At 49.8% G+C, this 101,921-nt stretch overlaps 2 protein-coding genes across 4 annotated transcripts; one reads left to right on the top strand and one right to left on the bottom strand.

Moving 5' to 3' along the window:
* The first annotated feature begins 1,024 nt into the window (after positions 1-1,024).
* On the top strand, positions 1,025-61,496 carry SPTAN1 (spectrin alpha, non-erythrocytic 1). 3 transcript variants are annotated; one of them, XM_082843583.1, is made up of 56 exons: positions 1,025-1,108; positions 11,702-11,941; positions 12,914-13,039; positions 17,057-17,197; positions 17,428-17,574; positions 18,927-19,060; positions 19,225-19,369; positions 19,447-19,601; positions 20,290-20,425; positions 22,637-22,738; positions 23,594-23,731; positions 24,238-24,348; positions 24,913-24,990; positions 25,101-25,256; positions 25,487-25,691; positions 26,454-26,635; positions 26,993-27,236; positions 27,437-27,559; positions 28,133-28,350; positions 29,119-29,211; positions 29,507-29,641; positions 30,710-30,858; positions 31,944-32,003; positions 33,122-33,320; positions 35,330-35,434; positions 35,869-35,892; positions 36,674-36,709; positions 38,852-38,899; positions 39,661-39,752; positions 40,028-40,172; positions 40,266-40,447; positions 40,998-41,097; positions 41,218-41,415; positions 41,517-41,663; positions 42,742-42,845; positions 42,951-43,113; positions 45,158-45,289; positions 45,561-45,698; positions 46,517-46,621; positions 48,499-48,707; positions 49,538-49,658; positions 49,843-49,964; positions 50,251-50,383; positions 52,102-52,200; positions 53,702-53,861; positions 54,524-54,600; positions 55,232-55,441; positions 55,811-56,107; positions 56,500-56,612; positions 56,980-56,997; positions 59,331-59,385; positions 59,847-60,043; positions 60,201-60,254; positions 60,342-60,488; positions 60,573-60,720; positions 61,032-61,496. In XM_082843583.1, exons 2-56 carry the CDS (start codon positions 11,705-11,707, stop codon positions 61,155-61,157), a joined length of 7,419 nt encoding a protein of 2,472 aa, XP_082699709.1. In that variant the 5' UTR covers positions 1,025-1,108; positions 11,702-11,704; the 3' UTR covers positions 61,158-61,496. The 3 variants fall into 3 exon arrangements, with proteins under 3 accessions (XP_082699709.1, XP_082699707.1, XP_082699708.1); XM_082843581.1 differs by lacking the exon at positions 31,944-32,003; XM_082843582.1 differs by lacking the exons at positions 31,944-32,003; positions 38,852-38,899.
* A 22-nt stretch (positions 61,497-61,518) lies between these two features.
* On the bottom strand, positions 61,519-81,371 carry DYNC2I2 (dynein 2 intermediate chain 2; the record flags this gene model as incomplete). Its single annotated transcript, XM_082843580.1, is given in 11 exon segments — positions 61,519-61,836; positions 62,052-62,209; positions 62,542-62,774; positions 62,971-63,138; positions 63,549-63,658; positions 64,237-64,394; positions 64,888-64,997; positions 70,176-70,424; positions 81,079-81,246; positions 81,250-81,293; positions 81,296-81,371. Coding segments are annotated over 11 exon segments (1,713 nt in total). The 3' UTR covers positions 61,519-61,597.
* Positions 81,372-101,921: the final 20,550 nt, after the last annotated feature.

The following is a 101,921-nucleotide window of genomic DNA, read 5'->3' as shown; positions in this document are numbered from 1 at the left end:
CAGGATAAGAGACCTAGCTTCCATGTCAGGGCTCCTTTGTAAAATGAGGAAATAATACCTAAATCATAAAATTATTGCAAAAAGATTTTTTAAAAAGGTAACACACATAGCATAGTGCTTGGTACATAAGGAAAGGTCAATTAATAATGGCGAGAAGAATCAATGTGTCATTTATAAAATACAATTAATGCATCCTATTCCACTGCTGAGCTGTCCGAAAGCTTTTGATGTAAGAATATAAGAAATTATTAACTCTTCAAATCTCGGAATGACAGACATAAACACCAAATTAGTCGGCTTTATTTTTTATGATCGGATTCGGCCTTTTCTTACCACCTTCTCAAACCCGGAGCCCCAAATCATCCTCGGTTTCTTGACCCCAACTCCCACCAGAGAAGGCTGACTTGGGGCCCCGGCACCAGCCTTCTCCTAGGGAAAGGGGGAAGGAGGAAGAGAAACACACGGGTGATCTCACCCTTTGGGGCTGGGCGTTTTTCCGGCTGGGACGCGCAGCATCCCCAGCCAGACTGCGGCAATGGCCCTGCCCCGCCCTTCGCTGCAGTCCTGGAAGGGCTCCCAGGGGCGGAGGGGTGGGCTGCCGAAGATTCTCTGCAGGGCGGGGAGGGGCAGGATTGGAGGATGCCAGCTGCGGGGAGGGCGGTGCGGCTGGAGCGTCTCTGCCCGCCTGGGCGGACGCAGCGACTCCACTGCACCATCAACCCCCACCCCTGGCGCGCACACTATTCCTTCCCCACCCTGCCGCGTCCCTCCCGGGGCTCGACTCTTCCGCCGCATCGCCGCTTCGGCTCCTTCCGGGAGTTCTCGGCCCTTTCCGCCGGGTGATCGGGCAGCGAGCAGGCGGGAGCTCCGCCCCCTTTGGTTGGCCGGCGCTCGCCCCCGCCCCTCGCGCCGCGCTGCGGCGCTTCCCCCGAGCTCGCGACCGCCCGCCGCCGGAACGCGCGTGGCCGCCTATAAAAGAGGCGGGGCGCGCGCGTCGCCGCCACTACCCGCTGCGGAGCGAACAGGGAGGAACGGAGGCCGCTGAGCCCCGTCGGTTCCTCCAGCACCCCCGGCCCGACGCACCCACTGCCCCCACCCCCAGGAGCCGGTGAGAGGGGGAGCGGGCGAACTCAGGGCGGGAGCGAGGCCCGAGGGCGGCCGACCCCTGGGCGGGGAGCCGGACGGCCCCTGGGGCAGGGCGGGGCCAGCGCGCGGACAGGTGAGCCCGGCCGGCCTCGCTGCTCCCTCCGTCGGGCGGGGAACCGGGCGAGCCGGCCGCGACCGGCTTGTGGTGCGTGGGCTGCTGAGGAGCCGCCGGGCCGAGCCTGGGCGCCGGCCGCTGGAATGTCATTGACTGGGCGGAGGGGGCGGCGAGGCCGCCGGGTCCTTCCCCGCAGCCCAGCCTGGCTGCGGCCCCGCCCTGCTCCATCCGGCTGCGGCAGGTGGGGCGGGGGCTTCCTGGTCCGGATCGTTTCTCCAACCCCCTCTCCGCAGAGCGCGCTCCCCCCACCGCCCCCAATCCCTTCCCTCAGTGGGGAGCGACTTGTGCAGCTCCTTTTCTCAAATCCCCACCAGCAATGCCGGCCCAGCCCTTGAAGGAGAAAAATCCGGGAGTAAAGGGCTCTTTGACCTTAATTTAATCCTGTGTGGCGGTTCTTGGCCTTCTCTGGACGGAGAGGTCCGAGACCGGCCATCTCCGTTTCTTATCTGTAATAAACATATTTTTCTTTCCCAACTGTGATTTGCTTGTAAATAGCAGGTAGGTGCGGCGCTTGCTTTGTATGAGACCCAAACTGAGTAACTTAATAGCTTAGAGTTCTTTTTTTTTTTTTCTTGCCCCGAGACCGGGTCTTTCGAGTCAAGGACATAATTATTATTTGTCAAAAATTTTACAGCCATGCCGGTGTTGAATGATAGAGCAGCCTTTTGTTTGAAAGCAGTCCCTGCGAATTTCATTAGATGCTTCCCAAAGAAAATTGCTTTTAAAAGTCTATGAGGGACTGGGTTAAAATGTATTTTAAACAAAGGGCTTGTCAAGGTTAAGGGTTGAATATGTTTTAAATTAAAAGCTTGAATAGCTCAGGAAGCTGGGTTGAGATGATGCTTGAACTGCCCAACACCTTGTCAAATCTCTTTTGTATAATAGATCCTAAACTATGTAGGCCCTTTGTTCTGTCTTCATCATGGCATATTAGAAAAACTTACCATGATGGCTGTTAGGGAAGAAGAGAAGAGAGACCATATGAAATATTTTCAGAATGTGTTGAGAAATTGCGTCGTCATAGCAATTGGACTTAACTAAAACAGAATGTGTCAAAGATGGAAGGGTGGGAGTGTCTGCAGCCAGGAAACAGAAAACCTGAAGAAAAGCGGTGGGAACACTCAGCTGTATGAAGCCATCGAGCCAAGGTTCCAACTCATCAGACTAGTCATGTATTTTCCCTTTTGTCTGCAGCTAATGTCAGCTTTTGAAAGGTCAAATTGAAGTCCGAGTTTCAAAAATGTGCTGCAGGAAAATAAAAACGTGCTGCAGTAAGGGCCTCTGTGCAGGAAATTAACAGTAACCCTTTTTTAGTAACTGGGCCAATATTACTCAAAGGGACCCTCAAAGTGTGTTAGCTGTTATCCAGGGACCTAGATGAAGAGCCGAGACTCAGAAGGTGGATTTGCTCTCTGCTGGACAGGTGTGAGGCAGACCTGCAGTAAACGGTCAGCTGGGGAACATTCTCCGATATGCTTTTGGTCTTTGGCAGGGCGTTTGTAGGAATTGAATAATTAGCAACCTGATACGTCACAGGCTCACAATATGAGCTTGTCAAGCAATCTCATGAACAGGTTTAGGTGCGGAGAGCTGTTTTTAAGTATATCTTTTGGTTCCCTGGGTGAGACTTTCCTCTGCTCTTCCTTTACCCGCCTTCTTCCCTTGGGCGCGGGGGCGGCGGTGGGGGGGCGGCTGCAGATGCTGAGAAGTGGGTGTCAGGAGTAGTCCACAGTCCTGTCATTGCTGAACCTGCACTAAGGACAGTGGGCATGAATCCGGCCTTGTAATCAATCCTCCGTGGGCTACGCGAGGACTCTGCTAGTCGTGCGGTGGGTCTGCTGCAGCCCATCAGCTGTGGTCGGAGTAGGTAGAAGAATGCAGCACCCTGAAATGCCGACCCCAGGAATGCAGAGGAGGCCCACAGAACTGATCGCTTGGGGCCAGTGGGTAGAAGCAGCTGCGCTTGTATTTCCCTTCCACCGCTTTTGCATACTCCTCTTGTATGGGTTTTGAACAGGAAATAGTATTTTGTGAAGGAAGTGTCCCAGTAAACTAGGCCCAAGGTTGATCTTTGTAGCTTGAGTTCGTTCTTGCTTCTGATGACTTCACGAAATTATGCTATTTTATTACTGAATGGAAGGGGGTACAGAAATCATCTAGTACTGGGAATCTCAGCTAATGTATCGGAACGTGGGTTGGGGGAGTGCACGTCTAGAAAAGGGATATTTAGTATTCAGGATTATTTGAAAATTGGGAAACTGAGACCCAGAAGAGGGTATGACATGGCCAAGGCAGCGCATCTGCTCAGACCAGAGAACCTTGGTTCTTTCTGCATTTTCAATTCCTGGTTTAGAAGCTCTGTAGAATGAGAAGGGCGCTGGGAAAATAGCTAAAATTTGATTTTTACCTGTATTCATATATTTTTAAAGACCTGTTGTCTTCATTGTGAAATTATCGTGTTCAGTTTGCCCTTAGAAGCTTGTTACCTTGCTCTTCGCCCTCCCTCTTCAGACGCCACATTCCTCCATCATGCTGTCATCATTTCGTAAACGCAGAGTCCAGGTATTTGACCAGCATGCGGGAAGTGTGTTACCTTTTCGGTTTTGCCTGGCTTGCAGTGAAGACACATGTGTCAAAGAGGTTGAATGATCCAAAGAGAGGGGGAAGAAACCCCTCCTGCATGACCTGTTAAGCAAATTGGTTAGGGTTTGGGCTTTTGTTTGTTTTCTTTGGTGTTACATGAACAAAAGTCTTAGTAGATTTATTCTAAAATTTCCAAAGCCTTTGTTTTTTTACCTTCCTCTCTTTAAGGCATGAATATATTAATTTCTTATCACCCTACTGGTGTCTGCATGTACTGTTTGCTAATTTTTTTGATTGATGGTTACTTGGTTCTTAAAAACCAAGGGACTAAACACATTATCTTAGATATTTAGAAAAAGTAATCTGAAAACATGTAAAAATAGTGTTTTTCAATTTGACAAATATCGTAAACTTGGGTTTGTTTCCTGTTTCCATTGATTTACGTTTTTTTGCCACAATCCTTATAATGAAATGGAACTTGGATTTTCTAGTTTATAAAAAAGCTCACTCCCCATGTTTTTATTTGTGTACAGTTTTTACGTGTTTGCTAAATTGGACCTTTTTCAGAAAGAAAAATGCTTAAAATTAATGTCTTGATATCCCATAAGCAGAAGTATAAGCTCTGCAAATTTCTAGTGATTATGGGTGATAAATCCGAGGCAAGCCCTTTTATAAATCAGACTGGTTAATTGTTTAAACAAGGTTTATAAAAATGGGCACGTTATACCTTTTTCCTGTTTTGAAGCTCAGTAACAATATTTTGCACTTAAACACCTCTCATCTGGATTTTACAGGTTATAAAAGGTAAGTAGCAGCAAGGTAGTGTTTGGGAGGCATTCAGGAGTAAGTTTTCTCAACCTTGCTTGGCGTTTCTGGATTTTGATGCAGTACAGTATGAACCTTTTGCTTCTTTAAGCTAAATCCCTGCTCACCTCCGCAGAATACTGCTAACAAGTTGAATTAATCAGTTTGAAGGCTGACGTGCATATCTACAATCCTGATTGGAATGCGGTTTAAGCAAAAATATTTCTGTTTTTTCCATGGTTAAAATTCTTAATTTATATATCATTTACCTCTTTGCTTACCCTCAGGTCTACCACTAAAATCTGCAGCCGAGCTGGTTTTGACTTAATTCACTTAATCTGAGAATCAGTTGGCATCGGATTTTATGGTGCTCACCAATTCTTTGGTGCTTTGTTCTCGGGGAGCCCTTCCGCATCCGTGGATGTAGTTCTCCTGCTTTGGAAATGTAAAATGTGCTGGCTTTCTAAGCCGGGGAAAAAGGGCATTGTTGGTTCCGCACCTTTGGGCTCTGACTAAGCAACAAAAACAGAACTGATGGATGGTTCCTCTGACATTTTGCTCTGGGTGATCTTTATGAATTTTTCCATAGAGCCAAATGCTCTCTTCATCCTGTTAGTCCTGAAAATCCCTTTCCCTGCAAAACAATATATCTGAGTCCTGCCTGAGGTCTGAATTCATCTTGCAGTGTTCCAAACTCCCCTGTCTGCCACATTCAGCTCGCTAAGATGTCGGCACTCCCAGACCTTTGTTTCCAAATAGGCACTCCTCTTGTCTTCATGACAGTTTTACTGTCTTCTGAGGTTCCAGAGGGAAACTCTTGACTAGTGAATTCTTCCACTCTCCAAGATCTGCGTGAGGGTGTCCTAAGCTACTCACTCACTGCAGGTGCCAAGTGAGCAGAGTTGGAAGCATTTGACCTTTGGTTTGAAAGTGTGTGTCTCCACAGTCTTTTCTGTTGCTTAACAGTGTTCTTCCCACCCACTGCCTCTCCCCGCCCTCCGCACACAGACACCTCCCCTTGCACAGTGGTCTTATAGCTTCTGTGGATGAGGGTAAGGCTTTAAAAACTTCCCTAAGTACATAGCAAGAACTGCCTCGGACAGCTGTCTGTTGGCAGTTGTCAAGAAGACAAAGATATTAATTAATGGCTGACTTCTTTTGTAGGAATCATTTTCCATTGATAATGTGTATAAGTTGGTGCTGGTTATGAGGAGTCATTCTCGTGCATGACTTTGGATTAAACCAGAACTTTCTAGCCAAGATTCATATCTTGGCTTTCTTCTCAGAGATCTAGCTGTATTGTAAGAATACGGACAGGTTCTTTTTATTTATTACAATAGAGGACATAGATGTAATTCCTGTTTTATCCTCTGTGCTCAGTTCACATTACTTGCGGAATGATGCAGCTCACATTTTGATTGCTGCATTGCAGCAGCATTTAAAAATAGCCAGTCTTCTCTAATAATTATTTGCCAAAATATGACCTTTTTTCTTCAGTTCCCTTAAATGGGAAGCTGTCCTTAAACAGAGAGTACATTTAGCCCTTCGTCTCTCCTCCTTCATTAGCCACAAACATAGACCTGATTGACAAAATCAGAGTTGAGATAAGCAGTCAGTTGATTGCTGTCCTGGAATGTGGCTCCTTTGCGGTTTTTAGGCAGTCAGTGGAATAGCTAGATAGGCTGGTATGGTTGGAGATTTTTTTTTTTTATGGCACATTTCCCAAAGTCTTCCTCTCTAGCTCTCAAAAGGTGTTAATCCCATTAAGGCTGGGAACAGCCCAGGGCATTCTTTGTGGAGTCCACCCTATCAGTCAGCTGCACATTTCTGGCCTGGGGTGGAGTTCTTGCAGTGTGCAGCAGCCTCAGGGAACACGGTGCACACAGGCAGAGTCCAGAAAATTCCACTAACTCTCACAGAGTTTTGGGTGAGAGGTCGTAGCACCTTTGGATGGCAGTAGTTCTTTGGAGATAGGAGATTTTTTCCTGTGTTTAATGTAGTCTGTGGAAATGAGCCATTTAGGAGCAAAGAGAAACTGGAACTTGTATAGAGACAGCTCCCTATCAGGAGAAGGGGTGGGGAGGAACTGCCGTTACCCTGTCATCCTTGGCTCCTGTAATCACGCAAATGAAAGCTCTGAGTGCCCACAGCAGTGGGAGAGCACTGCTGACTTTCAGATGCCCAGCTCCCCGGAGACAGCCAGTTGTGACTTGGCCAAGCTCCCACCTACTGGCGTCAGCTGATCTACTGCAGGAAAGAAAAGTCCATTATTGCCTGACCAAAGCACTTGGTATAGAATTGACTTGTTCTACTTCACTGGGGTGACAAAGAGGGCCTTTTAGGTTGGTTAATTTCAGCAGGGCCTCGCTGGACTGTCTCCCTGGATTGGTAGGGTCAGATCAGCAAGCGCAGCCCAGGCCGAGGGGCTCGCTCAGGGGGAACCTTTTCAGTATTATTATGTTGGGAATTCTTTTTTCATCGGAAAGGGCTGCTTCCGAATGTGATCGTTTAGAGATTTCCGTGGCAGCTAAAGGAAATGCAGTGAATCCTGTCATCTGGGGCGGCAGGACAAACGCCATAGACATTCTAAAGACTGAGACATCTTGTAGAAAGGCACATACAGTGGAGCTGTTGTTACATGCATAACTAGCTATACATTCCTTGGAAATTTTATAAGCAAGCGAATTAGACACACAGTTTCCTACTGTTTCTCCACCTAACTGTTTCTGGAGAGATGAGAACAAAGGAAGTATATAAATTATTCTTAACACCAATTGTTTACTAACTTTAAGAAGACTCAATCTTAAAAGAGTTAATTTTGATTTTTTTTAATGATTCATATATGCTCCTTCCCGCTTTTTTTCCCCCCTCACGTGGGGATGGAAAAGATAAGAGGTAGTAAAGGGAATTAATAAATAACTGAACAGCCTTTAATAGAGTGTGTCAGCTCCGATCATGTTAAGAATCACTGGTTCTAGCATGCTGGTCTGGGAACTGGAGCATCCTGGGTCACCCTAGCTCTACAACTTGCTTATTAGATGATCTTTTGTCTCCTGACCACTTAATAATGAAGTGACAGCAGTTTCTCTATTTCTAAGCTCAGAGTGTAATTGACTGTCTAAATGTGTGCTGAGTTCTGTGGTCAGAGAGTAAGATAAGGTCTCTTTTATAGTCCCTTAGGAACTCTAAATTCCCTAGAGAACTTACAAAAACGCAGGGAGAAGACAGTAATCACGTGGTAGAATGTGACGTGAAGTTGCTCTAAGGGGGCCAGAGAAGGAGTGAGGGCTTCTGATTCAGGGCTGCAGACAGGACAGCGTAGTTCCTTTAGACTTGGAGGGGTTTGAATGGTATTAATGGTCGAGTTGGGAGTGGGGGAGAAGAGAACATTTCGGCTAGAGGGAACTTCCTGGTTTGGGAAGTGGACCTGCCCCGGGCCTGTAACTTGGGCTTGATGAGGGAGTTTGATGTAAGGTATGCCTGGAGCAGGTCACGCAGGTGAACGAGTGAATCGTAAATGTGGCCGGACTGGTAGGGATTCTTGTCAAGATCCCAAAGAGGCTGATGTCCTAGGGCGGCAGTGTAAACCAGAACGGCCCTGTTCTTAACAGACGTTTCCTTTGTCAAGGTTACCCTCAGTTTTTGGGTTTAAGGCCTCTCTTGAAGCCCATTTTAAGAACAGAAACTATTTTTTTCAGACATAGCTATCTATGGATGATACAAAACTGTGCTTTCCTGAACTCGATTTCCCCAAGGTCCCACCCTGCCAGCGTGAAAAGAGCGGTTATCCGGGTGCGGACCACCCAAGCTCAGTAATTCAGGTCTGGTCATTAGGTTGACGCCCCGTGTTGTAGCTTCAGTCAGCACATTCCAGCTGTTCATTCAGCCACCAAATCTAGCTGTTACCTGGCCAGAATTCCAGTTTGACGATACAGAAATGAAACTGGGGTGGACTACGGAGCTCTCTCCACCCTTCACAGAGGAGCTCAGAGCTGCTTCTCCAGCACTCAAACAAACATTTGTTAATGACATCTGTCTGCTAGAAATCGGGATACAATTGGGACTTCCCTGGTGGTCCAGTGGTTAAGACTACGCCTTCCAATGCGGGGCATCAGGGAGCTAAGATCTTGTGGCCAAAAACCAAAATGGAGAACAGAAGCGACATTGTAACAAATTCTATAAAGACTTTAAAAATGGTCCACATTGGGCTTCCCTGGTGGCGCAGTGGTTGAGAGTACGCCTGCCGATGCAGGGGACACGGGTTCGTGCCCCCGTCCTGGAAGATCCCCCATGCCGCGGAGCGGCTGGGCCCGTGGGCCATGGCCGCTGAGCCTGTGCATCTGGAGCCTGGGCTCCGCAACGGGAGAGGCCACAACAGTGAGAGGCCCGCGTACCGCAAAAAAAAAAGGTCCACATCAAAAAAATCTTTAAAAAAAAAAAAGAAAGAAATCGGGACACAACAACAAAGATTACATTGCTCAGTCTCATTATACCGTGAGAAGTACGTGCAAGTGCTTTGTAAATCTGCAGAAAAATGTGATTAAATCAGAGAAGGAGGGAGGGAAGGAGCCTTGAGGACAGCTTGGTAAGGAGGCCAGATCCCTGCAGCTTCCTCATTTCAGCTCCTATTGAGACATGAATGGGAGTTATCTGGACAGAGGAGAGACAGGACATTCTGGGCAAAGGAAGCCTGAGCAACTGACTTGGAGTCTTTAGAGAGAATCATGTGTTTGGGAAGAGAGTATTTCTCTGGGCCAGGAAGGTACGGGGCATGGGTGAGACATATCAGTCAGGTGTGCTGGGCCAGATTGGAAGGTTCAGCTAAAGAGGTAGATTCTTTCCTCTCTCAGAAGGGAGTGATGAAAGGTTTTAAAGCATGGGAATGACGTGGCAAAGAATATGTTTCTTGTTATAGTCAAACAAATACATTGGACTTTGTGGGAGAAAACCAATAAAGATAAATGGTTAATATGTGGAGAGTAATTTGGAAGGAATGGTGATAGGGCTAAAATCCCCTCACGTTCTCTCCCTAGGAATCTAGGTCTCTTCATAGAAAAGATAGACCTCAGAGTTGGTTAGGTGCAGTCGGTAACTTTTCTTGACGCCTCTTAAAGCTGCTTTTCTCTCTGAAGAGCTGGAAACTTTGCCCCGAGCTTAGCAGTGTTGTTTATCTCACAGCTGGATGGGGGCAGGGAATGGGGGGCACACAGTGGCCTCCAGACCTAATCCTTAGCCAGCCTCTCCTTTCCCATCGGCTGGGCCAGGCGAACAGGGTAACGGGAAGAGCTGTCAAATATGTTTCCTGGGCAGCACAGTTTTTATATCTTGTATAAATTATGGAACAAGAGCTGGAGAGACCATAAGCTTATGTGGTCGGCTTTTTTACCGGGTCACAGACCCTTCTCTGTAGAACGTAATTTTAAAGTTAGAAGGGTCTTGGGACCATCTCATTTTCAACTGGTGTTTCCAGTCATTCTGGGAAATTGAGACACAGAGAGGGAAGGCAGCTCGTACAAGGTCACATGTTACTGACAAATTTACATGCTCTTTGTCATTAGTGTGTACCTATTTCCTTCTGTGCGTCCTTCCTTGGTTAGAGGATAAAATGGCTTATTCCTGAGAGAAGAGCAGGGAGCATATTCTGGGTTTGTCCCGTAAATAGGTCAGATTTTCTTTTGACATTAAAGGTTGGTGAAACTGTCCAGATCTGAGAGTTTAAAGTTGGGGTAGATTGAGTGCTATGGGGAAGTACCACCTACTCAATTAGCCTGTGTTTATTGTTAAATGGAGCAGGTAAGAGTCAGGTAGGATAAATCTTTCACCACACCTTTTTTTTTTTAAGATATGCTGTGATTTTCTTTTAATTCTGTGAATTCAGATGAAGCAAAGCCTGTTCATTGCCCAGCCTGAAGGAGATTGTAGGATTGACTTTTTGGGGTGACTGAGAAATCCACTACTTTAGGTAAATCCAATTGGATTTTGATGTTAAAGACTCAGTTACTGGGCTTCCCTGGTGGTGCAGTGGTTAGGAATCTGCCTGCCAATGCAGGGGACACAGGTTCGAGCCCTGGTCTGGGAAGATCCCACATGCCACGGAGCAACTAAGCCCGTGCGCCACAACTACTGAGCCTGCGCTCTAGAGCCTGCGAGCCACAACTACTGAAGCTCACGTGCCTCAACTACTGAAGCCTGCACACCTAGAGCCCGTGCTCCACGTCAAGAGAAGCTACAGCAATGAGAAACCCGCACGCCGCAACGAAGAGTAGCCCCCGCTCACCACAACTAGAGAAAGCCCACACGCAACAGTGAAAACCCAATGCAGCCCCCCAAAATAAATTAATTGAAACAAAAAGACTCAAGTTACTTGATAATCATTCCCTTTTCTTCAGTGAATAACAGGCTGAGATCTAGAAAGGTAGAAAAGCTGAATTAAGAATAAATGTTTTCGGGCTTCCCTGGTGACACAGTGGTTGAGAGTCCACCTGCCCATGCAGGGGATGCGGGTTCGTGCCCCAGTCCGGGAAGATCCCACATGCCGCGGAGCGGCTGGGCCCGTGAGCCACGGCCGCTGAGCCTGCGCGTCCGGAGCCTGTGCTCTGCAATGGGAGAGGCTGCAACGGGAGAGGCCCGTGTAGCGCAAAAAAAAAAAAAATAGAGTAAATGTTTTCTAATCTCCACACCATGAAATGCACAGACCAGATGAAAGGACTGTTGAATGGATTTCTCAGTAATTCTTTGAGCTCCAAAGTTGGTGTTTCCTTTGAATTCTCAAGGCTCTGTAGAATTGACAGTGTAAACCATAGTTCTCCCCTTCACATTTCTCGCCTGGTCTCATTGCAGTGTTGGCGAGGCATCCTCTGAGGGGCCCACTTGGGCAGCCATTTTTTATGAGGGAATGGGGCCTGGGCTTCACTCTTAGCTCCTTAGAAGGGACCACTTTCAATTCATTTGTCTGCTCAGGCTCTCATAATTCTTTATTTCCTTCCAAGAGGCTAATGCCATTAAGTCTATTTTGGTGTCATGTGCTTACTTCAGGACTTTCTGTCTTTTCAGAAAATGGACCCAAGCGGGGTCAAAGTGCTGGAGACAGCAGAGGACATCCAGGAGAGGAGGCAGCAGGTCCTGGACAGATACCACCGCTTCAAGGAGCTTTCGACGCTTAGGCGCCAGAAGCTTGAAGATTCGTACCGATTCCAGTTTTTCCAAAGAGATGCTGAGGAGCTGGAGAAATGGATTCAGGAGAAACTGCAGATTGCATCTGATGAGAACTATAAAGACCCAACCAACCTGCAGGTGTGTCTGAGGTGCCTCCCAAAACTCCAGAGCTCAATGTCTTTGCCCCGAATTTATACAGAGCTAATTATGACCTTGAGAGATTGAATGTAGATCAGACATAAGGAAGGACTAACTCACTATTCTGAAAAGCCCTTAGTGGTTGTATTAGTGAGCATGAATGTGGAATCCTGCAGGTTTTAATTTATCTTTTGCGGATGCTTTAAGCCGATGGTTCTCAACCCGCTGCCTTACAGCCATTGGTGATCCTTCATCATTTTTCAGGGAGGGTCTGGTTTGATCTCTTGGAATATGTGTTTTTGAGAAAGGTATGCTAACAGTGTTGTTGCTGGTGAAAATTTGTATAGCTGTTTAAAAAAAAAGCCTTTCTTCTTGTTGATTTTGGTGAAAGACTTTTTTTTTAGCAAGTGGAACAGTGGTTGTACCCATGGTTTTTTTACTATGCCAAAGTCGTCTGAGAAGAGAAAATGATGAACGCTGGTTTAGGTGCAGGCCCTGCCCAGCTCAGCATGTGAGTAAAGGGAGGTATTAAGAAATGGAATGTATCAAATCAGTCAAAGAGTATGGTTTCTAAAGCAAGCTAAAAAAAGTCATATCATGAATGAATGTGAATGGATTCGTCAAAGATAAACACTACATGCTAAGCAGGCTCTCAGTATGGTTCTGTATTTCTAAAAGGGATTGGATGTCCATAAAGGCTCATTTCCTGATACACAAGAAAATTACGATATTTTGTAGCATCTTTTGCTGTCTGCAAAGCTGTGGTCCTCAATGGCCAAGCTTTTAGAGGGCAAGTATGGATGCAGGCAGAGCATTTGAGTAATTGAACCGGTAGGGGGATGGTTGGGAGGCTGAGTGAGGCGTCCATAGAGAGAGGGAGTGGGATGCAGGAGGGGAGGAATAATAGGGAGCTGGGCGCAGAATGACGCGTGCCGAGGAGCACGTATGGCTCATTTCACGGTCCACCGACAGGGCAAGCTGCAGAAGCATCAAGCCTTTGAAGCTGAGGTGCAGGCCAACTCGGGAGCCATTGTGAAGCTGGATGAAACTGGCAACCTCATGATCTCAGAAGGGCACTTTGCATCTGAAACCATCAGGGTGAGTAAGAGCCGTGCCTGGTGTGGATGGCCTTCCTCTCTGGTAGAGGAATGTGGATTCATGCTTACATGTAAATTTGGGTTCCTAAAAAGATAGATTTTTCTAGCCTTTTAAAGGAATTTGTGAAGTATCCTGATGGAGTTACCAACTCCTGCTTTTGTAATATGATGATTCAGTAGGTCTATAAACAAGCGTTTGTGTACTCAGTGAGGAAATTAATGTTCTTTTTGTGGAACAAATTAGGATGCAATTAGACTTTAAAGAAGACTGCATATATTAAACTTCTAACATTTTCAGATGGTAATTGGATGGGAGAGCATATTAGTGAAATTGGTGAATTTAGGGATTAGGACACAAAGATAAATAGGATTAATCACAGACACTATAAAGTTCTCTGTCGGAAAGCTTGCTCTCTGGATCTTGGTACCTTGCCCCAGGAGGGATTTACTGAGGTCTGGTCAGCAAGCCTGTTAAAGGTCCAGCTGTGAGGAATGACGTGTGGAACCTGTTGGTCGGTGACCGTGGCGATGTAGCTTACTTTGAAGCAGGAGTCCTCAGACTTGGCCTGGCTTGTTTGGGCGCCATTTGTCGAGGCTGGGGCAGTAATTGGTCTTTCTCTGTTTTGTTTCACATTTCCAATACCAAGGTATTAAGGGCAAACAAGCCTCTTTAGGATGAAGTGCGCATGCTTAGTCTCTCATAGCTGGATGCTCTCATCTATCTTTGATTTCCTTCTTATCTGTCTTTGTTCTTTGTCATCCAAAGTCTCGTTCCATTGAGGGACCAACCTTTTCAGTCCTTGACCTGTCAAGGCAGTCCCAAAGACTAAGATGAAAGCCACAGCTAGAAATGTCTCATCCTCTGCTGTTCCCTGAGATGCACAGTGGAACACCCACAGGGATTTCATTCCCTTAGGTTCTGGTCTAGTAAATACTTACTGTGTCTCTTTTGCTCTAATATACTCTGCAGTCTTACACTGAAGACTCGCAATTAGCCTTAAGCTTATTATTAATAATAAACTATTACTAGTAATGATTGTAAACAGGCAGTAAAAGTAAATTCTAAATGCTATATGCCAACTATTTAATTACTACATTCAACCCATGCAGGCAATATGATGCGTGTCTCTGCAATTAAATACAAAGATGTGGGACTTCCCTGGCGGTCCGGTGGTTAAGACTTTGTGCTTCCACTGCAGGGGGCATGGGTTTGATCCCTGGTTGGGGAACTAAGATCCCGCCTGCTGCGTGGCGCGGCCAAGAGAGTACAAGGATGCATCTGCTCATTTCCCCACTCTTTTGTATATAGTCTTACTGTACATGAAATCAGCCCGAGTGCCGATTTGCTGATTCAGCTGCTCTGTATTAGTTTAACCAGGTTACAGATGGGGAAGTATGAGAAATAGATCAAGTGTTTGTCTTTAGTAATTAATGTGGGGGAGGGAGACCCAAAGCTCTCTTCATTCCCCTCTTCCCTGTTTAGAGATCTTATTAAAGCAGCATTTGAGGGACTTCCCTGGTGGCACAGTGGTTAAGAATCCACCTGCCAGTGCAGGGGACACGGGTTCAAGCCCTGGTCCAGGAAGACCCCACATGCCACAGAGCAACTAAGCCCGTGTGCCACAACTACTGAGCCTGCGCTCTACAGCCTGTGAGCCACAACTGCTGAGCCCATGTGCCACCACAACGAACAGTAGCCCCTGCTCGCCGCAACTAGAGAAAGCCTGCACGCAGCAACAAAGACCCAACGCAGCCAAAAATAAATAAATTTATCCAAAAAAAAATTTGAAACTACTGTTAGCTACTATTTGTTGAGACGCTGTTAATAGCCATTTATGTGCGAACACTTTGCTAGGACTTTTACATACGTTCTCTAATCTTCACAAGAAGCTTGCAAGGTCGCCGTAGGATGGAAGGGAAGAAGCTGAGGCTCGGAGAATTTTGAGCAGCTTGCTCAGGTTCCCACAGCTACTAGGTGACAGAACCAGCGTCTCAGTCTACTCCTTTCTTTAGTCACAGTTATCCACTTTGTTTTCCCAGCCCGAGTTTCATTCCTGTCAGCTTTCTTTCCCCCCAGCTGCTTCTCTGAAAGCTGCTGCTGCTTGCTCAGGCCCCTGCTGAGAACTTTGCCTGAGCCGGGATTCTCCTCCACCCTGCCCGCTGTCCACGCGCTCCCTAAGCGCACCTGCCTCCCTGCCCACTCACGCTCTCAGACACCAGCAAGCTTGTGAAACTGGCCTCTGTCAAAACTGCAGTATTGACAAGAGGAGACATACTGGGAGTGGGAAAGTTGTTCCAGTCCTGGAACAGGCCTGGCCCCGGCTCTTCCCTCGAGGGTATGGAAATGAGATTTGTGAGAGACTGACGGCTGACTTGTAGGTGAGGATTTTCTTGAGGCTTCTGTGGCCTCATTTTAATTTGAGCAAAGGGGGGACTTCCCTGGCAGTCCAGTGGTTAAGACCCCACACTTTCACTGCAGGGGGTGCAGGTTCGATCCCTGGTTGGGGAACCAAGATCCCGTATGCAGCGCAGTACGGCCAAAAAATTAAAAAAAAAAAAAGCAAAGCGTTCTCCTTTAATCCCTGCATCCGTGCCCCCAGGCCCCATGGCCGCCCTGTCTTGCTAACTGACCTGGCCCAGTAACGCAGTAGCTTAGTTAGGCAGGCAGCATTAACGTAGAGGAAGGTGGGTGGGCTGTGAAGACTGTTTGTGTCCTGGATAACCTGTCTGTCACCGGTTTAGACTTTCACACCGTACCGGACGGCGTGGCGCCCCATAGTGACCGCCACCCACATTGGCTCCCACATCCGAGTAGGTGGAGTATTGACTTGCTGTTGGTTGCCTTTTCCCCCTTGCCTGGGAATGCCTTTCACTTCCTTCTCAGTGGTGGACTCCGGTTTGAACCATCAGCGATGGAAGTGATTGTAGTGGTGGAAGTGAATTGTGTGAGCCTTTATCTTCCTCCCAGTGCTTTCTCCTTTCAAATGAACCACCAGTACTTGCTCCTAAGAGCATCCACCCATGTTGACTATCCCGTGGCTTTCAACTTCTCAGTTTGCGGGCAGTGGCATCTCAACGATGGGTGGATCCCAGGTTTCTCTCCTGGTAGTGTTCGTGTTTGTGTCACTTGTTTCTGTCTGTGTTATACAGAAACTCCCAGTATCTTGGGTAGGCATAATCAACACCTAGAGATTGGGTTAGAATGCCAGACTGCATCGCCTAAGCTTGAATTGATGATAATCCCTCTGGTTCCTGACGAGTCCTTACTAGGACTGTGCCGTGAGAACCCAAAATGCTGGGAAGTGACTGTTTGGGCCTGTGGCTGCCACCTGGGCGCAGCTTGATGTAAACCTCACTTGGGATGTACTGTGTGTACCACAAGCTGCATCTTTTCACGAAACACCAAAACAGCTTCTGCCAGGAGTCCTCTTTGACAGCTGATTGTGTTTCAGGACCCCATCTTTTTACCTTTATACTAAGGTTTTCCTCTTTACTTGTGCCTCATAGTTATTTCTTTACACGTATGATGCCTATGGGACATCTTGTTTTCTCCCCTTTACCTCCGTGAATTCAGAACACACACTTAAGTGATTCCTGCTGCGGTTGCATGATCACACCTCATCTTTCCTTCCCCAGTAGTCTTATGACCTAGAAATCCCACTGTAATAATTTAACAGTTAATATATCTAAAAACATTACCTAAATACTTACCAAATAATGTGATATCAATAATAACTGATAATTACAAAATAATAAATTCCTTGGCATAAACTAGAATACATCTACCTACGAAAGGTCAGTTATTTTGTACTTTAAGACCTACCAAACCACTGTGAAGTGTATGCATTTTCCTCTTCTCAGTTAACTTTACAATTTCCCCTCAGTGTAGGGATTATCTGTCTTCTTAAAAAGACTTGTTCAGAGCTCTGTGAGGTTTCTAACTTGTTGGAACTCTATGGAGGAGCCAGACCCCACAGAAAAGGTTGTAATCTGTGGGGTTGGGCTCTTTACCCTCCAGACTCGTTTGATGGAGCTGCACCGCCAATGGGAATTACTTCTGGAGAAGATGCGGGAGAAAGGAATCAAGCTACTGCAGGCCCAGAAGCTGGTGCAGTTCTTACGAGAATGTGAGGACGTGATGGACTGGATCAACGACAAGGTACGTTTGAGAAGGAAGGTGTGCTGGGGAGGCCTTGAGGAAAGAAGGGGACGAGACCCCTCCACGTCTGCAGCTGAGAGCCGGCAGAGCGGCAGTGCAGCACACAGAAAAAACTGCGTCTGCCGAAGCTGCCGCGGCCCCTACCGGAGCCCATTTCGTGATGGGGTTCTGGAAGCCGTTGTTCCCAAGTGTTCTTTGGTGACTCTGGCTCTGTTGTGGTCCCTGAATAGGAGGCAATTGTGACCTCTGAGGAGCTGGGCCAGGACCTGGAGCATGTGGAGGTTTTACAGAAGAAATTTGAAGAGTTTCAAACAGACATGGCTGCCCACGAAGAAAGAGTTAATGAAGTGAACCAGTTTGCCGCCAAGCTCATTCAGGTAAATAGGGAAGTGCTGTGCTTCTCACAGCATCGTCACATTAACTTCCTTTACTTGAACATCAATGTAATGTACCGTCATTACATTAACTTTTCCAGAAGAGAAGTTTTGATTGGGTCCCTGATTTCTGAGTGAGCAGGTTTTGGTAAACATGTCTAAGAGTTCTGTTTAGGTCTAAGTAAGGCGGCAATACTGATCACTCCTAAATTGGACAATGCTTTCTAACTTGTGGCCGTGGGCAGGAAGGGCAGAGTTCCTTTGATCTGTTTCCTTCACCCACTTTCAGGTAGGGCTGAAGCTTTTATTGGGCTGCTGAAGCTGGGTGTCGGGGTTTCTCAGACTAGGGTGTGGTGGTGAAAGCTTCGTAGGGTTGGCAGACGTCCACCACTGCCTGATTGCTCTTCCCTTCCTTTTTGAGTCGGAGCTTCCCTGGGCTCCCGGGAGCCTGGGGAGCCCTGTGATGAATGGCTCTCCACCGGGAGCTCAGGAGCCATTAAGAGGGGAGTGGGGCAGCCCCTCCCAGTTGCATGCATGTGCGGTCCTATCACTGCCGCTTTATTCTCACCTGCTACCACAGGGCTCCGGAGACATCGAGTAGGATGAACTCGGGAGTTTCTGCTTTAGGGAAAACTGGATATGGGGTCGGGGTACACATTTTATGTATGTAGATCCTTCGGCACCGGTACTTGTTCCCTTTTGGATCCAGAGCCAGCATTCCTCAGATGTAATCTCACCCTTCCAATGGCGAGTGAGCTGTCCCCGGAATCCTGGGCCGTCCCAGGGTTGTGCTGAGGAGAGCAGGCAGGCCAAGCCCGAGATCTCACAGGTGGATCCCGCAACCCGGAAGTGCTTCACCTTATTACTTTACATGTTATTTTTATTTAAACAAGACGGAATGTGGTTAGTGGGGAAGAATACTTTGAAAGGAATATCTCCAGTCTGAAGTCAGGAACAGACCTGGAAAACCATGTGTCTGGGCAGGAATGCTTATTAATAGCCTCGTGATGTTTGAAACAGTGAACTTTGGAGCGGCTCGGGCGAGCCGTGCGTTGACAAGGCCGCCACAGAGGTGCAGCTGAAGGGCCTTAACTAAGCAGGGGGTTTGGTGCTGATGCACAGAGAGAGACTTGCCCCACAGCTCCAGGGCGCGGAGAATGGCTCTCGCCTTTTTATAGAGCGAGCAATGGAAGCTCTTTTTGAATGAGCTTCCCTTCATTCCACACAGAAAGCCAGTGTTTCTTTAGAACAGTAAGGTTTGCTGAGGCGGCCGCGTCAGGGAGCCAAGGCCAGGCGCGCAGTTGGTGGGGCCAGAGGTGCTGGTCTGAGCGCAGTCTCTGCCCTTCCTGGCTCAGGAGCAGCACCCCGAGGAGGAGCTCATCAAGACGAAGCAGGATGAGGTGAACGCAGCCTGGCAGCGGCTGAAGGGACTGGCCCTCCAGAGGCAGGGGAAGCTGTTCGGGGCAGCCGAGGTTCAGCGCTTTAACAGGTACCGAGCTGAGGGGCTTGCGGGAAGGGGTCTCCCGGGGGGGCGTGGTGAGGCCCAGGGCGAGGCTAGGAAGATGTGGGGCTGACTGGGTCTTGGCCCCGCGTGGCGTCCCAGTCCCAGGTGGATGTCGTAACTGTGGATTAACAGGTGCCTCTGTGCTGTAGGGATGTGGACGAGACCATCAGCTGGATTAAGGAGAAGGAACAGTTAATGGCCTCTGATGATTTTGGCCGGGACCTGGCCAGTGTCCAGGCTCTGCTTCGGAAACACGAGGGTTTGGAGAGAGATCTCGCTGCGTTGGAGGACAAGGTGGGTTTTGAAGGCAGCTGACTCTATAAGTGAGTTAGCCCGGTCAGGAGAGCAGCCCTGACAGAGTGTGTCTGCAGGTCAAAGCCCTGTGCGCCGAGGCCGACCGCCTGCAGCAGTCCCACCCTCTGAGCGCCACCCAGATCCAAGTGAAGCGAGAGGAGCTGATCACCAACTGGGAGCAGATCCGCACCCTGGCCGCAGAGAGACACGCACGTCTCAACGATTCCTACAGGTAGAAATGCTCCTCCAGGGCCCCGCAGCCCATACCAGGGGGCGTTTTTTTTAGAGGCGATAGGAAGGCAGAGTTGACGGTCAGTTCTCTCTGCTGAGAAACCTTCTGTATCGCTTGACAGCTTTCCTCTAGTAAGAAAAGGCAGATGACTTTTTCTTACTGTATTTGTTATATATTTTTATATTGTATATTAATATATTTCTGTGTTATATTTGGAGACTGGAAACTTTGTAGTGTTTGCATATACACACATAATATTTATAACTATACACATCTTTTTTCCATCTCATATCACTGTGTTAGAACCAATAGAAATGGAAATAGTCTCTTTAGCAATGTGAGCATCATGTGAAATACTCTGTTAAAATTGAGTAAACCAAGGATTGAAAGGGAGAGAATGCTTCCTACTAATAACTAAGGGTTGAACTGGGGAGTGACAAGGAAGTTGAAAATAAGGGACAAGCTTGGGGAATTAGAGTGATAGACAGAACCTAAATTTTAAAGGCTTGATTTCAGCCTTCTTCTGCTTTCCTTTATAGTCTAGATTGAAAGAGTCCCATGTTTCCGAGGGCTAGAGTTTGTATGGTTCGTTAAGACATCCGAGGACATGAATTCAGAGCTCTAGGGCGGCATCTTCCATCTGGGGCCTTCCCTCGAGACCTCTCCTCACTGACCTTTGGTTTCCCAGGCTTCAGCGCTTCCTTGCCGACTTCAGAGACCTTACCAGCTGGGTCACTGAGATGAAAGCCCTCATCAATGCAGATGAACTTGCCAACGATGTGGCTGGGGCCGAAGCCCTGCTGGATAGGCATCAGGAGCACAAGGTAAGGTCTCCACGGTCTTCCAAAAGTAAGGCCATGAGCTTAACAGGGCATCACTGTAGCTCTGTCACTTATAGCCAGAAGTGGCTGAAACCTTGCTCACAGGTAGCTCTCGCCATAGGGATTGTGGCTGGTTCTGCCTTTGGAGACTTGCTTTACCTTCTTCTAATAGATGGTTAAGGGAGTTACATGTCAGGAGAATAACTACGGTTCGTAAAAGCAAAGGGCCAAGCTCTGGCAAGGTGGAGGTGCTACTGTTTTGCACGTGTGTCCTGTGCCACCTTAAACAATGTCTTTGTTTAAATGCTGAATTTCATAGTTGGTTTGAGTGAATTTAAGTTTCATGATTTGCTATTTCCCCAAAGAGCGTCCTTGGGAAACTAGTTTTATGAGATCTTAATAGGCTCTACCTTAAGAAGAAGGGGTTTCTATGGCTAAGAAATTCTGGAAAACACTGTTAAACAAGATTTTTAAAATTATTATTACTATAGGTCTTCTGAGAGGTGCTAGATATAAAAAATTAATATACAACAGTCAGATATGCACTAGCAGCAGTTAGAAGCGTAATTTTTAAAAATCCTACTTATAATTGCATCGGAAAATATAAGATACTTGGGAATAAATCTGACAAAAGTTGTGTAAGACATCCGTGGAGAAAGCTGTAAAGTTTTGATGGAAGAAAAGAAACACTGAATAAAGGGATGGGCAGGGATGGAATGATCTCTTATAAAGGTACAAATTCTCCCCAAGATTTATACATTCAGTGCAATTCCAGGCGAAGGCCTTTATTTCTGGAATGAGACAAGATGATTTTTTTTTTAATTTAATTAATTTATTTATTTTTGGCTGTGTTGGGTCTTCGTTGCTGCGCACAGGCTTTTCTCTAGTTGCGGGAAACGGGGGCTACTCTTTGTTGCGGTGCGCGGGCTTCTCATTGCCGTGGCTTCTCTCATTGTGGAGCACAGGCTCTAGGCGCACGGGCTTCAGTAGTTGCGGCACGCGGGCTCAGTAGTTGTGGCTCACGGGCCCTAGAGCACAGGCTCAGTAGTTGTGGCACACGAACTTAGTTGCTCCGCGGCATGTGGGATCTTCCCGGACCAGGGATCGAGCCCATGTCCCCTGCATTGGCAGGCGGATTCTCAACCACTGTGCCACCGGGGAAGCTCGACAAGATGATTTTAAAATTAATTTGGAAGAAAAAAAAATCAAAAACAGCTGAGATAATTGTGAAGGACAGGGGAGGGACTCACCCTACCAGGTATTATAAAATCATAAACAGATCCATCTGGCAGGACTTCCCTGGTGGCGTAGTGATTAAGAATCCGCCTGCCAATGCGGTGCACACTGGTTCGAGCCCTGATCCGGGAAGATCCCATATGCTGCACAGCAACTAAGCCCGTGCACCACAGCTACTGAGCCCGTGTGCCACAACTACTGAAGCCCACGCACCTAGAGCCCATGCTCCCAACAAGAGAAGTCACCACAATGAGAAGCCTGCACACCACAACGAAGAGTAGCCCCCGCTCGCCACAACCAGAGAAAAGCCCACGTGCAGCAACGAAGACCCAATGCAGCAAAAATAAAATAAATTAAGTTTATTTAAAATAAAAAGAATCCACCTGCCAATGCAGGGGACACGGGTTCGAGCTCTGGTCCGGGAAGATCCCACATGCTGTGGAGCTACTAAGCGCATGTGCCACAACTACTGAGCCTGCGCTCTAGAGCCCATGAGCCACGTGGTACGCTGAGCCTGCGTACCACAACTACTGAAGCCCGCGCGCCTAGAGCCCGTGCTCCGCAATAGGAAGAGCCACCATAATGAGAAGGCTGTGCGTAGCAACGAAGACCCAACGCAGCCAAAAATTAATTAATTAATTATTTTAAATGTTAAAAAAAGAAATCCATCTGGCACAAGAAAGACCCGAAATAGACCAATGGAACAGAAGACAGAGAGCTCAGACCCTATAGATGTGTGGAAACTTGACAGTTTGACAGGTGGCACAAAAAGCCAGTAGGAAACAGACTTCTTGATAAATGATGCTCTCCTGTTCGATGACCTAGGCTGTTATTCGGAAACCTGGCCTTATCTTTGATTTTTTTTCCTCATTCTAGATGTGATATTCCTGATTTGTAATGATTATGTGTAATTCAGTAACTTCCTCTTCTTTTACAAGATGCTGGGCATAAATTGTCCTTTTCTCCCCCCCACGTTAGGGTGAAATTGATGCTCATGAAGATAGCTTTAAATCTGCCGATGAGTCTGGACAGGCCCTGCTTGCTGCTGGTCATTACGCCTCAGATGAAGTGAGGGAGAAGGTAAGAGAGGAGAAAGACTCTTTTACTAAGTCTCCGAAAACTATTATCCAGCCTTAAATATCCAGACGTTGCATTCACCCTGGTGTGTGAGAAAACTTACACAAGAGATTCCGCCTGGAAGCAGCAGCTCCAGAGATTTTAAAAGAAGATGTGTGGTGATTGATCAGGGAGAGAAAGTTCCATTTGTTTGGGATACATGCAACACATTTCCTACTTAAAGGGGGCTTTGCAGGGAGCTGAGTCCTGCATTAGTAGTTGGAGCCAAGAGGAAACAAGTTTGTATTATTTGTATGTGTGTGTATAATTCCAGAGTTTCAAAGTATCTTTATGAAGATAACGATATATATTTTTAATGTTATAGAGACCAAGAAGAGACATTTCAAAGACACACTTTATTGTCATTAACTTTAGAGCCTAAAAATTAAGCCTAGGGCATTCCTGGGTCTAGTCAGCATATTCTGGGGAGTACCACTCAATTGACGTCTCTCACCTAAGAGCCCCTACTCCATTTATGCCACCTCACTTTTACATAGATGCCCTTTTTCTTCTACCTAGGGGTTTATTTGCCATTTTTGCCTAACATTATTTGTGATAATGTGGCAGTAAATTAATTCTAGATTCATTCGAGCAGGGCCACCCCTCTTAGGTTTAACATCAACTTTCAGCAAGCCGCTCAGGGTCTGTGGTTTCTTGTGGCTTGCCTGACACGTGCAAGGAAATGTTCTCCTTCCCTTATTTAAATCGGAGCAGAGGCCTGAAGGTTGGCAGAGGGTTGGAAATGCCAGGGCAGCCTCTGAGTCTGCCCAGCGGCCGTGGGCACTGAGGTTCCCTCCACCTGCCCCCTCTCCCTCCCAGCTGACCATCCTCTCCGAGGAGCGGGCCGCGCTGCTGGAGCTGTGGGAGCTGCGGCGGCAGCAGTATGAGCAGTGCATGGACCTGCAGCTCTTCTACCGCGACACTGAGCAGGTGGACAACTGGATGAGCAAACAGGAGGTGATTGGGGATGGGAACCGGCCGCCTGCTCCGTCTGCTGTTCAGTTAGCACATTCTGTGCGGGGATCACCAGTGGTTCAGTTCTGCGTCAGGTGGAGGGTTGCCAGCTTCTGTGGGCTCTGCCAGCACGGTCCTTGCTGCCGAGATTGAAAGGCCCTCAGAAAAGGCCCCAGTTTTTCAGGGAGTGTGATGGCGTGAAGTGTTTTGTTAAAGAGAGTTTGTTTCTTTAGAACATAGCATTATGCGTAATTTAAATCTAATAGAAGCAACAGAAGCTATTGGAAAAAAGTTTCAGTGGAATGTGGAATAAGGATTTCATGCTCTTGTTGGATTAGTTTTAAGGGAATCTGAAGAGGCTTCTGGCTTTCTGGGGGAGATTTGAAGGTGTAATAGCCATAGAACTTCTTTCCTTCTTTTTGTCCTTCTGCCAGAATAGCCTTTGCTTTCCAGCCTTAGGAGGTGAAAGGAATCAGACATTATCTCAACATTTCGTTTCCTCTTCTAAGGCGTTCCTGTTGAATGAAGACCTGGGAGATTCCTTGGATAGCGTGGAAGCGCTTCTCAAGAAGCACGAGGACTTCGAGAAATCCCTCAGTGCCCAGGAGGAGAAGATTACAGTAAGACCCCTCCCTGCTGTCAGTGCCTTCAGATTATCATGAGAGCCAGCAGAGGTCTCGTCTTGTTCCAAAAGGTTCCTGAGCAGGTTCAGTGAAGGCTCCGGGTGCTTAAAGTCTCACGGTGATGATTGACCACCTTGTTGGAGACACAGCACGACTTCTAGAATGAAGTCATTTTCTTGATGTAAACCTCCAAGTTGAGATTACCTTCCTCTAAAAGAAATTAAGAATTAATGTAAGAGATATTTTCCCATTGAACACAGACCTTAGAAGTAGGAATTGAAAGGCTGTTGACCCATATCTGACTCCGTCAGTTCCTGCTGTGACGTTAGCTGCAGCTAATGTGTCCAGTCCTGAGTGAAGCTAGCGTAACTCTGTGCCCTCTAAGAACATCAAGCAAAAACTCAGCAGTTGAGGGATAAAGATTGTCATAGCAAACCTCAGAGTGAAAACCTTGACCTGTGTTCAGGTCTAGAGCATTCCGTGCCCTGTTCTGCACTTTCCTCTGGGGTCCAAGCTGTGGAAGAGTCACTCACCAGTGAAGAACCTTATTCTTCTTCCTAGGCCTTAGACGAGTTTGCCACCAAGCTAATTCAGAACAACCACTATGCGATGGAAGATGTGGCTACTCGCCGAGATGCGGTAAGTGTGCAGCCTCTTTACACACCTCCTTTCTGTCCGTGGGTAGCCCTTCTGAGCCTGATCTGCGGGGGGGTAAGAGCTGGAGATTCACAGCGAGCCTTGCCTTCCAGCTGTTGAGCCGCCGCAACGCCCTTCACGAGAGAGCCATGTATCGCCGGGCCCAGCTGGCTGATTCCTTCCACTTGCAGCAGTTTTTCCGTGACTCTGATGAGCTCAAGAGTTGGGTCAATGAGAAGATGAAAACCGCCACGGACGAAGCTTATAAAGTAATGTCCTGTTAGCATTGCCATGTAGCACTTGGTTAGTAAGCTAAACACAGCACTCACAGATAAACTGTAGCTAAATAAAGAAAGCGGAAATTTCAAAATATACACTTTAATTTAATGTAAGCTGGTCGTTTTATATGTCCCCCTGTAAAGATAAGTGTGAGGGTAATGCAGCGTAACTTGATGTCCTTAGGTTCAAGATAGAACTCCCTTCTTCCTTTCCTTGGCAGGACCCATCCAATCTGCAAGGGAAAGTACAGAAACATCAGGCTTTTGAGGCTGAGCTCTCGGCAAACCAGAGCCGCATTGACGCCCTGGAGAAAGCCGGGCAAAAGCTGATTGACGTCAACCACTATGCCAAGGACGAGGTGGCAGCTCGAATGAATGAGGTCATCAGTTTGTGGAAGAAACTGCTGGAGGCCACGGAACTAAAAGGTGAGAGGAGGGCTTCCCTGGTGGCGCGGTGGTTGAGAGTCCACCTGCCGATCCAGGGGACACGGGTTCGTGCCCCGGTCCGGGAAGATCCCACGTGCCACGGAGCGGCTGGGCCTGTGAGCCATGGCCGCTAAGCCTGCACGTCCGGAGCCTGTGCTCCGCAACGGGAGAGGCCACAACAGTGAGAGGCCTGCTTACCGCAAAAAAAAAAAAAAAAAAAAGTGAGAGGAGGTGTGCACGGGGTTACGGGAGGCCATTTGGGGAATTAAATCTTCCTCCCTCGTTCCGTGTTTTGGGGACATGTGCCACCCAGACAAGCTGAGCTGGGTGACCTGGGCACTCGGGCTCACTTCCTGGGTAGGAGTCACCTGCCCTGGGTTCCTGATGCTTTGCTGATTTGGTGAATGTGGTTGAGCGTGCTGGTCAGGGAGGGCAGGGAGCCTGAGTGAGAAGGGGATGATTTGGTCGTTGGGCCTGACTGAATTGGGCCTCATCACTGAAAGTCAGAGCTCAGCCGGGAGCCAAGGGCACTTAACCATTCGCCAGCCCCTATCCCATGGGGGTTAGAAGGCTGCTTAACCGACTTCCACTTCAGCATCTAAAAGGTGGAGCAGAGGCTGCGGTTTTTCTTTACCCTCTTGATAGCAGTGACGCTGTAACTAGAATCCTGCCCCGTGGTCCTTCTGCGAGGTGCCATTGTTGAGAGCACACTGGCAGAAGGACGGTGTTAACTAATGAAATCAAACTTGCCTCCGTGACTAGGAATAAAGCTCCGTGAGGCTAACCAGCAGCAGCAGTTTAATCGCAACGTTGAGGACATCGAACTGTGGCTGTACGAAGTGGAAGGTCACCTGGCTTCGGACGATTACGGCAAAGACCTTACCAATGTCCAGAACCTCCAGAAGAAGCACGCCCTGCTGGAGGCCGACGTGGCAGCACACCAGGTACGGTGACCTGGGCGTGGCTTTTGGGCCAGTGAGCGCAGGAGTGAGAGTGGCCAGTCGGTCAAGAGCAGCTGGTGTGGGGAGGGATGAAGTGTGTTGATTTTCTTAGGGAACCATGTGTGCGCTATATGCTTCTGTTCAAATTAGACTGCCTTCCCTCGGACCTTTCTTGGATCCCAGAATGAGGGGAAACAGTGGCAGAAAGAATGCTGTTGGGTATGGGAAAAGAACCATGTTATATTTTCTCGGTATGTGAGCAAACCATACCTGAAGTAATAAAGTCAGCCTAGAAATGTCCAGAACATAGTTGCCCCACGCTGGGCCAGGCTTTCAAGACTCTGTCCTACCTGTTCCCAGGATCGAATCGATGGCATCACCATCCAGGCCCGCCAGTTCCAGGATGCTGGCCACTTTGATGCTGAAAACATCAAGAAGAAGCAGGAAGCCCTGGTGGCCCGCTATGAGGCTCTCAAGGAGCCCATGATTGCCCGGAAGCAGAAGCTGGCAGATTCTCTGCGTTTGCAGCAGCTCTTCCGTGACGTCGAGGATGAGGAGACATGGATTCGAGAGAAAGAACCCATTGCTGCATCCACCAACAGAGGTCAGCCTCCCGCCATCAGACAGGAATCCAGTTGGGAAAGGGCTCTACCCTTATGGCAGGAAGGGGACCAGTGTCAGAGTGAGCAAGGTCAAGTTTAAGTTGAACTGGAAGTTTAGGTAAACCGTGGTGGAAGCTAAGTGACAGTTATGCTGCCTCTTCTCTTGATGGCTTGGGTGACTTGGGAGTGGTTTCTCTTTCAGGCAAAGATTTAATTGGAGTCCAGAATCTGCTAAAGAAACACCAAGCCCTACAAGCAGAGATTGCCGGACATGAGCCCCGCATCAAAGCAGTTACACAGAAGGGGAACGCCATGGTGGATGAAGGTGAGTGTCGTCGGAAAAGTGGCTTCACTCTCATTCCTCACGGCACTCTTCTTGGAAGGCTGAGTGCGTGGACCCGAGTCAGTCTGGGCTGTAGGGTTGAAGACCGTCCCCGCTCTCTCCTGACTATGACTTTGACTTGCCCATAACCTCTCTGAGCTGAACTTGTTACCTGTGAGGTGGGGATGATATCACCTGCTCCCACAGTTGTGAGGATTAAACAAGGTCAGACACTGAGGAGCCTGAGACAGTGCTCAGCAAGTGTGAGTCTCCGTGACTGGGAGTTGGGGGAGTGGGGGCTGTTATTTTTATTGTTTCTTTATGATAACATCACTGACACCAACTAGGGATACCCTCCTTCTTAGAGTCTAGATAGACTTCATGCTCTGAGGAGGCAGAAGACAAGCAGATCTGTTGGGCTGGAACCTGGACCTCTCGTAAAACTGAAAATATGAAGGGGCCTGGCTCCCCAAGATGTAGTGTCGTAGGTGCTGCGAGCGCACAGAGGACGTTTTTGTCCTGCTGCAACGTGTCCACCTGCTTCTCGTTGTCCTCCCTCCCCTGCCTACCTCGCAGGCCATTTTGCTGCAGAGGACGTGAAGGCCAAGCTCCACGAGCTGAACCAGAAGTGGGAGTCGCTGAAATCCAAGGCCTCCCAGCGGCGTCAGGACCTGGAGGACTCGCTGCAGGCCCAGCAGTACTTCGCTGATGCCAACGAGGCCGAGTCGTGGATGCGGGAGAAGGAGCCCATCGTCGGCAGCACCGACTATGGGAAGGACGAGGACTCGGCTGAGGTGAGGCGAGCTGGGGGCTGCCGCGCTTGGGCTGGGGCTGGCTGGGAGAATGACCACGTGGAAGGTAGCCTCACGGTTGTCGCCCTTCGAAGTGTTTCAGCGTCTTTTTTCCCTTTTTACTATGGAAATTCAGTCATACTTAAAGAAGAGAGGAGACGGCCTTTCACCATCAGCCGTGACCATTTCTCCATTCTTGTTTCATCTTTCCTCCGCCACCTGCATACACATACGTACATAAACACAGTTCTTTGTTAGTCATCTTTTTTTAGGGGACCCCTTAAATTTTATTCACAAAGGTCTAGGTGTAGCCGTGTGCCTACCTCTTCTCTTGCCAGTCTTCACAAAAACCACAGTGAGCTGAATATTGACATGACCTGAGATGATTTTTGGAAGTGGCGGTAGAGGAAAATGGAGAAGCACCGAGTGTGGCGGGGAACGGGGTTCCCTGGACGAGGGAGCTGCCACTTGTCGGGAATGTTTATTTCTTAGGATGGGGGTGGATCTGCTGTACGTGTGATGTTGTTCTTTATGTCCCTTCATGTGTTTCAGGGGTTGCCTAGTTAAGCATGTAAAGGCAGGCTGAAAAGATTATAGTAGAAATCACAGTATTTCCTCCAAATTAAATGTTTACCAAAAAGGGGGAGAGAGTGGAGGACTGATCAGGTCGCCGGGTAACTGAACAGATGTCGGAGTCAGGCGGCGCGTGGGGGAGGCAGCAGGGCGGCTCTGGCTTCTTGCTCAGGGTCGCCGTGTGTATTTTGGTTCCAGGCTCTGCTAAAGAAACACGAGGCTCTGATGTCGGATCTCAGCGCTTATGGCAGCAGCATCCAGGCTCTGCGAGAGCAGGCCCAGTCATGCCGGGTGAGTGTGGCTTCCATTCAGCAGCTGCGAGTTCCCTGGGGGCTGGGGGGCTGGGGAAGATGAAGGACCCGGATGCGGCCAGCAGGTGTCACGGTCATGGGTGTTGTTCTTGTGACCTCAAAGACCCCAAGACAGGTGAACTTCCTGAATCAGATTTTGTTGGTAGCTTTAGAGAAGAACTCTCACAAAGGTGTGTTTGGTAAATTTGGGACAGCTGTGGAAGTTGGAGTCGGCCGTGGGCTTAGGTGCCACACAGGGGACATCCTGTAACTTTGCCCTTCCTTTGGATTTTTAGCAACAAGTGGCCCCCATGGATGACGAGACCGGGAAGGAGCTGGTCTTGGCGCTCTACGACTATCAGGAGAAGAGCCCTCGAGAGGTCACCATGAAGAAAGGGGATATCCTCACCTTGCTCAACAGCACCAACAAGGCAAGCGCAGAAAGAGGCCGTGGGCGGGTCTCCATCAGCACTGCCAGTTGCGCTCAGTTGGGCGTCTTGGGAGTGTGTCTTTCCAGGATGAGGCTGGTTTCGAATTTGAAGACTTTAGTTCCCTGGTCCACCTCCCACTTCATACAGGTTTATCCTGTTTTGCCTGTGACCAAGATGACCAGTCTTGTTTCCTTGAATACCCGGAAGCTAGTGTAATGACCCACCCTCTCAAGGGTAGCTTTTTTCACCATTGAAAAAAATTCCAAGTGGAATTTTTTTCTCTCTTGGATCAAAGTGTGCTCCTCTGTAGCTCGTACCTGTTGGTTCTAGACTGTACGACTACAGCACACAGTTGAAGACGGCGCCAACGTCACTCCATAGGCTCCGTCTTCTCAAAGTTAAACGCTGCCTGGTTCATCAGCGTTTCTCGCCTGACACATTCTGGTTTGGCAGTGTCCTTGGAGTGAGTCCATGGTCCTCCACGTGTCATAGGACTGATCCCCAAAGAGCCTGCCTCCCCTCTCGGTCTAGGCTGGGGAAGTGTCCTCGGCCCGGCCGTTGTCAAGAACCTCCTATCCCCACACCCTCAGCTTACCCCAGTCGTGGGAGTTTGAGAAAACCTGACTGGTGTCTTTATGTTGACTCTCACCCTCAACTAACCCTCCGGTCTGACTGATTTACTCAACAGCAGCGTCGTCCAGTAGAACCTTCTGTGGTGGTGGATGTTTTATGTCTGTGTTGGCCCTACAGTAGCTGCTAACCGCAGGTGGTTGTGAAGTACTTCACGTGTGGCAAGTGCAGCTGCGTTTTTATTTAATTTCACTTAACTTACTTAAGCGTGGCTCATGGCTGCAGTATTAGCACAGTTGCAGGGCGTCTACGCGAAGAGAAGGCTGGCCTTCCTGTCCCGAGTCATCGGGGCTGCACTGTGACCGTCTGCATACTTGGCACGTCACGGGATCCTCTTGCCGTGATTAGAGCTTTCTTTTGTATGCACACAGGCCTCCTTGGATTCTTCCTTCCTCAGGGGAGGAATTGGCTTTCAAGTCTCTCTTTTTTTCCACTTAGGACTGGTGGAAAGTGGAGGTGAACGATCGTCAGGGTTTCGTGCCGGCCGCGTACGTGAAGAAGCTGGACCCTGCGCAGTCGGCCTCCCGGGAGAACCTCCTGGAGGAGCAGGGCAGCATCGCGTTGCGGCAGGAGCAGATCGACAACCAGTAAGGGTCTCGCCATCGGGCACAAAGGGCCCAGCGCCGCTTGGGGCTTAGTCTGCGTCGCGCATGGGCTGAGGTTTAGGCAGCGTCCTGAGGCTCCAGAGCAAATGCTCTTATGATGCCTGTCTGCACTCAAGAACACACTCTTCCTGCCTTTCCCAAGTCGCTTCTAACCCACACAACGCTGTTGGAACCTAAAATCCCTGACCCGTACCTTTGTTTTCCATTGTTTTGTTGTCTTCCCCTGCATTGGCAAGTTTCTTTTCCTAGACATTTGCAAATTATTACCGTCTCAGTCTTTGTCCTCGGGTCAGGAGATGTTCTTGAAATGGGTTTTTAGCTGTTCCACACCCCTCCTGCTCTGCCCTTTGTAAAAGGCCACGTAGGGAGCGTCTCATCTATCGACTTTGTGCTCTGAGAATGGAGTATACTTTTTATGAATCGGCTCTGTCCTCGTTACTGTAGCTAAGCCCCCATAAAGACCTATGTCCCTCCTTTAGGGTATATCTTACTCTGCTAATGAAATCAAAGGCTTTAGGCACTTGGGAGAGATCCAGAAAATACATCCTCACTAGAGTTTAGAATAATAGAACTTTTCTGACCCTGATGATCCCCTCAGAGATCGGTTATTTATACACTTAATTAGACGTTTTCTGTTACTGTTAAGACAAGAATGAGAGGTTTTGGCCTGGATCATAAATACGAGAGCAAAGCAGTGGACCAGATATCTGACTACAGTTGCGTGTTAGCCCTCAGGAGAGTCTCTTCCTCGGGGCGGTCACTGTATCCCCTGGCCTGGCTCTGCGAAGTGACCAGTGTTTCTAGCACAGGAACATTTACTGCCTTAAGCGTGGCAGACGTCAGGAAAACGAAGGTGAACTAACCCTCTAATTTAATGTGATTTTCCTGCTCTTTCCGTACTGTGATTTTACTCCCGGCCTGGCCTGCTTCCAAGAGCTCTTGAATGACTCCCTAATTTTCCCCACTCAAAGCCTCCGCCGTCACAGCACCCATCGGAGCCGCCGCCTTCCATCCCCGTGGATTAACCCACTAATCCGTGCGTGCTTTTGCTGTGCCCCTCTGTGCAGGACGCGCGTAACTAAGGAGGCCGGCAGCGTGTCTCTGCGTATGAAACAGGTGGAAGAACTGTGAGTAGGCCGGAAGCTCTGCCGAGTGCCGCCCTTGGCTCCCCGTCCATCCTCCCGCTGCCGCTTCTCTTGAAGGCGCTCGTGGGTCCAGGAAGGCGAGGGGCGGGAGGGGCCCGTCTCCGGCATCAGCTTTCGCTCACAAGGGAAGGGGTTTGGGTGAAGCTGTGTCAGCTGTGGCCGCTTCTCTCGTTGGTTGCTTCTGTGCAGCTGTGTGTTCAGAGTGTTGTTGGTTCCCCTGCTGGTGGCTTTTGTGCTGGACCAGCCGCTCTCAGCAGACCCGGAGGCCGATGATGCCATAGCCCTCAGTAGGCAGGAAACCACATGCCTCGTAAAGTGCTCTGATACTTGGTAATTCGTTCCTTTTTTATTTCACTTCTGGAAGCTTAGAATGGATTCTAGATTTTTTTTTTTTTTTGGAATTTTAACTCAGTTGTACTAAGTTTGTCATTTTCACATCTCTAAAGATACCAGAAGTTCAGTCTTTTGTATTTTAGTTCCCCAGGGTGAGAGTGTCATTTGAGTCTCTTCATAAGAAACGTTCAGCTAATGAAATGGGATTTATGTGATTTCTCCTTCTGAAGTGGTCAAAACTTTCTGAGAAATAAATGTATTATTTTAGAAACAGTAGAAATTTCCTACTGTTCCGGAGATACTAAAATCCTGTAGGAGGCTGTTTAAGATAGCTCAGCATAGCATACCTTCCCCCACTGCCTGGGGGCTGCTGGCAGAATCACACGGCAGGAGAACAAGCCCTCTGTATACATTACGCGCAGCAAGTTCATCTCATCTCGCAGCTGTAGTCGCATGGAGCCTGTGGTGGTGTGCCAAACGCTTGGTTTCGGTCCTTTGTGGTTGTGATGTCAGTGCGCACGTGGCTGGGCATGAGTGTGCCGGGCCACCCAGCCACCCAGTTGTGAACAGTGCCGTGTGTGCTTGTCCCTGAGGTGGTCTGTGGGTGCTCGGGGTCTTCGTCTGCCTTCCGATACTTTGTCACCAGGGCATCATCGTTACCGACTCACAGCCTGGGACCCACATCTTGGAGACAGCTGGTAGTTTGCCACTGTGGGAAGCTAACTGTCTCCCCTGCCCCCTCTTGTCACCCTCTCGAATTACATCAGGTACCATTCTTTGCTGGAACTGGGGGAGAAGCGTAAAGGCATGTTGGAGAAGAGTTGTAAGAAGTTTATGCTGTTCCGTGAAGCGAATGAGCTACAGCAGTGGATCAACGAGAAGGAAGCGGCCCTGACGAGCGAGGAGGTCGGCGCAGACTTGGAGCAGGTCGAAGTGCTGCAGAAGAAGTTCGATGACTTCCAGAAGGTACAGAAAGTTGTTCGGGGACTTGGTTCTCTTGATTTTTGCTGTGGATTACCAGAATGAAAATTCAGTGATTATATTCCTTCATTTCTGTAGCCATTCTTAAACGAGTTTAATCGAAACTTTTCTCACACCAGTTTAGTTTTGAGGAAATACATGCAGTTTTTTCTACATGTTGTTTTAAGAACTTTCCTAGGGCTTCCCTGGTGGCGCAATGGTTGAGAGTCTGCCTGCCAGTGCAGGGGACACGGGTTTGAACCCTGGTCTGGGAGGATCCCACATGCCGCGGAGCAACAAAGCCCGTGAGCCACAACTACTGAGCCTGCGCGTCTGGCACCTGTGCTCCGCAGCAGGAGGGGCCGTGACAGTGAGAGGCCCGCGCACCGCGATGAAGAGTGGCCCCCTCTCGCCGCAACTAGAGAAGGCCCGTGCTGAGGAACGAAGGCCCAACACAGCCAAAAATAAATAAATAAATTTAAAAAAAAAAAAGAACTTTCCTAAACCTAACATACAAACGTGTAAAAGTAGTTTTTCTAATTGGGGTTAAATTCACGTAACATAGAGTTAACCATTTTAAAGGGTACAATTCAGAAACACTTAGTTCATTCACAGTGTTGCACTACCATCCCCTCTGTCTAGTTCCAGAACATTTTTTATCACTTTAAAGGAGACCACAGACCCATTAAGCCCCCACTCCTTATCCCCCCTCCCCTCCCCCCCAGCACCTGGCAGCCACCGAGCTGCTTCTTGTCTCTGGATTTATGTATTCTGGACATTTCCTATAAATGGAATCATAGATCATGTACTTTATGGCTGACAGCTTTCACAGAGCATAATGTTGTCAAGGTTCATCCTTGTAGATGGATCAGTGATCTGTTAACTGTTTATGGCTAATATTCCGTGGTGTGTATATACCACATCTTGTTTATCCATTCCTCAGTTTAAAAGTATTCTTGGGACTTCCCTGGCGGTCCAGTGGTTAAGACTCTGCACTCCCAATGGAGGGGGTGTGGGTTCAATCCCCAGTCAGGGAACTAAGACCCCCGCATGTCGCACGGTATGGCCAAATAAAAAAGTATTCTTACAACCAATTCAGGTGGGTTGAGGGGCTTTTCTCCCAGAGTGGCTAGCACTAAAATTTCATCACAGTTTTGACATGTGTCCTGTCCCCTACAAAGAAATGTTTTTAAAAAATCTCCAACCAGGGTTTCCCTGGTGGCGCAGTGGTTGAGAGTCCCCCTGCCAATGCAGGGGACATGGGTTCGTGCCCCGGTCCGGGAGGATCCCACATGCCGCTGAGTGGCTGGGCCCATGAGCCTGCGCGTCCGGAGCCTGTGCTCCGCAACAGGAGAGGCCACAATGGTGAGAGGCCCACGTACCGCAAAAAAAAAAAAAAAAAATCTCCAACCAGAATAATGGATTTTTAAAATTTATTTAATTATTTAATTTAATTTAATTATTTATGGCTGCGTTGGGTCTTTGTTGTTGTGCGTGGGCTTTTCTCTAGTTGCGGCGAGTAGGGGCTACTCTTCGTCGTGGTGCGTGGGCTTCTCGTTGCGGAGCATGGGCTCTAGGTGTGTGGGCTTCAGTAGTTGTGGCACACAGGCTCAGTAGTTACGGCTTGCGGGCTTAGTTGCTCTGCGACATGTGGGATCTTCCTGGACCAGGGCTTCAACCTGTGTCCCCTGCATTGGCAGGTGGATTCTTTTTTTTTTTTTTGGCAGGTGGATTCTTAACCACTGCACCATCAAGGGAGTCCCAATAATGGATTATTATTAACTACAGGTAGTTCAGTAAACATGAGACAGACGTCTCCGATGCCCTGCTGTTTTCTTACTTCCTTGGTAGTGACAATCAGCATTTTCTGATTTAGGTGACCGTCAAGGAGTAGAAAAGCTGTAAAATACCTATTGGACAGAAATTTATATATTCAAACCATAGTTTATGAGTACCTGTTGCTCTTCTTTGAATTGCTCTTGTGGGTTTTAGTTATTATGTCTTTTTCTTTGAAGGATCTCAAGGCCAATGAGTCACGGCTGAAGGACATTAACAAGGTGGCTGAAGACCTGGAGTCCGAAGGTCTCATGGCGGAGGAGGTGCAGGCAGTGCAGCAGCAGGTGGGGGTCTGGCCCCTGCACGGTGTCTGTTAAGGAAGCAGCTTGGCTCCCCCTTCATCCTGCGTAGCCTAGCACGCGTGTTCCGTAGCACAGGGTGTGGCCAGGGCACTGGTTCTCTGTGTGACCTGCACTGTCTTGGTTACCTTTGACGGGAGGGAAAAACAGCTGTCCTCCTTATGCCCATTAAATATTGTAGAAGTTGTTGAATGTTCTTTTAGCCCTTAACTAGTAATAAATTCATGCAGTCCCTTAAATAAAGAAAAGGTATTACATAGGAACACTTGGTCTCTCTATAGACTTTAAGAAGTTCCTCTGGCCAGTCAGGCTGCCTGTCTTTTTGTAATTCTCTCCAGGTTTGACATGACAGTGATGAGTGTAACTTAGAAGTGTGTATTTCCTCTAATAATAGAACTGGTTTTCTTCTCTGCTTGTAGGAGGTGTACGGCGCGATGCCCAGGGTAAGTGTCTGGTGCCCCGTGTGGAACTTGAACTTGAGAAGGATTAGCTCTGGGGAAGAGGATAAAGTCAAGAGCCTCATAAGGATTTCTGTTCTTGAACCTCGAGAGATGCCTTTCGTGTGTAAAAATCTGTGGAAAAGAAATAGCAGAAAAAAAAGAAAAAAGAAAAGAAATAACAGAAGTTGGTCTCTATTGGCCATCCTCCAAAGATCAAAAGAGTTTTTCTCTGTTCAGTTACCTAGAACTTTTTCCACAGCAATTCTTTTTTTTTTTTTAACATCTTTATTGGAGTGTAATTGCTTTACAATGGTGTGTTAGTTTCTGCTTTAAAAGTGAATCAGTTATACATACGTTCCCATATCTCTTCCCTCTTGCGTTCTCCCTCCCTCCCTCCCTCCCTATCCCACCCCTCCAGGCGGTCACAAACCACCGAGCTTGATCTCCCTCCCCAGCAATTCTTTAGGTGTGTTTATCCCTCTTCAAAGAGTCCTCTGAATATGACATAAAGAAACGCTGGACATTTTATTAACTTTCCCCATTGTCTCCATCTCTCCTACTGCATTAAAAAAGGAAGCACTTTTCTCTCCTGTTTCTTTGCTTCGTTTCCCTCGAGCAGCCTTGCAGTTTGCTGCCAGCCAGTGTTGAGTTCTGAGTCACAGAGGGAATTGCTGTTCCAGCTGATTTCTCTGTGAACTTCCTGTCGTCCAGAGGGAAGGCTGGGGCTGCTTTGTTTTGTGCACAGTTGCTTGGCTGCCTAAATGCCTCCTTTTTCTTTGAATAGGATGAAACTGATTCCAAGACGGCCTCCCCGTGGAAGGTAAGAGCTTCTGTGCAAATTATTATTTCCAAAGGTTTTCCAGGAACAGAAATACTTTACATCCTTTTCTGGCGTGCCTGTTATCTGAGTATTTAGGCTTGTCTGAGCCTGTGGTTGTTTCTGGACTTGTTTGGCCCGGTGTCTTTCTGACCCTGGTGTTGTATTCTTGGAATCTGTCATGCCTTGAAATGGGGTGCTTAATACACAGAAGCAAAATGTCTCCCTGCAGACGCTCAGCACAAATTCAGTTAGGTCGAGTTTATCACGAACTGTCGCTGCCAGGGTACACAGCTGGCCCTCCACATCCGTGGGTCCACATCCTCGGATTCAACCAATCAACAATTGAAAATACTAGCATCCGATCCATGGTTGGTTGAATCCAAGGATGCAGAACCCGCCCATACAGGGCGCCGGCTCCAAGGGACTTGAGCATCTGTGGATTTTAGTACCTCGGGGGGTCCTGGGATCATTCCCTGTCGGGTACCAAGGTTACAGGGGTGACTGCAGTTCACAGAGGTCACACTGCATAGTCAGGCATGGTCCCACCAATAGGACTACAGCCCAAAAGGACACATGATGTGAGGATGAAAAGGAGCGTAAGCTCCACTCATCGTCTGCCTGACCGCTTCCTCCCGGGGCCTAAGAAAGGCTTGAGAGAATGTCCACATCCTGACGAGACACATAAAGGGGGGACACCAGATGTTTACCAGCTGCAGTGGACATTATTCCAGAGAGATCCAGGGGTGGTGCTTGCCCAGGGTGGGCATAACTTCCAGGAGGACAGGGGATGAGCTTTTTCACGTGAAGCGTTTATAGCCGTGATTATGGAACTAGTTGCCTAAATGCCAATTCTAGCATCTTTCCTCCTGACCCAGCTCTTCAGGAATATGCCACTCGAGTTATAGACAAGCTAAAAAGAGCAGATTTCTACTTTATGAAAGTACACCTTCCTAAAATCTGAAGAAAGCATGAAAACCTAAAAACAAAAAGTCTCCCCACACCAGTCCCTAGGTTGGTACTTCTCAGCCCTGTCATGAGGTCTGACCTGTTGTGAGGACCTAGGCTGAAAGGGGTTTGTTTCTTTGGCCTCCTTAGCCCTCCAGGCTCTGACCATTCTGCTTATTAAATAGGCTCCAGATCGGCAGGAAGGGGACATTTTTCCTTGGATTCAGCTTTCTCCTCTTTTCTCGATCTTAATTTCCGTTGCATAGCAAAATTCAGTCATTGGTGACATGAATGAGCAGCGCCCTTACCTGTCTGATCTCCTGCCAGAGTTTTTCTGGTAACAGGTATTTTTTCAGAAACGCACTCCAGATGACTTGACAAACACCAGTCAGTACCTCCTGTTTCTGAAAAGGATTCGAAACAATGGGTGTCTACTTTCTGAACCCTGTACGCACCCACACTGGTTGAGCACTTCACTGGGTGTGTCACAGGAACATCCTAGGAGCCTAACTTCCCTGCGTCCAAGCTCAGCTCCTCCTTTTCTTTACATACTTGAAGATTACGAGCATCACAGTGCCTGCCAAGTAGGGTTTCTTTCTGATAAAAGTAGGCAGGCTCTGAGATCCCAAGGGGCGTTTGATTTTTAGAAGTGACTACATTGATGAGAAGGAAGCTAACTCGCCAGGCCAGCATATTTTCTTTTTCATCTAGTAAGGCTGTTGCCCTTAGTTCAAGGGGGATACTGTTAGAAGGAACCACAGTCCAGTAACCATGAACAGAAATGAAATTAGTGGTGTCCTTGACTATTTAAATAGTCCCAGCCGCCAGCATTTATTCAGCTAAGTGTGTTTTCTGGACTGTTCTCCTGTAGTAGGGACAAGAAAAAGACACCAATCAGTAGTCTTTGAGCCTTTTTTTTCCTGTCCAACCAGCCGTTTTAATTGTGGTTTTCACCGCTCTTTTCACTCTTCAAGTAAAATGAATCATTGAGTTGGGTGTGATTGTGCACTTGGGTTTCTGCCTGACTTTCTAGTTGTTGATACTTTCATTGCTGCTCTGCTCAGAAATTTGATGGTACCCGTTTACAGTCATTTTGGTGGACATTTGGAACCTAATTAATAGCACTTGCACCTCAGATTTCTCTCTTAATCAGCAGACACTTGATTAGTTTGCTCTTCTGCTTTCCTCCCCACATAGTCTGCTCGCCTGATGGTTCACACCGTGGCCACCTTTAATTCCATCAAGGTAAGAAACCATGGCAGCTTTCCTTGTCTTCCCCGGTCTCCTTCCTTGTCTCCTTCTCCTGTCTTCAGCAAGGCTCTTGTCCTAATTAGTTGTATGAACTGTAGCACCTGTCACTCTCCTGGGCCCGAGGGTGTCCTGGCCAGGACTCTCTTTACTCTCTTTGTGCAGCAGGAGGCTGTGCTCAGCTTGCCTGGTCCTGGCGATGAGCCTGGTGAGCTCCTTCCCTCACCCCCAGGAGGGCCCGGAGCTGCGAGGAGCGTAGTGTTGGAAGGCAGTGACTGCCTTTCTTGCCTCCTTTCTGGACCCCGAGCTGGCTTGTCTCCCCAGTACAAGGTCCTGCAGCTGCGCTGTGCTCCTTGGGCTGCTGCTGCTGCCCGGCGATGCAGCCGTGCGGGGTGTTGGGGAGCAGTAGACTTGGGGATTTGTCCACTCGGTTGTTGTTAGGAAGCAGTGCTCTGAGGCAGGCACCAGGCTAGGCGCTGAGAGTGAAGATAAGTCAGCGGCGTCTCTCCTGCTGCTTCCGCGGTGATTGCAAGTCAGGTGTTGGTGGAGTGTTCGCACCGTGGCGTCCGGCGAGCTGTGGCAGGGTCTGGCTTTCTGGACTTTTGCTGTTGTGGCGTGCTCATCGACTGAACTAGGAAGCTTGGAAACAGGAAATCATCTGTGCCCCAGCCTTTCCTTTCACGTTAAGCCACCATTCCTCTGGTTCTGGCCCTTTTCCCAGAGTCTGGTGTGGCTGACGCTTTGCTGTCCTCCCCCAGGAGCTGAACGAACGCTGGCGGTCCCTGCAGCAGCTGGCCGAGGAGCGGAGCCAGATCCTGGGCAGCGCCCACGAAGTGCAGAGGTTCCACAGGTGAGGGACGGCCGGGCTGGCACGGGGGGAGCAGGCCACAGTTGGGTGCATGCCGACGGTAACGGCTGGCTTTTGTCGATGGTTGTGCTCTCGCATCTGGTGGGCGCTCTCAGTCAGTAACGCTAAGCGGATCCATATGTGTTCCTTGCTGTTTAGAGCTTGTTGGGCCACTGACACATGTGCTGGTGCCAGTGAAATGAAGTTTCCCTACTTGACCTGAGGTTAAGGCAGCCGTACTCAGCACTCATTAACTTGAACGCGTGTCCCACCTGCAGAGATGCTGACGAAACCAAGGAGTGGATCGAAGAGAAGAACCAGGCTCTAAACACAGACAATTATGGCCACGACCTGGCCAGTGTCCAAGCCCTGCAGCGCAAGCACGAGGGCTTTGAGAGGGACCTCGCGGCCCTCGGCGACAAGGTGAGAGGACGTGCGTGGGGAGCCGACTTCCTGCGATTCTGCGAGGCTGCGCTCGCTCCCTCCTTCCCTGCTGCTCACCACTTTCTTCCCCAGGTGAATTCCCTTGGGGAAACGGCCGAGCGCCTGATCCAGTCCCACCCCGAGTCGGCAGAGGACCTGCAGGAGAAGTGCACCGAGTTGAACCAGGCATGGAGCAGCCTGGGCAAGCGCGCCGACCAGCGCAAGGCCAAGTTGGGCGATTCCCACGACCTGCAGCGCTTCCTCAGTGACTTCCGGTGAGAAGCCGGCTCGCTGGCTCTGGGCCAGAGGGCTTTCTAGCTGGATTAAATGCATGCCTGGGTCTAGCACTTAGAAGGCTTAATCCTGGGAATTCCCTGGAGGCCCAGTGGTTAGGACTTGGTACTTTCACTGCTGGGGGTGTGGGTTCAATCACTGGTTGGGGAACTGAGATCCCACGAGCCACACAGCAAAAAAAAAAAAAACTTAATCCTAAAGAAAAGCATTTGCGTTTGAAGCTGTAGAAAACTTAACCACAGCTACTGTCTGTAAGAACCTGTTTTTCTGTAGGGTGAGAAGATCTTAGTTATAAACCTGTTCATTCTTCCTCTGAGGAATTCTTGAGTTTTTCTTTTCTTATTATTTCAATAAGACAAACAAGAAGCTTTGAAATACTTTGCCTGGAGTTCTAGCCCCATTCGGTAGATTAACTAGATTAACCCCAAGTAGCCCTCTGAGATAAGAATTATGTAGTTCTCTCTTTTCCTGGGCAGAAGGTCTGCTTGCCAGGTAGCGTAACAGCCATTCCTCTGTGGATCTGGTTTCCAGGGACCTCATGTCTTGGATCAATGGAATCCGAGGGTTGGTGTCCTCAGACGAGCTAGCCAAGGATGTCACCGGAGCCGAGGCCCTGCTGGAACGACACCAGGTAGGTGGGCCTGCGGAGCAGCGGAGACGTGGCTGCCCTGCCAGGCTGGGAGGGCCTTTGCAGCTGACGTGAGAGTGGGCAGCTCCTGCCGGTACCTAATCCCTTCCCTCCTCTTGGCAGGAGCACCGGACGGAAATTGACGCCAGGGCTGGCACTTTCCAGGCATTCGAGCAGTTTGGGCAGCAGCTGTTGGCCCATGGGCACTATGCCAGCCCCGAGATCAAGGAGAAACTACATATCCTAGATCAGGAGCGTGCGGACCTGGAGAAGGCCTGGGTCCAGCGCAGGATGATGTTGGATCAGTGCCTTGAATTGCAGGTACACGTGCTGGACAGTAGCTTCCTGTTTGCTGCAGGGTTTCTGGCCAGGTAGCTCGTCGCCACAGGCTCTGTCTTCTCACCTGCCCGTCCCCTCTTCAGCTGTTCCACCGGGACTGCGAGCAGGCTGAGAGCTGGATGGCTGCCCGGGAGGCCTTCCTGAGTACCGAAGACAAAGGGGACTCGCTGGACAGCGTGGAGGCTCTCATCAAAAAACACGAGGACTTCGACAAAGCCATTAACGTCCAGGTGAGGCCTTCGTACCTTTCCAGGTTGACATCTTCTGTCTCTCTGTTGGCGTATTCTCCTTTCCCTTCTCAGTGACAAGAGAAAAAAATAGTTATTGTTTGCTTAACTCAGCTGCAGAGCTTTGGCAGCATCCTCAAATTAAAATACTTGGCATTGACTACAGAGGAAGCAGCGTAATCCCCATCGGGTCCAGTGCAGAGCTGTGCATTCTAGGAAAAGTGACGTGCATTAATAGTTTTTTAAACTTCATATATAAATTCTGGCACTTCTGAAGTTTTGTTTGTTCGTTTGAGGCATACTTTTAAAAATGTTCAAAAAAAAAAATGTTCATGTTATCCAATTTGTGTCTTTTTTTATGTTATTTATTTTTGGCTGCGTTGGGTCTTCGTTGCTGCGCACAGGCTTTCTCTAGTTGCGGAGAATGGGGGGCTACTCTTCATTGCAGTGCGCAGGCTTCTCACTGCAGTGGCTTCTCTCGTTGTGGAGCACGTGGTCTCGGCGAGTGGGCTTCAGAAGTTGTGGCGCACGGGCTTAGTTGCTCTGCAGCGTGTGGGATCTTCCCGGACCAGAGCTCAAACCCGTGTCCCCTGCATTGGCAGGCGGATTCTTAACCACTGCGCCACCAGGGAAGTCCCATTTCTGAGGTTTTAATAACAGAGATGCCACAGGGAAAAATTTTTATACCGAAAGGGAAGAAAAACAAACTTATGGGTAGGTAAGTGAATCCATGAACGTAAACTAGAAAGATGCAAAACTCCTTGGCTTAGAAACCATTTTGTTGAAAATCGGACAATGTTTTCTTATGAAACCTAATCTTGTACGTGACCTCTGCTGGTGCTCAAGCCCCGGCCCCACCCCAGCGTGACCTGGAATCTTCTTGAGTTAAACTCTACTCTAATAATGATTGAAATCAAGCTTTCCTCTGGCTTTTTACACTCCTGCTTCTAGAGTGTCAGTGTATTCTGATCGTATCACCAGCTAGTCACCCAAAATAACCGTTCTCTTCTCGAGACCTACAGTCCAGGCGAGGCAGAGTCGTCTTGCCCGCCTTGACCTCACGCCTCTTGTTTGCCGACAGGAGGAGAAGATCGCCGCCCTGCAGTCCTTTGCCGACCAGCTCATCGCCGGCGGCCACTACGCCAAAGGCGACATCTCCAGCCGGCGCAACGAGGTTCTGGACAGGTGGGTGGTCTGTGCAGCCGACGGGTTTTGCCGCCCTTGTGTGAGCGGCCCAGCCTGTCTAGTTCTGTGGGGTGCTCACCTTTGCTCTCGGTTTCACTTTCTCAGGTGGCGACGTCTGAAAGCCCAGATGATTGAGAAAAGGTCAAAGCTGGGAGAATCGCAGACTCTCCAACAGTTTAGCCGGGATGTGGATGAGATTGAGGCTTGGATCAGTGAAAAATTACAGACTGCAAGTGATGAGTCATATAAGGATCCCACCAACATCCAGGTGAGCTGAACAGATGAGCTGTTCGTCTCCAAAGCAGCCCATGTTATCGAGTAGATCTTGTTAAAATAAGGCATCTTTAAAAGAGGGAAATACCTCTAAGACAACTTCCTCGTACCCTCAGTGATGCTGAGAAAAAGTATTTTAATAAGATGAACCGGTGGGAAAGCCTCACTTAAATGATGAGAGCCGTTTCAGAAGCCGCTTTCCTCATTTGCCTCTGTTGAAACCGTGTCTGCTATTAAAGAGTCTGCAGAAAAGGCCCCCTTGTATTTGCTGTTCCTGAATGCTCACCTTCCCAGGGGAAGTATGACAGCAAAATGAGTTTCTGTTGAATAGCTGATGTGCATATTCACATAAGTGTACTGAACTCTCGTTATTTTAATTTATTTTTGTAGCTTTCCAAGCTGCTGGTAAGTTTTATGTTTTTTTTTAAGAGTTCTAGTTAAACGAGCTCCAGTGTTTGTGCTCTTGTGTGTAGATTCTCGCAATTATAGATTCTGCCGGTGTCTCCTCATCCATGCTTTTCATTTCTAATCATCCATCAGCCTCCATTCAAGTGTCCCCGTGGGATGTGGCTTTCTCTGTTGTAATTAGCCTGCAGCCCTTCGCTCCCCCTCCCCCTCCTAATTTATCACTTAGGCAGGTTGTGCACAGTGTTTGATCTGGGGGGCAGTAGCTGACTGCTTTCTTTTAAGAGGTGTGCTTCTTTTAAAAAATGAAATCGCTTTTTCTGCGTAAACTTGGGTTCCTCTTGCTCTGGGCTCGTGGCTCCTGGTGGACTAGGGCAGGGCCAGGTGTGAGAGTTTCGTTGCCCACGCAGTCTGGCGTCCAGAAGTGCTGGCCACTGGAGAGGGACAGCTGGAGATCCACAGAGAGGCAGGTGATCTGCTTCCTAAGTCTAAGAGGAACTGGGGGTGAGAGGTTAAGATAAAAGTGAACATTACCCAAGGGGCAGGGAAAGAGACTTTCCAGTCAAAGCGTAGCTTAGAAGTTGCCTAGATGGTTGGAAGAAATGAAGAAATAGAATGGATGGGAGTTGAGCTAAAGAACGATCAGAACAAGAAACAGAAGAAGAGGGGCCTTTGTCAGGATGCGTGGGCATTTGAGCCTTTTGGTTTCTGTAGTTGGGCTTGGGCGCAGAGTTGGTGCAGGGACGCTTCAGGTTGGTGCTGCATTTCGCCAGCCACATGGCTCCATCTTTTGACAGTTGCTGCCCCTGAAATGAAACATTTGATGCAGAATCCTTCCCCAGTTGTACTGCTTTTTTCCTTTTAGTTCTTTTTTCCCCATATCACATTCTTGCCTGCAACCCCGCATTTCTCACCCACCCAGAACTGCCCCACAGCTGCGTCCTCCCACTTGTCTCCCGTGGTGCCCCCCAGCCTCAGATGCCCATCATCCTCCCAGCCCTCTCGTCTAGCAAAAAGAAATTCTTACCTACAGTCAAGCCTGGATTTTGACAAATCCAGCAGGTTTGATTGATTGCAGCTGCCAGATGAGAAGCCGGCAAAGCCAGGGTTTGCGGCAGCTTCTTCTCTGTCGACGGAGGGGAGGCTGGCCCTCGGACACCTTGTTTCGTAGTGCCTGCCACCCTAGGTGATGAGAGGGCCATATGTGTGTCATTAGTTAGAGCTGCTTTCCACTAAGGAGAAAGCCGTGGATGGAAATTGATGCACAAGTAGATCTAAAACTACAGTTGGCCGTTACCAGCTCCTGCAAAATGTTAGAAAGTGTATAATTCTAGGATTTCACTCACAGATAGCTAGTCCAGCTGACTTAGGAGTTGACACAGTTCACCTCCTCCTGAGCTGGTGCATTTCCTTCCTCCAAGCTCGGACCTTCTGCTGAACTTCCATCAGACTGAGCCCTAAAGTATTTCGCACAGATTCTGAGATCACCTTCTGTAAAAATGTTGACACTTGCCCCTAGTTCCTCGAGTCTGCTACCACTCCCTCCCTTCTGAGAACCCCTTCTCCCTGAAAAGACAGAGCCCAGCAGGACCTGGTTTCGAAAGGTTGTGGCAGGGTTTCTTTGGTGTTTTCAGAGCAAGCACCAGAAGCATCAGGCCTTCGAAGCAGAACTGCATGCCAACGCAGACCGGATTCGAGGGGTTATCGACATGGGCAACTCCCTCATTGACCGCGGGGCCTGTGCCGGCAGCGAGGACGCCGTCAAGGTACGCCGTCCCCCAGCTCCCTCCTCCTGGCCCGGGAAGAAGAGGGGGCTGGATTTGACTTTCAGCGTTACCGTCAGCTTGATGATGACTCTAGAATGCAGTCTTAGGAGAATAAACAGAAGACTTCTGGCTGCGTTGCTGAGGGGATGCTAGTGAGAGTGGCTCCTGTGAGCATCTTCCGTCCTCCTCTGTGAGGGGCGTCAGGTCGGCTTCCAGAGAGGGCGCTGACCGTGGAGTTGGCCATGTCCAACGGCTCTCTTCTCTTGCCCAGGCCCGGCTGGCCGCCTTAGCTGACCAGTGGCAGTTCCTGGTGCAGAAGTCGGCTGAGAAGAGCCAGAAGCTGAAAGAAGCCAACAAGCAGCAGAACTTCAACACTGGGATCAAGGACTTCGACTTCTGGCTCTCTGAGGTGAGGCCGCGGGGCTTCCCTTCCCCACTGGAGGATTCCGTGGAAAGGCAGGGCTCTCCCGACGTCCCTTTTAACAGAAATCATCATCAAGTGTGAGCTGTGTACTCTGAGGGGTTTGTAGTCAGAGGGAGGGAATGTTTACACAAGAGAGAGCTTATCTCTGGTTGGACATGGGTCACTTGTTTCCATAGGAAAATGCAAACAGGAGTGGGTGGTGGGGTCTGTGTGCAGGCCGCTGTCACGGTGCCCAGATAGAAACCAGAACACCAAAGAGCCCGGAGTCCAGAGTTAGTCCTGCGGTCTCTGTAGACTGTTTGGAGAGTACAGAAAGTAAAAAGAAATAAAACATTTTTAAAGACCACTATTCTGTATCTCTCTGGTCTACACCTATTTCCGTGACTTTTTGTGTAACTGTTCTTTTATGTGTATTTGAGCTCATGACGTAATTTTTCATCAGTACGTATTGGTGGTGGTATTTCAAGTCATGAAAAGTCTTCCTGAACATTTGAATAACTGCCTTAGACCATCACAGAGTTAGGCCATAATTTAACCATTCCCATACTGTTGGCCACAGTGGTGCTCCCAGCTTTGGGGGATACGTTTTGCTGCAGTGAACATCTCTGTACATTAGTCTTTGCCCAAGCTGCTGCCTTTCTGCCCAGGGGAGGGTCCACGCCAAGCCGGCACAGAGGCAGCGTGTGGTAGGGAAGTTCAGCTCTCCAGAGGGGGGGGCCTGGGGGATGAGTGGGCATCCTGGGTTTGCCAGGACAAGGGATGCGCTCCAGATGGCAGCCTTCCCTTTCATGTTTCATTGCCAGGTGGAAGCCCTGCTGGCCTCTGAGGATTATGGCAAAGACCTGGCTTCTGTGAACAACCTGCTAAAAAAACATCAACTGCTGGAGGCGGACATCTCTGCCCATGAGGTAAGCAGAGGGGGCGCCAGGCCGGGCTTGGGACACGGCCGCGCGTGACTCTAAGGCACCTGGTGCATTCGGGGAAGGACAGTGATGTTCATCCCTTAAAGCCAAGGTGCTCAAACGCTGTGGTCTCGGGGCCATTTTGTACTCTGAACTATTATTGAGAGCCCCTAGGAGAGTTAGTTATGTAGGTTTTATCTATTAGAATTTGCCATTATTAAAAATTAAATTTTTAGAGTTAAACTTTTTAAAACAATTTCAAAAACATTGAAAAATAATTTCAAAAGGTTACCTACTGTATAATTTCATTTATATGGTATTCTCAAAATGACAGATGATAGAGATGGAGAACAGATACGTGGTTGCCAGGAGTTAGGGACAGGGTAGGGATACAACTGTAAAGACTATACGGAAGTTCCTTTGTGCTCTCAGAACAAGGTCCATATCTTGATCTTGGCGGTAGTTACGTAAATCTACGCATATGATAAAACTGCATGGAATACTTGCACATACTCAGGGACACACAAATGCATATAAAAATTGGTGAAATCTGAATAAGGTCTATGAATTGTAGCAATGTAAGAAAACTGAGAAAAATGTGTTAATTCGTTTAAAATAATAAACCCATCACAAGTTAACGTAAGTAACATTTTTTTATGTATAATGTCTCTGTTTTTCCAAAAACAAAAATATAGCAAGAAGAGTCACACTGGTTACATTTTTTGCAAATCTCTTTGATGTCCAGCTTGATAGAAGACAGCTGGATTCTTAGAGCTGCTTCTGAATTCAGTTTGTTGTGTGTGATGAAAATACAGCCTCACACAGGTAGAGGAGGGAGTAGTATTTTAATTCAGATAATTGTCGATACTTTCTGATACTACATCCAGCTCAGTAGGTGGTAGTTTCTAAAGGTTAGTTGGAAAGTGGACTCGGAAACACTGTCAGCTTTTCATACTGTTTATATGTAAATCCACTGGTCCATCCTGGACTTTGAATGGATCATTTACTCACGCCTGAGGTTACAGAATCATTTGGGAAGTGTTGATTCGCAGAGTTTAGATCTTCTAAATGTTGACACGTGTCTGTATATGGTATCAAACATCACGTTCGTTAACATCACAGCCAGTCTCAACGGAAAAATCTACACGTATCGGGAAGCTGTCAGGCTCACGGAGGTGGATGCCAATTTTCCAAAATTCTAATTTCCTCATGAAAGTTTGAATTTTATCATTAGCAAACTCAGTTTTCCTTAAAGTGACAGGTTCACTTTATTCATTCTCGACAAAGTATTTGTCAGCTCCCAAAGTCAGAATGACCATAGTTTGTCCGTTGGCCGTTCTTTCAAGTGAAACTGAGGTTCCGTGGAAGAAGTGGCCAGTTCAGCTCGGAACGTGCGCTTCTCCTCAGCGCAGTCATTGAACTTCGGCACTCGGCGGAAGTGCTTCGTGTGGGTTCCCCATTTTATCAGACAGGATATTAAAACGACACGTACTCAAAGATAGAGACTTAATAAAATTAACAACCTTGCTGCTTGTTTAAGGATGTTCTTAAGTGAAACAGCGATTTCTACTGGGAGCGTGTGGCAGTGAAGAGTTGGATTTCTGCTCGTAGTTTGCCACTGCCTTGAGCAGCGCCACCCCTACCCTGGATTTTGCACCATCGGTGCAAATGTTCACACAGTAAAAAAGGCAGATCATGTTTTTGTATTGTTATGAAAGTAGTTTTGATCTCTTAGAACTCTCGGGGTCCACATACCACACTTAGAGTGACCTGAATAAATCTTAAACCAACCTGTCAGTGAAGAAGTCCCGAGTTCTGATTTACGAGCAGATATTCGTGGGTGCCCCAGATCTCTGACCCCCTCCATCGTGTCCCCTGCCCAGGATCGCCTGAAGGACCTGAACAGCCAGGCAGACAGCCTGATGACCAGCAGTGCCTTCGACACCTCCCAAGTGAAGGACAAGCGGGACACCATCAACGGCCGTTTCCAGAAGATCAAGAGCATGGCGGCCTCCCGGCGAGCCAGGCTGAACGAGTCCCACCGCCTGCACCAGTTCTTCCGGGACATGGACGACGAGGAGTCCTGGATCAAGTACGCACCCCGCTCCGGGTGCCCTCGGAGCCTTTCACGGAGGGCGTTAGGAACCCCGGGCTTATCCTCTCCTGGACCGTGGTGGTGAGACGGGAAGTGGGTCAGAAATGGCACGGACTCGGCAGCTGTGTCCAGCTGGTCCCAGCCTCACCGCACGGGCGCGGTGAGACGCCCCGGCTTCCCCTCCTGGTGTCTGGGCATGTGGTGATGGTGGTCGGCCATGGCCTCCACGTGGCGGTGTGTGTGATGGTGTCCAGGGCTTGTCTAGTCCCTGCCCTTAGGTCACTGGCGACATGAGTGAGTTCCCGTCTGGGAAAGATGGTCTGATCTCCTGGGGAAGATTGCTGCTTGCAGGAAGAAAAGTTTGTCTTGTTTGTTTTCATCTGCCCTCCCCCAGAATTTCAGTCTGCCTTTGCCAGATGATGTAGCCTGTGAACAGACCATTTTTAAGGACAGGATTCTGTCAATTCACTGCCTTAAAACACTGTTTACATTAGCATTTTCATATGTTACCGCGTGTGATACGTGTGTATTTGATCAGGTAGGATTGATAGGGCGACAGCAGCGGCACCTCCTTGTTCTCCAGTGCACCCCGACCCTTTGCAGAGTCGGACACAGGAGGTGCTCCTGGAGACGTACGTGGGCACTGTTCATTGGGGAAGTAGAGGCTTTTTTCCCCAGAAGCCTGGCTTCTGAAGGACTTTCCCGGAGAGATGGGTAGATGCAGGTGAAGGACATCACGGGGTGCGTGAGCTTCACGCTCTTCGACTGCACGTCTCCAGCTGAAGACACGCAGGTGCAGAGGCTGACCACCCTCCTGTGCTGCCCAGGGAGAAGAAGCTGCTGGTGAGCTCGGAGGACTATGGCCGCGACCTGACGGGCGTCCAGAACCTGAGGAAGAAACACAAACGTCTGGAGGCAGAACTGGCTGCCCACGAGCCGGCGATTCAGGTGAGGCGGGCCTCTCCCGACCGAGCAGGCAGCGGGACTTGAATGGGCCCAGGTGAGCTCGTCTCACTGAGGTCTCTACGGTGGTTATAGCCCCTCATCCCACAGCGGGGTGGAGAAGGCCTGAGTCTAATGTCGAGGCGCTTTCCTGGGAGCATCTGTTGACCCAGTCGTTCTCGCCTGTCAGGGTGTCCTGGACACCGGAAAGAAGCTGTCGGATGATAACACCATCGGGAAGGAGGAGATAGAGCAGCGCCTGGCGCAGTTCGTGGAGCACTGGAAGGAGCTGAAGCGGCTGGCGGCCGCCCGGTGAGCGCGGCGCAGGGCGGTGCCAGGGCCCTCCTGCGCCCCCGGGGCCCTCCTCTTGGCTGTGCCAGCGCCGCGGTTGGCTTGCTCTGACAGGCCCAGGCCGAGCTGGTCCCGTTATGTGAATCCGGACCGAGCACATGGTTCCAGGATCTCGTGTTGGACCAGCAGTGGCTGCTCTGTGTTAGGGCTCGAGTGAACCGTTTATGTCCCACGCTCGACATTCGTGTTTGTAAGCGTCCAGGTTAGAGGAGATTATGGCTGATTTCATACTGTCCCCTGTGATTAGGGGCCAGCGGCTAGAAGAGTCCTTGGAGTATCAGCAGTTTGTAGCCAACGTGGAGGAGGAGGAAGCCTGGATCAATGAGAAGATGACCCTGGTGGCCAGCGAGGATTATGGAGACACTCTTGCTGCCATCCAGGTCAGAGAAACTGGAGGTGCTGCCTGCTGCTCCCCCCGCCGCCCCCGCCCCCGCGCAGCTGCCTGCCCCACCCTTTTCCTGCCAGCTTGCTCGGTGGCCGTGCTCTTCCCAGGAGAGCACTCAGAGCCGGCAGCCGGCGTCTCGTTGGCGGGTCTCGGTCCTCAAGATCCCACGCGAGAGACGCTGCCCCTCTGTAGACAAAATTGGGGTGACTTTGTCAGCCCCAGTTCATGGAGCCCTGCTGTCAGCCCAGCAGTATGGTTGGTATCGTTAACCACAGGTTACTAGAACCCTGTTAGTTTCCTGTGGCTGCCTTAGCAAAGTACCACAAACTGAGTGGCTTTGAAACAATAGAAACTTGTTTTGTCCTGGTTGGCGAGGTAGAGGCCTGGGATCAGGGTGTCGACAGGGCCTTGCTCTCGCCGAGGCTTCTAGGAGAGGACCCTTCTTGCCTCTCCCAGCTTCTGGTAGCTGGGCTTGTGGCAGCGTGACTCGAACCTCTGCTGTGCTTTCGCATGGCTGTCTTCCTCTGTGTCTTTGTGTCCCCGTGGCATTCTGTCTGCCTGTGTCTGTGTCCAGATTTCCCTCTTCTTATATATGTAGGACACCAGTCATACTGGATTAGGACCCGCCCTGATGACCTGTCTTAACTTGATTGCACCTGCAGAGGACTCGTTTCCACATTCTTAGGTGCTAAGGTCTGGACCCATATCTCTGGGAGGATGCAGTTCAACCCGTAACATATTTCCTAAATACATTGGTTACCTATTGCTGTGTCACAACCCTAAAAACAAGTTTATTTCCCACAGTTCTGTGCATTGATGGGCATTGCCTCTGCTGCTCTCACTGGGACCCCCTAACACAGCTGCACTGAGGCAGAAGGCCTCTGGGCTGAGAGGTGCATGGTGATGGCACTCAGGTGGCTCCAGCTGGGACGTCTCAGTCCCCTCCACGTGGCCTCTCACCATCGGGCAGCTTAGATCAGCTTCTTCAGGCAGCGTTCAAAGAGTCAAAGGCAAGGCTGCAGGGATCCTAAGGCGTAGCCTGCGGGACAGAGCAGCCCTGGGTCTCGGGGGTGAGGCGACTCCCCTCTTCATAGGAGGAACTGCACGTTGTGGTCGGGTGTCCCTCCGTCCGTGCCACCAGCTGTGGAAGCAGAGTTAGCATTCCCGAGGGTCAGGGTAGCCCCAGAGCTGCGCTCCTCCCAGTGGGAATCCTGTTCAGCTAGTTGGGGGACGCAGGTAGGAGGCAGATGCAGTCAGTGGTTTCCTGTCCTCTGCATCGCTGTGTTCCCTGGAAGCCGACACGAGGGGTGTTGTCTCCAGCACTTCAGCTGTACGGAGGAAAAGACAAGATTTGGGAGGTCCCGCAGGAGATGTGCTCCGGTTAAACCCTAGGGCGGGTGTCACTGTTCTGTTGGTGCTTATTTGAAGGCTGCTCGGTGTCCATTCTCTGGTCTCCTACAGGGAAAGGGGCCTGTGCTGGTTGACTGGCGGCAGCCTCACCCCGTCAGAAAGGCCTCTGGTTATGCTCGCGGTGTCCTCGTTTTACTGCTGTAGGATTTTCTGTTTATCCTGTACCTGTCTGTTGTCTTAGCCCCAGCTGGACTGGGGTGCGTGCGAGGGCACCTTCCAGTCCTGCTCCTCTGGCCCCGGGGCCTGGCCCACCGCACGCACGTGCCAGGCCCTCAGTGGCGAGCCTTGCTGTTTCCCCCCCAGGGCTTACTGAAGAAACATGAAGCCTTCGAGACAGACTTCACTGTCCACAAGGACCGGGTGAATGACGTCTGCACTAACGGACAAGACCTCATTAAGAAGGTGAGCCTGGCCCGCTGGTAAGACCCTCATTTCTCGCTCCGGGACACCGCGTGCTGGTACCAGAACCCGCAAAGCCCCTCCCCTGGGATACTCACCAAACAGAGGTCTGCGTGGAGACCGGTAGCGGCTCCATTCCTGCATTCCGTGTTTAACTGGATATTTACCCCCTTCTTGAAGGCAGTTAGTAAAGCCATTCTGCAGCAGTTGTTTTTCTCTGCTTTAATTAAGCAAAGAAGCATCCCTGCTGTGACATTGGCACTCCCGTGTGTTTGCTCTTCTAGTTTACTTCTCCAGGAATACAAGCTCTTTACAGAGGTGGTAGAAAACACAAGTGGGCAGGTCAAAACAGTCACCCATAGGACCACCACCGGAGATGGCCCCAGTGAGACCTCCGTGCCGGACCCTCCAGGCTCTCCTCTCGCTGAGGCATCCGCTAGGCTAAAGGGCAGCTGTGCAGTGGGCGTACGTCGCTGTGTGGAACCTGGCTGCCATCCAGGATGTTTTATAAATGTGTCTGTCAGAATCACTAGGTTCATTTCATTCAAACAGCCTTCTAGGGAGAAAGCAACAAATAAGGGGTCTGGTGCTTTCTCGGCAGCAGTGAAGTCGAGTCACTCCCCAGCTGAAATCCAGGCTAAACGCGGTGCCGCGACCTGTCACGAGGTCCACAAGACATGTAGTTGCACGAGACAAATGACTTCTATCGACTGATTTCCTGTCACAAACACATAATGAGTAAATAAAATTCCTCATCCCAGAATTTGCACTGGTGATCAGGCCTTAAGACTAGAGATTTGGTCCACAGGAGGTAACTGTAGTTAAAACCTGTGTTCACTAGGGAGCTTTTCTCCTCACTCTTGTGGGCAAACAACCTAACGGAGACTGATTTCAGATACAGACCATGTCCGCGTAGATGAGGCCTGTGTACGACTCAGCACACACAAGTGCGCCCCACCTGTGAGATGACGGCTTGTGAATGTCCTTCAGCCTTGGGGCAGAGAGCCTGGTGCTCTCTTTCCAACAGCAATCTTCGTTTCCTCTCTGAGTCTCTTTCTGAATTTTATGCTGACTTATGGTTTGTGTTTTCACATACACTTTTAACCAAGACTGCATCAGAGTGTTTGGGGCTTAATAATTTTTAATATCCACAGTGTGAAAACATTGTTCCAAGCCATTGTTTTTATTGCATACGTATAGTAGCCATTGAGTCATAATTATTTAGGCTTTTTCTAATTTTTTGCTGTCAGAAATGACACTAATGAATACATCATTGTGACTTAACATTTTATCACATTCCTCATTATTACTTACAGGAGTAGAATTGCCAGTGCTCATCTCTTTAAGGCTCTTAGAAAAGCCTTCCCCCATTCTCCTGGCGGTGGGCAGGGGAGCACGGCCTGTCACAGAGGTTGCAAGCCTGCCTGCGCCCTGCAGGGAGGGTGCAGATCAGGTAACCTCAGCAGGGGCCAGGCTGACAGGGTGTGCCTTCTCCACGGCCTAGAACAATCACCATGAGGAGAACATCTCTTCAAAGATGAAGGGCCTGAACGGGAAAGTATCAGACTTGGAGAAAGCTGCCGCCCAGAGGAAGGCAAAGCTCGACGAGAACTCGGCCTTCCTTCAGTTCAACTGGAAGGCTGACGTGGTGGAGTCCTGGATTGGTAAGCACGGCCTCGGCGCTGCCCAAACCTCTTACCCTCCCGGGCCGGGAAGATTGTTCAGAACCACATCCTGTTTGCTTCCTACGCAGCTGGTTTTCTTCTGCGGAGAAGAAACCGCTGGAGTGTGAGCGTATCAGAGACCCCTGCCACCGGGTAGACCACTGGTGGCAGCGGGAGACAGGGTCCTGAGGCAGAGAGCCGAGCCTCAGCGGTGCCCCTGGGCCGGCACGAGGGTTAACGAAACAAAGGTCCTGTAACGCTGAAAGAAGCAGTGGGCACCACAACACAAATAAGGGCCACACGAGCCGGACCAGCCTGCACCGGCACCATCCCCGAGCTACACGGGTCCAGGGTGTGATCCAGCCCCCAGGCGAGGAGGAACTGCACCGATTTCAGGACCCACATGACCTTGGTAGTTGCTGTCGCATCAGTAGCGACTGAACAGCATCTAGGACAGGCTGGAGGGACCCCTTCAGGACACAGACGTAGAAGGGGGCCCAGGTACAGGGAGGAGCCAGCTCATTTGGGTTCAGAGACTGCTGTCAGTAGTATTGGAATTCACATGTAAGCAAAATAATAGGTGCCTCAGTTTTCTTTCTTCTTTTCTTTTAAATTTGTCACATTGAAAAGGGATGGTTGATTTCCCATGCTTGGTTTTCTAGGTGAAAAGGAGAACAGCTTGAAGACAGATGATTATGGTCGAGATCTATCTTCTGTCCAAACTCTCCTTACCAAACAGGTCGGTCGTGGCTGCCTTGTTGATTGAAATGTACTCAAATAGTACTTCCTGGTGAATGAACGATGGTTAGCATCTTTCATTGAGACATTTGACTATTTATATTAGGCCCTAGGGGCCAGCAGTAAACAAGATACAGTCCTGGTCCTCAGGAAGCTCTCAGACTAGGCCTCTGAGCTGCAGCCCGATGGGTGCTAACAGGGCAGAGCACAGCAGGATGTGGACTTCGCTCAAGAGGTGTCTGACTCAGTTTCCAGCAGGCAGGCGTTGACGGGAAAGTCTTCCCAGAGGTGACATCCAAGCTAGATCACGGAGGGTAAACTGAAAGTGGTTGGTGAAGAGCTGGGCGGGTATTCTTGGCAGAGGTAGTGGGGGGAGCCCGGGTGCCTCAGCCCAAGGCTGAAAGCAGGGCCTGGGAGGAGCTGCCTTAGTGACCTGAGGTCTGGAGGAGATGCAGCAAAGTGGTGGCCAAGGTGTGACCAAGGGTCAGGAGGAGGTGGGGACTCGAGGCTGACAGTCTGGCCTGGGCAGCTGGCTGGGCAGACGCAGGTGCCGTCTGAGCTGAGGCGCCAGGAGGCGTACGGTCTCATCTCAGTGCGGTCCCTGCATGTTGCCTTCTCGCTCCTCGTTCCAGGAAACCTTCGATGCTGGCCTGCAGGCCTTCCAGCAGGAGGGCATCGCCAACATCACTGCCCTCAAAGATCAGCTGCTGGCCGCCAAGCACATCCAGTCAAAGGCCATCGAGGCCCGGCACGCCGCCCTCATGAAAAGGTGGAGCCAGCTTCTGGCCAACTCAGCCACCCGGAAGAAGAAGCTGCTGGAGGCGCAGAGTCATTTCCGCAAGGTGAGCTTGGCCCCGGCCGAGCTCAACCAGCTCAACGCACAGGGAAAGCAAACCCCTCTCCCAGGACAGAGGTTCTGCACGGGGGTGTGGAGTCGGCGTAAACCAAGGGAAGGGGGACCCTTGCCTTCAGGAGGCTGCTGCTCGGAAGCTTCCGGGAAGACTGAGCTTGCACGCCCCAGGGAAAGGGGAGAAAGAGGGAGGACTTCTCAGCAGTGGGAGGAGGGCGGCAGAGAGCTGAGCCGAGCAAGCCCGACACCCTGGGGACGACCCCCACCTTCCTGGTGCCCACACCACCGCCCCCCACCCGCCCACCAAGGATGGTCCATACAGCCCCTGCAGCTGTGCTGACTCAGTCTCCTCTGCTTTCAGGTGGAGGACCTCTTCCTGACCTTTGCCAAAAAGGCTTCCGCCTTCAACAGCTGGTTTGAAAACGCAGAGGAGGACTTAACAGACCCGGTGCGCTGCAACTCCCTGGAAGAGATCAAGGCCTTGCGTGAGGCCCACGACGCCTTCCGCTCCTCGCTCAGCTCGGCCCAGGCCGACTTCAACCAGCTGGCTGAGCTGGACCGCCAGATCAAGAGCTTCCGCGTGGCCTCCAACCCCTACACCTGGTTCACCATGGAGGCCCTGGAGGAGACCTGGAGGAACCTGCAGAAGATCATCAAGGTGCCCTTCTCCGCTGGGCCGGGTGGGGCGCTGGGCAGGGAAGCCCTTCCTGGCTGAAGCGTGAGGAGATGGGGGAGGAAGCGCAGTTTCATTCATCACAAGTCACCCTGTGTGGGTCCCGCAGGCCCGCATGGCTGTGATCGGCCCTCCCACCCACCCTCCCGCGTCTTGCAAGGTCTCTGGGGAAGCGGGCTGGCGAATGCCTCCCAGACGCCTTCCGTGCTGTCTGTGGGTTGAGATGAACAGCTCGTCCTCCCTGACCCCCCGAGTAGCTTCAGAAGACTACGCCCTGTTCCTCTCAAATGTTGAGACCAGCCGGTCAGTGGCTGAGCCTCGAGCCTGTCCATGAAGCGGGGTGGGGATGACACGCCTCTTCCTCCCTCGGTCCTTAGGAAAGGGAGCTGGAGCTGCAGAAGGAGCAGCGCCGGCAGGAGGAGAACGACAAGCTGCGCCAGGAGTTCGCCCAGCACGCCAACGCCTTCCACCAGTGGATCCAGGAGACCAGGTGCGGCCCCGGGAGTGCTCAGTCTTGGGGGCTGAATGCCCAGGCCTCGGGCTCCAGAGTGTGGAAAGAAGGGTTAGGAGCGCAGTCTGGTCTGGCTGGAGCCAGAGGGGTGGGCAGAGTTGGGAGGGTTCTCGAAGGAACTTCTCCAGAGGTGGAGTCGCTGGATGTCCTGGATTGGGTGGGACTGAGCGTCGCCCGTGGTTGCACAGCGACGGTGACAGGGGTACAGGGTTGAGCGCAGCATGGGTACTGATGACCTTGGTTTTGTTTTTGTTTTCTTTCTTGTGTCTGCCTCTGTCCCCCACCTCGCGATGCTGCTGTCCGGACACCACCTTGTCTTGTGGCTGCTTGGATCCCATCTCCACAGAACGTATCTCCTCGATGGGTTAATATTGACTTCTTATTTCTCCGAGCTTGTGGTGTGATGGTGTCTAGTGTGCTTGTTCCTCTGCCCTTTGTCCCCTCGTGGCCTGGCTTGCAGAGGATCCCAGAATGGACCTTCCTGCCTGGGGCAGGCTGCACGTCCCCCGCCCTACCCTCGCCCCCTTCCCTGGCACCCATGGCCCACTGTCCCGGACGGCCTGCAGTGTGGGGAGGGGAGCCGCTCCCACCTTCCTGTTCAGATTCCAAGGGTTCTCTAAGATGGGGCCCGAAGGCCAGAGCTGGAGTCCAGAGCCTCTGAGAATCCCCATTATTCAGCTATTGGGATTATACTGGACTTCTTTTCTGCCTTGTTCCCCCACGTGTCCGTTGGGATCATGTCATGGGCGTGAAATAGGATGACATTGTTGAGGGGCTCCAGCTGGTGCTCAGGGTTTCTGGGTGGAGAGACACAGGACTTGGGAGGAGCCCCGAGAGGAGCAGGGCTGTCCTGCCCGGTGCCAGTGGGGCCTCCCCAGGAGGCCTTGGCCTCTGCCCAGATCGGGCACCCTTGCACTCTCTCCCGGGACCATGGTGGCTTAGACTAGCGCCCCCGAGGCCCTGCAGGCAGACGCGTCAGGCGTTAAAAGGAGGCAGCGGGAGGAGTGTCACCCTCGCTCATGCGAGCACGTGCTGAAGGCAGAGTGGGGCAGGATCCTGGGATCACAGGTTTGGCTCGAGCTCATAAGCTGCCCTGGGGTCCGTTCTCCTCCCCGGTGCCCGTGGCCGTGTCTGCTGGCATTGGACTCGTCTCCACGAGGTGCCATGCTCCCCTTACCATGTGGCTCCTCCCAGCCCTGTCCTGTCTTGCCCGGTCCCCATGCGAGCCGCCCAAGGCTGCCTGCCCTCCCAGGCCGGCTGTCGGCTTGGCCTGTACCACGTCCCTGCCTGGGCGCCAGGTGGCCCTGCCTGTGCACTGACCAGCTTGGGCCTTGTGGTGTGTGTCTGTCTCGGTGTGCTCTTGCCTCCCCTTCCGCTGGTGTATTCATTTGGTTTCTTTTCTTTGAATAGCATAGCGTATCGTCGGGTCATTCGTGTCTATCAGTATGAAGTTGGGGATGATCTGTCTGGAAGGTTTTTCTCCTCTTTCTCTTCTTACCTCGCTGTGGTTTTACCAGTGCACTCTTGACTTCCCCAGGCAGCTCTGCTTTCTGACTAACCCACCGCCAGTGGCCGCATGGGAAGGAGGGGTCTGCCCTCCTCCCACTGCACCAGCACCCGGCCTCCTGCCCCCAGGTCCTGGGGGTGTGCTTTTCCCGGGGGGACATGGCGTGACTGTGAGTCTGACCTGCTGGGGTAGGAGGAAGCCTGGTGCCTTGCCTTGCTAGAGCACTTTGAACCTAGGGACATTTCACAGCTAATGCTGGCTTTGCTGGGTGTTGAAAGGGTAGGTTGGGGCAAAGGTGGGTACAGGGGAGGCCGGGCTAAAACCCCACCCAGGACACGCACACAGTGTGACTCATCCCTGCACGTAACCTCATTTGTCTTCGTTCACTGGTAGCCTCTATGACCTCACACTGTTGTTGGGAAGATAGAGGCTCCCCAGAGGCCCCCTGCTCCTCAGAACTTAGCCCCGGAAGGAGCCTCTGGCGTTGTGTCTGTAGATGATAGAACCTGAATCTGGGGCTTAGTCGTAGCCACCTCTCCTTTGGGCAGGACCAAACCCAAATCTGGTCATAATCTTCACACCCCAGTTCCCATGTCAAGGGGTCATCTGACTGCCTCTCCTCCCACTGCTGTCACTTATCCTAGAGTGTGGCTCCCCTCAGGAGACTCCAGGACTTCTTGGGGTGGCTTGCCAGCCTCCCCTAACCTTCAGGTCTCCTGTCTGAAGGGTTGCACAGGCATCCTTCTCCCCCTGGTGGCAGAGGAAGCATGCTGCCAGGCCTGCAGCCCCTCTCTGTTCCTGTGGAACTTAAAATCAGTTCCTGAGGTACCCTTCAAGGGCCTAGCTTGGATCAGGTACCATGCTACAGCCTGGGTGGGCTTAAGGAGCCAGCCACATGAGAAGGGGTCCCAGCTGGGGAGCGGGGAGCAGGCTGGATGGGGGCTCAGCCCTGGCTTATCTGTTGGTCTTACCAGGTGGCACACCACATCAGGCAGCAGCTTCCCAGTATACTGGAGAAGTATTACCTGCCCTCCCTGGCTCCCAGAGCTGCTTAAGAAAAGATAGACAGTAGCAGTAGACAGTTTCATATCCTAATAAGAGGAATTTGAGACTGCAGGCACTTTTATCTGAGGGAAGTTAACTTCGAGCTGGCCATCGGGCCTCCTGCCTCACTGTGCTTCCGTGTTTAGGTCCTGCATGGTGGAAGAATCCGGGACCCTCGAATCCCAGCTTGAAGCTACCAAAGTAAGTGCCCTTAGTGTTTCTGGCCCGCCTAAAACCCTTCATCCCATCACTGCCAGCAGGCCTACTTGGCTTCAGGTTGGGTACAAGGTGGGCTGGTCAGGTACCCCCTTTTCCCAAAGCAGCCCAGGACCTCCGTCATTTTAAAGAGTTTTTTGTCTTCGACAGTTGCTACCAGGAGCCCTACTGGGAGAGGAGGAGGCTCCTTTGGTCCTCAGTACTTACACTGTTTCCCTGGCAGGTCAACCCACTGATGTGTGACTGTCACACTGACGCCTCTTCCCCTGTTGAGGCTGCTGGATTTCTTCAACCTCACCCCATCCCCACTTTCCCCTTGCAGGCAGCCCTGCAGGTCTCAGGCTGGGGGTGCAGAGACCGAGGAGGGCTGTTTAAGCAGGCTCTCGGGCCCGGTAACCGAGGCAAGAGCCCCTGTCCCACACATCTTTGCTCCCTCACCCCCGCAGCGCAAGCACCAGGAGATTCGAGCCATGAGAAGTCAGCTCAAGAAGATTGAGGACCTGGGGGCGGCCATGGAGGAAGCCCTGATCCTGGACAACAAGTACACAGAGCACAGCACCGTGGGCCTGGCCCAGCAGTGGGACCAGCTCGACCAGCTGGGCATGCGCATGCAGCACAACCTGGAGCAGCAGATCCAGGCCAGGTACCTGCAGCTTCCCCGGGTGGGCACAGCAGCAGCAGGGGCCGTGGGAAGCAGGGTCGCCCCCACGTCCAGCAGTCAGTTTACTGGGAGAGGACAGAACGTGTCACCAGCTGTATGGGGTGGAGTATCCGGTCCCTAATTCTGTTCTTTCTTCCAGGAACACGACCGGGGTGACCGAGGAGGCCCTCAAAGAATTCAGCATGATGTTTAAGTGAGTATATGCGCTGCGCCCTTCCTGGCGGGGGAGGTGGGCTCAGCAGCAGGGCCTCTGTGCTGAGCCCTCGGCCTTGTGCCACAGACACTTCGACAAGGACAAGTCTGGCCGGCTGAACCACCAGGAGTTCAAGTCCTGCCTGCGCTCCCTGGGCTATGACCTGCCCATGGTGGAGGAAGGGGAGCCCGACCCCGAGTTCGAGGCCATCCTGGACACTGTGGATCCAAACAGGTGAGCGTCAGGGAACGTGGTAGAAGCAGCTCTGCACGTGGCTCCTACCGCACCCTCCCTGCTCACTGCACCTTGGCCCCCCAGGGACGGCCACGTCTCCCTGCAAGAGTACATGGCCTTCATGATCAGCCGTGAGACCGAGAACGTCAAGTCCAGTGAGGAGATCGAGAGCGCCTTCCGGGCCCTGAGCTCCGAAGGGAAGCCTTACGTGACCAAGGAGGAGCTGTACCAGGTCTGGGGCTCTGCTTCCCTAGCTTGGGGTGGGGGTGAGGGGTTCCTTTGAAAAGTGAAGCCCAGGCAAGGCTGCCCCCTTGGTTAGGGGCAGAGCCGAGTCTAGAGTAACGCGCCCCGGTTTTGAGCGTTAGCTGCTGGGTTCAGTCATTTTTATCCCTAGTTTCAAATGAAACTCAGTCCAGGCTAAAGGCCGTAGCAGCAGAGGTCCTGAAGCTTGGGCATTAACGTTCTTGAAGTCGGCCTCGTCCCCCGGCCTCAGTGGGCGTGGCTGGTGGGGGCTTGGCTGACAGGTGCCACCTTGCCCTCCAGAACCTGACTCGGGAACAAGCCGACTACTGCGTCTCCCACATGAAGCCCTACGTGGACGGCAAGGGCCGCGAACTCCCCACTGCTTTTGACTACGTTGAATTTACCCGCTCGCTCTTCGTGAATTGATCCTCTGCTCCTAGGTTAGCCTGGCCCACACCGCTTGCCCTGCCATCGCCTTGCTGCATGTCAACTCATGTCTGTGCTCTTAAGAAAAATCCTCCAGACAGTGCTGCTTTCCATTGTAACCTTAACCTGCTTAGCTTGGGGTGAGACTTAGTAGAAAACGGTGCTTCAGTGAACTGCTCCTGGTCCAGTCGCCGGTGCCATGTTGCTGTGGGGACACCCCTTCCTGTCGTGAAGCCAGCTGCCCCATTCCGACTGCAGAAATATCTAAGCAGCTGGCTAGTTCCTCTTTTGTTCTCCCTCCCAGTTTTCTGTTTCCATGTAAAAGACAAATAAATGACTCCCCCCAAAGCTTGTCGTGTCTTCATTCAGCTTCCATCAGAAACGTACAGCACAGATGTAGCCTCACCCCACCTGCCTCTGTACTTGGGACTCCCCCCACCTCAGGTGGCCACCTCTGCTGCCAGTTGGTCCAAGTCCTCTGTTTCCCGGGGTCCTTGTTCAGTGAACTCGCTGCTTAGCTGCCACACCTTTACCACGCCCTTGGCATCGCCAGCAGCCAGGAGCTGAGTCTGCTGACGATTGAATTCAAGACAGTAGACTGGGCTCTCATCCTGGGTTTGCTTGATCGAAACTGTGGGTTTCTGGGAGCTTTTCTGGAGATCAAACAGCTGCACATCACCTTCAAGGGGAGATTCATGGGGTAAGAGAGGCCCAGAGCAGCAGCCTCTTCACAGTTTCCTGTGCACAAGATCAGGCTGTTACTCAGTTCAGCTCTCCACCCCACACAAGGAAAGTCATCCTCACCCCACGTAGAGTCTCCCCAACCCAGAATTCCAGGTACAGGCTGGGCTTATGTCAGCTTCAACGCATCCAAGCCTCGTGTCCATTTCCTACCTTCTCCAGAAGCAGCCGCAAACACCAAAGGGCGCACTGGGGACCAGCGCACAGCGAACAGGTACTTGTGGGACAGTTGCAGGGAGGTCAGGGGCTGGGCCTGCAGCATGGAGTACAGGTGGACGTGGCCGTCGGTCCCAGCGCTCAGGAAGAGATTCCTAGACAGGATGCAGGGCAGACAGCCAGGCAGGGGATGAGCGCTGGGGATTCAGGTGTGGCTGGGGGCTTCCTGCCCAACTCCTCATGGGCTGTCAGGCTCATGAGAGGCCTCCCTAGGCCCCCAAACCTGGGGTCCTCCTCTAAAGTAAGGGGCCGATTACCTGGCGCCAACCCCAGGAGCTCCGGATACTGGGGCTCAAATGGGGAAGACCTAGGCCCAGGGCAGACCGCAGGTCCTTTAAGCAGTGCTATGTGTGGCCTGGTGGGACTCCCTCACCCTCCCTGTGCCAGAGGCCCTGTGGCTGACGGAGGAGGCTCCGGCCCTCCCTACCTGTGGAAAGGGGAGCAGCTCACAGAGTAAACAGGGCCACCGTGGGGAGAGAAGGTGAACTGTGCTGGGGCCCGCAGCGGCACAGAACTGGGCATCCGCGTGAGGGCGGGCTCCTCCGCTGCCAGGGAGCACTTGAGCGGGAAGCCGCCTTCCGTGCCCAGCACGAAAAGGCTTGGGTCAAAGCTGGAGAAAGCCACTGCTGTGGCACCCACCTCGGTCTCCCCCCGGGGAGGCTGTGGAGAAAAGAACAGCAGGGCAGAGGGAATCCGCTCACGGTGTCCCCAAGGAGCCCAGGCACGTGCGTGGACGCTGTGGCCCTCAGTGGCTCCCGCCTGCCTGCCTGCCCCCAGGCTCACTGGCTCAGGGGTCCCACAGCCTGGGGCTGCCTCGGGGGCCCATTTCCAGGGCAGCAGCCTCGCCCCTTCGTACCTTCTTCAGCTTGGTGCTCCTGGGGAGCTGCTGCACGGCCAGGGCGAAGCCCGCGCTGAGCTGCAGCCGGCCAGCCCCGACCGCCAGCCAGAGCAGCACCTTCCCATCAGTGGCCACGCTCAGCACCTGGAAGCGGTGGCCGTGCTGGGGCCCCGGGAGCCAAACCACCTGGACAACAGTGTGCGGGGCCGAGCTGAGAAAGGACGCCTGCTCCATCTCCCAGCAAGACCAGGTGTCCCTCCCCTCCCCCCTCCCCTTCTCTTCCAGGGAGACTTACGCGGGGAGGCCTGGGAGCCGCCTCACCCACCAGAGGGTTCCACGGTCCCCCCAGTCCCAGCAGAAAAGCAGGACAGTGGGGACTGTGGCTCTGATAGAAGGGGCGGGTGTGACTCATGGCCTGGGAGCTCTGAGAATGCCAGAAGCAGCTGTTCACTGCCAGCTCCCTGGTGACCTTCTTCCTTGGCTGTGGCGAGCAGGCGCCCCCTCTCCTGCCCCGCGTCGTGGAGCAGGCCCGCGACATCAAGGCGCAGCCCGGGAGGACGTGCTTCCCCACCCGCCGAGCATGCCGCTGCTCTGACCTGGTACACGGGGTCCGTGTGCGCGTCGTCCGTCAGGCCCGTGCGCCAGAGGAGTGGGTCCTCCGGATGGCTCACGTCCCACACCAGCACCTCACCATTGTACAGCCCCCCTGCGGGACCAAGACGGCCTAGGCAGGAGCCGACCCACGCAGCAGCCCAGCTTCCTGGACAAGCCCCCACCCTTCCCACCCACTCAGCCAGGACGTGGGGCCACTTTCTCGAAAACAGTCCTGAGGAAGAAACGTCCTGGTCCCCGGGCCTCACACTCCAGCCTGCTGTACCCCTCCCCAGGAAGCTTCTCCCACTGCCAGGCTACCATCCCCCACCCAGCACCCTCCATTCCCTCCAGCTTCACCTGCCCCCTTTCCCCCATGTGCACAGCTCATCACCTCTGTCAACTCCCCAAGGGTGCCTGCTTCGTCCTGCCTCTTGTCCCGACCAGGCCACACCTCTGCACGGCCCACACCCCCTCAAGACTCAGCTAAGGACCTGCCGCCTCCTCCAAGCTCTGCACCCAGCACGGGCACCCCCAGCATCCTCACCTGAGCCCAGGGGTCAGGGCCACCTGTGGTCTCTGCTTCCCCCACAGACCTGCCCTGGCCGTGACCAGGGGCTGAGGGCCCAAGGGAGGGCTTTGGCCACCCTCTGCAGGGTGGGAAGCAGAGGCAACTTAGGCTGGTCGTCTCACCTGCAACGTGGGATGGCTGCGTGGGGTGGAAGGCCAGGCACATGACGGCGCTGGGCACCTCCACCACCACCGACGGCTGCTGCGGGTTCAGGCCTCGCCGGTCCAGATTCCAGGCGCACACAAAGGACTTCAGCGTGCTCCAGTCCCCGTCATCCAGCCTGCACAGACGTGCCTGAGCTAGCTCTGCCCCTCGGCCTGGGCTTCATCCCAACCCACCCTGTCCCCACTGTGCTCCTATCACCTGACCCACCTTCACCCCCTACTCCCCCAAACAGGTGAGCCTCTATAGCCCCATCACACACAGACACTGTGCTCGGTATCAAAGCGGCAGAGGCTCCTCTGAGGCACCCCGAGGGCATGAGTTTCTCTGGAAAAGGGTCTCCAGCTGGGCGAACCTGGGCATATCAGGAAACAGCTCTCGGAGCAGGTGAGGCAGGCCTGGGGCCCACTGCCCAGTGCTGGCAGGTGGGCACTGGGAGTCCCTTCCCTGCTCTTTTCCTGCCAACCTGATGCCCAGGCAGCCTTGAGAAGGAAGACTCCCAGAAAGGCCAAGCTCTGGGCCAACCCCTACTGCACAGACGGGGAGACAGAGGCTCAGACGAGGGTCTGAGGGCCTTCTATTGCCCCACACCCAGCCCTGCTGCCACTCACCGGCCATAGGCACAGGCCACCACAGAGCCAGTGGTGTTCCAGGAGACACCAGTCACATGCAGACCCTGTCCTTGGGCTGGGGGGTAGCCCAGGGTGTGGAGGCAGGTCACCTGCAAGAGACAAACCATCCCCAACCCTGAGCCCCAAAGCCGCCCAGCAGTGTAACAAAAAACACACACAGCCTTGGGCCTCCCAATCCCTATAAGTGATTCAAGGCCACCGTCCAGCCCTAGGGGAAAGTGTGGAGCCTTCATCCCAACATCTCCCCTAACAGGATGCTTCCAGAAACCCAGAAGGAAGGGCCTTGGGAACTGAGACAGACTCCAGGCTCCAGATCAGAGCTGGACCCTGTACTCACATCTGTTTCAAAAGCTTTGGCTTCTGAAGCTGGACGGTGGTGACGGTTGCACGACAATGTGAATATACTCAATGCCACAGGATTGTAGAGTTAAAAATGGTTCAAATGGTAAATTTTATGTTATGTGTATTTAAACACACACATACATTTTTTTTTTAAACTCTGGCACCTTGTTTCTCAGCCCATAGGTGGCCAGCAGCAGCTAACGAGAAGGCCGGCGATGCCGGCCACGGCGAGGGATTTTGCACCACAGACACACTTTCCAGGAAGTATTTGCACCACAGACCAAAACTCCTGTGAATAGTTTCACACTTCTTGACCTCATAACCCCATATAAAGAAACCATCCAATGGAAAGAATCCAAAATCTGTAAGAAGCTGCACTGTGCACTGCTAGTGAGAATGCAGAACAGTGCAGCCGCTCAGGAGTCTAGCAACTCCTCAGATGTTAGAGTCACCATATGGACCAGCAATTCCACTCCTAAGTATATACACAAGAGAACTGGAAACACACGCTTGTACACAGATGCTCACAGCTCGATCCGTAATAGCGGAGTGTGGTACATCCCTACAACAGAGTGTGATTCAGCCATAAGAGGAATGATGCACTGATAGACGCTACAACACAAGGACCCTCGATAACACTCTGCTAAGCAGAAGCAGCCAATCACAAAGACCACTTGTTATATGATTCCATTTATATGAAATGTCCAGAAGAGACAAAGCTACAGAGACAGAAAGTGGAGCAGTTGCCAGGAGGTGCGGGGGAAATGGGGAGTGACTGCTAATGGATAAGGAGTTTCTGTTTTGGGGAGGTGATGAAAATGTTCTAAAACTGACTGTGGCAATGGTTACATACCTCTGGAAATATACTAAAACTCACTGAACTGTACACTTCAAATGGAGAATGATATGGGATGTAAATTATATCTCAATAAATCTGTTATTTTAAAACAAAGCCATACAGTGGGGCCAGGAAGTAGACGGGGCATGAGAGAACCTTTGGGGATTTGGGATTCCATTTTTTTTTTTTTTTTTTGACATTCCATTTCTTGATCTCAGTCCTGGTTCTACAAATGTTTTCACTATGTGAAAAGTATGGACTTGAACACTTGTAATTTGTGTATGTGTTTACGCATGTTTTATAAATTTAATAAAAGTTTATATTAAAAATAAACTATATACATAATGTATCATAACACCATTTACAATTGCAATGATCAGTACAATTTAAAATCCAAACATGAGAATGCAGAGGGATGGAAAGATGGGCCGTCCTCGGGACTTCCCTGGTGGCGCAGTAGTTAAGAATCCGCCTTGCCAATGCAGGGGACATGGGTTCGATCCCTGGTCCAGGAGGATCCCAAATGCCACGAAGCAAATAAGCCCGTGCACCACAACTACTGAGCCTGCGCTCCAGAGCCTGTGAGCCACAACTACTGAAGCCCGCGTGCCACAACTACTGAGCCCACACGCCACAACTACTGAAGTCCCTGCACTCTAGGGCCCGCATGCCGCAACTACTGAGCCCGAGTGCCGCAGCTACTAAAGCTCGCGCACCTAGAGCCCGTTTTCCACAACAAGAGAAGCCACCGCAATGAGAAGCCCGCGCACTGCAACAAAGAGTAGCCCCCACTCGCCGCAACTAGAGAAAACCCGCGGGCAGCAACGAAGACCCGACGCAGCCAAAAATTAATAAAAATTAAAAAAAAAAAAAAAGATAGATGGGCTGTTCTATACCTTCACTGATGGGTATGTGTTTGCCAAGATTCAACACAGCACACAGGATGAGTTTACCTGTATGGAAAATATACCTCAGCAAACCTGACTCCAGAAAAAAAAGTTTATGGTGAAACATCATGTAGCAGTTAAAAAGGAAACAAGTCTATAATGGAAAAGAATCTGAAAAAGAATATATATATAACTGAATCACTTTGCTGTACACCTGAAGCTAACACAACATTGTAAATTAACTATACTTCAATTTAAAAAACGGTAATAGGGAATTCCCTGGAGGTCCAGTGCTTAGGACTCCACGTTTCCACTGCTGGGGGCCGGGATTCAATCCCTGGTCAGGGAACTAAGATCACGCAAGCCTCCCAGCACGGCCAAAAATAAATAAATAAATAAATAAATAATGGTAATAAAAAATAAATAAATAGGGCTTCCCTGGTGGTCCAGTGGCTAAGACCCCACACTACCAATGCAGGGGGCCCAGGTTCAATCCCTGGTCAGGGAACTAGATCCCACGTGCCTCAACTAAGAGTTCACATGCCACAACTAAAGATCCTGCACATGGCAACGAAGATCCCGCGTGCCACAACTAAAAGCCGGTGCAGCCAAATAAATAAATATTAAAAATAAATAAATGGATAGAGAAATAGAGAGATAGAGAGATACACAGATGGATGACATCTGTAGCAACGTGACAACACAGAACGGGCTTTGCTTCTGAAGAGAGAAGACCCCAAGATTGGTCACAGTGCCTCACAGCAGTCAGCCACACCCACATGGAAACAAGAGGCAGGACACGACACAGCAAAGAGGTCAAAGGTTTCAGGGGGTGCCCTGGGTCACCTCTTCCTCATCTCTAATTCTGAAGTGCTCAGCCATGTTGTCACTGATTTTAGAATTGTGAAGTTACAGTCCTTCATTAAGAGTGGCATCTCAGGGCTTCGCTGGTGGCACAGTGGTTAAGAATCCACCTGCCAATGCAGGGGACACGGGTTCAAGCCCTGGCCTGGGAAGATCCCACATGGCTGGGGAGCAACTAAGCCCGTGCGCCACAACTACTGAGCCTGAGCTCTAGAGCCCACGAGCGACAACTACTGAAGCCCACGCACCTAGAGCCCGTGCTCCGCAACAAGAGAAGCCACTGCAATGAGAAGCCCGCGCACCACAACGAAGAGTAGCCCCCGTTCACCGCAACTAGAGAAAGCCCGCACGCAGCAACAGAGACCCAACGCAGCCAAAAATGATAAATAAATAAAAGAAAAGAAAAAAAGAGTGGCATCTCAGGCTTTCCGGGGCTACTAGAGCCAAGGATGGCAGTGAAATGTCAAGGCCAACACCTAGACAGCCGGAGTAGAGACAGAACAGCCAGACATGTGAGCCAAAATAGTAATTCCACCAGGAAGAGCTAATCAAAATACTGATGCAAAAGAAAAACAAAGTGAGAGAGATTCACTTCAGTTCTGTCATATAACAGCAAAATCTGAAAGCACTACTCCTCTGCCCAACATTCAGAAAGGCAAGAAACTTCAGGGCCATGAGGAGACCGCACGCCATATGGCCATCCAGAGGGTGCTGCCCAACCCCCTGCCCATTCACGTGTTTCCGGAGGACACGTGTCTAGAAGTGAAGCTGCTGCTGGGATGTCCAACAACAGGGGACTCAAGAAAGGCTGGTGTGTCTGTGCAGTGGGATGTGATGCAGGTTATAGAGGGATTGGGGCCCCTCTACAGGAACTGACGTGGAAAGCTCTGGTGAGTGAGAAAGGTCACAAAATGTACAGTGCTTTCCATTTTTGTTTAAAATGCTCTTAGTGACAACCGTAGTAGCACTAATGCTATGTGTCAGTGTAGCATGGGAAAGGCCTCTGAACCAGGGCTCCCACTCACTGTCTACGTATTACATGTTCTGTACTTCTGCAATGACTCAATTTATTATGATGAACATGTATTGCTTTTGTAATCAGAAAAGAATAGTTTTTAAAGGGGGAGAAAGTAATACACAGGTGGACCAAACTAACTGCACAGAAGGGTGGAAAAGCCTCAACAATTAAGAACAAAAGCTTAACCTCTCTGAATGCAACTGTAAAAGGGGGCAGGCTGAGCGGAGCTTGTAACGTTCATTACCTCCTTCTTGTGCTCTGCTTAAAAAGATACAACGACTCCACACTTGGGTGTGGACTTGGCAACTATTTTTCAGAGGGATTTTGAGGATTTCTCTCAAATGAACCGACTTTCCCATACCTATCAACGATTTGATGGGAACAGGGCAACTATGTATCTGGAAATAGACAGAAGGAAGATACAAGAGGAGGGGAGGAGAGGAGGGCTTATGACCTCTGAATACAGAATTGCCTCCGTTTCTAAAGGAAGAAAACATTGTATAAGCAGAGTTTTTACTGCTTGCTCAGCAGCCTGTCCACAGGCAACACCAGGGTGGAGCAAAAGCCACCAAGGGGCCCTCCTTCATTCAGAGGTTACCTGATCTCAAAGCAGAGGCTGTGTACCCAACTGGACATCTGAGCTGACAGGGCGACAGCACTGAGCTGTGCCTCGAGACCAGAAAGACTTGGCAATGCTGAAGTCACTAGAGCATGGCAGTGAGACCAGACAGACCAGGACTCAAACTCCAGCTCAGCCACTTACAGCTGTATGACTGTGGACAAGTCCCTTAGCCCCTCTGGCTCTCATCTATAAAATGGAGATCATGGGAATTCCCTGGCAGTCCAGTGGTTAGGATTCTGCCAGGGGCCCGGGTCTGATCCCTGGTCAGGGAACTAAGATCCCACAAACTGTTCGGCGTGGCCAAGAAAAAATAAAAAATAAATATAAATTGGAGATCAGGATAGCACTACCTCATACAGTTGTCCTGAGGGATAGATGAGTTGGCACAGAGAGTGCCTGGGGAAACACAGCTGAGTGGTTAAGAAAATAAGATCCAGAGTCAGACTGTCCAGGTTCAAATCCTGCCTCTACCGCTTACCAGCGGTGAAATGGAGATAACAAGGGCACCTACTTCAAGGGCAGCAGGGACGGCCCAGTGACTTCTTAACTTAGTACCTGGCAAAAAGTATGAGCTCGGTGAATGCTGTTATTATTATTGGTGGTGTTACTATTATTTGCATGGCACAAAAGAAGGACTTAAAAATGGGGTAGAGCCTCAACCTGAGACATCCCAGGCCCACACCAGCCCATCCCTACCGTCTGCTGCTGCTCGGACCAGTTCACCTCGAAGCCGTCAAACGCATGGCTCTGCCAATTCTTGTTCAGCTCTCGGGTAACCATGGCCTCCACTCTCCGGAGAAAGGCCACAAGCCGGGGGCCATCATACTGGGGCACAGACTGCAGGCTGGCCGGCTCAGGGGCCTCGGTCTGCACCTCAGCATCTGCATGCTTCCGGGTCTGGGCGGACGCTTCAGCAGTGGCAATGCTGGCCGTCTGGCAACTTTTCTGGAGAAGGAGATCGAAACACAGTCACCAGCCAGATGTACTCCCAGCATCACCTGCGCAGGGCACTCACCCTCCCCCAAGAATAAATAACAATGGACCGCAGTTCATTCTGTCTGTCCCCTTCCTCTAGTAAATAGCCCATCTTTCTTTGTGGCATGGGTGAAGACAACTGAGAGGGATACCTGACCTCCAGCTAGCCAATCAGAGCACTCGGTCCCTCCCCCAGCCACAGTGAGTGGTTTAGGGTGACCCAGTGAGGGCCTGACCCAGGACTTTCAGTGACACTATTTGGAGGGCACATGGGAGGGCCCTTTTTGAAAATATGGACATCAAGAAGAATCAGGTCATCTTAGGGCCAGCAGTGGCTGTCTTAGCCAGCGCTGAAGAACCTCAGACCTGGTCACCAACAGAACACCCCTCTTCTCCCCCAACTTGGCAGCCAGCCCTCTCCAGTAGGGTACCTTCCAAGGTGCCACCGTGATCAAAGGACATATGTGTGTCCGTGATGAGCTAGTTGGGAGAAGACAGACTACTCCCCAGCTGCCACTCCTCTCCACCCTGCCACCTGTCTCCAATTCCTTGTCCCCTGTTTATTTGGGCAGAAGGACAGACATCAGATCAGGGAAGGAGATGCAGCCTCCCTTTCTTGAGGACATGACCAATCTTCACCAAGTGAGGGCCCCTATACCACTGAGATTACTCTCATCTACAAGAGGCTCTCCTCATGTGGCCACTTACCAGGCACCTGCACCTACAGGACAGTGACGAAGCCTGGACCCCTGTGCTCTCTGCTCAGACTTGGGCACCAGGCCAGTGTTAGTAAGCCTGAAGGAAGGGGGCTTGCCACACACAGGCACAGCTCTTGTTAGAACGTGGAGAACTCAGCACTTGTCACCATGCTCCTCTTCACGTTCAACTTAATTCTCTCTTTGCTTGTCCATCTCCCATTAAACTCTGAGCTCCTCCAGCATAAGAACTTCCCTGGTGGAGCAGTGGTTAAGAACCCACCTGCCAATGCAGGGGACACGGGTTCAAGTCCTGGTCTGGGAAGATCCCACATGCCACGGAGCAACTAAGCCCATGAGCCACAACTACTGAGCCTGTGCTCCAGAGCCCACGAGCCACAACTACTGAGTCCATGTGCCACAACTACTGAAGCCCACGTGCCTAGAGCCCATGCTCCACAACAAGAGAAGCCACCACAAAAAAAAGAAAGAAGAAGAGAAGCCACCACAATGAGAAACCCGCACACCACAATGAAGAGTAGCCCCGGGCTCCCCTGGTGGCGTAGTGGTTGAGAATCCGCCTGCCAATGCAGGGGACACGGGTTCGAGCCCTGGTCCGGGAAGATCCCACATGCCACAAAGGAACTAAGCCCTTGTGCCACAACTACTGAGCACGCCTGGGGCAACTACTTAAGTCCATGTGCCTAGAGCCCGTGCTCCGCAACAAGAGAAGCCACCACAAACAGAAGCCCGCGCACCACAACAAAGAGTAGCCCCCCGCTCACCACAACTAGAGAAAGCCCGCGTGCAGCAACGAAGACCCAGCACAGCCAAAAATTAATTAATTTAAAAAAGAAAAAAAAGAAAGAACCCTGTCTATCTTTACATCCCCAGCACTTTGCATGGTATTTGACAGGTAGTACAAGTTCATTCATAATATACACACACACATTTTATTTCTCTTTTTAACATCTACTTGCCAGGTGCTGTCAGGCTATTATGGATATAGCAGAAAACAAACGTGCAAGATTCCTGTGCCCGAGGAGCTTACGTAGGGGTTGGGGCCAGGCAAATAAACACACAAGAAAAACATGATGGAACACAAGTGGCGCTAGATGGATGCAGAGGTGTGGGAGAGAAGGGAACAGCTGGGGACATAAGTGCGATGGGATGGCGAGGGAGCCTCTGGGGAGATGGCATTTGAGCTAAGGTGTGAAGGACAAGTGGAAAGCTGCAGGAAAAAGGGTCCCAGGAAAGGGTTGGGGGGAGAACAGAGCAAAACCTTACGAAGAAAAGGCCCCATGCTTAGAGGCTGGACGGCAGGCAGCGTACCTGGGAGCAGAGGGTGAGGAAGGGCAGCCCAAGGGCAAAGTCCAGGCAACAGAAAGTCTGTGAACCAGGACAAAGGGCTAGGGATTCCTTCGCAGTATAAGCCACAGGACCATGATGAGAACCAGTGGATGGGGTGTCCCTGAACCGAAAGTGAGGGCAAATTCCAGGAGAAGAGAACACAGAAGGCTTTCTGTTAGACCCCCTTTAGACAGATGCCTCTCAGACATCCCCATGGAGGCGTCGAGGGTTTCTGAGACTGGTCACAAGGCATGAGGCTCCAGAAAGCATCCAACCACAGATGTGACTTGAAGCCACAAGACAAGGAGTCCACTGAGGGAGCGTGAACACTGATCAATCAATGGATGGGCACAGGAATCAGAAAGTAAACACGCCAATGGGATTTCCCTGGTGGCACAGTGGTTAAGACTCCGAGCTCCCAATGCAGGGGGCCCAGGTTCGATCCCTGGTCAGGGAACTAGATCCCACATGCATGTCGCAACCAAGAGTTTGCATGCCACAACTAAGGAGCCCACGTACCGCAATTAAGGAGCCAGCATAACCAAATAAATAAATAAATATTTTTTTTTAAAAAAAGAAAAAAAGAAAGTAAACATGCCGAGACAAAATGTTAAAAGATTGTGGGTGAATCTCAAACTTCCTGGAAGCCTCAAAGATTGTAACAGTACCAGTTGTTAAGTGCTAATTGAGGCACTGTCCCCATAGCTTTACCTGTATCATCTTTTTTTTTTTTTTTTTTTTGGCTGTGTTGGGTCTTCCTTGCTGCCCGTGGGCTTCCTCTAGTTGTGGCAAGCAGGGGCTACTCTTCATTGTGGTGTGCGGGCTTCTCACTGCAGTGGCTTCTCTTGTTGCGGAGCATGGGTTCTAGGAGCACAGGCTTCAGTAGTTGTGGCATGTGGGCTCAGTAGTTGTGGCTCGTGGGCTCTAGAGCACCGGCTCAGTAGTTGTGGCACACGAGCTTAGTTGCTCTGCGGCACGTGGGATCTTCCCAGACCAGAGGTCGAACCCGTTTCCCCTGCATTGGTAGGCAGATTCTTAATCACTGCGCCACCAAGGAAGCCCCTACCTGTATCATCTTACTCATGCTCACGTCCACCCTATAAAGTAAATCCTATTTTTTGCATTTCTAAGGTTGGCACTGAGACACAGAGAAGTTAAGTAACTCACCCAAGGTCACACAGCAAAGAGGCAATCACAACAGAGCTTGAATCCAGGCATTCTGACACACGACACTGAATTATCTCTCAGTCAAGGTGTTTTCTCTCAGTCTAAATTCCTGGCCACTAATCACATCAGATGAACTCAAAACAATGTTTCTAAGAGAATGTTACATGAATGTCTTAATGTAAAAATTAATGTAAGGTCACAACCACAAGCAAAAATGTCCAAAGAGACAACAAGCTCTTAACTTTTCAGGTATTGCTATTAGTGTTCCTTTGCTGTTTGCTTATTCAGGCAAATAACAGATGCCAAAACACTAAGAAAAATTTATGGAGGGCAACTTAACTAAAACTTAACTAAAAAACTTAAAACCAATGACACTGCAGCCATAATTTTTTTCTGTTAACTGGTAAGAAGCCACTATTATTCTCTCTTCACTCTGGGAGACCTAAGTCAGCTCCCACGGTTCGAGATACACATAACTCACAACCGATCCTGACCCATCTAGGGATGAGGTCCGGAGGCTCCGGGGGGAAGGGCTTGCCCACGGCCGCCACATACAGGGTGGTGCCTTCCATGCCAGGCAGCATGTGGCTGTCGCCAGGGCGCGGCTCCCATAATAAGCCCTCTAAGAGGTGAGAGGAAGAATTCGCGGTGAGCAGGATCCTTGCTCCCTGGGCAGGTGACCACTGTGGATGCTGGGCCTGCCGCCTGCCTTCTGCACCTCAGAGGCACTGCAGGGGAAAACAGGTGGGACCCAGCCAGACTTCGATCACACTGGGACATGTGGCCAAGAAACAGGAGAACCATTCCCAAACCAAGATCCTCAAACTCTGTGCAGCCTTCAGTGGAGCAGGAAGCCGGTGGGACTCAGGGAGCAGACTCCAGGTGGCAGTCCTGCCCTCTGGTCCCAAGAGAGCCTACAGACACCCAGAATGTCAGGGCTCCTGCATCTTGCCAACGAAGGAAACCGAGGCCCAGAATGGTGAGGAAATACCTTCTAGAGAATCTGCCCTCCCCACAAGGGCCAGTTTTTCCAAAAACTTCCTACCCATGATGCAGGCTGGGCCCAAACACCAGGCCTGTAGCTACCGACTGGACGAGAAGCAGAGACTAACCAGGCCAGGCCAATTGGGTTCTCTCAGGGAAATTCACACCTGAGACAAAGACTCAGCAAGATAAACGGCACATGCCTAGAACTGAAACACAGTGCCAATAATCAGCCAGCGCCACAGTGCAGACAGGAGACGAGATAGGCCTCACGGGGGGTGTGGCAACAGGAGAGCTGAGAGGTGGAGGGAGGGTCCCAAAGCCGCCTAGCTTGTGATTCCTGCCCCTTCCTCAGGACCAGCTGCATCTCCATGCCAAGCCAGGAGACACCTCCGCATCCTAAAGAAAAGCGTCCGACGGGAGCTAGTTGGCTGGTTTATGTTATTTGCTGCCAGAGCCCTAGCCCATACCCAGGAGGGCTCTGCCTCCCAGACCACCACCCCACAAAGCCCCACTTCGGAAATAAGATGCCGCTGCTGGCCTCAAGGACTGGTCGATCAATTTCAGGAACACTTCCCATGACTGAGGAAACGGCCCTCATGGACCAGGAGACCAGTCACTCTCCAGCAACAGGTGGCAACAGTGGCCCAGAGGGGTGTTCTGTGAGAGAACAGGACTCTTCCCCACCTTCAGCCCCAAAGGTTAAAGGAATCCCATGTCGACAGTGCCTATGCATGATTCATTCATTCAGAAACTGTCCAGCCAGGGGATTCCCTGGTGGCGCAGTGGTTAAGAATCCTCCTGCCGGGCTTCCCTGGTGGCGCAGTGGTTGAGAGTCCGCCTGCCGATACAGGGGACATGGGTTTGTGCCCCAGTCTGGGAAGATCCCACATGCTGCGGAGCGGCTGGGCCCGTGAGCCACGGCCGCTGAGCCTGCACGTCCGGAGCCTGTGCTCCGCAACAGGAGAGGCCACAACAGTGAGAGGCCCGCGTACCGCAAAAAAACAAACAAACAAACAAAAAGAATCCTCCTGCCAATGCAAGGGACAGGGGTTCGAGCCCTGGTCCAGGAAGATCCCACATGCCGCGGAGCAACTAAGCCCATGCGCCACAACTACTGAGCCTGCGCTCTAGAGCCCACGAGCCACTACTGAGCCCGCGTGCCACACCTACTGAAGCCCATGCGCCTAGAGCCCATGTTCCACAACAAGAGAAGCCACCGCAATGAGAAGCCCGCGCACCACAAGGAAGAGTAGCCCCCGCTCCCCGCCAACTCAAGAAAGCCCATGTGCAGCAACAAAGACCCAACACAGCCAAAAATTTAAAAATAAATAATTTTTTTAAAAAAAGAAACCCATTCACACGGTGTCAACATGCAGTGGTCATAAGTAGAACACAGTCACTTTCTTATTAAAAATATACCTTCTAGATCTCCTTGACTACTGATTATAAAACATACCAATTGGGACTTCCGTGGTGGCGCAGTGGTTAAGAATCCTCCTGCCAATGCAGGGGACATGGGTTTAAGCCCTGGTCTGGGAAGATCCCACATGCTGCACAGCAACTAAGCCCGTGCACCACAACTACTGAGCCTGCGCTCTAGAGCCCTCGAGCCACAACTACTGAAGCCCGCGTGCCTAGAGCCCGTGCTCTGCAACGGGAAGCCACCTCAATGAGAGGCCCGCACACCCAACTAGAGAAAACTCGTGTGCAGCAACGAAGACCCAACGCAACCAAAAATAAAAAATATATATAAATAAATTTAATAAATAAATAAATAAAACATACCAATTATTTAGTAATAGCTCTTCAGGAGGAAACTATATTAAATATACACATCAGTTGTGAGACACACCCCTTTGTAATATCTGTTAAAATGGGGGTTGGGAGGATGACGAAATACAGAAACACACAGAGAATAGGCAGAGGTCTGGGACGCCATGCAGCTGAAGGCTGAGCCCCCTCACTCCCCTCTGCAGTAACCACTACCAGCAAATACGGAGCACACAGCCCATCATTTCACCCCCAAAACCCACCTGAGCCGCACACCTGACTCCAGAGTAGAAGAGGACCTCAGAGACCACTCTAGACTAGCGTCATCAATGAGCAGGGCCCCAGAATCACCCGGAGGCTCCTAATAGACAAACTGCTGCTTCCTCCCTGTACAGTTTCTGGTTCAGTAGGTCTAGGATGGGGTCCCAGAATTTGCTCTGTTAACATGCCCCCAGCGGATGCCATGGGGAGGGCACTCAGACCCCAGATGTGGGCCTAGCCCCTCAGCTATATACTTCCCATGGCCACACCCCAGGCCCCAGAGCCCTCATCTCTGCCCTCGAGGTGCAGACAGTGCTCATATCGCCCCCCTTCCCCTTCTCTGGGGACCCAGGTTTCACCTGGGTAGGATGGGGTGAGACAGGGCTCCTCCCCAGGGGCTGAGAAATGTTGCCAATGTGAACATGGCTCGGCACTGTCACTGCCACATCCATTCAGGCTCACTGCTGCCCTCCCTCCCTCCCTCCCTCCCAGAATTTCCCTTCCCCTCAGGTCTCTTCCCAGCCCTCCCTTCCATGTCCTTTCTGAGTCTTATACACACACCTGATGATACTCAGGTGTGATGGGAGCCGAGATGACTCCTGACCTAATTCAGCGGCTCTTTATCAGCATACCAACAAAATTTGACCCTGGTGTGAAATACATTTTGATGTTAACTAGCAGAAGCTGTATGATGGGACTATCTTGGATATAAAGTTGATGGGAATTCCCTGGCAATCCAGTGGTTAGGACTTGGCACTTTCACTGCTGGGGCCGGGGTTCAATCCCTGGTCAGGAAACTTAAGATCCTGTAAGCCTCACAGCACAGCCAAAAAAAAAAAAAAAAAAAAAAAACCAAGTTGAGCTGAGTAGATTTTGTGATTTTGTGATGCAACATAGACAGTTACACTGTCTCTTGTCTTGCTGGTGTGAGACCTCCAAGAGTGTGCGGGTAACTGAACCCAGAACCAACTTCAAGGTATGACCTCCCGTTCTTTTTGTTGTTGGTTTTTGGGGGATTTTAAAAAAAATATTTATTTATTTTTGGCCGCATCGGGTCTTAGTTGCAGCGTGGGCTCTTCGTCGTGGCTCATGGGCTTCTTTCTAGCTGTGGCGCGTGGGCTCCACAACAGTGAGAGGCCCGCGTACCGCAAAAAAAAAAAAAAAAAAAAACCAGCCAAGCCAAAGCAGGAGGGGAGAAATGCCTCAGAATCATGCCCATGGATGACAGGACACAAGAAAAGTATTCAATTCAGTATTTCCTGGGGGCCTCTGGGACATACAAAAGTACACAAGACCCACACCCTGCCCTCTGGGAGCTCAGAGTCCAAAGGAGACAGAGCAGAATGCCCAAAATGCAACTGCTGATAAAAAAGTTCTAGAACTAGATGGTAGTGATGGTTGCCCACTGTGAATGTACTTAATATCACTGAATTTACACTTTAATATGGTAAATTTTATAAGTATCTCACCACAAAAAATGGAAAAATGCACCCTACATTCTGATAGGGTCAGAATGGGCTTCAGAAAGGTAACTCTGCTGCAGAGTAGGGTGGATTAAATAAGTGGTTCTGAAGTTTTGCCACACGTTGAATGACCTGGGGAGCTTTTATAAAACCAGATTCCTAGGTCACACCATACCGATTAAACCAGAATCACTGGAGGTAAGGACCAGACATTCATATTTTTCAAGACTCTCCAGGGCATTCCAGGGTCAGCCAAGTTTGAGAAAGCAGATGAGTAAGGTTAAGGCAATCAGGAGCCCTTCATCTCACACAGCTGCTTGACTGAGCACTGACACTCATGATGCCTCCCACCTGAACAGAGCTGGGATCTCAAACTGTTTTCTTAGGAGCATCTCATTTAATCCCACAGAAGTATTCTACCAAGACCTATTTTGCAGAAGAGATCACATGACTGGCCCAAGGCCAAGCCCCCAAAGAGTCTGTGCACTCAAACCCACAGACTGGTCCCAAAGTCCAGGACCCTGTCCCTCTGTGAACCAATCGAAACAGGACAAGAAAAGTCAAATCAGGCCAAAGATCATTAATACTTAAAAAAAAAAAATTCATCACTGGGACGTAAAAGTACATTCCAATATTGCACCACTACGTGGGCCAAGCAAAGAACAATTTTCGGCTTTTCCAAAGTAACTTACAAAAAAAAATTAAGAAGCTGCATACAAATTTAGCTAAAACACTCATCACAGGGTTTGTTGATGAGAGAAAAATTGGAAACAGTCCTTCAAAAGGGACTGATTAAATAAAATGAAGTTATAAAAAAAAATTTAAACACAAAGGATGTTCAGGGTGTACTGAGTGAAAAAAGTGGGTCTACAAAATATTATGTACAGTGTGATTCCATTTTTGTAAAAAAAAAAAGGGGAGAAAACAGACAAAACAAAAAAGGAGCAGGTATAAACCAAATGCCTGGGCAATGAGACTGTGGGGTGGTTTTTATTTCCAGTCTTTGCTTATCCAGATTTTTTTCTAAATTTTGGACACAGAAACTTCTATAAAGAGAAACAAGTTAATTTGGAAAAAGCAATTTACCACTTTCCTCTGACCCCTGCAACAGTTTTACAACTTAATAAAGAATCTCCTTAATAAGACAGGAAAGACTGATTCAACTGAAACACCTGAGATGAAAGCCTTTACACCTCAAGTATTAGAATCAGTTCTTAGAGCCCTACGGGTTAAAACTATAGCTACAAGAAAATCAACAAGCCTCGATCTCATTCTTTAAAAAAAAAAAAAAAAAAGTAAAAAGTTAGACTGAGTCAATGGTTCCCAACCTGGAATCTTTTAAAATCTGTATCTTGGACTTCCCCAGTGGCCCAGTGGTTAAGAATCCGCCTGCCAATGCAAGGAACACAGGTTTGATCCCTGGTTCGGGAAGGTCCCACATGCCGCGGAGCAACTAAGCCCGTGCGCCACAACTAGCGAGCCTGAGCTCTAGAGCCTGCATGCTGCAAGTACCGAAGCCCGCGCACCTAGAGCCCGTGCTCTGCAACAAGAGAAGCCCCTGCAGTGAGAAGCCTACGCACCAGCAACAAACAGTAGCCCTGGCTTGCCGCAACTAGAGAAAGCCCGCGTGCAGCAACGAAGACCCAACGCAGCCAAAGAAAAAAATTAAACTAAATTAAATCTGAATCTTCAGCAAACAAGAACTATTTCAAGTATCTTTTCAAAGCCAGTGAATGTGAATTACACATTTACCTTCAGTAAAGATGGATAGATACAACTAAACTATCCGCTGCATTTGCTTTTAACCAGAACCATTTCTATCCAGCACGGCGAAGTATGAAGTGCTTTGAAGCCAGATGAAATCTGGCTTGAGACCTGCAGACTGCTGGCCAGAGGCAAGAAACCTGTCCTCAAGAGTACGACATCATAGAAACCTCACTGGTATTGGTGTTGGTGAGGACATGGTCTCTGCAGGTTTAACACCTGTGTGGCAAGCTAAGCCTGAGTTTCCTCTGCTGGGAAATATGCAGCCCCCTTGCAATGCTCATTTTCACCGAGGAGAAGCCAACATCCTTACAATGATGAGCAAGCCCTATACTTGACCTGCCTCTCCTTACCCTCTCTGACCTCACCTGGAACTATTCTCCCCTTCTCGTTCCCCTCCAGCCCCACCTGCCTCCTCACACACACCAGATTGGCTCCAACCCCAGGACCTTTGCACTTGAAGTTTGCTCTCCCTGGACTGCTCTACCTGAGGTATCCACTTGGTGAATTCTCTCACTCCAAGTCCTTGCTCAAACATCACTCTCTCCATGAGGCCCGCCCTGCAGCCCACCTCTCACTCCCCAACCCAGACTTTCTAATCCCTCGCCCTTTTTCTTTTGTCCATGTCCACTGCTCACCTCTAACACACAGGACACTTATTTATTACACAGTTTATTTCCTGTCCGATGCAGACAAGCTCCGGGAGGGGGCTCACCCGCTGGTGACGGAGGAATCGCCACCGACGCAGCAGGGGCTCCAAGTCTCCACACAGATCCCTCAGAAGCCCTGGGTCCCTGCAGCCCTGCCCTCATCTCGGACCACCTCGTCTGTGTGCTCTGGATTAAACTACGTACTAGAAAACGGGTGTGTCTCGACCTGAAAATGCACTTTGGTCGTGTTTTTTAAGTGAAAGTTAGTTTGAAATGCCTAAAAACCGCAGTTCACACGAAATCCTTCAAAACGTGGGGTTTTTAGAGGTTTTAAAGAAAAACTCTTTTGTTGCTATTCAAAGACTGGGGAAATTGAGACGAGGGTATCCCAAAGGGTTAGTTTCTGCGAGTTAAAATATAAAAATAAAACGGTGGGACCTCAGAACCTGGGCCGGCAGCCGCGCGAGGCCCCTCGCCCTCCCGCCCACGTCGCCCCGAGCCAAACCCGCGCCCTCACCGTCTCCCCGCGGATGCCCTGGACGCCCCTCCACTGCGAGGGCACGGACGCCACGCCCAGGGTCTCGTCCTGCAGCGGACCGGGCCGCTCGGGCCGCTCGGTGCTCGCAGCCCCGCCTGAAGCCAGCGCCTCAGCACCCGCGCTTCCCGCGCCGCAGAGCTGCCCCGGCTACGCGCGGGTTACCGTGGAGACGGATCCGCCCCCCCCAACCTCGGCGCCGGCGCAGTCCGACGCAACCTTCGCCCCCGCTCCTCCAGAGCGGAAGGCTGGGAAGGTGAGGCTGTCGGCGCCATTTTTGAATTTGTCAGCGCGCCTCCTCCTCCTCCTCCTCCTCCTCCTCCTCCTCCTCCTCCTCCTCCTCCTTCTCCACCTCCTTCTCCTCTTCCCCCCCCACCCCAAGATCCAAGAAGAAGAGATAAATTATTCTTTTCCGACGGTGCGACAAGCAATACCAGTTCTGGATTCTCCAAACGCAGAAGGAGCCCGCTTGGGGCATGCGCGTCTACTCTGGGTGGGGAGGGAAGTGCGGAAGCGACGCGCTCGTGCCAAGTTCAAAGATGGCGCGGAGCGGCCAGGCGCAGAGGCGAGGGCGGGGGGCTGTGGCCGCGGCGGGCTGGAGTTGTGGGGCCTCGGGGTGCAGAGCTGGCGCAGCTGCCGAGTGCTCCAGCAGAGCTCCAATTGGCGACCACCTCGAAGCCAAGTGCTAGCCGTCTGATCCTCAGTTTCTGCCACAACAGAATGGCGATTTTCAACATCCATATGCGGATCCAGTGTGGTTGTGTAGTTGGAAGGCCCAAATGAGGTCGAATGTGGAAAAATGCTTGTTAAACCGAAGTTAAAGGCCTGCACAACTACCAGTTACTGAGTATCTACCGTGTGTCAGGTAGAACCTAGAGCTTTCTGTATGTTGATCTTAATAATCCTTAAGATAACTATGAGGAATCAACTGTTACATGTCGATTGAGGGTGCCGATTGTCTGAAAAATAACTGCCCCAGATCACCCATAAAGCCTGCATCACATTTGCCCAAGACCCCCCCGGAAAGCTGCTTGGCCCCAAGGACCCGTTTTGAGCCTCTCAGCAAGAATACTCTGGCCAGGTCCTCTGGGCTGCTTTCCTCCTATCCCTGAACTCTCAGAGGGATAGAAACCTGCCCAATCAGAGGCCCCTCTGTACCCACGACTGAGTCCTCACTGGGACCCTGTTCCAGCCAAGGCCATGAGGACCGATTAGATTAGCAACACTGGAAAGAATGAAATGCAATAGAAATTTCCTAGAAAGAAAGTAGAACCAAACAAAATTCTCCTGGTGAGGCCCTCTTAACACTAGAAACACTTGCAAACATCACCAAGGATTCCAAACATCACATTTAAAAAGAACCTTAATGGGCCTTCCCTGGTGGTGCAGCGGTTAAGGCTCCACACTCCCAATGCAGGGAGCCCGGGTTCCATCCCTGGCCAGGGAACTAGATCCCACATGCATGCTGCAACTAAGAGTTCACATTGCCACAACTAAAGGGCTGGTGAGCCGCAAATAAGGAGCCTGCCTGCTGCAGCTAAGACCCAGCACAACCAAATAAATAAATAAATGAAAACATCTTCCCAGCAATCAATAAAAAACGTTAAAAAAAAATAAAAATAAGAAGCTCAATGCTGTGGAAGTCGGGAGGCCTGGATATGAAGCCTGAACAGTGCTATGTCCTCTTTAATAGACTTGGTACCTCTCTGGGCCTTGGTTTCCTAGCTGTAAAAATGAGGCTAATAAGACCTGCTTCACCTGAGTAAGGAAGGAGAATATTTCAAGAAGAGAAGGGTGGGGCTTCCCTGGTGGCACAGTGGTTAAGAATCCGCCTGCCAATGCAAGGGACACGGGTTAGAGCCCTGGCCCTGGAAGATCCCACATGTCGCAGAGCAACTAAGCCCATGCGCCACAACTACTGAGCCTGAGCTCTAGAGCCCGCAAGCCACAACTACTGAGCCCACGTGCCACAACTACTGAAGCCTGCGCGCCTAGAGCCCGTGCTCTGCAACAAGAGAAGCCACGACAATGAGAAGCCCGCACACCACAACAAAGAGAAGCCCCGGCTCACCACAACTAGAGAAGGCCCGCACACAGCAACGGAGAACCAACACAGCCAAAAATAAAAAAATAAAATAAATTTAAAAATTTTTTAAAAACAAGAAGAAGAAAAGGGTGGCCCATAGTATTAAATGTCCCATACAATTGCACGAGAGTAGTGGGAACAAAAGCCAGCCTGAAGAGGGTTTAGGAGGGAAAGGAGGAAGTAGAGAAAGTAATGGATAGTATTGGGAAGCTCAACATAGAAAGTTAAGTGTGAGTGTAACTTGATAAAACTTAATTGGAGGGTAATTTGACCTTAAAGTGTGCCTCCTCTTTAATCCAGAAATCCTACTTCTGGGAATTTTTCCTGAATCAACATCTGATTCACAGAGACATTGAGACCCAAGGATATTCAGCAACTATTCATTTACGATAGTATTACTATGATAATAACAAGATCCTGCAGTCAGCCTAAATTTCTTTTTTTTTTGGTACGCGGGCCTCTCACTGTTGTGGCGTCTCCCGTTGCGGAGCACAGGCTCTGGACGCGCAGGCTCCGCGGCCATGGTTCACGGGCATGTGGGATCTTCCCAGACCGGGGCACGAACCCATGTCCCCTGCATCGGCAGGCGGACTCTCAACCACTGCGCCACCAGGGAAGCCCAGTCAGCCTAAATTTCCAAGCAAAGTCTTGGCACACAACAGGTATTCACTAAATATTTGAGAAAGAATGGATAGTAAGCCTTTGGTTGAGTAATTATGGTACATGGTATAGAATCTCAGGTGGCCATTAAGAGTGTTGTTATTTGCTATTTAAATGTGGCAAAATGTTTGCAGGATATTAAAGTTTTTATAAAATGCAATTTATATACATTGTATCCTGTTTTTATAACAATATATGTTTCTAACAAAACCTAGGGGTATAGATCCAAATATGGATAACAGATGCCTCTGGGTAATTTAAGTTTCCCTCTCTTTGTAGGGTTCAAGTTTTATGTGGTTTATTTATGAAAAGAAAGGAGGGAATGAATGAACAGACAAATGCTTAGCGTGCTGGAGAGAGTATTATACTTGGGTGGACAGGACAGCTGGGGAAACATTTCCAGGGCAGGAGAGTTTTGAGCAGGCATATGTGCCAGAAAGGAGGAGGCTGAAAGGGAGAGCAGGGCTCACTAGAGGAGGAAGGGGAGGAGAACGTGCAGTTGGGCAGCAAGTGGCCCTGTGGTGCTTCTCCAGCCCTCTCTTTCCCATCCTGAAGCCTCAGACACTCTGGCCATTCCCTGTTACCATGACAGCAATTCAAACTCCTCCACCTGACCTCTGGCTTCCATGTACTTTCCCTCTGCCTGGAGCACTCCTCCCTGCTCTCCTATTTACTTCGAAACCAGATCCCAAGCCTATTGTTGGCTCTCAGGGGACTGAGTTTCTCTTCTCTGGAGCACTCCTCAAAATTGTAATTTAGTAACAAGGTAGTATTTCCTGTCTTTTCCCCAGTGGGTCAGCTCCTCCAGCATGGGGAACATAGATGTCCCCAGAGCCCAGCACTGTGCCTGACACACAGTAAAGACTAATTGAATGAATGTCTAGCCATCAGTAAGAACAGTTTCTAGCCTTATACGTAGGACAGAGCCCCACTCGCTTTTTTTTCTGGCTTTGCCCTGCGCTTGTGGAACCTTAGTTCCCCAACCAGGGATCAAACCCGGGCCCTCAGCAGCGAAAACCTGGATTCCTAACCACTGGACCGCCAGGGAATTCCTGAGGACAGAACCCCTTTTAAATCTCAACTAGGCCTCACCCTGCCTACCAGAGCATTTCCAGGAAGATTCCTGCTTCCTACCTCTACTTCTTGCTGCAAAAAAGTTCAGTCAGTGTGTGTTCAGAGCATGTTCAAATGCATTCAAGGAGACAAAGAGTCAAAAAAGAAGACATCCCCATTTTAAAACCCTGGTGACAATTCTTTCAGGAATATTCAGTTCTATTTAGTAAAACAACTCAACTTCTGAATGTCTCTACCATGCTCCAAGGACAAAACAATTATATAATAATAACACCTCCTAGAGTATGGAGTTCTCAATATGTGCTAAGCACTTTGCATGAATTCTCACAACATCCTGATAGGTCAGGTATTATTACAACTCACATTTCACAGATGTGGGAAAGAACGAAGGCTAAGAGACCTTTGCGACTTGCCCATGGTCATGCATAGCTGGTGAGGTGGAGGTTGGACTAAAACCCAGAATTGCCTGATTCCAAAGACCATGCTCCTTTCTTTAAATCATTCCATGCTTCAATTTTCTTATTTATAAAATTAGGTTGCTAGGCTTATCCCATTGGGTTGAAACAGGACTGAATGAGTTAATACTTGGAAAGCAAGCACAAAAAGCAGTACATAGTATGTTATCAGTATTTATCAGTACTTCTTAATTATTAACATTATTATTACCACCAAGCCATAAGGGATCAGAGAGACCACACAAAGGAAGGCTGGGCCTTAAAGGATGGGAAAGATAAGTCCTAAGTTACAGGGTAGGTTCTCAGCACACACACACACACACACACACACACACACACACACACACACACACGACTGGCCATCTAAATCAGTGCCGTCTTCCCCCGGGTTGACACCAATTATGAGCTAGGCATTGTGATAGGTTCTGGGAACTATGATGGTTCCCGCCCTCAACAAGCTTACAGTTGCACGAGAGAGAGTCAGTCACAAAACAGTGCCTCAGCTCTCGGCGATGGCCAGGTATGTGTGGCCAGCAGAGGGCCCTCTGCAGTTGCGGATCGGGCCTCAGGGAGGAGAGGGCTTCTAGGCTGAGGTCTGAAGAAAAAGAAGTCAGCCTGGCAAGGACAACCTGAAGATGAAAACTAGGAGTAGGAAGAAGGGGAGAGTCTTCCAAGCAGAAGGAAGAACTCTGCGAAGAAGTCCCCAAAGCAACAGAGAACCTGGTGCCTTGATGGTGCATGTGAACAGGGGCCAGACCATGAAGATACTAGAGGGACATGGAGCTTGGACTTTATCACTAGATCACCAGGAAACCAGCGATGGGTTTTCAGCAAGGGAGTGACTTGATTGGATTTATGTATTTTAAGAAGATGCCTGGATGTAGAGTGGAGAACGGATTGTGAACAGCTAGATTCCCTTAGCCCAGGACAGCCCCGCTAATTCATTATCTCTAAGGTGGGCTCTGGGATTTCCCTGGTCATTCTTTTGTGCTCTGAGGTTTAAGAGACACTTACTCAAGAGGAATCCCAGAACTATTTAGAGTAAAGGCAGTATCAGTGAAATAAGAGCCGCTCAGAAGAGGAAAATCCCATGGAGTTCTGGGCAGTAGGCATTACCTCAAAGTCACATAGGCAGGCTTCCCAGCTCAGCCCTGGGAGGCCTTTACCAGCCCAGGTAAGGGCTTCATTCATTCATTCACTCATTCATTCATTTATTCAGCAAATGATTATCCTACACTCCCTACGTGTCAGACACAGTGCTCAGGAGCAGCCGACACCACCAAGCAGTTCTGCTCTCTTGGAATTTACACTCTGAGCCTTGACATATAAGTAATTACAGGGTAAAAAGGGCTTGGAAGAAGCCTAGGGTCATTACTACTGGGGAGATGGAGGGTGGGGTGGGAAGGATGTGGTGATAAAAGGCCCAACCCCATGCCTCTCACATGGAAGAGCACAAATAACTATTTTATTCAACAAATACTAATAGAATGCCTACTATAAGTCAAAGACTAGAAGAAAAAGCAGGGGAAGGGAACAGAGAAGGATAAGGGTACATCTGGGAAAAGCTATTTTATCTAGGGCAGACAAGGAAGACCTCTAGGAGGAGGTGACATTTGAGAAGTCAGTTCAATCCCTTCAGGCCTCAAGATTCCCTCTTGGCCTGCCCGCTTTCTGCCTCTCGGCCTTTGCTTCCACCCAGCACAGGCCCCATCCCTCCCCCACCAGGAAAGTCCCCTGCTCAAAGGTGGATTAAGACAAAGGCTTAATAAACTTATTAAAACAGCTTTGTCAGAGCTGGAGTCTGAGAGCGGGAAGGAAGGGAAGGACAATGGGGTGCAACTCCCGCCCCTTCCCCAACCGGGAGCCCAGGATGATAAATCCTCCCCGCACTCACAAGCATCGCTGTAGCTTCAGCCCCAGCCTTGAGCAGCCACCGTCCACTCAGGGTCAAACAAGCCTTGATTTTTCTTCGGACCTCCTGTGTGTGAGTCCCCACACTTAGCCGGGTTAACGACGGTTACTAGAATGTCGTGGAGGGAGTTTGGCATCTGGCATTAGGGTTTCACATCTTGGCTTATTCTGTAGTCCTTGTGTGACTTTGTGCCCTTCCTGTCCCTCTCTGAGCCTCACTTTCCTTGGCCTGGAATGTTTCCCTCCCAGCCCTGCAAGGTGCTGGCTCCTTTTTTTTTTTTTAATTTGGCGGTGCCGCATGGCTTGCGGGATCTTAGTTCCCCAACCAGGGATCAAACCCAGGCCCATGGCAGAGAAAGCACTGAGTGCTAACCACCGGACCGCTAGGGAATTCCCTCCTTTTTATTTTTTAAGTCCGAGACAAGATTTTTCTTCTTAGACCAACCTTCCCTGAAGACTTGATTGAAAGAGGCTTTCCTTGTTATTCTCCATTGCAATCCTGCTTGGCTGCCGTCTTAACTTGGTATTACACATTCACTGTTTGTTTTCTGCTGTGCAGTGTGTGTCTCCTCACTCTACCATGTGCTGGGACCATTGTCTCTTTGGCTTCAAGCTTACCTGTGCCAGGCCAGCGCTCACCCACAGTAGGTAGGTCATCCATAAATATGTGCCCACCTTGAGTGAACACATAAAGTGGGATGATTACAATACTTGCCACACCTGGTCATTGTGAAAATTCAGTGCATCTGGCACCTGAGAGAGCTTAATAAAATGTAGCCATAATTAACGTACCTGTTCTGCGCATGCTTTTGTGTGGCCTCTGTAGGGCCACACCAGGGGCTGGTGTGGCCCTACAGAGGGAGAGTGGAGGTAAAGCAAGTGGATATTCACGATTCCAAGTGTTACAGTCCCCATTATACAGATTACAAACAAACAACTGAGGTTCAGAAAGGAAGAATGATTTGCCATGCAGCTGAGTGTATATATGTCTTTTGTTTTTAGGAAGCAAACTGGCTTAATACACGAAGAGAACCTTCAATCAGTTACCTTGTAAGGTTATGATGTATGTAATTATTCTGGGGCTATAGTTTATTTATCTGTATCCTTTTTAAAATAAATTTATTTATTTTGTTTATTTAATTTTGGCTGTGTTGGGTCTTCATTGCTGCTCACAGGCTTTCTCTAGTTGTGGCGAGCGGGGGCTACTCTTTGTTGCAGTGTGCAGACTTCTCATTGCCGTGGCTTCTCTTGTTGCAGAGCACAGGTTCTAGGCGTGCGGACTTCAGCAGTTGTGGTTCACAGGCTCAGTAGTTGTGGCACACGGACTTAGTTGCTCCACGGCATGTGGGATCTTCCTGGATCAGGGCTCGAACCCGTGTCCCCTGCACTGGCAGGCGGATTCTTAACCACTGCGCCACCAGGGAAGTCCCTATTTGTATTCTTTTTAACTTTTATTTTATTTTATTTTTTGGCCGCGCAGCAAGGTATGCGGGATCTTAGTCCCCTGACCACAGATCGAACCTGCGCCCCCTGCAGTGGAAGCGTGGAGTCTTAACCACTGGACAGCCAGGGAAGTCCTGGGGCTATAGTTTAATTCTGTGTGATAACAACTTCTTCTGGAACAATCATTTTACTCTGAGAAATGCCCGAGAAATTTCCTAAAACTGAAGAATAATGAAAGAAGTCAGGCTCACTACATATTAAGAAACAGATAAAGTAAAGCCAGATGTAAAAGATGACATATTGTATGATTCCATTTATATGAAATGTCCAGAAAAGACAAATTTATAGAGACACAAAGTAGATTAGTGGTTGCCTGGAGCTGGGGGTGGGAATGAGCATAAAGTTTCTTTTGGGGTGATGGAAATGTTCTAAAATCAGATTGTGGTGATGGTTACACAGCTTTGTAAATCTACCAAGAATCATTGAACCTTATGCTGCAAATGAGTGAAATATACAGCATGTAAATTACACCTAAATGAAGCTGTTAAAAATAAGAGAGAGATGGGCTTCCCTGGTGGCGCAGTGGTTAAGAATCCGCCTGCCAATGCAAGGCACACGGGTTCGAGCCCTGGCCCGGGAAGATCCCACATGCCGCAGAGCTACTGAGCCTATGCGCCACAACTACTGAGCACACGCGCCTAGAGTCCATGCTCCGCAACAGGAGAAGCCACCGCAATGAGAATCCTGCACACCGCAATGAAGAGTAGCCCCTGCTCTCCGCAACCAGAGAAAGCCCGCGTGCAGCAACAAAGACCCAATGTAGCCTAAAATAAATAAATTTTTTTAAAAAGTTGAAGTCAAAAAAAAAAAGAGAGAAAATAGTCCAAGTAAAATAATAATACAGAATGTGGAATTGACACTGGGATAATCATAGATATCAATTCAACTGAACAGCAAGTCCAGAAACAGACTTAAGTATATATACATATATGTTTAATAAATTTATTTTTTTTTGGCTGAGTTGGGTCTTTCTTGCTGTGCGCAGGCTTTCTCTAGTTGTGGTGAGCAGGGGCTACTCTTCGTTGCGGTGCGTGGGCTTCTCATTGCGGTGGCTTCTGTTGTTGCAGAGCATGGGCTCTAGGCGTGCCGGCTTCAGTAGCTGAGGCTCACGGGCTCTAGAGCACAGGCTCAGTAGTTGTGGCGCACAGGCTTAGTTGCTCCGTGGCATGTGGTATCTTCCTGGACCAGGGCTCGAACTCGTGTCCCCTGCATTGGCAGGCAGATTCTTCACCGCTGCGCCACCAGGGGAGCCCAAGTATATTTTTTAATGTATGTCAAAGGTGACATTTCAGAGCGGAATAGAATACTTAAATTGCTCAATAAACGGTGTTGCCCTCAAAATCCCTGCAAGCACACACACTCCATTAGTCTATGCGATTTGAATGACGGAGCCATATCGTTTTCATTTCTGCAACCATAAGGCCTAGCTCAGTGCCTGACAACATATAATATCCACTCCACAAAAGGCTGAGTTATTAATTCCTTGCAATTTTCAAAGTCTCAGACAAGGGAATTCTCATCTTTTAAAGGGAAAATCCTGGGACTTCCTTGGTGGTCCAGTGCCTAAGACTCCGCTCTCCCAGTGCAGGGGGTCTGGGTTCCATCCCTGGTCAGGGAACTAGATCCCACATGCTGCAACTAAAAGGTCCTACGTGCCGCAACTAAGACAGGGCGCAGCCAAATAAATAAATTTTTTTTTTAAAAAAGAAAAGATTGAGAGCCTTGCTTACATCAAAATAAAATACTTTAGTGAGTCTCAAAAAAAAAAATTAAAAACCACTAAAGGGGCTTCCCTGGTGGCGCAGTGGTTGAGAGTCCGCCTGCCGATGCAGGGGACACGGGTTCGTGCCCCGGTCCAGGAAGATCCCACATGCCGCGGAGCGGCTGGGCCCGTGAGCCATGGCCGCTGAGCCTGCGCGTCCGGAGCCTGTGCTCCGCAACGGGAGAGGCCACAACAGTGAGAGGCCCGCGTACCACAAAAACAAACAAACAAACAAAAAACAAAAAAAAACCCACTAAAAATACAATGCAAAGCAAATAACCTAGGGAAAATATTTTGCAATATGTAAAAGAGAGGCTTATATGCCTAATATATAAAATACACTTATAAATTAATGAAGAAAAGAGATACATCATAACAGGAAATTGGGCAAATTGATATGAATGGGCTATTTACAAAATAAGAAATGCCATTGTCAAGAAGCATAAGAAAAATTGTTCTGATGCAAATCAAAACTACAATGAGGGGACTTCCCTGGTGGTACAGTGGTAAAGAATCCACCTTACAATGCAGGGGACGCGGGTTCGATCCCTGGTGAGAGAAGTAAGATCCCACATGCTGCAGGGCAACTAAGCCCGCGCGCCACAACTACTAAGTTCACACGCCACAACTACAGAGCCCACGTGCCCTGGAGCCTGCACGCCACAATTAGAGAGAAGCCCAGACGCTGCAATGAAAAGCCTATGCACTGCAACGAAAGATCCTGCATGCCGCAACTAAGACCCGACCCAGCCAAAAATAAAAATAAAAGGATAAATAAATCTTTAAAAAAAAAAAAACTACAATGAGGTACCACCTCACATTGGTCAGAATGGCCATGATTAAAGTCTACAAATAACGGGACTTTTCTGGTGGTCCAGTGGCTAAGACTCGGCGCTCCCAGTGCAGGGGGCCCAGGTTCGATCCCTGGTCAGGGAACTAGATCTCACATGCCACAATTAAAGATCCCGCACGCCCCACATGCCGCAAACAAGACCTGCGCAGTCAACCCAACTTAAAAAAAAAAAAAAGTCTACAAATAACAAATGCTGGAGAGGGTGTGGAGAAAAAGGAACCCTCCCACACTGTTAGTGGGAATGTAGATTGGTGCAGCCACTGTGGAAAGCAGTATGGAGAGTCCTCAAAAAACTAAAAGTAGAGTTGCTATATGATCCAACAATCCCACTCCTGGGCATATATCTTGACAAAACTGTAACTTGAAAAGATATATGCACCCCGATGTTCACATCAGCAATATTTACAATAGCCAAGACATGGAAGCAACCTAAATGTCCATCGATAGATGAATGCATAAAGAAGATGCGATATATATATACAATGGAATACTACCCAGCCATAAAAAAAAAATGGAATAATGCCATTTGTATCAACCTGGATGGACCTAGAGATTATCATACTAAGTGAAGTAAGTCAGAAAGAGAAAGACAGATATCATATAATATCACTTATAAGTGGAATCTAAAATATGACACAGGAAATTTCCTGGCAGTCCCAGTGGTTAGGACTTGGCGATTTCACTGCCAGGGTGTGGGGGGGCTGTGTGCAGGGCCGGGTTCGATCCCTGGTCAGGGAAATAAGATCCTGTAAGCCATTCAGCAAGCCAAAAAGTAAAAACTAATTAATTAATAATTAAAAATAAATAAAACATGACACAAATGAACTTATTTATGAAACAGACTCACAGACATAGAGAACAGACTTGTGGTTGCTAAGGGGGAGGGAGCGTGGAGGAGGAATGGATTGGGAATTTGGGATTAGAGATGCAAACTATTACGTACAGAATGGATAAACAGCAAGGTCCTACTACATAACACAGGGAACTATATTCAATATCCTGTATTAAACCATAATAAAAAAGAATATAGGACTTCCCTGGTGGGGCAGTGGTTGAGAATCCGCCTGCCAATGCAGGGGACTCGGGTTCGAGCCCTGGTCCGGGAAGATCCCACATGCTGCGGAGCAACTAAGCCCGCGAGCCACAACTACTGAGCCCGTGTGACACAACTACCAAAGCCCACAAGCCTAGAGCCTGTGCTCTGCAACAAGAGCAGCCACTGCAATGAGAAGCCCGCGCACTGCAACAAAGAGTAGCCCCCACTCGCCGCTACTAGAGAAAGTCTGCGTGCAGCAACGAAGACCCAATGCAGCCAAAAATAAAATAAATAAATTTATTTTTTTAAAAAAAAAGAATATATAGGGACTTCCTTGGAGGTCCAGTGGTTAAGACTCCACGCTTCCACTGAAGGGGGCACAGGTTCGATCCTGATCCCACGTGCCATGCGATGTGGCCAAAAAAAATTCCCCCAAAACGAGTATATATACATACATATATATGTATGTATATATATATATGTACGTATATATGTATAACTGAATCACTTTGCTGTATATCAGAAATTAATACAACATTGTAAATCAACTGTACTTCAATAAAGAATAAATCAGGGCTTCCCTGGTGGTGCAGTGGTTGAAAGTCCGCCTGCCGATGCAGGGGACACGGGTTCATGCCCCGGTCCGGGAAGATCCCACATGCCGCGGAGCGGCTAGGCCCATGAGCCATGGCCGCTGAGCCTGCGCGTCCGGAGCCTGTGCTCCGCAACAGGAGAGGCCACAACGGTGAGAGGCCAGTGTACCGCAAAAAAAAAAAAAAAAAGAAAAGAAAAACTGTTTTTCTGAGATAAAATTTTCCACCTACTGAATATGAACTTCAGAGAATGAGGCAGGGTTCAGTGAAATATACACAAACACTGCAGGAGAGCAGCTGGACAATTGGGCAACATGTTACAAACCCTTAATATTTTACATACTTTCCCACTCAACAATTGCTGCTCTAGGAATGTATTCTAAGGAAATAATCATATGTGTCAAGATTTAGTTGCCAGGATGTTTATCACAACATTGCTTATAATAACAAAATAGTAGGAACATCTTAAATTTCTATTGTCAAGTTTTGGTTAAATAAACTATAAGACATTTACCCAACAGAAAACAATATAGTAATGAAAAATGTTGTCACAGGAGTATATATAATGTCATGAAAAGATGTTAAAGAAAAATCGTTGGGCTTCCCTGGTGGCGCTGTGGTTGGGAGTCCGCCTGCCAATGCAGAGGACACGGGTTCGTGCCCCGGTCCGGGAAGATCCCACATGCCGCGGAGCGGCTGGGCCCGTGAGCCATGGCCACTGAGCCTGCGCGTCCGGAGCCTGAGCTCTGCAACGGGAGAGGCTACAACAGTGAGAGGCCCGCGTACCGCAAAAAAACAAAGAAAAAAAACCAATAAAAAAAAAAAGAAAAAGAAAAATCGTTAATGGAAAAAATTAGACTAAAAACAGCTTTGTACAATAATCCTGTTTAAACTGCACACAAATACGTATTATAGGACATATATGTTTTGTTAGTAGTTCCTATCTTTTTTTTTTTTTCAGGCACAACTTTTTTTGGGGGGGGGAGGGCAGGGGTACGCGGGCCTCTCACCGTTGTGGCCTCTCCCGTTGCGGAGCACAGGCTCCGGACGCGCAGGCTCAGCGGCCATGGCTCACGGGCCCAGCCACTCCGCGGCACGTGGGATCCTCCCGGACCAGGGCACGAACCCGTGTCCCCTACATCGGCAGGCGGACTCTCAACCACTGCGGCACCAGGGAAGCCCTCAGGCACAACTTTTAAATTATTTTTTGTTTGTTTTGTTTTGTTTTGAAATCAGTAAAAGAAACTGGAGTGATCTAAGCAGCAGCAGGTTTGTGCATTCATCCTTTTGTTTTTGTTTAAATACGTTTAAATTATCACACTGCTGGCACACCTCATTTGCATGAAATTCTGTACCAGATATACTAATTGTGGTAAAGTTACCCCCCCCTTCCCAGGTGGGGGGAAAAAAAACTACCCTGGAAGATAATTTTCACTGAAATCTAACCAAACTTCATTAAGTGGACTGTGACAAGATTATAAATGATATGAAAAATAACATTTGGCCACAACTTAAAGAATTGGTTTGCCTATACAAATTTTTGTAATTTTTAATATATTCTACCATAATATGGTCCTCAGAATTAAAGCATAATGAACAGAAAAGAAAAGGAAAAAGAATGCAACTGAGTGCTAAGGCAGAACATCTTGCCAGAAGTAATGAAGGTAGAGTACATACTAAGTATCGAGTGCAGAATTTCATAGGGTCAACAAGGTAACAGTCTGTAATTTTCACTTACACAGGCGAAGTGGATTTTGCAGTTACCAGTTGCATTAAATGAACCAAATAAAGCTCCTAAAATTGATACTATAAGGCGCCACCTTAAGTTTTCCAGGCTGCAACTGTGCATAATTTTAAAATGGTTTTCTTAAATGTATTTATTTTTTTAAACATAACATGAGGAAGGTGTTAAAACTGGTGTAATAGCTCAATAGAATAAGTATTCCAGATTTTGGGAGTGATGAAGAGGGAGATATTCAGAACCCTTCACCAGAATTCCCCCAACTTGATCATAGTGGATTAATGATGTGCTTTGTGGATGTGGTTAGTCAATGACACCAGCTTGACGGATCTTTCTTTCGGCACCAAATCCCACTGAGTTATCTAGTCCCCTTGGCTGACGAAGAACCACTAGGCAAGGAGCCCTGGTATCATCCAGGGTGATGTTCTTCAAGCGACTGACCAACCTATCAGGTCGTGGAGCTGCAACAGCCTTGGGGCCCTCGCAGACTCGCCAAACATTACAAGCAGTGCACTTGCCAGCGCGCTGATTAAAAATCACTGAGAATTCCACCTCATCTCCTGCCTGTAGCTCAATGCCATCCTGAACTTCTTTCACATGGAAAAAGAGCTTCTTGCTATCTCCTACTTCATAGTTAATGAAGCCAAACAGATCTTTCACACACTCCACTGTGGCCCTACGCAGGGGTGTGATGTTGTAGGCCATAGTCTGTGCATTTTGGCCCAGGACACAGTATTGGAACTTGACGCTCTCCCCTTTCTGTAGGCAATCCCCTTTGTTGGCCATCCCAACTACGCCAAATGGATAGACCTCACCTTTCATATCCACTTCATCCATGATCTCAATCATTCCTTGGTACTCAGTCTGTGTTGGATCAACACGCCTCAAGGGGCGAATAGTAGCTCCTATCTCTTGATGGTGGGATACCGGTGTAACTTTTTGAGACTATTATTATGATTATTATTATTATTATTATTGGCCGCGCCACGCAGCTTGCAGGATCTTAGTTCCCTGACCAGGGATCGAACCGGCCGCCACCCTTCCCCCCGCCCCCCCCACCCCATCCTCCCCTTCCCCTAGTCCCCGCCCCAGACAGTAAAAGTGCTGAGTCCTAACCATTGTACCACCAGGCAATTCCTTATTATTAACTTTTTAATAAGTACCAAGGAGCCAGAGAACAGTGTGAGGGCAATGAAAGAGGCACCAAATGACCCTCAGGCCCTGGCACCCATTTAAGACAAGAAACGCAGAATGTGGGATCTTAGTTGCCTGACCAGGGACTGAGCCCGTGCCCCCTGCTTTGAAAGCACAGTCTTAACCACTGGACAGCCAAGGAAGTCCAGAAAGACACCAGTTTGAATCCTGAGTCTTCTATTCCTATCCTTTTGATTTTTGGACAAGATTCTCTGGCTGTCAATTTTTCATTTGGTTTGATTCTCCCATCTCTAAAATAAGGACATAATACTGTCCTGGAAAGGTTGATGGGAGGGTTTAAAAGGATAATGCTATTGAAATCCTCTCATACGGCTACGGGTGTTTGGGATGATTTGGAAAATTCTGGTTCCCAGAGAGAGCCTGGCCTCAGGGTTATGGAACGTCATGATCCTGTCAACTTTTGGGTGGAGTGGAGGGAGGTCATTTGCCTTGCCTTCACCTTGTCTGCAGCCAGTTCTGGAATGAAGCAGAGTCGCACAGTTGCCTGGTAACACCTCTGGGAATCCAGGAAGTTCAACTTTTGGAAGCTGTGGAGGAAAGGAAAGGTGGGGTCTTGCACGTTTGAATTTAAGCTGACGTGTACCAAGTGGGTGCTGTTCTTATGTGATGCAAGTGATTCTAAGTACTAGAGCTCAGGTAATCTTTGTTTTGTTTTAATGTAATATATACACAGGTTCAAAACTCAAAATGTACAACAGGGTGAAGAGTGAAAGATCTCTCTGTTTCCCTGTCCTTTCATTTCTCACCACGCAGTCCCCTCCCCAGGGATGGCTGAGTTATCACCTTCGCAGGAGTCCTTTAAGAGCTGTGTTACAAGTATACAGGCAAATAAGTGAACATGTATTTTTTTTCTACCCTCCCTTTTACACAAATGGTAACATACTACCTGCTTAGTAGGACTTTGCTTATTTCACTTCACCATGGCTCTTTTTCCCTATTTGATTTAATGGTTGCAGCTCATTCTACTGTATAGGTTATACCCTTTGGTCACCCAAAGCCAAAAGAAGTTGTTAGGTTGTTTCCAAGCTTTCACTTTTATGATGTTGCAGTGAATTGCTTTGCATAGGTGCCACCTCATTTATCTGTAGGATAAAAAATAGAAGGGGAATTTCTGGGTCAAGGGTATGTACTTTTGCACTTTTGATAGATACTCTGATGGTTAAACTGCCCTCCAAAGGGACTGTATCCATTTAAGGTGCCTTCTTCCAGGTAGGCTGTTTTTAACTTTTGGATCTCAGGTTAGTGGGTGATAAAAGGGAATCTCAAGGTAATTGGAATTTGTATGGGTCTCATGAAGCTCCTTTTGCTACTCCTCACTGACCCCCTTCTTTGTTTCTAGGAACTGAGCTGGTGCAGCATCCTGTCAGTACACTCCCTTCTGGCTGCTACAAGCAAGGGATTTAGGGTTTGCCCCTCAGCTGCCAGAAGTGTCCTTTGCTGCTACTCCCAGAAATCTGTAGCTAGGGCATCTGTCCTCTCTTCCTGCATACATCCTGTTCCTTTTCCACTGCTTTGCCCATCCAGCCACCTATTCTGTGCTTTGGGGTTTAGCTGACTCCCAGTTTCATCAAAAGAGAGTTTTTGTTTTTGTTTTCCATGCTGTTGTTTGGACAGTTTCTCCTGTAAAAACAGGAGAAAGATGACTCTTTGTCCTTAATTGAAAATCCTGAAACAAAGAGGCAGGTATTATTATCATCCATTTTACAGGTGTAAACACTGACACTTAGGCTGGTTAGAAAGTGCATCCTTGTGATAAAATGACCCCAGAACTGGGGCTCCAGTTGTAACTCAGTTATTCTCCTCATGACTTCAGGTAAATCACTTCTTTCAGGTCTCAGCTTGCCTAGCTGTGAAACCAAAATGTCTTAGAAGAAGCCCAAAGTCCCTCAGAAGCTGTCAGAGAATGGAGGGATGGAAGGGAGTAAGAGATGTTGGTGGTGCTCGGTCTTCCTCCAGAAAGAGCTCAGCTTTTTATCAGTATTGACATCACTGACTTATACCTTAGGTTTATTTTAAGAGGGTAATTAATGGAAAGAAAACAAACAGGAAAAAAAAAAGGAAAATCATTGCACTATCTCAGAGGTTGTAAACTCATGGCTCATAGGCTGAAAGTGGCCTGATGACACGCTTTACTTGGTCCACAAAGTATGTTTTAAAATGTTTAATTAGGCTTCCCTGGTGGCGCAGTGGTTAAGGGTCCGCCTGCTGATGCAGGAGACGCGGGTTCGTGCCCCGGTCCGGGAGGATCCCATGTGCTGCGGAGCGGCTGGGCCCGTGAGCCATGGCCGCTGAGCCTGCATGTCTGGAGCCTGTGCTCCGCAATGGGAGAGGCCACAGCAGTGAGAGGCCCGCATACCGCAAAAAAAAAAAAAAAAGAAAGAAAAGAAAGTTTAATTAGTTGCTAACTTTTTTCTTTTGGCTGCGTTGGGTCTTCATTGCTGCGCATGGGCTTTCTCTAGTTGGAGTGAGCGGGGGCTGCTCTTTGTGGCAGTGCGCGGGCTTCTCATTGCGGTGGCTTCTCTTGTTGCAGAGCATGGGGTCTAGGCACATGGGCTTCAGTAGTTATGGCATGCGGGCTCTAGAGCGCAGGCTCAGTAGTTGTGGCATGCGGGCTTAGTTGCTCCGCGGCATGTGGGATCTTCCTGGCCCAGGGCTCAAACCCATGTCCCCTGCATTGGCAGGCAGATTCTTAACCACTGCGCCACCAGGGAAGCCCTAGTTGCTAACTTTTAAAAATCCAGAGATTTCGTATAAAAATGTGTATCTCTGGGACTTCTCTGGTGGTCCAGTGTGTAGGATTCCGTGCTCCCGATGCAGGGGCTCCGGGTTCAATCCCTCGTCGGGGAAGTAGATCCCACATGCATGTCACTACTAAGAGTTTGCATGCCGCAGCTAAGAAGTCCGCCTGCCGCAACTAGCATGCTGCAACTAAGACCTGAAGCAGCCAAAAAAAAAGATTGAAAACAAAATGTATACCTCTGGCTGTTCTTTAGAAGAATCAAAGATATGGCAGCTTGGGGTTCACAAACCAAACACACTGGTGTAGCAAACCCCAGATCCAGAAACTGGGCATCACTAGAAAGGATTAAGGCCCTTAATCCCGCCTCAGATGATGTCCCTCCCCAGGGCAAAGGTAACCACACTCCAGACTTCTAACCGCATAGATCAGTTTTGTCTGTTTTTGTAATTTATATAAGTGCAATCACACAGCCTGTCCTATTTTGTGTCTTGTGTCTTTCACTCAACATTCTGTTTGTAGGCTGCATTCACACGATGGCACATAGCTGTAGTTCATTTGTTCTCATCGTTTTATCATGTTCCGTTGTATAAATATCTCAAAACCTATTTATTCGGCTGTTGGTAGACATCTGTATTGTTTCCAGATTTTGGCTAGTAAGAATCTCACTGCTATGGACATTCTTGCGCACGTTTATCACACATATTGGCACACACAGGTATGCATTTCTGTTGAGCATGTAGGCGGGAGTAGAACTGCTGGGTAAGAGTAACTCAGCCCAGGCTCTGCTTTGATAGAGCCGGCACACGTTTTCCAGAGTGGTTATACCAACCTACCTTCCTCCAGCTGTTGTGAATTCCAGTTGCTTGCCTTACTCATAGTTGTTACCTGACAGGCATTGGGTTTTGGGACCCCCCCCGCCAGACAACATGCCTTCTACAGGTTCTTCAAACTCTTAACCTTCTAATCGTACCTGAAATGAGAGAAGAATGAACGGCTGTCCCAAGTCCTCTCAAGGGTACCTGCTTTTCCTTTTGCTTTCTAACACTCGACTGGGATTCTTTTATTTTAAAATATTTATTTATTTGGCTGTGCTGGGTCTTAGTTTCAGGATCTTCGTTGCAGCGCACAGCGCAGGATCTTTTGTTGAGGCATGTGGGATCTAGTTCCCTGACCAGGGATCGAACCCAGGCCCCCTGCATTGGGAGCGCGGAGCCTTAGCCACTGGACCACCAGGGACGTCCTGAATTCCTTTATTTTAACATTCATTTATCCCTCCAAGCTGAGACATGGAGGTTGGGAAGGAGTTAGCCAGACAAGGCGGTGGGAGTGGGGAGATTGAAGAATGTTCCAGGGTGAGGTGAGACAAGAGCACGTTTAAATCTTCTAGGAGGCCAGAGGAAAAAAGAAGAGTACAGTTCTCAATGTGGGCAGTGCTGCCTACAGAGAATATTTGAGACAGGACTGGGGGATGGGCCACTGGTGCTTCAAGTCAAGACCAGGAGGGTCCCGGAAAGCACAGAACTGCTCCCCGCCCAAGGAAAACACCTCCGCCCCCCCGCCCCACTGCCGAGAAAGCCCTTAGAGAGAAAAGCAAAGAGCAAGTAAAAGAAGTTGATCTTGATTGGAGGGTGGGTAGGAGGTTGAGGCTGGGGGAGGGGGAATGGGTGTGTCCCACTGTCACGTAAATATCCCCTCCAGGCGGCTCCAGAGTATATTTAAACCTCTTGTCACCTGGGGCAGCCTTAGTTCTCAGAGCTCCTCGTAGGAGCTTTTTCCCTTGGGTGTATTCTTGGCTTTTCTCCCAGCATGGCCCCCAAACACCAGTCTTCACTTCCACCCCAAGCAAAGAAACCGAAGAAACCGAGACGGACTCCTGCCTCCAGGCCAGAGGAAAAGTCTGCTTCTCCGAACTTGCCGAAGGAAGGTACGTCCGGACACTACGTTTTATTGGAGATTTAAAGGATTTGCAAGGATTGACTTCTAGGTGATTTCTTCTTTTTTTTTGCCCCACACTTTTTGAGATGACTGCAAATTCCCCTGAAGGGTTTTAAGCATGGGGTGCATGGATTAGGTGTACGTGAAGGAAGAACCAGAAGGGGTGAAAGTGGGAGGCCTGGAGCACGCGTGAGCTCGGTCCTGGCCCCAACCCCACACCTACGCTCCCAGCCCCCAAACTCATTTCTTTTGTCTCGGTCAAGTGACACCAGTAGCCAGCCTGAGGCTGGGGGAAACACGGGTGACCCCTCTCCTCTCCTCCACGTGCCATCAGATCCCTGAAACCTGGTGGTTCCTCAACACCTCATATCCGTCCACCTCTTTCCTGCTGTTGCTGCCCGCCCATAACTCTGGCCCGGATTACTGCCCCCTCCTCCGCCTCTTGCTTCCGGCTTCCTCCTCCCTTCCAGGCAGAGCAAAGCCAATCATGTGACTCCCTGGCTTAAAACCCTTCCTAGCCTTCCCATTGCCCTCGAGGTACTGACTAAGAGACTTCCGGGGCACTGCCCACCCGGTCCTTGCCGACCTCTCCAGGTTCAGGCTCCCTCCAGCACCTTTAACCTCTCTTCACCTCCTGGGGCTCCATTCTTTCACCTCGGGGCCTGGAAGCCTGTCTGTCCTCTGCCTGGATCGCTCTCCTCTCCCTACCTGTGCATGCCTACTCGTTCTGCAGCTTCCTGCTGGAAAGTCACTCCTTGCAGGTATTCTCCTTTGAGCGACAGCTGCTGTGTGTTAGGAGCCCCCTTCTGCCCTTGCAGCACCCAGAGTCACCCCAGCCTGGCCTGTACATTCTAATTGCTGGTTTCATGTCTGCCCCACCCCCCATTAACACTTATCTTCGAGGTGAGGGCTGTGTTTTGCACACACACAGCTTGGAGTTGAGCACAAAGTGCATTGTTCTGGTGATTAGGCCTCCCAGATAGATCGCGGGTGTGGTGGGGCCTTCGCAGCAGCGGGGCAGCTGGAGGGGGTGAGGGTGAGTTTGGGTAGGTCCTGGAAGGCAGGACAGCATTGCCCCAGGAAGTGACAGCCAGCTGGCTCAGCATAGAGGGGAGGGGCTTGGAGTCCACGAATCTTCCTAATTTGCTCACTTGGCTGAGGTCCACATTTGCTTGTGGAAGGAGCAGTGGGTGAGGAGCCCTCATTGCAGAGCTCCTGTGGATCTGTTGGGTGATGTGGAAAGTTTACGTTTAATGGGTCT

This window comes from Leucopleurus acutus (assembly GCF_964270905.1).
Source record: "Leucopleurus acutus genome assembly, chromosome: 7".
NCBI lineage: Eukaryota > Metazoa > Chordata > Mammalia > Artiodactyla > Delphinidae > Leucopleurus > Leucopleurus acutus.
The sequence above is the reverse complement of the archived record's forward strand: the minus strand, read 5'-3'. Positions and strand labels throughout refer to the sequence as shown.

Bases quoted from the DNA above. Each gene is read 5' to 3' on its own strand.
- SPTAN1 (XM_082843583.1), top strand. From the start codon at position 11,705: ATGGACCCAAGCGGGGTCAAAGTGCTGGAGACAGCAGAGGACATCCAG. The intron at 52,201-53,701 runs GTGAGCCTGGCC...TCCACGGCCTAG, and splicing joins GACAAGACCTCATTAAGAAG to AACAATCACCATGAGGAGAA. The intron at 54,601-55,231 runs GTCGGTCGTGGC...TCCTCGTTCCAG, and splicing joins AAACTCTCCTTACCAAACAG to GAAACCTTCGATGCTGGCCT.